The 144,179-nt window shown below is 37.9% G+C and overlaps 1 protein-coding gene across 1 annotated transcript; it reads right to left on the bottom strand.

The window, feature by feature from the left end:
- Positions 1–48,300: 48,300 nt before the first annotated feature.
- Positions 48,301–135,444, bottom strand: LOC150077517 (diuretic hormone class 2-like). The gene is made up of 4 exons (XM_090386432.1): positions 135,303–135,444; positions 65,736–65,846; positions 58,868–58,969; positions 48,301–48,597 (listed from the first exon to the last, which is right to left on the bottom strand). The coding sequence occupies exons 2-4, from the start codon at positions 65,834–65,836 to the stop codon at positions 48,459–48,461; spliced, it is 342 nt and encodes a 113-aa protein (XP_090242558.1). The 5' UTR covers positions 65,837–65,846; positions 135,303–135,444; the 3' UTR covers positions 48,301–48,458.
- Between the last annotated feature and the right edge of the window lie 8,735 nt (positions 135,445–144,179).

Here is a 144,179-nt window from a genome sequence, read left to right as displayed (position 1 = left end):
CTTCGTTTCTGAAGTTCAAACCATTCTACACAAAATCTCAGAAGCGTTAAGGAACTCTCCCTCCCGAATTATTTAATAAGAGATCAGTCTATAAAACTTTTAAAGACTTAAAATATAGTGAAGGAAACATCGCGTGATTTATAGTTTAAGAGACTTGGTGCAAAGGAGCGTTGGAGATTTAATATTTAAAAGATATATTTTTTAAACAAATACAATACATTGTATTTGTTTACAATACATACAATACATAAAGTTTCATGGATATGTTTATATTTAAAATAAAGTGGAATACAAAGAGTTCAAATAAAATATCCAGCAAACAGAAAATCGACCTCGGAACACACGTAATTTACAGACAATATACACAGAGCAAACTGATGCTCCCAAAATCCTACTACAATAACATCAAATCAAATAGAACGCAATAAAAGTTAATTATATTAAACGTTATTAACTACATTGATCAATGGACATCGACCTCCCCGATTCGTATTGTCATCTTTGAAGAAATCAAAACTGTTTTGTTTTGTTGCGTTTTTGGATTCCTTCTCATAATTAGCAACTTTCAGTCTACTTTATGTTATAATTGTTAATACTAATAGTAATTTTAATATAACATTTTACACAGTATTTACTAAAATATTATATAATTGTATGACCGACATGATACTAGAAAGAAAGAAGAGAATATTGCATCTTCAAGCGATTTTATCAATCGAAGAGGAACTGAGTATTGCATATTCGCTTGATGACTTGATAAAATGTCATTGGTAGGATGTTCATCTGTGAAATCAGTTTGAAACAATTTCAGAATTGCTTCATTAAATTCTTGTTAAGATAAATCCCCGTTCTACATAAATAAAATGCATACATAAAAAAGAGGAATTTTCCGAGTTACAGAGGATCTCCATTAGTGAGGATTTCAGCATGAACCTCCGAAATCTCCCTCCTTTATACTTTTGTTTTTGCGAAAAGCCGCCATATTGTTCTGACAGATTCTGGTAATATTTCTTTGTTATATCAAATGTAAATCGCTGTGTGCTCAGTGTTAATGCAAAGTATTTACCTTCGTAATATTCTAACATTACAACAGGAATTTAAATCTCAACAATTTCTTTCTCCAACTAATATATTTTAGTAAAACCTCTTTTATTTTCCAGAAATGGATGTTTCTGTAACGTTAAACAAATACAGTACGCAGCAAAAACTTGTAACTGAATAATTAAAGCAGCGAAATGCAAACAACATCATAAGGTCAGAAGAATTAATCATAGACCCATATTTTAGAAAGACAAAATTTATCTAAATAAATTTGCAGTTATTAAACAAAGAAATGGTGCCGCCGGACCAGATGGAATATATTACGCCATGCTGCAACGTCATGATGACAAAGCTTTGCGCCTCCTCCTGGTCTGTTACAACCGTATTATTTTAGAAAATGTTTATCCAGCTTCTTGGCAACACTCTATTGTTTTGGCGTTCCTGAAGCCTGGAAAATATCCATTCAATCCCCATAGCTATAGACCGATATCTCTGTCAAGCTGCCTCAGCAAAATCCTTGAAAAAACTGTCCACAGTAGACTCGTCTGGATCATCGAGTCAACAACATCTTATGAACCATATTCAACATGGCTTTCGACAAAAAAGGGAATGCTTGGATCTCATGATCAAGGATGAATTTACCATTCCCAATGCCTTCGTTAAACACGAACATCTAGTAATGGTTTCTATAGATATAGAAAAGGCTTTTGACACCACATGGCGCCATGTCCTACTTAGTGATCTTTATTCTCTAGGTCTACGGGGCAACCTTCCCATATTTGTTAAGAACTTTCTACACACTAGATCGTTTCAAGTAAGATACCAATATGCTCTCTCTCTCTCTCTACAACTTTCATTCAGGAAGAATGTGCTACTCAGGGATTAGTAGTGAGTGCCAATCTTTTTGATCTTAGAATCCATACCATCACGAAACAGCTTCCAAACACAGTTGAGACGTACCTTTACGCGGATGACCTTTCCATCTCCTGTCATTCCCAAAACATGAGATCTACTGAAAGGCAGCTTCAGATATCACTTAAAAAAATTGAACCATGAACCAGCCTTAACGGTATCGACTCTCCCAACAGAAAACAGTTGCTATCCATTTTTGTAGACAACCCAAACTTCATCTGGATCCTGAACTTCAAATTTCCAATGTCTCCACCCCAGTCACTGCTAACATCGGATTTTTAGGATTAATCCTTGACACCAAATTAAATTTCTTAGACTGTATTAAAAATGTACGTACTGCCTGTTTAAAAAAGTTAGACATACTCAGAACTTTATCCGCCCTAATATGGGGTGCAGATTCCACCTCCTTGCTTCGGTTATACAGGGCATTAATCAGATCACTTCTCGATTATGATGCTCATGTCTATGATACTGTCAGAGCAAGTGCTTTGCGCTGGCTGGATCCAGTTCAGTACAGTGCCTTGAGGATTGCACTTGCGGCTTTCGGAACATCACCAGCACATAGTTTCTACATTGACGCTCATGAGCCCCCGCTAACTCTACGTAGGAAAACACTGCTACTGAAGTATGCTGTCAAAATACAAAGTTTTGCCTCACATCCAATTCAGTCATACCTATTCAATCCACCATTAGAAAACCTCTACAGAAATAAGCCTAGTATAGTAAAGCCAGCTGGTCTTCGCCTTCTTGAACTGATGCAAGTTTGGAATGTTTCCATTCATTCTGTACAACAGGTAGTAACGTGAGCTGAACCACCTCTTACTCCTCTACCCACTGACACTTACCTTCGCCAGTGGGGAAAAAATAACCACTATTTCAGCATCCCTTCCACCTGAATTCAGTATCTTCTCAGCAGAATTATATACAATCAAACTAGCCTTAGAAAATCTCTGTTCTGACTGCTCATTAAAATTTATTATTTACACAGATTCCCGCAGCTCAATTATGGCATTATGTAACTCCTCAGATAAAGTTCACCCTGTTCTAAATGAAATTAGAAGATTATCACTGCATATCTATATTTAAAATCAACTTTAATATCGCAATCTTCTTTGATAAAGAATGCATAAAGAACCTTCAGCAATTTCATTATCTTCAGATTGACTGACTTCGCTCTCTAGCTTAAAATAATACACTTTATCTAAAATTCTGAAAATTAATGAGAGACATGATGCATCAGTCAACAGATCTTGCTTCGAGATAGATGTTTTAATGCATACGGATTTTTGTTTCCATTCTTCTATGAGAAATTATTTAAAGTTTTTTTTATTAAAATATCACCATGAAAGAGACACGTGCACGTAGCATCTTTTGAATCAATTAAATTTCTAATTTAAAATGTTCTCAATTATCCAAGCGTATCTCAAACAGCTAACATTCGATCGGGTACAATTATAATCCTCTGGAAACGAAGTTTCATACTGTGTACTAATTAAAGGATGTTTCATTTAAAAGGTCAGTGTTTTCGAGACATTTTTTCATCATATTTAGACTGAAATATTTGAATTTTATATTAAATTAAACGAGATACTTAATTATTGCTAAGTTAAAATTTTTCCTAATCAGCTGCTTTTTTCTCAACGGGAAAGTTACTCCCCGCGCTCGGTTTAGTCTAAAAAAGGTAATCGGTGTACTTCTGAAAGGAACATAAATCGATTTTATAAAAATCGAGAGGAACATAAATCGATAAAAAATATAGGCAGAAATTAAACCATCGAATTCCTTCTCAGGACCACGTCACAGACCATTAGAACCTGCTCCCGAGGACCTGTCCATCGTTGCTATGGATCCATCACTACATTGTTCTAACTTTCTGTGCCTGCTCAGATGACTCCAGCACTGTAAAAGGACTGCTCCCTGGAGGATAATTTAACTTGACAACACGCTGTTTGTGTATATATTTTCATATGTAAATTTGTAATTTTTTTCTGTACACTTGAATAACAGTAATAATATCGTTTTTTTCCTCTTATCTCATCCTTGTTTATTACATTGTATTTGCCTTTACTGTAAATAAAGAGTTCTTCAAATTATTTTAAGTTTCTCTGTGTGTAAAGAAAATAAAAAAAAAGCTGTCCTATTTTGCAAAACTAGACGTGAAACAGTTGGCAAAGTCCAGTATATTTGTTTCTTCTTGAGTAGCATGCTTTTGGCTGTACACTGCCACAAAATGTATAATTTTCCCTACGTATTTAAAAACAAAGATTGATAACGTGTCAGTGCTCGTGACAGCCTCATAATACAACCTATATGTTATGTCATGGAGCTTCGATTGAATCTTGGCTGAACTTAAGGGGGTCTGTTATTTTTAATTTTAATATGACGAGTATCAAGCCTAAGAAAGTACCGAATAAAGTTTCATAAAACACTTTGTTATAAGAGTTTGGGTGTGGTTTTTGGGATTTTATGGCGTATGAGCGACCAAGGCTATTATGCGTCAAGTCCATTTGTTATTAGAAAGGATTATTCTATGATGCTTATAATTATATTGGTTAATATCAACAGTTTACATTACTCATCAGTGATAGCGTCCAAGTTCTTTTCCTCTCTTTATTCCAACTATCCTACTCGATTCTCAATACACTAGAAATTATTTAAAAGGGCGCTTGCAGAATGTTGTTGCAGTAGGGTTTTAGGAGCATCAGCGACTAAGGCCATATTGCTCCGTGTAACTGTATGTAAATTGCGTGAGTTCTTGCTCGATTTTCTGCTTGCTGGATGAAAAACCCGAGTTTACAGGAGAAAAAACCATGCTGCCCTCGACTGACACCTACTAACTCAGTCACGTTGTGCAAAAGGCCCATAAAAATTCATTCCGTCATCGACAGGACTCGAACGCAGATCCTTCCACCAGGTGGGGAGAAGGGGCAATCCTACCAACTGTGCTGCCTACGAGGGCAGTTCTTTCAAAAAAGCATCTTTGAAATAACTGTTCTAACAGAGTAATGCATAAATACAGCGATTAAGGTCTACCAGTGTTACACCCTACTCTTCATAATTTGTGTGGAGGGAAAGCCTGTATTTTTTCTGTGCAACTCATTCGTCGTTTAGGTAATGAGTGGGGAGTTCACCTTCTTGCGGACTCAACGGACTTGTCTGAAAATTCCTTTATGTCCAACCACACTTTCGGTGCCACTGATTTAGAAACATGCTAAACACGTTTACAAATGACAATAATTATTCATTTTTGAAATTGCTGAAATTTTTGAAATTCTTAAAATCGTTGTTATGTACTCCACTCATTACATAGGCGGATCTATGAATTAGTAATCAAAACAAGCATTAACTAATTGTGGAGTTAACTTATTACAGACATTTATAACTCCTTAGCTAAAAACAAAGTAATTTAGTTTATGTACTCTAGTTGAAGCATCATTTTTAACCGTACGCGTTTCCCTTTGATTCATTTTGCTATCCCCTCCAAAGCTTTATAGACCTCAGTGAGATCGTCTTTTTGGTGCCCAGTCACTAATCTCTGTAGCCCACGTATTCAAAATCTTTCCTCATATTAGGGCATCGCCGTTATTGGACACTTTGATGAAGGCACGATGTCTTTATTCAGTGGTAGTCTTGGACACAGTACTCTAAGTGCGGTGTCACCATTATCTTTTGAAGCGGAGCTATGACCTCTGATCTTTACAAGCAAACGTCCAGTAATTAGCGATAGGACATCATGGACCCTCCTTGTTACCTATTTACACTGCATGGGAACTTCATATCCGCCGGCATAGTAACCCCAAAACTATTTCTCCCAGTCTTAAAGTCAACTCCTTAAAAGCTATAAGCCATTTGGAACTGCTATTTAACAAGTGCAAACCCTTGCATTTTACACTTGTGAATCCGATCTTTGACAGACCTTGCTTTCAAAACGAGACAAATCTGAAGAGTAACCATTAAGGTAAGGATCCAGTTTTGACACTAACACGTTGCAGGTTTAAACTCTCAACAACCATTTCCGTTCGTGCTGCATTTTTAATTATTCATTCCAAGAATTTCTTACCTCTCAATTGAGAATGACTATTTTGCAATTCTTCATTTCAAATTGCCAACCGAATTGCCTTTATGAATTGGCGATACGTTTGCACCTCAATCCAAAGGAACCACTATTGGGTCCAATGATGTCATCGTGATGAACCTTAATATTTCAATGCATTCTCTAGCTGCCTCCCACAAAATTACTGGATATATGCCATCGACCCAAAAACCTTACTTGCCTAAATAAAAGTACAATGAAGTGATGGATTCAGGATAATAAACTATATAATTAATATTAATTTAAATTAGCTTGCGTATTTTCTCTAAATAATTATCTTATTCTCTTTTAAGGTTCTTTATTCAACTGAAATATGAGTTTATTTATTGTATGCCATTTATGCTGACTGATTGATGAACAAGCATTCAACGGATAAACCCTTTAATTGGATTACAGTTGGATGATCGAACTTTCATTTTATAAAATAAAATCAGTTCCATTTGGGAAAATATTCAGTTCGATTTTCTGTGTTTCTTACAAATTAAAAACAAGGGAAGTTTTTTCTTTTTACACGAGGCTAGGTCTAGAAAAATATTTAAAATTAAGATATGAGAAAGCTAGATTAATTAAAATCCTCACTTGCCCCTTTATCTGTGGGCTTTTCGAAGAGACCAATTACATTAGTTAGCTACTGGAAACAGGTTTGCTGATGGACGAAGAACGTCAGGGCGAATAAATATGCATTCTCCGATAGAAACGGTAATGATTAATTGACTGCGTGTACTTTAAGCGTGATTTTACAAGAGATCGGCCGTTGTGATGCTTAAACTGACAGCAATTCCCAGGATAGATTGAGGCGCTGCTTTCGGGAGGATGGATATATATCTTAATTAACCACAAATAAAGTCACTGGGCTGTTAACGGAAAGCACCTTGTCTGTGGAGAAAACGAAATCATGATATATTGAGATGTTTTGTCAATAGTCTGTTTCGCTCTTAATAGAGGTGGTTAACCGCTCGCATTAATAAGATAATTTATTTGTTTAACTAGATTAATTTCAACATCGTTAGCTGAAAGAGTTAAATTTACTTTAAATTTTGAAATAGTTAAACTTAAAATATACATCATATCTGGTGTCTTCGGGAACTCGTTTACGTATCCAAGTGGGAGAATTGGTGTATTAGGTAATGCCATCGTACTGCCATCGAAGCAATAATCTAAATTATGATACACGATAATATACGATGAAATGTGTTAAATGTGAGAATATATGTAGTCTCAAATAAAAGAGATTGAATTTTAGGGGAAGTCACATTCATGTTTAGTAGAATTCAATTCAAGTATTAGCCAAAATATCTGTTAGATTTCGAATCTGATTTTTATTTGATTATTCATCTTTTATTTCGTTGAAGGAATTAGCTGGTCTGTGTATTCATTACGGGACGGGGGGGGGTTCCAAAAGGATAATACAGATTGGTATTCAAATCTTTTGTGCCAGGAAAAACTGAAACTGTATTCAACATTTCATGTGTACATTGTGCCACCTTTCTTCTGGTAAGGGGTCAGAAATCTCGGAACCCATGTAGCCGACACTTTACTCATAAGCAACTGTTGACGGACGATGTTCTTAACAAACCCTACACTAGTTTGGAGCTCTGCAGCTAGTTCTTTGATGTTAATAAGCAATCTTCCCGGATTAATGCCCCAATTTTTGAAACGCTCTCTTCTGTTTCAGAAGTTGCTGGACATCCTTGGATTTCTTCATCATGCATTGAATTTATTTTTGCATTTGAATTGTTTATACTTGTCACTTCAACAACACTGTAACTTGTGTAGAATTCTCCATAAATAGTGACCATTTCTTCACATTGTTTTGGGTGTTTTTCCTTGCAGAAAGAGGAATCGAATCACTGATCTGTATTCCATTTTATCCATTGTGACACTTCAATTCATGAAGTGCTGCAAAGAAAAAAAAAATGAATTATCAGATCGTAACCAAAATTTGTGTGGTTAGAATATCACAAGTACTTCTGGGTTCTTTCTATCACAAGTACTTCTGGGTTCTTCAAATCTTTCATTTCAATTCAAATCTTTTTTGAATATTTTCATAAATTTTAAAATTATAATTTAAATTTAAGATTTCATTTTAAAAATGTGTAATAAATATCAGAAAAAAGCTTCAAAGTTTTCCATTAAGTTATTACTACGGGTGTAATAATAATCCGAATAATCTGATTAATCGTTAATAGAACCTTCCTTGATTTTCTGAAATATTTTAATGTTTCTTATTCTTTTGTTCGTATCTTTGCCAGAGAGAGAAATCAAGTAAAATATTTCATTCCGTTGAAAGGTATAAACACGAAGTTTACCATATTAGCTGAATGATGTCAAAGGTGTGTTAATTTCCAAAGCAACTAAGGCTGTGAGGCGACATTGTATTGTTTTCTTTCTCTGATCGATTTTATTGTTTTCTGGACAAGAAACTCGAACTTTTGGGATAAAAACCATCCAACTCTCTTATGAAAGTGACTTACTGAGCCACGTCTTGAAAAAGCCCATAAAAATTTCCCTCGTTGTTCGTGTAGGAAGGGCGTGATTATATCCATTGGGCCAGTAGCAGAATGAGACACCTGTATATTAGATATTTTTCATTTGTTTTTACATGTCTAATACACTCTCTGTAGGAACGAATTTTTGATTGCCCTGAACATATAATAGTAACGTGTGCATGCGTCAAAATGACCGAACTCAAGAATGGCCCAATGAAACATTTCATTTTGTTCTTTAAGTACCGAAGATTTCAAGAAATTAATTACAGATCAATCGAAAAGTAATGAAACCTGTGGAACGAACACACTTCAGCTAGCTTCATTCAATCTTGGTAGTAGAAGGTTTACTGTAATGCACTCTTAGCTTGGAAATAATTTAATTTAGGACACTAGCATTACCACCGAACACAATGCACGGATTTACAAAACTCCGGTGAAACTGTTAACGTATTTTAAGCTGGAAGCTTTCTCATTTGTCAAAGACAATTACTGGATTCTTATCTTGCTGCCTTTCATCCAGCTGAGTGCATCCATTGTTAATATGACGAATTCGTGTCCCCTGCTGAAAGACAACCTAAATAATCCATAAATATTTAAAACGAAAGCAAAGAGAGTTTTGATTAATGTTCCACTTTAACATATGCGCAGCATTCGAAATAGTGGGGTTAAATTAAAAAACAACACAAAAACCAACAAATAAACACTGAAAACTTTTATGTTCAGTTAGGAAAATTACCATCTAATTATTTTATTATAGAAAAACTGGTTTTTAAGATATAAAGAAAGCGGTATTTAATGTCAGGTTAGATTTTCTAAGCCTACGGTTTTATCCTCAGGTTAGTTTAATTGATTTTAGCAACCCAAAAAGCAACATTAAATTATCTTTCGAAATATATGCATACCAGAGGGCTTGAGGTTATTTAGTTCCAGAAACCTGAATATCAATATCTCTTCTCACTTTTGGTTAAAATATCTGTCTCCAATACGAAGAAACAATTTAAGTTTCCATTTGTCTGCTTAATTAAAGATTCATTTATTTTTGAATATTTATATCCGCGAAGCTTTAATGGACTTGGTAATGTACTGGATGGAGAAGATATTGGAGAAATGACACGCGTTATTTGTGTGAGCCTGACTGGGTCTCAATGGGCCTAAACCGAGTGTGAGAATATAATTCAAAATTTACTTATATTTTAATAAAGAGAATTTATAGAATATCTCCTGTGATTTCCCATCTGAATAATAACACTATAGCGTTCAACCGTTTCAAGTCGCGACTTCTGACACACAAAAATCATAATTAACCACCATAAAGTATCTCCTGCTGTTTAAACTTATCTGATAATTCGCATATGGTATTCTCGTGTTATGAAAGGGAAAGAATCAGTTCTGTTAATAAATTTCAATTATTAGTGTTATTTCTGTTCGATGGAAAATTTAATTAATCACCTTTCTTATTTCAGTTAATCTGATGTTTATTTAAACGTAAATTCATTTAAATTAATGTAAATAAATTTTGGTTTTAGGGATTTTGGAGTAAAATGACATGAATTACTTTAAATGCCATCTTGGATTTAGCAATAATAGAATGAAAAAGGGATACATTATTTAATGTAATTTTGTGATTCCGGCCCACGCGTATTTCAAGCCCTGCTCATCAGAGTAATAATTTAAGTGTTTTGCCAACTCCCATTTTCAAAAGGATTCATCTTTTGGTTCATTTCCTTTTAATTGTTACTCCTTAACTTAAGGAAATATTCTTCACTGGTTGATGAAAAGAAAGAGAATAGGTTTTCCTGTACGTTTTTTTATAGAAGATGGTTACAGAAGCTGCACAAGGAAGGTAATAATCATCCTCCTCTTCAAACACGGTGGATAATGCTTGAGTTCGAATCCCGTCAATCACACGAGGAATTTTTACGATTTTTTTTCAAAACGGGGCCAGGTTAGTCAGTGTCTGGCGAGAGTCTCATGTTTGTTCGTTTTTTTAATTTTTTGAAGGGGCTTTCCTCCTCCTAGCAAATAGCGAACCGACCGAAGAATAAGCGCAGTTTCGGACACAATATAGTGACCCCTCGTAGCCTTAGTTACATTGGCGCTTAGCATAGCCCTATAACCTAAATAAGCACAAAAAATCCATTATCCTAGCATAAAGTACACGCGACTGTTCTTTTAATTACTTTGGTACTGATGTCGGAACATAATTATTTTGATGAAATCACTCACTCTTCAGAGTTTTTTCAAGGGAATACGAAAAAAGCAATAAGGCACTCAACATGCTTTAACTCTTGGGCCACTTCTCATTGCTACCCATTCTGCATTGTTTCCCAGTAACGTGTTGGTTAACGAGAACCGATAGCAACTACTCGTCGTATTCCTCAGCCCCATAAAAATGCATGAAACGAAAATGTAAGTACTTTGTCTGGCTTGCATATTACTTTCACCTACACAGGGTATTTCGTAAAAAGTGGGCCTTACTTTCAGGATCGATTCAGGACCGTCAAACAATGAAAAACCCAATATTCATAAAAGATGGGTCGTCCTATTTTGAACGGTTATGAGGTATGGGTGTTTAAATTTCAATTTAAAAGCATAGCTATAGAGTTTCAATGATTAAAAAATATTTATTATTATTTTTTTCTACTGAAAACAATAGTTATTTTACACGCGTTCAAAAGTTCGGTGAAACACCTGTTGTCTTGAGTGTGTTCATTAGTCTGTCAGCGCGTAATATCTATATTCTAAACAGACGGATTTCCATGAAATTTTATGTTTAGTTCTTTAAAAATAGTTATAAAAATTAATGGAAAACAGAGTACAAATTGAAAGCGATTTGTGAATATGTCAGGGCTTTGGAACCCTTGTTTAATCCTGTTTATTAGAAATATTTTTGCATTTACAGATGGTTGTAAAATGGGACATTGACTTACGCAGTACGAAAAACATCAAAAGAAATATAAATTTAATAAGTTGAGGTCGATGTTCCTGCAACTTGAAACCTAAACTTAGTTCGACTACTTCGAGTTGAAAACCTACTGGTTCAGCAACATTTCCAGTGTGATTTGCAATCTGCTTTCTACTGCATGTCAGGAAGATTGCCCTTTCACTAACCCCATTAATGAAACAGCCGCGCATGGTAGAAAGAATAAATTATACAGGACCTCTTAAAATAATTACAGGTTCGCTTTTGTAGATCGTAAGAGTACAGAAAGAAAACACACTGAGATTACTGCATTGTATCACCCTAATTCAAACGATCAGATGATGGGATGGTTAATAACGGCTATCTGGTACAGATACCCATTCATTTTGATAATGATTACTTTAAAAATACTTAGAATGTCAGGAATATTCGATGTCCCAGCTACATACAAGGTTTTTGGGGATATTTAGAATTAGCGTTAGAGTTTTCATAATTTCAGAAATGCACAAATATAACTGAGGCATTTTATTTTATTAAATTCCGTTGTATTTATTAATGCGTAATGCATTTTAGTGTTAAGAATACACTGCTTTAATGTGTAATTAATTTTGGCATTCCGTCAGTTGGCCTATTATTCTTATTGACATTTTTAACCTTCCCGTTCGTATTTATGGACTTCTGAATTGAAGGTTGCGTTTTGTTTTTGGAAGAACGAATCTTAGCTAATGATTTGGTGAGGAAATAATTGATGAATTTATTTTTCTGATTATGTACGGACTCAAACTCTAGAATTTCACTGCAATTTGGTTTCCACTACGTCACTAAACGAGCGGTAGTGCTGGATTTGTGCTAATTGAAGCTAAAAGCCTTCTAAAATTTAATCGTCTTTCTTATACCAAATATCACTACTAAAAATGGGCAAACACCTCTCTGAATTCTTAGAGATCTAGCTCTCTATCCCACTGCTTCCACGAAATGTAAGGATAATAAATGTCTAAACTGTATATACTCGTACTAATTTCCTACTCGACCAACAACTCCAACTCTAGCTAGGCGCATGCAGTGACTCGCCCCTTAACATGCTTGATATATCTAGAATTACCACAAACGGTTTGTAATCTGCCTCTTTGGAACCTAACAACACCGAATGTTCAGAACTTTGTCAGCTGTCTTTAACATTGGGATGCTGGTGAGCTGTGATTTAGCTGGGATACCATACGCTGACTGGCCAGTACATTACATTGCGAATCCATTACAAGAATACACAAAACTAAGTGATCAAATCACTTCTAAACGTTACTGGTAGAACATGTGAGTAATAAAAATGGAACAAATTAAGCAGAGATAACTGTAGCGTGGAAAAAACATGTCAGATCTATTTTTTTTAAAAAGGAGTCTTCTCATTGTAAGAGTTTCCATAAAGAAAGTTAAGAGAATTAGCGCAAAATGAAAGGATACGATCTGCCATGTACATTTAGAAAGTATGCCACATCATATTTTAATGTAGTACTACTCTGGGGCCACACTTCGAGGGGTGGGGGGCAAGTCGTCGTGAGGTACGTTGTGAGGGAACCTCCCAGTGATGCTTGTCGTCTTCCATATTATCGTCAAACTCCGAAAGGGGATCCTGGTGATTAAGTCACCCTCTTTCAACAGAACACTTTGACCCCTTCTTCGACGAGACGGGCAGTCTTGGGATAGCTCGCTCAGGATCAAGTTGGTTGGCCTTGCAGAACAACCATGTAAATACCATGCCCTATCCTCGTGACCCGAGAGACGGGATTCAGGCAGGCGGCAGTGAGGATATAATGTTTGAGTAGCCCTGGCGTACCAGTTCCGAGCGCACTTATTGCTTCTCGTGCAGTGGGCGTCCCATTTGGGCTCCGTGGTGGGTGAGAAGCCCAAGCACTGAACCAAAATTAAAAGTAATATGAATCCTGATAACTTCATTTCTTATGGAACTTCAACATGGTCCCTATCAGAAAATAAAAACGGAGAAAGACAGGCCAATGCAGCAAAGAGACCTTAAACTGAAATACGGTCAGGTCCCATTCCAAAATTCTTGATCATGCGTTCAAAAACTCAGAAACCTACTGGAAAATTGTCGCACTTTTTCATACAGAAAGGTTTAGCTGGGTTAGCATGTTCCCCGAAATCAGTTAAGAGGCTTCATTCCGAGATCGATTAATTAAAACCAAAAACGACAGGCACTCTGAGTAGCTTCTCCGAGCAACTGCAATCAGAGGAATGTCGCTTGCCATGATACAACACGGAATATTAAATTATAGAGAGATATCCTCATTGAGGTTATTAAGGGGAAAATCTACTCCGAGTTAAAGCCAGAGGGATATAACTGTTAAAACAATTTCCGTGCGTAGGAATGAGATTTTCATTTTAATAAAGGCATCAACTAGAAGCCTCCTCCATACGTTTAATTGTCTTAAATCTTCTAATTCGATAGCAGCTGGGTACATAAATTGCACAGTAAAATATATCCCAAACCCACTGCAATGTTTCAAATGCCAGAAATATGTACATTCGCAGGTGCGGCGCAAAAGACCACGAAATGAATGCAGCCTGTGCACCCATCAAACCCACTTGTCTCAAGTTGAGACCTCTGCATACTCAAGGGCATGCCAGCGGTGAAAAAAAAAAAGAAAAGCAAATAGAGTGACACAAGGCTGAGCTGAATATTCCATATCAGGGTCGAGAAAACTCGTAATATAAATAAGTAGCTCCCAATGCACGCTACTTAATAAACGCTCAAAAGCGAATACGAAATACCCGGTCATCTGCAACTCCCATATAGATACCACTTACCGCTCCACGTCTAACTAAACTAACTTGAAGAATACGGAAAAGACCAAAAAACCTTACTTACTGTCTGTACAAATGTAAAAATGAAGATAGAGGTAAAAGAAACAAATGAAGACACCGTCTTGCAACTTTTTTCGGAGGAAGATGTGGACACTGGACAACGTTCATACTTCCCAACAAACAATAAATCCAAGACTGAGAAAGCAAAGCCTAAGCCCCTCGGAAGCCCACAGACAGACCAAGAAAATATAAGTAATTCCTAAATTCAAATTTCAGCAGTGGAACTGCCGTGGTTTCTCGAAGTAGTGGAGACATCAAGAACCCTGCTTAAGTATGAGCCAACGTTTCTGTTGCTTCTGTTTACAGGAGATACATATAAAGGCAAATTCGAATCTTTAAAAAACTATGGACCTGCCCATAGTGGAGTCGCCATCCTTGGAAGTAACCATGCCCTCTTTCTACCTATGTTACTGATCATTAACATAGGCCCTCGTGATTAGCACAGTTGGTACAATCGGATGGAAAAGATCCGAGTTCGAATCCCGTTGATGACGGGAGGAATTTTTAGGGGTCTTTTTCACAATGAGTAAGTCGGTCTCAGGCGAGGGTAGCATGGTTTTTTTCTCTGAAAACTCTGGTTTTTCGTCCAATAAGACAGAAAATCGATAAGAGCAGCATGGCCTTAGTCGCCGATTCCCCTAAATCCCAATAACATAACATTAACATAGAGTCGTAGCGATTGGTCTCCGTATGGCACGGATTGAAGATTTGGAATTTTAGAGGATATTTATACCTTTGGTCTTAGGGGACACATTGCTATTTTTATTAAAAATTTCCTCTCAAATTCAATAAAGTATTGTGCCTATAGACCACCAATGTCCTCTCAAATTGGTCATTCCAAGTTCTTGTAGGATCCTTTCTCTCTCTGTCTCTCTCTCTCTCTCTCTCTCTCTCTCTCTCTCTCTCTCTCTCTCTCTTTGGGCCATTTTTCCAAAATGAAGGAGTTCCTCAATGATGAGTTCTAAGTGCAATGTTGTAACTTTTAACAAATAGATATTTATTGTATACCCAGTATAAAATGAAATATAAGTACAATTTCAGTTCAGTAGCTTTCGGAACTCGTGTCCCTTTATCAACTGACAAATTTGAATACATTACAAGCAAAGTGTGGCACGTTACTCATTCGTCATTGTTGTAGCACGGACGTGTGCTGCCTTGCGCCAGTGATCATCCATCAATAAAACGGTTGTCTCCAGGATTGGATGTATACGCATGCCTTTCTGGCGATTTAATGCCTTAGGGTTGTTCATTATGTTTAGTGACTCTAGCCATAGGCGGTGGCGAAAGTGTCGCGCGTGGTCCACTATCTCAAAGTCGCGCTTGGGGTCAAGATCGTGGTTGGTAGCCCAAAAATGTTCTGCAAGCGCGGACTGGTCAGTTTCGGCAAGCCGGATTGCTCTGTCGTGTTCCGTGAGGCGATCCTGGAGACGTCTCGATGTCTCACCTACGTAGCAACTGTTACAGGCCCTACAGGTGATACGGTACACTACATTGCTGCGTAAGACAGGTGTGATAGGGGTCTTCACACTGGAGACAAGTGAACGTAGGTTCCTACCTGGTAATTGCACACATTTGATGTTGTAACTTCTCAGGATCTTCGAGATACGTCCTGACACTCCTGGATAGTACGGAATGTAGGCGGATGATATGCCGACTTGCTTCGGAGGTCTTGGGTTGGAAGTAAGTTCTTGTGCCTGTAACAAGCATCTGTTTAGTACATAGGATGGATAACCGCATCTGGTTAGGTCCGCCTTCACACGGGAGATCTCGTTACGTCTAATTGTGTCGGTGCTGGAATGGCTCCAGGCCCTGGAGAACAGGGTGCGGGCAGTGCTATTGAGATGGCTTGGAGCGTGGCCGGACCCGTAGTTGGTGAATTGACCGCACCACATGGGTTTGCGGTATACTGAGGTCTCTAGATGTGGGCCTACGCGATGCACTAGCACGTCCAGAAACGGGAGCGAACCGTCCACCTCTGATTCTACGGTAAACTTGATGAAATTGGATAGAGAGTTGAGGTATTCTAGTAGTACCGTTTCAGAACCACGTGGTATTATGGTAAAAATATCGTCGACGTATCTACACCACGTTGTAATAGGTGTAGGTGGGTTCTGGTGTATCTGCTTCTCCAGATCTTCCATGGCGATGTTAGCTACTGCGGAACTGACAGGGGCACCCATAGCAGTGCCATGTACTTGTTTGTAGAGTGAGTCTTCAAAGGTGAAGATGCTGCTAGAGAGGCATAGGTTGAGGGCGGTACAGATGTCATCAGTGGATAGTGACGTTAGATAGTAGTAGCTAACATCGCCATGGAAGATCTGGAGAAGCAGATACACCAGAACCCACCTACACCTATTACAACGTGGTGTAGATACGTCGACGATATTTTTACCATAATACCACGTGGTTCTGAAACGGTACTACTAGAATACCTCAACTCTCTATCCAATTTCATCAAGTTTACCGTAGAATCAGAGGTGGACGGTTCGCTCCAGTTTCTGGACGTGCTAGTGCATCGCGTAGGCCCACATCTAGAGACCTCAGTATACCGCAAACCCATGTGGTGCGGTCAATTCACCAACTACGGGTCCGGCCACGCTCCAAGCCATCTCAATAGCACTGCCCGCACCCTGTTCTCCAGGGCCTGGAGCCATTCCAGCACCGACACAATTAGACGTAACGAGATCTCCCGTGTGAAGGCGGACCTAACCAGATGCGGTTATCCATCCCATGTACTAAACAGATGCTTGTTACAGGCACAAGAACTTACTTCCAACCCAAGACCTCCGAAGCAAGTCGGCATATCATCCGCCTACATTCCGTACTATCCAGGAGTGTCAGGACGTATCTCGAAGATCCTGAGAAGTTACAACATCAAATGTGTGCAATTACCAGGTAGGAACCTACGTTCACTTGTCTCCAGTGTGAAGACCCCTATCACACCTGTCTTACGCAGCAATGTAGTGTACCGTATCACCTGTAGGGCCTGTAACAGTTGCTACGTAGGTGAGACATCGAGACGTCTCCAGGATCGCCTCACGGAACACGACAGAGCAATCCGGCTTGCCGAAACTGACCAGTCCGCGCTTGCAGAACATTTTTGGGCTACCAACCACGATCTTGACCCCAAGCGCGACTTTGAGATAGTGGACCACGCGCGACACTTTCGCCACCGCCTATGGCTAGAGTCACTAAACATAATGAACAACCCTAAGGCATTAAATCGCCAGAAAGGCATGCGTATACATCCAATCCTGGAGACAACCGTTTTATTGATGGATGATCACTGGCGCAAGGCAGCACACGTCCGTGCTACAACAATGACGAATGAGTAACGTGCCACACTTTGCTTGTAATGTATTCAAATTTGTCAGTTGATAAAGGGACACGAGTTCCGAAAGCTACTGAACTGAAATTGTACTTATATTTCATTTTATACTGGGTATACAATAAATATCTATTTGTTAAACTATGGACCCCAGTACTCCAGGCCCATTTGTCACTATTGTAACTTTTGGTATCAAAGTTAATTGTTTTACTAAACAGCTTCTTCCAACGATTTCAGCATACTCTTGTTCTTGTCATCTCTTGGGCAGTGACTAATGGGTTCAGGTTTATATCCCGGTAGACCGTTTGCGTCCACTTTTGTTGGAAGCGGAACCTTTATCCAGAACCGAAAGCTCGGATAAAAAACGATCCTAGTATCGGTAGCACCTGAAACAAAATTCTTGGGACTTAAATTCGTTAAAAGGTTGACATTTTTACAACGCGTTCGCCAACTTCGAACGAAGTGCGCAATAAGCCTGTACATGTTATGGGCTATATCCTCCAACAAGTGGGTGGGGGAGCAGATCGTTGCTGCTGGAGCGTTCCGAACATCTCCTGTCCAGAAGATGTTTGGAACGCTCAAGTAGCAACCGAATCATCTTTGTTTCTTTGAGGAAAGAAATTATCATTTCAGTACTCCTTTAAACCAAAATCCCTGTCAGACCACTCCACGTTGCCATTCGTTTTTGAGACACGTTGGGGAAATCTCCATAACAACCGTAAGACTGCTAACGATCCTTTAGTATTCGTATTCAAGATTTACTAAGAGAATTGAATATCATGGGGGACAATGTGGCTGAGTCATCAAGGCAATCACCATCACCTTGGCGTGTTCGAAACCTCATGCAAATTTTGTGTATTTAAAAGTGGGGAAAGGCCACCATTCCAATTTCTGTCTACCAACAACAACGCTATGCTGCTCACTGAGCCGAATATTGTGACTTCTTGCCAGTCTTCACTGATGTCTCTATGCCGGAGATATCTCTCGGGTTTGCTGCCATCTTCCCAGATAATACTATCATCAACATATTTTCACCAGATTTGGATGCTATAGAATTATCCTTGAGTCACATTAAAACTCACAATTATCAAAGGTGTATACAAATGTTAATCCTCATCCATTTCTGAAGTAGATTCAGCAAATAATACATTCTCTTTCTGAATGTTCATTCGCATGCTTTTCTAATGGTTCTCAAGCCACACTGGGATCAAGGTTAACTAACTCGCTGACTCTTCCGGTCCCAGAATATCTGCAACCTGTTAGTCTCCTATACAGTCTACAGGCAAGTAATACGTAAAAGATTATTCTCTCAGTGGAGACAATTTTGTCACTGGCAATCTAGTCTGCGCAGGTACCTCAGAGAAGAAGCTGTTCTTGCTCCTCCCGCATTTGACACCATTCATTCCTGAAGGGGCAAATGGCTCCCTTACATATGAGCACTGTGACACCTCTTTAACCATACGACATATTTTATCCGAGTGTCCACGTTATAGACACCAAATCGTCTATAATGTATTTATGGGATAAACTTATATTTTACTACTTTTAGTCATCTGACTGAGGCTTATACACCCAGTCAGATTTTATCCGACAGTGACCATGTGTCAACAGTTTTTACTTATTTAAAATCATTAAACCCTTCCACTCTTTTCCCTTATACATTTTGATATAGTGATCTGTAATTTGTTAGGTGATTGAAATCTTCACTGATATCTTTTATATGACCTGGTTTTGGCGTATTACAGCCTTAGTTCCTAAAGCGCTAATAATACTCAAACTAACCAACCAACCTACTCATCAATGAGAACTTCCAAATATTAGGTAGTGTTTCTAATAAATTGTCTAGGGATTGTGTAATTTTGTATGCTGTGAAATGAGATATCATCATTAATACCAGAAAAAGCAGCTTTAAGTGGAGATACGCCCATAACTTTTAAGGTTTCTTGATCAGAAACTATTTCTTTCCTTTTTTGTCTGCCATTAAATGGTTCAGCAGAATCTGTTAAGACGTTTAGCAGAAAGTTTAAGCTGGTGTTTTCTGTAAAGTTTTAGAGGTTGGTCGAAATAATGGAACCTTTTTCAAAACTATATATTAAGGTTAACGATGCTTTATGTACCCGCCCATTTACCCGCATTAGAACTTTCTGACTTTGCCCAAGTCCTGACCGGACACGGAACTTGTAGTGTCTTTTGAAATATGGTTAATGCATGACATTACAACTGACAAGTACTGATTCTAGTATTCAGACTAATGGAAGAATTTTCCTGGTTATTTTCGATGTCCCGGAATTGTTAAATGTCTTCAATCATTGAAGAAATGCAGACAATAGGCAGGTCATACAAATTTAAAGATATTTTATCCTTATTAGATGTTTTTTTTTTCAATTTTGTGCAAAAGAACAAAGCTTCTATGTTACCTCTGGATAAGTTCCTTATACACTGAAGTCAAGCTGAATGTCTCACACAAAATTTCTTCATTTTTTTGCTGAATAATATCAGGCGAAATTTTAAAGTAGATGCAAGTGGTAACTAATATTACATACGCTTATTTTTTATGAAGCCTTTTAAACCCAATGAAGACTTTAGGCCCTTGAAGATCATTAAGAAGACTCTTAGACCCTTGAAGACCCTTGTGAAACTTAGACCCTTGAAGACTTGAAGTCCCGTTATGAAGACTATTAAACCCAACTAGTTCAAACCAAAAAATACCATTTCTTAAAGTAATGAAATTAGTTCTAAATCTCAAGGCTCAAATCGGATTTTATGCTGCAGATGGCTGTTAAGATCGAAATTGTCATCTAAGAAAAAAAAATAAGAACTGACATAAATTAACATTGGTTAATTGATAATTGCCTCTCTTCTCTTTCTTTCTTTCTTTCTTTCACAGAAAGTAGGAATTAATGCATTTAAAAAGATAACTCCGAGAAGTACGGATTGTTATGGTTCTTTTCTGCGAATGCAAAGTATTAGATTTTCTCTAGGTTATTATTAAAGGACTCATAATAGGATTGAAAATATACCGTTTAAATTAACAATCCCTGGCTGTTGCGAGGGATTATTAATTTATTACATTTATTGCATAAGTAAATATATGTCATCAGACCTATTTAGAATATAATGGTGGTTTCTTAACTTTTTTTCTTTAAAGTGGAAAAATAACACTGGTTTACAGTGTATTTGTGGTTTGAGTAAAAGTATGTGGCAGTTATTTATGTATGTTTACTGATTACTAAACCGAAGTCCGTTTGTTTCTTTCGCTTAAAGATTTTTTACAATTCACTAACAAAATATTTCCTAGGTATTATACGCAAATGGGTACATAACTATAGTTTCTGCAATGGTTTACAAGTTTTATATCCCTATATTCGTAATCAATATCAAATACAACAGATTGTGCATGTTTAACCTGTAACTACACACACTGCAAGGTACATTACCTTGACCCAGGAAGGTAGACGGCCCCACCCCGTGATTCCCAGAAATTTATTTTCCGATTGGAGTCTGGGGGACTCCTGTGTTATGGGTTAAACTTGTCTGAGCATGAACTCACTTGGTTGTACAGCCAACTCAACCACAGAGCCGATATAAGTGGCACATCCCTTATGCGGTCACAGTACTCCTGTAAAAACCGTCGTGAGCCCTCATTGTGTGTTAGTGTTCTTTTAGTATGGCAGCCAGAAAGTGTATAAACAGTCCCGACATATTTTGTTACATATGTGGTTGTTTTGTTCCTGTAAAGCAGAGGCGAAATATTATCGATTTTGTAAAAAAATCGTATTATGCATACTTTGTCATAAAACTAGGCAATCAGGATAAATCGTGGGCACCGCATAAAGTATGCCATACGTGTGTTGAACATCTTAGAAAATGGAGTCAAGGAAAAAAGGTGCGTTTGCCATTTGTTATTCCTATGGTGCGGCGCGAGCCAGTAAGCCACGCCGAATGTTACTTTTGTGTATGTGACAATTCAAAAAATAAAAAGGACATCAATACCTAGATCTACCGTCAGCCATAAGACCAGTTCCGCATGGACCTGATCTGCCTGTAAAACTTCCACCAGAAACTTTGGAGTCCACATCTTCTTCCACAGAAGCAGAAACTAAAGATTGTTTTAATGCCACAGCAATTCACGCAAGTCGAACTGAACGATTTAGTAAGGGACTTGGGTCTTCCAAAGTATGCTGCTGATATTCTGGGATCCAGACTTCGATCGAAGAACTTAATTGCTCCAGGTACATCATTTTCCTGGTACAGAAATCGTGAAAGGGAGTTTGTACAATATTTTTCAAAAGAAGGTCCTCTTGTATTATGCAGTGATATCGCTGGTTTAATAAGTGCCTTCGGAGCTCCATCATGCGTTCCTAGTGAATGGAGACTATTTATAGACTCTTCTAAGACTAGATTAAAAGGTGTTCTCTAGTATAATGGAGATAAGTACACATCTGTGCCAGTTCCTCATTCAGTCTACTTAAACGAAACTTATGACAATCTAAGTTGCTTCTGGAGAAAATTAAATATCAAGATCACGAATGGCAACTATGTGGAGACTTAAAAGTGTTATGTATGTTGTTGGGCCAACAGGGTGGGTACACTAAAATGCCACGCTTTATCGAAAATTGTTCAAAATATCGAAAAGCTTCGCAATTTAGATTGCAATATAAGCATCAAAATTCACTTTTTGCATGCCCATCTTGATTTTTCCCCCGAAAATCTTGCGCAGATGAGCGAAGAACAAGGGGAGAGATTCCATCAGGACATAAAGCAGAGGTATCAGGGAAGGTGGAATAGAAGCATGATGGCCGACTACTGCTGGTGTTTAACAAGAGAGAAATCTGCCACTGTACATAAAAGAAAAACGTTCTTTTCAAACAAAGAGACGAAGGTCTGATTAATGAAAGTTTCAGAATTTTGATTAATACTTGTTAGTATTTACGTATTTTTTGATATATGAAAATGTAATCCTATCAATTTGTCATTACTAAATACAATAGTATTAGTATTAGTATTAGTAACGGCCGCATGGTGCAAGAAAGCCTATGGCTTATGCTGCACCAGCCAAAAAAAAAAAAAAAAAAAAAAAAAAAAAAAAAAATCCGAACAAAACAATGATAAAAACAAAAAAAAAATAATAATAATAAATAAATAACTAAATAATAATAATTAATAAATAAAAAAAATAAAATAAAAAGGAAATTAAACCTATCATCCTATGTGCTTCCCTTACCCGAAAGTACTATCCAGATGACCTTTGAATTTCCCCAAACTGTCGGCCTCTACCACCCATGAAGGCAACTTATTCCAGTAATTTATAACTCGCTGGCTAAAATAGAACTTCCTGCAATCCAATCTAAACATTTCCCCCCGTAACCTGAATTTATGTCCCCTAGTTCTAGCATCATTTATAATCTTGAAAATTTTGTCCTCATTCATTTTACTGATGCCTCTCAGAGCCTTAAACACCTCAATCAATAAAGTTATATACTTTCGTAAAAAATAATGCCTTTTCATTTCTTAAATTTTGACGTATCTGGATGTGATAGAAAAAAAATCTAAGTCATATTTGAAATCACAGCAACATATTTTGGCTATTGAAATTCCAACCCCAGTGAACAAACTTAAATTTGTAAACTAGTGTAATTTAAAATGATTATTATATTTCGGTTTCTATTTTAGGTTATCTCTATCATTGTAAATTTGTATTTATACTAAACTGGTTTGTCATTGAAATGTAGTTACTTATAAGTTAACAATAAATATGTCTGTGTTCTTTGTTGATATAATAATAAGTTTACAGAAAGTACAGAAATCAAATACATTGTTTTCTGTACTTAATTCTGATATCACGAATGACACAGTTTCTATTTAAGATAATAGATGGCAGCACAGCTCATTTATGTTACGATACATAGAAAAATTTTTATCAAACAGAATTATTGATTTTTTAAAACTTCTATAATCATTAAACAAAATTTCCATTCTAACAAACATTTACACCTTTTTAAAAAAAGTTTAAAAATTGCAATTTTGAGCTAAATTCCAAACTGTAATTTAAACGAAAATTTAAGGGATAAAAAGAATCGCATTTCGTAACTTAAACGTGGAATAACGCCATTCAAAAAACAAGATATAACCAAAACAACGTTGGAGAAACAAATTAAAACAGAAAGGCAGAGCACCCAAAAGGGCGAAAATAATTAAAATAAAATACATACGATATAACGAAAATCCGAGAGGAAATAATGAGATAAATTGAGTTCTGTACATTATTTGAAAATTAAAATTAAGGATACAAATGGTTAAATATTATTAAAAATAAATTGAATACATTTTGGGCGATGCCATTGTAATTTCCGAATAGATTTTGACACTCTTAGAATATCGCTTGAGGCGTTTTAATTTGGTGGTTTCTATCTATTCTATTTGTTTCCCCTGTCATTTGATTTTATTTTTTTAACGGGAAGCCACGCTGTTATACCTTTAACCGTGCTTTTTATAATCTCTGCTTCGCAGAAATGGCTCGTGACTCGCTAGGCAATTTGCGGCTCTTGTATTTTATCCCTACTGTATAATCCACGGTTGTTTATACAATATTTAATGTGTATCCTCAGTAGAGATCCTCTGGCTTTCTCAGCAGAAAGGACTTTCAACGCTGATTTCATTTTATTATCTGTTTTAATTTTTTTGTCCAGCTGATTCTTCCTCCTTTTGCTGTGCAGACCTCGAAGAAGTGAAAATAAATTTAAACATCTTTACAAGTTAATCTCCTGGATTTATTTTTTATTTTATCTTTTTGGAAGGGAATGACTTAGAGATAAAGAGCATACGGTTTGAGTTACCAACCCACTGTAACCGAAGACGTACGGCATGGGTCTTGTAAACTAGCGATTGACGATTCAACTCCCACGACCGGTGAAAAAAAAGTGTTTTTATATTTTTTAACCCCTCTGGCATTTCGCTGTACTGAATAGGTCCCTTAACTACTACTGATTATGTATGTTAATGGAAAACCAGTAACGTCAAATTAAAGGTTCAAAGTGAAACCACCTGTTTCAGTTCCCAATTCTAAGGAACTGAAATACCAACGTAAAACATATCGCATAAGACTTAGGCTGAAACGATCCCATCACTACGAGGTGGAGTGGGTGATATTTGCTGTTTAGAATTGTCACCGGTGACGAATCATGGGTTCACTTACGTGCATCGGTGCAATGGAAGTATCCTTGCTCAGTACCAGCCAAGAAATTTAAAGCTGTGCCGTCAAGAGTGAAAGCAGTGGTGACTGTTTCGTCACGGAGTTCTTGTGCCTTTTCTAAATCATGAATAGATGGATGATATATTTTATTGCACACTCCTGGAAAACTTAGGGACTGGATTCGTATATTACAGTCGGTGCTTGCTGCGATAAAATAGTACTGTTTCATGTCAACGCATGACCACGTTTAGAAAACCTAAACAGAAACTAATTAGGCAGGTTGGGAATTCTTGGTAACCATCCCTATAGCCTTTCCTCGCTCCATTTGTTTGGTCCTCTTAAGAGAGAATGTTTTATACTAGGTAATAACAATAAGCCCATCACAGCCAGACAGTCATGAGTTCACAGGTTAGATTGAAAAGTAACACAACGTAATTTAAAAATTAATAAATAAATAAAAGGTAATATTTGCAAGTTAATGTAACGAGAGAGTTTTAGTTGACAGTGAATAAATTAAAAAGACATAAATTTGCATTCAAGAATTATACATTATTAGAACTTCATAAATATGATATTTTTTTTGGGAAGCATTACAGAATCAGCTCCTCGACGCTATAATTTTGGTTAGTTTTCTTTCTCTGTCTTTCCTTGGGTAGTTCACGTTCATGCTAAGTCAGAATGAACCTGAACAACAACGCGGAATAACTCATGGGGAATAAAGCAAGCCTGCTCAACCTGGGATCGACTAAATGTGACCGATCAATACTAGAACTCATTCTAGAACAGAAGACGTGCCTATTAGAGCTCTTCATAGCGACAGTAAAGAAGTAAAAATAAGAGGAGATTAGAGCAGGATTTCAAAGGTTATAAAGTATTTCAAAGGTTTCAAAGTTTATTTTAATCAGTTTTTTTTCCCTGTAATAGTTTAATTTTTTAATAATATAATATAATTTCTGAAAGTTTCTTTTATTAATAATTAGTAAATTTTAAAATGGTTATTAAAAGTTCCGCCTTGAACACTTCGTTAGATGGTACCATGACTCATACGGAAATAGCCGATGGCGATTCCAGGGTGAGTCATGATTTTATCCTCTGCAGAACCTGTGGCATGTATTCCAAGGTCGACCTAGTGGATAATCCTAGCTCACTTGGAGATCCTTTTATTTGTCAACGTTGTAAGGAGTGCATCGATCTTAAGTTAAAATTTGGTGCTTTGCTAGAACAATTTAAGTCCTGAAAAAACGTGTGCTTGCCCTCGAGAATAATGTAACTGGGAGCTCGTCAGGGATTCAAGGCTCTAGCAACCTACCAAATGATGCACTCCGGATTCGGACCCCAGAACAGAATAATCAAGTGCAAACTACTCTGGTTCAAAAGGACTTAGTTCTATTAGGAGATTCTATTGTTAGGAAAAAAGGAAATATTTTTGTAATAAGGATAAGTGGACTAGATACCACGGTATGCCTGCCGGGATCAACTATTAAAGATGTCACCAACAGATTGTCGGATTTTAAGGGGGGGGGAGATTATTATTATTATTCATGTGGGGACTAATGGCATTAAGCATACACGATCTGACGATTTGTTAGACAAATATAGGACCATGCTGAAGAAATGCCGCGAGTTAGGTCACAATGTTTTTGTGTCTGCATTTCTGCCCAGGCACGATACGAGGGATTATATGCTGAAATCCTTGTGGATTAACTCTAGACTTGAAGGATTCTGCAAGGCTTTTGGGGAGAAATTTCTATCAGTTTGGCCCCCACTTGTATTTAGAAGGAATCTGTTATGTAGAGATGGAATAAAATTAAACAAAGGTGATGGAAGAATTTTTGCCAGTATTATTGAGGATACATTAAAGGTTCAGGGAAATTGCTAGTTTGGAGGGAATATAGATACGCGTTTATCTAAGTTTTATTTTGGCCAGCGAGTAATAAATTACTGGAATAAGTTATATTCCAGTATAACTGTCAGCTTCTACCTCCATGGGTGGTAGAGGCTGACAGTTTGGGGAAATTCAAAGGTCAGTTGGATAACTGAAACGAGAGGAGGGAAACGGATAGGTTGTCCATTTAATTTATCTTATTAATTATTATTATTTAAAATTTTCTTCTTATTATTATTCTTTTATTTTTATTCTTATTATTTTATGTTTATTATTTATTATTATTATTATTGCTCTTATATATACATATATTTTTTTTATGTATAACGAGAGGTGTTAGAACCTATAGTACTTAGTACCGCGCTTTGTTTGGAGGTTGAGAAGACGAAAGAAGATATTTGTTGATATTGGACTTGAACTTCTGTAGACTGTAATTTTCAGGAAATACGTACGAAGGAAGGTTGTTCCAGAAAATGGCAGTTGAAGGAATAAACGAGGAAGATGAAAAGTTGGTTCTGTGAGTTTGAAGTTGGACAGTAAATGTATGTTGGCTGGTGGCGGCACGTGTTCGGACTGTTTTCAAAGAGAGAGCGAGAATTATAGAAGCTAATTCAGAAGAATTAGCTTCTGTGCCCACGGAAATATCTGTAGAAGAGGCATGCAGCAGAAACAGTACGTCTATGAGACAACGCGTGCAGAGACTCTGTTAGAGATGAGTCATTAATTAACCTAACTGCCCTCTTCGGAATAGAATCAAGAAGCCTGAGAGAGGTTTCGGGGGCACCACCCCAGCTGTGGAAACAATATTCCATGGCAGGGGGGATTTGCGATTTATACAGAGTGAGCAGCTGTTTGGAAGAAAAGTAACGCCGAGAGCGAAAGAGAAAAACCAAGTTTTTTAGATGCAGAGGAAGCAATATTTGTAATGTGCTTGTGCCAACAGAGATTAGAAGTCAGGGTAATCCACAAAAGAGATATACCATTTTGCCTAGAAATCGGAGTGTCACTAAAGATAAGCATAGGAGCAGAAGAATCATTTTTGCGAGATATAAGACAAGACTGAGTTTTAGAAGGGTTGAAATTAACTAAGTTGTCTTTGCCCCACTGGAGAATTACCTGAAGATCGGCATTTAAGGAATTGGTAGCAGATTTTCGAGAAGTTGAAGCTGATTGAGCAGGAAAAGGTTTCTCAAAATGGAAAGTGGAATGCAATGTGCTATCATCGGAAAACTATGGATAGGATTTCAAGTCAATGGAAGAAGGTCATTAATATACAAGAGGAAAAGAGTGAGGGAATGAAATGAACCTTGGGGGACACCGGCATTAGTGGAGAAGTTAGAAGACAGAGAGCCATCTACCATCACCCTCAGTGAGCGATTAGAGAGAAAACTGGATAACCAATTACTAAAAACAGTTGGCAAACCATAAGATGGAAGCTTGTTTAGAAGACCCTTATTCCAAACACGATCAAAAGCCTTTGAGGTGTCAAGAACAACTATTTGTGTTTCACCGAATCTTTTCATTGAATTAGTCCATAAATGGGTAATATAAGCCAGAATATCACCAGTGGATCGACACTGACTGAATCCATATTGGCGATCGTTGATCAGACGGAAGGTTTCTAGGTAGTTTAAGAGTTGGCGGTTAATTGATTTCTCCATTACTTTAGAAAGAGTAGAAGTAATTGCAATGGGACGATAATTAGTTGGGAGGGATTTGTCACTCTTTTTAGGAACTGGCTGGATATGAGCAAATTTCCAAGCAGAAGGAAAAACACCTTTGGAATAAGAGAGTGAAAAAAGGCGGCAAAGAATAGGGGTAAGTTCAGGAGCACAGGTTTTGAGAACAAGTGGAGAAATACCATCGGGACTTGGAGCTTTCTTAGCATCAAGATTCGTCAAAATCCTTCTGACATCCTTTTGACGGAAGACCACAGAAGGCATTGAATGGAGCGTGTTGGGAATGGTTGGAGGTGTTTTACCAAGATATTTAATGCATGAGTGGAAAGAAAAATGGGATGCTAGCAGGTCAGCTTTATCCTTGGCTGAAGTGACAACAGAACCATCTGGTTTGGACAGAGGTGGGAGAAGAGATGGACAAAAGTTGCGTCCAATAGCTTTGGCAAGAGACCAGAATGCTCGGCTACCATTAGGGCAAGAAGCAAGTTTTCTACTCTTAGCCTGTTCAAACTCTAGTTTGGACTGGTTAATAACTGCTTTACAATTGTTGCGAGCTTTGGTGTAGGCAGAAAATGAAACTGAAGAATTAGAAACAAGCCAATTACGATATGCAACATTCTTCTCTTGAACAGCCTTAGCACATTTATTGGAAAACCAAGGTTTAAATAAAGGACGAGATTTTAGAGTGGAGTGTGGGATAAAGGATTCCGTTTCTGCAAGAATAATTTCACTGACACGATTTGAGCAAACGTTGACATCAGAATTTTTGAAACAGTAATCCGACCAAGGAAAAGAAGAAAAGAAGTCTCGCAGGTCATCCCATTTTGCATTCTTGTAATGCCAAACAACACGTGGTTGGGAATAGCCATGAGATAAATGTTCCATTGGAGAAGAGACAATCACCAAGTTGTGATCTGAAGTGCCTAAAGGACCTCTCACTTCGACCGTATTCTTAGAAGAGTTGTTTGTGAGAAAAAGATCAAGCGTATTGGCTGTATGATTAGGATTATTCGGTATTCTTGTAGGTAAATGAACAATCTGTGCAAGATCATTAGTAATTGCAAAAGCCTCAGCATCTCGACCAGCTCGGTCGGTGTGACTAGAAAACGGAAGCCAGCTGGAGTTGTGAACATTAAATTCACCAAGGAAAATTACCTCACTATTAGGAAAGTTGGACTGGAGAAAGTCAAGTTGCAAAGAGAGGAAGTCAAAGAGCTCCAAGTGATTAGTGGAGTTGGGAGAACGGTAGAGACAACAGATGAACTTGACACAATGAAGTAGAAAGATTTTAAGCCAGAGAAGATCAAAGAGAGGAGATTCCAAAATGGCCAAGTCTCTGACAGGGAATATCAGAACGGACATATGCGCAAGTACCACCTTTGAGGCGAAAAGAATCATACAGCGAATAATTTGGGCATCTGAGATGAGCAGTAGTTGAATCAACCGATAACTGAGATTCTGTCAGAAAAAGTACATGGGGTTTGGCAGACTGCAAGTGGAAATGGACATCGTTGAGATTAGAATTGAGACCACATATATTTGTGAAATGAATTAGGAAGTCCTTGGGAGGTTTAGCTCTTTTCGCAGATAAGCTTGGTCTATTAGTTTGACAATTCATGGTGTATTCAATAGTAAGAAAAAGTGAGTGGGACATGCTGTATGAAGTAATGAAATTTTTGGATATGGCGTACATATGGTAAGAATATACTCAGATCCTTGACATAACGTGGCCTCGACAATGCTCCCCGCATACACACTACTCGGTCTCCCTCCAGTCACTATCTGGCAGAGTAGAGGTAGCAAGAGTATACACTAGCTGATCCGGAAGCCTCCTAGAGAGTTACCAATAGGTTCTGTCCGGTGTACTAACTAGGGGCCGGCCTGCGAACACCGTTTTAGAGCTGTACCCTCGAAATGTAAGGAACATTGGATCTCACCACGATATTCATCATAACCTCAAAAGTCATCAATCATACTGCATGATGGAAGAGATTGGGAAGGGTTGATCGGAACTTAGCTCTAGAGACTAAACATGGGTTCCACCACTTCAAGCCTCCAATAAGCAAAGTGGTGGTATTGCACCGGTTGATGAGAGTCATCTACCACCTAGTACTGCCTGGTAACATAGAGGGGCTGCGTTCCTCCATGTGGTGTGGGCGCCACACCTCGACACCTGCTTACTTTTGTTCACACCTGGATGGTCACCCACCATGTACTTGTGCATGGAGGTTATACCCATGATTACTAAGAGTCCCACCATCGTGAAGGTGCAATTATATTATTATTATATATTATTTCTCCCTGATTTCGGGGTTCCACCTCATGACAGGTATTGCTATCAAGTACACAGGGTCGTTGTTGTTATGTCTGGTGTTACGGTTGGTCGAGGAACTCTCTGACTATCCTACAAGTGTTCAGGATTGCGACTTTCTGGAGTTCCTTGTAGGTGTTCGCTGGGAGACCTATTGCTGCTAGGCTGTTATGTAGGGTCTTTGGCACCATACCTGTGGTTAACACGATGATCGGGATGGGCGTTACTTGTTGCATATGCCACATCTCTTTGATCTCCTGTCTTAGGTTTGTGTACTTCCTGATTTTTTCCCCATCAGTTTTCTGCAGGTTGCCAGTGTTGGGTATCGCTATGCCAATCACATAGGTAGCCTTTTCCATCTTGTCCACAAGGATTATGTCCGGTCTGTTGTGCGGGATTGTCCTATCCGTTATTATGGCGCGGTCCCAGTACAGCGTGTGGGTTGGGGTCTCTAGTACTGCCTGGGGTTCGTACTTGTAGTACTGTACACTATCTTCGACCAACTGGTATATCCTTGCTAGCTTCTGATGTATTATCCTGGCTACCTGGTCGTGTCTACGAGTGTACTTAGTCTGGGTGATCACCTTGCATCCCGCAGTGATGTGTTGGCTTCCTTGGCGATGTATTTTCTATAGTTCCTGGTGCTGATTACTTGGTCTTGGATGGCGAGCATGAATCCTTCAGTCTCGGGGAAGGGCGTCCTGCTCGTGAGCCATGCATTGGAAGCAATTTTATCTATGTGATCTTGATGGAGATCATTGTAGTGACTGCCATGGAGTGCCTTCTGTGCCCATCTTTCTAGCTTCGTTTGTACCTCCTGGTTGGGGGGGGACTCCTCGCTTAGGTTGAGTGGGGTATACCGCTTGTGTATCTTTCTTATGGCCTGGTGGAGTGCTGCTGTGTGTTTCTGGAAGTAATCCTTCAGCTTAACTATCGCTTAACTCTGACTTCAGGTGGTGTTGGCGGCCCTTCGTCATCATCATCCTTGTCTTTCTCATGATTATCGTCCAGCTGGGTGTTAGTCCAATCTATGACCCAGAATACTATTATTATTATTTATTATTTTTTTGGTTGGTGCATCATAAGCCGTAGGCTTCCTTGCACTATGTGGCTATTGCTATTACTAATAATAAAATACAGCCTCGACTGAAGATGACTTTAGAAAATCCTCCAGTCATCGACGGGAATAAAACACAGCTTTTTAAAAAAAAAGTGACAGAAGACAATGTATCATACCGACTAACCAGACACGTAAGAGAAATACTATATTCAAGACTTTTTTGTTTTTTTCAACTTTACTTTAAAGTAAAGTGTATTTCAATAAATAAAACGGAAATCTAACAACATTTACTTCAAACAACAGGAAATTCAAACCTCTGGGGTCCGCTGTACAAAATTATATGGAATAAAGTTCACCCTCAGAGATTTATTCCACGAATTAAAACCGCAGATTCTTTTATTATTATTCAATAAATGTTTAAAAGAAAAAACTTTTCCTAACACCTGGAAAATATCCCCAATCACTCGATTTACCCGTGTCTCGCAGATGGCAGATTGATGGTTAAGAGTTAATGGTCAAGGAAACATCCACGGTCGATCTGATTTTCTAAAAATAAATAAATGGATAATAACTTTTACTCGAAGTCGAACTTAAATGTGTTATAATTAACTAACGTTGTATAGTATAGTGTATAGTGTATAGTGTTTTTAGGATCTAACGGCACCAGGGGTTTCCCCCATCTCCGCGTAATATACATTGTGGTGTGATACAGAACACTGTAGAGGCCAGAGGTTTAAAAGTGTATGGATATTGTAGTGTGTAATGTTTTGTACCGTTGTTCACCTGGTCTTTTAGCCGTTGGGTCTCAAATGAGACCCACCGTTGCCCACACTATACCTCGTGGAGGCAGACCAGGTACACCAGTATTTTAGAAATTTACTATTTACTCTGGCAGGTCCTGCCACCTAATTTCCTGAGATTTCAGTGGCTAGGACCTAAAAAAAAAAAAAAAAAAAAAAAGTGGAGGGGGGAGGAGAAACGCTAGAAATTGGGTCAGACCGAAAGAGATATAAGTTATACGGGTTATAGTTCATTTTTTATTATTATTATTATTTTTTATTTTATTTTTTTTTTTAAATTTTTGTGTGGGGCTTGTGTAGTTTTGGCAAGGGTCAAACGCTAGTCGCAAGATAGCTAGAGAGGGAAGGGAGACTGAAGACTGGGGGGTGAAAGACAGAAATATGGAGTCAATAGTGAAGATAACCCCAAATGTCGGTGGGGCAGGCCCATGCCTCACCAGGTGAAGATAGGAGATGGCAGGGGGGAGGGTACAGAGTAACCATCCCCTGCCAAGGGAAGGGAAAGAAAGTGAACCGAGTGAGGGTACCCGGTTCAGATCGCCTAATGATGTTTCGGCAGCAAACTGCATAATGTCTTTGTCAGGTCTTCGTACGCCATTCCTGGGACATGTTGTTCCGTCCGTGTGAGTGGTCAAATCCAGATAATGACTCCAGTTTAAGCCAGTGGTCAGATCCAGGTTAAGTTAATGATTAGTTTTTCAGATTGTAGCTGTTAGGTGTTTGTTTGGTTGACACATCTAAGGATCTTTATTATGGATGATGAGTGGTTAGTTTGTGGGAAAATTCCTGCTAAGGTTGTGGGTATGTTCTTCTTCTAGTAAAAAGATCCTGCGCAAACTGCGTTAAGGCTTTACAGTTGTCCTCCCTCTCCAGGAGATATTGTTCTTGGTTTATTGGTGAGAAACGTATTCTAGTTATTAAGAGGCAGCGGAGGTCTTCATATAGTTGACAGTGGTGCATGAGGTGCTTCCACGTCTCTGGCTGTCCACAGTGGCAGAGAGGGGTGTCACTCAATCCGAAACTGGAGAGTTTTGCTCTTATTGCGCCATGTCCCGTGAGCAGGTAAGATGTCAGCAGACCCGGTGAAAACCAGTTTGGGCTTTGGGGAAACACTAGTTGATTATCCGGTATGAATCTTCGGGTGACTTCCCCTTTTGTCGAAGTCGTCCAGCGGGTTTGCCAGGCCTGCTGTAGGTGGGTGAGAAGGCGTTTTTTCTCTAGTTTACGATCGTTCGCCGGATCAGTTGTGTAGTCTAGGCAGGTGATTGATTTGCCTTTGGATAGTTGATAAAGCAACCCACAGCGGACGATCTCCAGGTCCAGGGGGAGAGCACCCAAGAGGACCTGGAGGGCGTGGGTGCTTACAGTACAGCAGGCTCTCGAGATTGTTAGTAGGACTGAACGTTGAATGGTCTCTAGCTTCCTTTTGTTAACTGCTGTTACCGCCTTGTGGAACCAGACTCCTGATGCGTATGTTATTGCTGGTAAGAAGACTGCCTTATAGAAGAGGGCTAGGGTCCTCTTCTTAAGTCCCCAGTCGCGACGAGTGACTCTAGCTATTAGTGCGGAGTATTTTTTGATTTTGCTTCTGAGGTAAGTAAGATGGGGTGTGAATGACAGATTTTTATCCAGCAGAATACCAAGATATTTAAGTTCAGTGGAAAGCTTAATTGTTGTTTCCTGAATCTTTATCTGGGGAGGCCTTCTGATATTGAGAGAACCTTTAAGTAGGATGGAGCAGGTTTTTGTTGGGGATATCTTTAAGTGGTTTTGGGTGGCCCAGTCTTGTAGGATATTTATAGCACGGTTTGCAGAGATCTCTAGTTGAGTTCTTGAGTCTGAGACTGCGTGAGTGTTTAATTTGATCTGCGGAAGTGTTTAATAAGTAATGCATATTATTTGAGTTATGAAATATAAAAATGCGCTTTCTATTAACTTTAGACTCTAACAGCAATTAGCTGACTCGCTAAAGAGTTTTATTCCAAGCATTCGTCTTCTGTTTGTCCACGTGCATACTATAGTGTCGCCATCTGGTATCAATTTGTGCAATTAAAGCTGATAGGTTATTTATTAAAATGATTTGGAAGTATTAAACGATACTATCGAGCCAAGAACTACTTTTTAAATCCATAATACATTAATCTTGGGAGTTTTTTCTTATTGGAGAAAAACGGAGGTAGTGAAGGCTTTCTTCCCAGATCTTTATTTGTCTTTTTTGGTGTGCCATTTAAACAGGTGTGAGTTATTCGCAAGACAGCAAGCATTCATATTTTAAGTTATTTTAGTTCTTATTATAGAAATAACTCGCGCAGCAACAACTGAAATCGATACAATTCACTCAGCTCTGGTACATATTTAAATCTCGGATAATCTCTTTGGCTCTCGTGAATGAGCATTCAAATTTTCGCTTCAAGTGATGTCTTCTTAGAGTACCGTGAAAAAATAACGAAAATGGTAGCTAGGATAATTTGCTCTGCCATTGAGAGTTCGTTCTCGAAATTGCTGCACATTCGAGCTATTTTTCCAGTAAGTAGGGGGGTGGGAAGTTTTACATTTAAAGTGTAGTTGCGCGTTAAGGAATTTTGCGATCTGGCTGTGTTTAAGTTCAGGGTTACGATGTGAGTAGCTTTGAGATTATATGCTGAAGTGCATTAATTACGATTTACACTATTTAAATGTGTTCTTCAATCGTTCGTTATTTTCTAGTGGAAGTGGGGAACTTTGTAGCTCAAGCTGGTGAACTCGTACTCGTATTTTCAAGTTAATATATTTCCTTATGCATGAACATATTTGTACATGTTAGGAATCCATGCACAGGAGTCTTTGATTAAATGTTTCATTGCTTCCTTCCACCCCACACGTATCATTGCTAGCATGACTTGAGGTTAATTACCATTTTGGAATTTTTAACTCATTAACTACTTCGATTACAGTGCACTGCCTCATATTGTTAATCATTATTCTGTACAAGTGTGGTTGCAGATATTTGCATGTTATGTAGCCTAAAAATAAAAAAAAAAAACTGGAAACTCGTTGAGGGAGATCCCCACCCCTCCTCATAATATCGGCCCCAAATGAAGTGGTCATTGAGCAAAAACCTCTACGGACGAGTGTACTGGCGTGAAGATCTCTGATGTTCACAATAGAAATATTTTTAAATTAGATCTCTCTCGTGTATCTTTGTATTATATAAATTCAACTGATATTGCAGTCTCCAGCTGCCACCTCACTACAGAATATTTTATTTATGGAAAACCGTTAATCTTGGTATTATCCAGGAATATGGCGCGCAAGTAAAGTGAACTTTTGAGTGGTTGATAGTACAGTGGTCTTCTATGTTCCACCAATGTTGTGGACGTTACTTTTTGTGTGTGCGGGTTTTTTTTTAATGATTGTGCGCGCTATCTTGTGTTTGTGGAAGTCAACCGATTGTGAATGTGATATCTAGGGTGGAGCTGTCTCAATATCGATGCCAGTTCTTTCTTCAATTGATTCAGTATTTGTTCTCTGAAGAGTTCTGTGAGGTTCTTGAACAGCAAAGGTAAGTGAATTATTTTTATGTTTTACCCTCTTTAATAATATAAATGCATGCCGTAAATCAATTAATCAAGTTGTACATGCGAAGTTATTTGGAAAATGAGATCAAAGCAGTGTTTATTAATCTGATTATAGCGAATTATGAAAGTACAGCTGTTAAGGATTTATTCAAAATATTTTGTTTAACTGGATCACACTGGGCATTTTCGCCATAACAGTTGTTATTGGAGATGAGTTTCTCTTTATAAAACTTCACTTTAAAAATAACCTGAGTTATATTTTAGTTGGTGAATCATAAAAGCTCTTTTAGTAAGGTGCCACCTCCAAGAAGTGCGTGTATTAGTTAGATGCAGTTAAAAGAAAGCGAATTAAAAAATAATTAAAGTAACTCCTACGTGATGATACTTAAATAGATTATTAAGTATATCTTAAGTGGGGGAAAGAAAGAGGGACATTAGAAGTTGCTTTATTCACCTCCATGGGAGTCAATAATTGAGCTAAAAATCAAGCTCAAATGACGGTAATAAAAACGAAGTCGCCAACAAACAGTGGGTGACTAGCTACAAGTAGCCAGGATTGGCAACGATACACAGGTAAGCTTAATATACTGGAGTTCAACCAAAAATATTACTAATCTGTGCACGTGCTGTTTGTGTTTTTTTCTTATTTTTATGACTTCTTTGATTTTGAATATTAAGGTGTGTTATCAAGTGCAACCTAATTGTAGTATTAATTTTCTGGATTAGTTTCTTTGGTGTATTAATATTCTTTTATTTCTACAATAGTTTAAAGTAGCAGAGCTGCTATGCATACGAGGACGTCAAAATTAAAGTGATTAGAATACCGAATATTCTGTAGATACTCTCGTTATCTACTTACACTGAATGACCTTTATTAGGTAGACACACCTAATAGAGTGCAGGTTCAATCCTCCCCCCCCCGAACTCTCAGTTCAGCCAGGATTTGTTGTGGCATGGATTCAACAAGGTGTCAAAAGTGTGCCGTAGGGGAGTGCTGCTACATATTGACTCAATCGCTTTGGATCTCTACTCCGAAAAAACTCATTCTTGGAGTCAGATTGATTTCGTGACAAAGGCCACCACAGTAGGTTGAATTCATTTTAATGCTCCTGAAACCTGCTTTTTACGATTCTGGCCTTGTGACATGGGGCATTATGTTGTTGGAAGAACCCATTTGCAGATGGATACACTACAGTCATGAGGGGGTTTGCCTGGCGGGAAACAATTTCCAGATAAATAATACCTGGTATGTAAATGTTCCTCCACTAGTATCAAGGGGCGCAATTAGCGCCACGAAAATGCTTCCCACGACATTGCACCAACGGCTACCGTTTTTGACACCTGGCAGGATCGATCCTTAGACTCATGCCGCTTTCGCCATATTCTGGTCCACACTCAGCGTTATATAGCAAAAACGGGATTCACCAGGCAATGTTTTTCCACAGTAGCGTCTGTCTTACTGGGTCCGCTGTAACCTTATTGCTTTTTGTTGAGGGAACTCGGTTCGATTGTCAGCTGCGATATACCATTGCTGACTAGATTCGATGAGTTGTGCAGTCTGGATTTTAATTGGTTATTGCGTCAATGTTGATACAACTGAGAATATGCGTGCGTGAAAACCACAGCAGGTTTCACTTTCCGAGATAGTCATACCGACATCTCTGGATTCAACGTTCATATTCACTTAAATCTTTCATCTTGCCCATTTTCGTAGTGAACTGTACCCTGAAAGAATCCTCATGTCTGCCCACTTGCTTTATATCGCCTGGTAATAACACATGCTCTTAATAATGTGGCGGCTGCATTTCATGAGAAAGGTGTACCTAATAAAATAGCCGATCAGTGTATTTATCTGTATATGATATATAAGCACACACACGTCCACTATACTACTACAACTAAGGATCAAAGAAACTAACATAATCCTGCTGGCCAAACTGGTCTTTCAGATAACCAACGCACCCGATATCAGCCAGATCATCAACAAAATTTCTGCTAGAGAAAACTGATGCAGTAGAAAATTGATCTACTTTTAAGAACAAATCTCAGAAGAATCAACGAGTGGATATGTTATTCCCAACTCAGCACTCGTAAATTCAAAGCAGCTTATGCGCCATCAAATGCCCACAACAATAACAACTCGTAAATTACTTAGAAATTGACTGTCTTTATTCAATACCTAAACAGCAGTCTATTGTAAAGACATCCTTATCCTTGCTTATAATCAGTTAGATGGATGTAGTGTAGTGCATCAATAGAAAGAAATGAACGAGTTTGAACTCGAAACAGCACATAATCCAGCCTACCATCCAAAAATCAAGTTTTTGAGAGTTAAGTTACTTTAAATAACTGTAGATAATGCTGTAACTTTTTTCCTTAAGTCCATCAAGGGCTTGTCTGAACTTTCCACCAATAAAACGATTATTTATAACGGAAGTGTGCCAATGTGCGGATGTGTCGTTATTGCAACTTTAAAACTTGTGGAAAGAATCGCTGTGGACATGTTTCGCTTTATCATTCATGCTAAATCGTTTAAAAAAAATTTAAACATATTTGAAACTGTTGCTCATGGTTGATACTTTCATTTGTAGAGATGAAATTCTCCATTTCATCCTCTAAGTGGGAGTCTAGCTCTAAGTGGGATTGGTATTCAAGTAAATTGACCATAAATTTAATTGGGTGACAACAGACATCCACCTCGTAACGATTGCAGTTTCGATTTCGGAGTACAGAATTCTTATTCATTCTGCGAAATGCAGTTACTTTTATTCCGATCGAATAATTATTTCTGCATCAATTTCGATTCTAGAGTCCAACGTTCTTTCGCTGTGTAATCACGCATTTTTCTTAATATGCAAACAGACGTTGTCATGTAGTATTGCATACGGATTGTATATGAATTCTAGTTAATACACAGTCTTTGGATTAACTAGAATGGTTACATTGTTAGTATCAGTGTGTACAAGAAGGAAGAGTTAAAATAATTTTGTGCTAAGATTCTTGCTTTGTGTGTCTAGTACAGCGGTTATAAAAACGATGCCCTTCCACCTTGTCCTGAAAAGTACTCGGCTCGAATACAATCTAGACGGGAGGAAATTTTATGGGATTTTTTTCATCCTCAATAAACTCATCAAACTGGTTTTGCTTAACTCAACGTAACGTAGATGGAAGACCTCGGACTACAAAGACTGCTCTTATTTACTGTAAAGGGAATGGTCACAAACATTCTAGGTATGATAGATATGACGGACTGAACATATTGAAATTATTGAATCGGTCAGGTCTTCATCTGGACATCAAAACCGCTGTGGGAAGTGATATTGAAATCTCAAATGTGGAGCTGATGAGTGATTTGTTCAGTTTATTGAAAGCGTAATCGATATCATCAATTTGAAATTAATTGTGAATTCCATCCATGATTGGCGTAAATTCACATACTCTTATCAGTTGCTACCAATGTCAGAGGCGAACAATTTATAAGAAGGACAAGGAGATTTATGCAGTCCATCTTCTGATTGCTATGCAGGCACAATTGTGTGGTGGTGGATTTTGGACGGCGGTCTGCGAAAAGCTTTACCAACACTCCCGATGTCCAAGATCTCGAGTCAAGAATCTTAGGGTTCATAGAGTTCAGACATAAGGTGATGCAGGATTAAGTACGGAACTTTTTTCAACATCGGTTTGGACATCACATTCCAGGTGGACACGTTTTTGATATTTTCAGACTCTTTGTGTAGCACAGTTCGTATAATCACCATCCTCCCTACACCGGGCGTTAAAGAACTGAGTTCCAATTCCTTCAACGAAGTGAGGAATTTTTATGAGTCTTTCACAATGTGATTGAGTTAGTCGGTCTCAGCCGAGGGTAACAGTTTTTTCTCCCGAAAATTCGGCTTTTCGTCCAGTAAACAGCAAATCGACCACAGAACACCAGCTCGCAATTTACAGCTATATTTTATACTGCGCGATTATGGTCTAAGTTGCTGATGCTCATAAAACCTTACAACAACAATTGTTTGACATCTTAGTTGCTGGATGGAAATGCTTGTTCCTGTAGAGATGACTGTAATGTTACATTTCATTTTGAGGAGAGAGAGATCCACATTAATATGATTAAAGCTGACTTTGTTCATGTACTTGGATTGTTGGTCGAGAGTTACTGGGAAGAATAACTTTTGGTTTTTTTTTCGGAAACCTGCAGGACATTCTTAGACTGAAAGGTAGGAACACCATCAATGGTCGAGGACAGTAATCGCTGCCCTCGGTCATTGCTTTTCTCTGCTCTTCGCCGAGAGGTCACTTGAGTAAATGATAAGCTGCAATTTTTGCTAATGATCATTGAGAGTGGTACTCCATTTGCAATGGAGAGATTTCGCTTTTTTTCCACTTTACTGAGGCATTGTAGAATCTTTCGTGTAATCAAGAGCAGGAGTAGTTGTTATCAGAGCTGTAGAAACTTGACCAGTCGAACGATGTTTGATGACTGATTTGTGTAGCAGTGGTTCTTTGATAGAGCAATTGCTAGTGGATTATGCTCTACAATCGTTGTCTTTTATTGGCCTTAATGATTTTGAATGCCTTACTGAAGGCATCTCTTAGTTATTAATGAGTAGTCTAGTACTCTAGACAAGGCGAGGTTAACGCTTTTATAAAACTCTAAACTTACTGTCTTGCCCAGTAGTTATTATGAAGTGTATATTTTAGTGTACTTGCATTCTAGGAAGGTATCACTATAGTAATCTGCTTTGCCAATGCTTTACATAAATGTGAAAAGATTATAAATGTCTCTTTTTGTGTCTGAAAGAATCTTAATATCTGAAGTATTAAATTCTGTTTTAATTAGTGTAAAAGCCGCCAAGGATCCGGCGAAGATTCAAATTACTGATATACTATAATATTTGTCTATTAACCAAATAATTAAGTAATATTAAGAAGGATATAGCCTCCCTTAAGGAAGAATTGCCTCCCTTAATATTAATATTAAGGGAGGCTATATATCCACATAATCGATGATGGGGTTATAAAAAGGAACTCCTTACATTGAGAGAACATAAGTTGCTCCTTAAGAATCCCTCAATAAAAACTGTTATACAATTACTAACTTTCCATAAAACAACTTGAGATGTTCCAAACAAAAAATAACATAATTCAATGTTTTTAATCGCCTTCCTAAATTCTGTATCGGTTTTTAGTTGTCATTATTTACCACTGTTATACTTGAGGCATGCTTCTTAAAATCAAGTGATGGTGATATAAAAGAAGTGTGAGTTGCAGTTTAAGCGCCAAGAGAGTGGAAAGAAGCCATATATATTCATCATTCACTGGAACGACATTTCCTTTGTTTGCTAATGACGTTATATATTTATCTCAACATAATCGAAAAGATGATCGATCGAATATTAGGTGAATTTATGATTAAATTTGAAGCAGTGACATCTGTGCACGCATTCCTTTCTTTCTTTCCTGAAAGGAAAAAAGAGTCTAATTTAAAATTTTCTCTGAACAACAACAAAAAAATTCCCGCGGCATTTACCAGAAGTTCCATTTGACCCATTTCTTATGCAATCTCCATGCACATATATATCAACCAATGATTTTGCATCGTGTATGTAAAGACATTAGCTGAGCTATCTACTTTTCCATCGAATTCCTCTCTCCATTAACTAAACACAAATGAAGAAAGATAAAAAAAAAAATGCATTTTATATTTGGTAGTTAATAGCACGCGATTCTAACTTCAAACACTCCATATGTCTGAGAAGGTCTTTTCAGCAGAAACAAATACAACTGTCGTGTCTTTATTGTACTTCTGTTTGAGATCCGCTGTGATGGAGAAACTTGAATGAGTAGAATTTCTTTTGAATATTCCAAGCCAAGCGTATGTCTTCATAAACAAGTTGCTAGTCAGAGCCAGAGATGCCAGCTGTTTCATTGTTCATCTCCGAGACTGGAAAAATCTAGAATGTTTTGGTAAATCCTATTTAGGCAGGATCAAATAAGACGCATTTGTTTTACAGTTAAGACCAAGATTAAAAGTAGTTCACCCCTTTGTTTCTGGCAATTTTTTTCCGTCTGCTATGCGTAAATCGTGGAGGCATTCGAGGCGAAATTCTTCTGTGATTTCAACCTTAACCATACAATCTAAGAATATTTCAGTTGAAGTATTTGCCTGATTAAATAACCCCGTTTTCAGACTACCTTCAGTAATTGTTGCCCTTGGTGGGTAGCACACGTGACAAAATTGCCATCCTCTCCACACCGGCTAGATAAAATCCTGATTTCGAATCCCGTCAATGACGCAGGGAATTTTCCCACAACGTGGCTGAGTTAGTTGGTCTCGGCGAAGGTATCGTGGTTTTACTGATAGTTGCTGATGCCCCTAAAACCCAACAACAACTATCAGTAAATGTTTTGCTAAAAGTTAATTTTCATTTTTTGCCGACGTTAGAATTAATGCTTGAAATTAGTATACAGGGTAGTATGACAGTATATAGGATCCCCATTCAGAGCTGTCTGGAGCACCCCGTAATAGTCAGAAGTAATTTCGCGTATATATAAACCGAAACATCGATTATAAAGTTTAGTCCAAATATCCTCCACCAAGGGCAGCAATCGCGTCATTGACCGACGTTCTTCGTGTACTGGGATTGAGGTCAATCTCCCTTTGTTGCAACTTGGTACTCTTTTCAGTCCGGAGTAGGTGTATCCGCTGTATTCCTCCTTCTCCTCTAAAGACCACCCCTGCCAACGGATGATAAACAAATATGAGGAAACAACATAGAGCTTCGGTATAGTATGTGGGCGAGACTGGATGAAGAACATGTGGAAGAGGTCATGACTTAATGCAAAGGTCTCTATTGCACGGAAATTGGACATGCCTGCGCTCCACAGTACGGAGGAATTATAGAATTTGTTTCATTATTGTTATTTCAAAATCAACATGTCGTAAGACTTTGAATGAGTAAAGTAGGGGACAGAAAGACGGGACGTCTTGGAGTATATGAATAAAAGTAACGTCATCCCCACCCAGGAACAATTCGCAATCAATGCAGCCGGTTTGCTGGACCAAAACTTCGAGCTTCCTAAAGGAAAGAGCCATGTAACTTCGCCGGAAACTGAATAAATGGGCTATGGTATGAAAAAGAAAACTACATAAAACTGTGCTACTCTCCGGATTACAAAGAGCATAGGGTACAATGCTCAACAGATCCATTCAGTTCTGGGGGGGGGGGGTTAGAGAGAGAAACAGGGAGAAACGTAAACAGCGAAAAGCTCTTTACGTTTTATATTTAAAACTTCTTAAACGTTTTATATTTAAAACTTCTTAAACTTCTTATGTTATATAAACAGGATGTGAAATTCATTATATATTGATCCCAAGGGATACAGCCTTATTTTCCAGTTAAATTAATTTCAGAAATATTCGTCCATTTTATTCCAATTGAGAATTCGGTTATTGGGATAAATGCACAGTAGAGAACAGGACACTAAAAATATGTCCTGTTTATATAACATAATATGAAAAATACATTATATTTGTATTTGATTAAATACTTGATTAAAATGTTGCTACTTAATTCAGGTTGCGCAGAAATATTTTGTTAATACAGGTAGTGGTTCCTATCTTCTGTTTTAAATTGCAGAATAAAGGTGTTAAAAGTTAAGGTGGCATTAGTGTTTAATTCCAGTAATTGATCTTCGTGCACATATCATCAAAATTCTCAACAGGAAATAAACCTTAATGAAGTTTCCTGTCCATGTAGTAAATCAGGGTTTGGTGGTGAATAATCTGGATGATTATTCAGTTTGGACAGTAATTACTATAATTGTCAAAATAAATCATTAGGGATTGGAGCTGTTAGAAGTAAAATGTTTTATTCGATTTAAGCTCAGGTTTGAAATAATCTGAGTTGGTGGCAATTCTTATAATTTTTATAAGCAATTCATATAAAAGAGTTAAACGATTCATTAACGCAAGCGAAAAAGTACTTTCGAAGTACGCTGTGTGGCTAAAAGTATTCGCACATCCCTAGACAAATGGTGTGATCGCGTGACAGAGGTCTTCCGCGCATGTGTATCGGTTCAGACACAATATATATAAATCTAAACTTCATCTATATTATATTTGAGTAGGGAAAAGCTAGTATGAGTCGTGGATCAGGTTGCAGATTGTGAGCGCGTAAAGGTAAACTGCAGCCATTATCAACTCATTGCAGGATGGAAGCCTCCCCAACAATTCATACTGATTGTGAACGTGGCGAACTGCAACTGGTCTGCTCCTCCCAAAATCCACCGTAGCGAATATTATTCAAAGATGGACAGTAGCTGATACCTAAATAAAAAAAAAAAAAAAACTGTTTAATTCCACAAACTTGCCGAGCGTGCTCCAGGATGCCTTGTATCAATCATGAAGTTTGTTATAAGCGATATATTGGTATAGGACCATACAGACTTGGTCCGTTAATGGACCAATGAATTCCGTAGATCCTGATCTACATGGCTTTGAAAACTATTAAGTTCATGATCTACTTGGGCAGGTTTTGACAATTATGCATAACCTATACTAAACGATAAAGCGAAACAAATCTTGTCCATTATTAGCGCAGAACTTTATACAAACCAGTAATATGCTAGCTTGTGCCACATTATGCCAAAAAGTTGTTCTGGTTGGTTCAATCTCAGAGCTTGGCCCTGTTGAACCTATGGAACGAACTGTATCGTCGCATTAAGCTGCAGTTAAACCTGCCTTCTTCCAAACTGTCTCTCGTAATCGCTTTGCAGGAAGAATAATGGCAAATTCCAGCGATTTCTTAGCAGAAGTTGGTTGAAAGAATGACCAAGAATGTTTTGGTTAGTGATGACTGGAATTTACCTTTATTCTTCCTGGAAAGCCAATAACAAAGCCAGTTTGGAAGAAGATAGATAGTTTTAACTGCAGCTTAGTGTGAAGATCCAGTTCGTTCCACCGGTTCAACGGGGCCGAGAGTGAGCCAACCAAAACAATATTTTGTCTGTAAATAACGTCTCCATGATTAATATTTGCTTTTCTCAACGAGAAACCATAGTTTCTGGATAGAATAAAAATTGCAGTATTCGCTCCGAGTCAGACCAACTCAGACATTGGATGAAAATCGATTAAGCAGCTTAAGTGAACAACCAGTGCAGTACCGACGAGGTACTGATGTGATTTGTATGAAACACGAGGTTTTTATGAAACCTATTGGAATGTATTCCACTCTTTTACAGCATTCTTGAATTTTTTGCTCCTAAGTGTAAATTTGTGGATTTATCGAGACTAAGCTTAATCTGCATTTACATATTTAATTCAAAGAAGCAAGCGGAGCCTTTATTTTATATTCATGCTCGCGCTGAGTTCCGTACCGACTTTTAAGAAGGTTCATACTTAAGAGATATTATACTAAATTACTGTTAATTTATGAAAGAAATTGGGCATTTTGATCTTCATTGGTTGAGGACACAAATCATCAGCAAATCTCTAAGGCTGCTACAAATAGATAGATAGATAAGATCATTATCATATGACAGAAAGTGGTAAAACCGATTTGTAATTCATGCTGAAATTCGTGATCCTGAGCTCGTGTTATTCGAGAAGTAGTGAAAAAGACTTATTCGTTTCTGTGCATAGTTCATATATACAGGGTAGTCGAAATTATGTATAAACACTTTGTGATGTATTCTAGAAGTTTATTGAGTAATCATCAACCAAAAAAAAATGGTTTCAAGTACGTTAGATACATAGAAATGGTTGCATTATAGAGATAACGTCAGATGCTCCAGAAGTTCACCACCAAAATACATACATGGACGACAATAGCATTTCTTGACATCTGGTGGTGCCCATGTCAAATGCAATTTTGGACGCTGCTTGCAGTAATTCTTGTTAGCCAGCACAAGCTTTATATTTCATGTATCTCCATTCAAAAAATAAAGTATAGAGCTCGAGGAGTCAGGTATAGAGACCTAGGGGTTATTTGAAAGCGTGCACCCTGCAACCTATCCACCGTTCGATAAATTTACTATCCAGATATGCGCGAACATCAGAATGAAAATGTGAAGGAACGCTATCATTTTCAACGTACAAAGAGTTTCCGGTTGCATTCTAGTGTAACCGGAACCTCGTTTTTTCTTATGCGAGAACTGCATCATTAACAGTTCAAGAGAATTCTTCCAAGCAACAGTGTTAACGTTTGGCTATATGCCTCTAGACTGGCTTCATTCACTGCAGTTTAATTTCAGAAGTTTTACGACACTATTAATATTCGTTTTCTTGCAACTAAATTATCCTACAAAATAATATCGCAAATCTCTCTCCGATATAATTCTGGGATTTGTGAATATTATTAAAATTAAACTGGCAAAGAATTATTTATAAAACAACATATCGCATTCCGAAGCAATAAAAGCTATTTGAATGTTAATAATTATTAAACTCACACTGGAATAATAGGAAATGAACTGAACTGGTTTCTTCTATTAAATTTGCACTGATTCATGGTGACCGTGTTCACTAAATTTTCCATACATTTCCTACGTTGTTGATATCAACACATGCAAAGAGGAATGCTTTCTTTTTACAAGACAAGGAGACTTGCATATTATGGGAAAGTGTAAAAGAAGCTATGTCATTGTGTAAAAGGTTGGAACCCAGCTTTATAATAAACGTCCATTCGCATAATATCATCAGCAATTTTCAATCCACTGCAGGATGAAGGCCTCTCCAGAAACTTTCCAGTTCCTTCTGTTTTGTAAAATGGATAGCCATTTGTAAAATGGCTATCCATTTTACTACCCACGAGCTGGTGAATTTCATCTCCTCTTTGGTACCATTCTGTTATTTTCTTAGTCCATCTGTCATGTCTTCGAGCTATGTGTTCAAGGCCATTTCAGTTCTTTAGTTTTGATAAGAATGTCCTTTACTTGAGTTTGCTGCCTAATCCATGTGTTTCTCTTCTTATCTAACAGTCTGATTCCTAATATAATTCGTTCCATTCTTCGCTGTGTAGTTCTCCGCTTCTCTTCCATTCTTTTAGTAATGGCAGGCACTTTATTCACATATGCCTGTTTTTCATTTTCTCTGGAGAAATCGTGTATTCCTAATGGACGAGACTATTCATGCTTGCGATCCCTCAACTACATTATGCACAGGGTTCTTTCAATCAGCTTTGAACATTTTGGGGCTGGATGAAAATTTCAGTACGTAGTTAGCTTAGGGAAACTCCGATACTAATATACATATTGGTATGCTGTTATAACAAAAAAGTTTGCATTTTTTTTGTTATACGAGCAGAGGAGGTGCTTCTTGAAACTTTTGTAGTGCTGAATTTATTAGCTACTACAATAAAGTTAATAATTTCGTATTTTAGTTTTAAGATACTGATTTTGTGTGCATGCATCTGCTGGATTTACGCTGATAAGACCTCTAAGAACGTATATCAGAATCATAAAAGAACCAGCCCGCCTTGGTGGTGAACTTATGGTGGTATCAGTCAACCATTGACCCTGGTTGTTGTACAACAGATTGCACAATCGAAGAAACTAGATATAATATTTTGGTGCACGAACCGTCTTGTAAGTCGTTTTAGAGAATGTAGTCGGAAGGGATTAGCATTTAATAGATGAATTATTCCGCAAACGCACTGTCTGCGCAATCGTCTATTGGAGCTATTCAATAGATACCTCAATAAAAAGATGGTGATTTTATTTTTAAATTCCTTAGGAGGTATATGAAGAACAACCGTTTTGGATTTTTCTCTTAATAATAAATTAGTCGAAATCCATTCGATAGTATTAATATGGACTGCACTCTCCTGAGAGTGCGATCCATACAAATCCTGGACATCTTGTAGATTGAGGCGACGATGGTTGCTGATAGTTACCACACTCATGGGTAAACATTTTCAGATGAATTGTGATTATACTGAATGAAAGGAACTTTTACAATTATTGGAGTACAAATCTGCAGGTGGAAAAATAGAAATGAAAATGGCAATACAACACAACTGCAATCAAAGCCAGAGAGTTGTACGCAATTTATATTTTATTCTGCAATTCTGTACATAGGAAGATAATTTAGAAGATAAATCAAAATCTCATACACATTGCAATTTTGAGCTAAATAGCATCTACTAACATGAATTAAATATCATTTTGGTGTAATTAAATTTAATAAGTTTGATTTGATAAAATTTATTAAGACATTTCTAAGGTTAAGGAATATAAGGTGTTGTGCTCTCTATTTACAAATGTCGTCTAACATTAGTATCAAGTGTGATCTATCTCAGAAGGAAGATTCACAAGGTTTTGGTGTCACGGCGTCTTCGGCCAGGTCCACTAGCGAAATTGGCTGCGGCCAATCCCATAAGATGTTTAGCAGCTTGACTTCCTGAAAATCCTCTTGAGAGACCAAGGTCAATTCCTCGTTTCTCACTGCTGAAAATCAAAAAGAAATAAATTTAATAAGAAGTACTAGGAGGTGGTTTCTTTGTCCCAATAGTATCAATATTACTGAGAGTTGTCTACACACGTACAGGTCCATGCGTGTATTGTTTTGTTGCACACACTGTAATATATTTTTAGTTTAGATAAATTAGAACTCCCATGTTGTTTTAATCTAAAATGTTCCAATTGTAAGAGAGAATTTATCCAGCGCAATGTACAATGCCCAGCACTTATTGTGCTAGCGTTCACTGAATAGTGTTGGATAAGTGATATTGATAACCAAGGGGAGGAATCAACAGAATTATGCAGCTGTAAAGTGGATAAGTCCCACGAAGGTGTTTAAGTGGTCATGCTGAAAGAGTTTTCGGATGAGCAAAACTGTTGCGGTCAATGACTAGGTCATCTTTAGCCCTGGAGGGATTCTCCTTGGATTTCAGAAACGCCAAATTCCTCTGTGCATACAAAGTGGGTGGATATGGATGAGATAGGCAACTACATTTTTTTTATTACAATTCCTCCACTGAGGTCAGTTTATCCTTCAAAGGAAAAAGTCAGTTTATGGTCAAGGTTGCATTACGGGATAATTTTTAATATCCTTCAAGGCTTTGTGAAGATAAAATCTTGTCTCACCTAATAATCTATGACATGTGATGCAAGTGTTACACGCTAGATAAAATTATGGAATCTGGCACATTCCCTGATGGTAGATTGTTGTACAATCGGAAGATTGGTGGGATTGTGGAAAAGATCCTGTTATGGACTGGGAATTGGCTGAAAGACAAAGTTATTATAAACAGGCATATTTCAGAGTGAATCAGACTTTGCACATTCAACCATTCGCTCTAACATTTTTCAATCTCTCTCCACATTAAACAGCTCTCGTGATTTATCTCACTTCATAGGAAATGAAGCAAACATAGAAGAACTTTAGATGTATTTAAAGTATTGACCTGTACAGGAGCATATAATCTAACATCTATAACTATATGTTGCCTGTAAATAAACAATGAACAGACAAAATTTGGCCTCAAGTAGCCCTTGTGTTTTAGGCCCAATACCAACAAAAACAACCAGACTTTTCGTGCTGTGGATAACCATAGTAAACCGACTCCCTTGATGATTGAGTTCGATAGTTTCTTGAAATTTATTGAGAAAATTGGCTGTTTCCCTTTAGTAGTTGGATTGTAATGGATATAATGTTGTTTGCTATTTTGTTTTCATTTGTCGAGCAGAAAAAGAGTAGTTTACTTCTCTATTTTGGAGCTTTACTAGTACTAAAAAATGCAGCGATACACTTTGAACAAATAGGAGAAGATTATAAGAGATAAATTCCTGTTTGTTCTTCCTTTTCCCTCCGTTTTACCAGGCAGTTTATCAACGGCATCCTAAGAGCAAGACTGTATTAAGACAACCTGGAAGTGATCGCATCCGGATGCCAGCTCTCAGGAAGGATGAAAATGAATAATAACTAATCATTTTTTTTTTTCAAATTAGAGATAGTTACTGTTTAAAGCACATTTAAGTTGTTTTGTTTTTCTCCATAGTAATCTTAACTGGTTCATCTGAGCTTTATGCACGTGTAATGATTGTGATTTTATCATTAATTGTCATTAACGAAATTGCCATTTACTTTTGACCAATCTATAAATAAGAAAATGAGCAATCTTTGAGATCTTTAATGAGAACTCTCGGTTGTGCTAATTAAAAATTCTCGGCACGTAAAGTTGTAATGAAACGTTTCCACGTGATCTCCCCTCATCGGTGTTGTTTAACTTTGTAAACCAGTGTATGTACACTCTTTTTATTTTATTCTATAAGAAATATTTCGTTCTCATTCTGCATTAAGTTAGATTCTTAATGAGATGGAGACGACGATATTTTTGGTGTTTAAAACCATTTTGCTTTTTGATATAAAAAACATCGTTTCCATTATTGTACTTATTGAAAAATAATGAAGAAACACTAATTGAAATCTGAAACAGCACACTACTACAAAAATAAATAAAACACTGAACATATCATAGTTAGAGAGGCTTCATATAAAAAAAGGAAAACTATTTTGGACCATTCAGAGAAATTATCAGAACTGAAAACAATTAGACGGTGAGAATTTTTGTAGAAAATGATGTTTTTACAGTAGCCGGTGGGATATTAGGTAATGGAAATGTGGGAAAACTTAAAGAAGAGGCGCAGATGGCATCCAAGGTTGGATAATGATGATACGGGAAAGGATGTAATTATAGAATAAGAAAACCAGATGGCAGGAAAGAATGAACAGGCAAGTGATAAGAAGAAAATGAGTGTGTTCAAAGTCACTAGAAGAAAATAAAATTTATAGAGGAAAGGGTACTCGGGTACATAAGAAAATATTTTTCCTCTAATGAAAAATCTAGAGAGATACTAATCAAATCAAATAGTTGTAAATATACACTAGTGTGCAAAACTTAAGGACCAGTCAGGCTTTCACCTGTAGCTTCTCATAGAAGTAGCCTGGATATGGGAAAAGCATACCAAAGGAACCTCGTGAGGTACAGAAATTATGAAGGGAAAAAACACCAACACAACAATATAGAGGGACTTTATTCAAAAAGGGCAACATAGCACTCGCTGCCATGATAGAAATGCATCACTGCCAAAGATGGAACAAAGGGAAGAGGTCGTCCTCAGTAGGAGATATGGCAACCCCTAATGTCGAGCAGGCTTTCCATACTTAGAAAAATGTTGTTGATAAGTTCTTGCGGTAACATCGTCCATTCCTATGCCAGCCAGCGCCATCTTCAGCTAGTGAACATTTCCTGGTGGGTGTGGACGTGCAGCTAGGCGTCTTCCCAGAGCGTCCCATATGTGTTAGATGGGATTTAAATCGGTGGATCGGGCAGGTTAATCCATACGAACAATGTCCTTACTTTCCAAAAGCATATCAACAGCTACAGTGTGATGGGATGTGGCGTTATCATACATAAACACGAATTCGCGGCCAATGGCACCTCGGAACAGACTCGCATGGGAAAGGATTACCTCATTACAGTAGCGTGTACCCGTTGCAGTACCGCCTTCCAGTATCTGCAGTTGTGTACGTCCATCCGAGATAACGCTGCTGCCCAGTCCTTGTGTTCGATGCACTACTGTAAACGGTGTCTCCGATGGGCAGGTGTTAAAGGGACACGGCGTATGGGCCGTCGGGCAAAGAGCCTATCTTTGTGGAGTCGCCTGGCCACAGTAAACCGCGATATCCTGCGTCCTGTGTAGGTGGTTTGCAATGGATCCCGCTGTCTGGTGTCGGTCTCTCTTGGTCTGTTGGAATATATAGCGGTCATCATCATTGGGCGTTGTTTTTTCGTGGACGACCACTTCTGGTCCTTCAAACAGCTGTACCTGTCGTTCTGAAGGTCGACCACGCACGTGAGACGATGCTATGGGCGATACCGAACTCTGCAGCCACACTCCTCGCACTTCGACCTTCTCAATTATTCGACCCCGGGTAAAGTCACCCAGATGTTGTCTACTGGCCATTTCTTTGTCTGTAGCACTGTATGAAACCAATGGAGCGTCTGTCACAATCGTGCTCATCATTCGGTAATTTGCACATGACTGCTGAACTGCTATGTGAGCCCCCTCTCATCACGATTCAAATTTTTGCATGTGCACCAGCTTTCTACTGAACGGCCGCAGTTATGCAAATCGCCACAGACTGTTTCGTTTGATTTTGTGGTTGTAACACTTTATAAATAGTGTTGATCCTTAAGTTTGGGGGGGGGTGTACTTCAGATGATTTCAACGTCGTTAACGAGGGTCAGCCGTCAAAATGCAGCAAAAAGTAAGGCCTCTGTTTCTAACGTGAAATAGCAGGTAGTAAAAAGATATCAGGTTTTTAGTTTATTGTTATGTATGTGTATTTTTAGTATATTACTTTTTGCTAGATTTTGACGGCTGGCCCTCGTTGACGATGTTGAAATCATATGAAGTACAGCACTAAGTACTTATAATATAATATTTTTTACTTCTGTGTTGCAGGTTCGAATTGTGTTATTTTATGACTGCCTTTTCCATTTTAGCTAACACGTTAGTTGATTACACTACCTGCTGTTCTCTCTCCTTACTAAAAGCATAAATCTTTTATTTATTTATAGTCGTTGGGTGCCTTCTACTCTACGTAGTAGTAACCCAGGTCTATATTTCTTCACATATTCCTCTTATTACAACTCCTGTACCTATTACTTCTATAATATATATATAAAGAAACAGAAATTGATAAATGGGAAAATTGCAATTGAAAAATAGTCACAAGAGTTTAAAATTGAGTACTTTCAACGCCTGTTTGGGTTTGTTGTTGTTAAACCTCTACGCAATTAGAAAGGCCCGAGGTACGAAGTGGTCACATGACCAAACGATTGTCTCGGTGCTGTTAATAGTGATTAAAAAATGAACTAGCGAGCTTAAATGGCTACATTTAAGCTCGTGGCTGACTTAGTCGATCTCAAGGTTTCTTCTTCTGGAAACTCGTTGTTTTTTGTCCATCGAAACGGGCAAATTGACCAGAGAGCACGTGCAATTCACGAACATAATACACTTGAGCAGATGAATGAATATTCTGGTTGGCCCTAGTGTGATATTTATTAGATAACTTATTGGAATTTAGAACCTGTTTCTCGTTTTCTTACAATTAACTCTATATAATATTTGAGTTTAAATGAAACGTACATTGTTGCCACTGGTGCAGATGAGATATACTACATCACAATAAAAAAAAAATACCTAAATGGAACAGCATTGTGCTCGTTATTATCTTTCTACAATAATTTTTTTTTTTTGTGAGAATTATTCTCTTTCCTGCACAATCAGTTATCTTAGCTATTCCCAAACCAAGCAAATAGCCTTCATCTCCGAAGAAAGCTGCCGAATTTCTCTTACCAGTTCTCTAGCAAGATCCTAGAAAAATTGGTATGCAAACGATTTACGTGACACCTAATGAACCAACAACAATATGACTTTGAAGAAACAAATCCTCTCTAGATCTAATGGTGAAATCTGAAACGAATATTAATAATACATTTATTAGAAGTGACTACTAGTCACAGTGGGTCTGGACATATAAAACTCATTTGGCCCAACTCGGAGCACATTCGAGCTCCAAGTGGTATGGAGAAGGTGTAAGGTGTATTTAGTGTCAGACGGCACCAGGGGTTTCCCCCATCTCCGTGTTGCTTTCATTGTGGGTGTACCAGTTCACTGGGAAATGCCAGAGATTTAAAAGTGTGTGGGCTTTGTATCTGTGTGATGTCCTGTACCGTTGTTCATCTGGTCGTTTAGCCGCTGGACCCCTGCTGAGGCCCAACGTTGCCCCACCTTCGCCCCGTGGAGGCAGACCAGGAACCCAGTAGTTTTAGTTTCACTCTGGCAGGTCCTGCCACCTAATTTCCTGAGATTTCAGAGGCTAGGACCTTAAAAAAAAAACGCGCGCGCTCTTTTATATGCACGTACGTACAGACAGAGACATATATCCATCATCGTCGGTTTGATGATCGTTAGGTGAGGGGGATAATGCTTGCATAATAAAGGCCGAAAGAATGGGCGAACGGGAATTTTGACATAATTAAGTTTTTGTGTGTGGGACATTCGCTAGCATAAAGATAGAGTGGGTGGGAGACTGAAGGCTGGGGGGGTTAAGGCAGAAATATGGGGATGATAGAGTAGGCAACCCCAGAAGTCAGTGAGGCATGCCCATGCCTCACCAGGAGAAAGTAGGGGCGCCGGGGGGACTATCCCACCACCGGCGCAGGGGAGGGGGTGGAAAGGCACCAGGCAAGGGAGCCCGGTGAGCTGAAGAACAGATGTTCTTTGGTTATAATGGTAGTGGGTTGTGGGCTGCGGCCATTTGGTTTCTCCTCGTCCTCCTCATCGTGAACAGTGCCTGTGCATAATCCGAGAAGGCTTGATACTCCTCCTTTGTGTCTAGGAGGTGATGTTCTTGTCCCTGTGGTAAGTAGTGGATTCTGGTGAGTAAAACACCACGTAGGTCTTCATAGAGCCTGCAGTCATACATTAGGTGCTGCCAGCTCTCCAGCCCCCCGCAAGTGCAAGTTGGATCAACCTGAATCCCAAGTAGAGACAGTTTGGCATTAATAGCTCCGTGTCCAGTTAAGAGGTACGTTGCTTGTAGACCTGGGGAGAACCAGTTGGGTGAGGTTGGGTAGTTTTGTTCAATATTGGGTAGAAATTTCTTTGTGATCTCTCCCTTTTAAGAGTTGCTCCACCTTTCCTGCCATGCCTGCTGCAGGTGAGTTTGTATCCTCTTCTTTTCCACATTTCTGTTGCTGGCTAGGTCAATAGTGAACCCCAGAAAAGTCTGTGGGGTGCCTTTGTCTAGGTAGTATAGTAGGCCGCGTTGTATGATTTCTAGGTCCAGCGGGAGAGTGCCTGCGAGCACTTGCAGGGCGTGGGTGCTCACCGTGCGGCAAGCGCGAGTGATGGTTAGGAGGATGGATCTGTGAATTTGGTCCGTGATACGTCTGTTTACTGCTGTTGTAGTTTTTTGAAACCATGCACCGGATGCGTAGGTGACGATCGGAGTGAAGATAGCTTTGTAGAACAGTTTGAGGACTCGCTTTTTTAAGCCCCATTCTTTACGCGTGACTCTGGCAACCATGGCTGCGTACCGTCTTATTTTTTTACGGAGATATTTCAGATGGTCCTGAAATGACAGTTTTTGGTCCAATATCACGCCTAGGTATTTCAGTTGGTTGGAGAATTTGATTGTTTCCTGCCCAATTTTTATTTGCGGAGGCCGCCTAAGTGGTATGGAGAAATGTGGAGATGACCCTCCAAGGCTGTAGGGTCATCTGCCACTCCTTATCCAGAACTTCTTTCAATAGAGCACTTTTCAGCCCCGCCATCGGAATGTGTTCCTCGAACTAAAGTTCTAGACCCTACATAAGATACTATACCACTACATGCTCAAAGAGATGTCCCAGGAATCAATACTGAGCGCCACACTCTTCATAATAAAAATAGACACCATGATGCCAGGTATTCTCAGCACTATAGAAACATATTTAAATGCTAAAAATCATCTGTTTCCTGTTATTCACATAATTTTGTATAAGCACTGTTGAAAGACATTAAAGTTTCGGTAAACAAAATAGGACTCCGGATGTCAAATAATGATAATCGTCTTTCAAAGAAGGTCTTGTTTTCCACTTATGTAAAAAAAAAAATTTCACTCCATCCTGAACCCGAATTATAGTTGAAAAGTAACATTATTTCACTTGCTAATGATAGCATTTTCTTGGTTTGTTGCTTCATAGTAAACTGAACTTCAGGAGCACATAACGTATGTGCGATCTTCATGTATGAAAAAAAAAACTAAATATCCTCAGTGCTGTTTCTGCAATGACGTGAGGTGCAGATAAGTATTTCTGCTATACTTATAATCAGGTCTCAGTAGTTATATTATGGTTTCTCCCTAGCTAGGAAAAGGTGTTCTTGTAAAGCTCATCACAGTGCGCTCAGGATATCTCTGGTGCTTTTAGGACTTCTCCAGTGTAAAGAATATACAGTATACAGAAGCAAATGAACTCACTCCACCCCCATCTCAACTCAGAAAGGAAATGCTACTACTCAGTTATGCGAAAAATATTCAGAGCCTTTCAGTCCATACCATCTGGCCATACCTCTTTTTTAATTAGTTGGGCAATCATTATGCAAGTAAAATAGATCAACGAAAATAGACTTGTAGGACTTCGATTACAATAATAATGAATAGCTGAAACATAAAACAACAGTTATTCCAAGAAACAAATACCTTATCCTCCATGGTCCACACATACAGTTCTCTGTGATGACTATTTTAAGAAATTCCTAAGGTTTATCTTACCAAATAAAAATATAAACTAATGCACGCAGTTCATTTTCCAATCCACAATAAAATAAAATATACACTGATGGTTCTAAAGCAAAATCAGGAGTTGGAGCAGCTATGATATCTCTGTTTTTCTCCTAGTCGAATGCAGTATATACTCTGCCGAATTGTAATGTGATCCAATTAGCCTTAGTAAGCATCAACTCTGCCTCTAATAAAAGAAAAATCCTCATATGTACTGGTTTCAGAAGGGAAGTAGCTGCAATTAAAATATAAATTACCCATTCCCTCATCCAATTATGTATAAAAGAAGTGTGACCAAAGAAGCCTTATATGGGTGTGATATGGGCTTATCTCCTAAGGGCCCAGCTTACATGCCTCCTTGAGGTCGAATATTGCATATTCTGCTAGCTAAATTACTCTCCAATAAAGCCATTCAGCATCTCAAAAAACATCCTTTACGCTTCCATAGGATGGACCCGAGGAAAGCCTACTCATAAAAGCAAAGGTCTCATACATAGAATGGAGGCATTCTCCATGGTGGAAATTCTCTCAATCATCTATTGGGCACAAATCCCTACGGAACACTAATTCACCATCCTTCCTTGACGGAACCGGCTGAAGTCCTTCCAGAAGCTGCTCGCATGTAATATACTCGACTTCTTCAACGAATTGCGAGTCAATTGTGAAATGATGTCTGAAGGAAGCTCACCGGACAAAAACTCCATCAACTAACCCGCCTTCTCAGGTTCAGACAACATACGTGAATTAATAGACACCGATCTCGGACGAAAGTCTTTGTTCGAATGGTATAATTTAGATCCTGCCCTGTAGTGCCTTGTAGATGCATTGAGACAAAATAGACAAGTAGTAGTAGAACAGCATAAACCATACTTAACGTGTTTCTTCTTCCTACGGGGAAAGTTGCATCCCAGAACATGCACTGTTGCTCAATAAAGCGTATTCTCTTAGAATAGGATCATTCCCGATTTAAGGATTTCAACACTGAAATCTCTGTAATGACAAGATAAGTACAATCTGATCCTGGCAGCCCTTGAGCCATTAAACACCTATTCCACCAATTAGAGCAAAAATGATATGACTATAATATATTTTAATTTTTAAACGTTAACTATTATTGTCCTGACTAAAATTCTATACTCATCTTGGCATAATTGTGCATTACTTTATCTACCAAAAAGTGTAATAATAATTATCTTAATTATTTTGTTTTCGTAACTCTTAATTTCTACTTTATTTATTATTCAGTTCATGATAGTATGCGCTAGAATAAATCACCCGTCATTTTTCTGAAGGGAAAAAGTCATACTTCTGGCTTTTATAAATTATGTGCTGTTTTAGGAATTTTCCAAATATTCCTTTTCATTTTTTTCAGTTAAGTTTTCATTTAAATGCTGCTGTATAGAATTCTCCAACAAACGTGAAGGATTAAATATTGCATTATGCATATTACCACCAACAGAATATGCATATTTTTCATTTCTCACTCTCTGTTCGAGTTATGGCTTCATATCTTCATAATTCAGTTCCCAACTTTTGTCTTTTTTAATTCAAGGGGAATTTTTTAATATTCACGGGGTCCTATTTGATATTTCGTAGATAGCAGAGGAAACCAGACGTTTTAAATTTTCTTCTAGATTTGTCAACTTCCACTCTTCCTTCTCATTATTCATCAAAGCTTGCCTCGTGATCTATAGTGTCTCGCTACACCTACAACGTGATCTGCTTATATATTTAGATAATTATTTTCCCAACGTATTTTGATTTATTCATCTGGCTATCGCTTATATTGCTGGAGGTTATTTTTCAGACAAATTCATTTTTATTGAGTCAGATCATTGATATGCAAAGGTTATTGTGTGCATATTGTAATAAAAATTAGCATACTTTAATGTCATTCATAATGAGCATTAAATTTTATCCATCAGAATTCACGAAGACTTGAAAATATCATAAATTATCGGATATAAACAACAGAAACTGAATGAGAAGAAAGTTGTTCAAGGTAGTTGGACATCTTTTTGGCTTAAAGCGTGTAGACGGCTCTCTGTTTTATTGTAATATATAAGAGTGATAGAAAGATGTGCGATTTTTCAGAAATCTCTTCCAAATTTAAACAAGAGGGAGTAAAAATTCGTTAAAGTAATCTTGAAAGAAAAATATATTAATCTCGATATTCTGGATGTCAAGATTAATATATTAATTGTTTATCTGGATTTGGATAAACAAACAAATACATTAGTACAAATATTGTTTCGCTGTTTCACAGGATATCTGTACTTCAGAAGTGATTTATTGTAGAGATTATTTAAACAAAATAGAGCGAAAACGTCATACAAATATATATTAAAATGTAGAATTAAGGAAAACTACAACACTTACTGCATAAGGGCTTCGGAGTCAACGATATTTTGTGCAAGTTTTGCTAGTAGTCTGATTACCTCAGCTGGATCTTCGATTTCAACGAGTGTTGAACGCCTGGACCTAAGAGAAATTACAAGTTTTTAACATTAGATACAGTAATGATATATGGCATTAGCTCCTTTAGCGAAATTTCTGAATTTTCAGTAAAGGAGCGATCATGGTAATAATATTAGAGGCGCCTCCGTAGCCAGGTGGGGAGGAGCACCAGTGAGTAGCACACGCTTCTTGATTAGACCGGGGTTCGAGCCCGTCACCACCAAATACGGAGGATGCGGAAAGGTCAGGGAATGACCACCGCATATCCCGGAGCAATATTGTTGTTGCTAATGCTCCTAAAAAAAAACCAAATAACAAAAACCAAATAACAATAATATTAATTTGCGATCCATGTTTTCTATTTTTTATGCATGTAATGCCCAAAATTATTATTATTTTTTTTATCCTTCTGCGTATTTAGAATTTCCCATTAAAGGGTGTTAGTCTGCGAATTCTTTTGTATCTTCCTCGCTGTTCCAACCTAGAGTTTGGGTCAGGTGAATCAAAGCCTTCCATCATTCTCTATCTTCCCATTCTTGATCTTATCTTCTGTCATTCTTTCCCACTCAAATCCCTTCGTTTCCACATCTTCCCTAATCTGATCTTCCCATCTTTTCCGCGGCCTTCCTCTGGGTTTCTTCTTGGTATTCTGTTCGAGTTCATTCTCTTTGTGTCCAAACCATCGCAAACGTGATGTAATATTTTCTCCCTCAAACTTTCTATTCCCAAGTTCATTCTAATGTCAATATTCCTAATTTTGTATCTTCTAATTTTGGCTAGCATAGTCCTTAAGACCTTTATTTCCATTGCTTGAATTCTGGTGCTATCCTTTTTATTCATCCTCCACGTCTCAACAGCGTAGGTCAAAATAAGGACAAAATATGCCCTATTTATCAGCTTTTTACAATTCATCGGAACTGCCCTAGCCCATATTAGGATGTTAACGTTGCAGAAGAAACTCTGACTAGCTGCTATTCTCCTTGTTATATCCATATCTAGTACGCCATCCTTTAATACACCCCCTAAATAGTTAAAATTATCCACCACTTCCAACATTTCATTCAGTAATTTTATCCCTCTCCGCCCACTTCTTCCCCTCTGTCCATCACATTTCTTTGATTTCTTGGCTGCTTATCTTTAGACCATACCCACTGACTACACTTTCCCAAAGGAATCCTGGAATTCTCAAATAACGAAAAGAAATTTAAGTTTGCGCATGATTATCTAAATTAAGTGGTGCATTTTTATTTATTTAATTTATAATATTAAAATGAATAGAAATAATCCGATAGGTTTGTAGCGTAATTAAATATGTTCCAAGTCGCTTAGCGTTAACCCGAAATTTTAATCCAATATTCCAAATATGCTGCTTTTAAGACAATACGTGGTAATAGGCAGTTGATTGCAGAGAAATCTTACCAATTTACAACTAATTATGGATACATGACCATTTAGTGCTCTCATTTTAATTGTGTAATAGTTAGATGCAAGGGTACCCAGAGAATTATTACCCGGCATTAATGGACAATTGTGTAAAGCATATGCGAAATGAAGAGGAATCTAATGAACAGTGACATTCCACTGTGATGCAGGCTCCAGCTTTCGAAATGGCAGCGATGCTTGCCTGGGGCATTGGATGGTATCAAGTAATCGATTTAATACAGTCGTTCAGTAGCTTAAATCAAGTAGAATAAGCAACAATTACTTGATATAAGAGTGGAAAGTCTCTTCTACATAGCTCGTTCTCTGTATATATTAGTTTTATAAACAACAGTAAACGTATTTACCGTAGAATAATAAATAAACAACTGAGGTATAAAACAACACCAAAGGTTACTTGTTGGCAAGTTAAAAAATGTTGTAACTAATACTTTCGTGACGTAGATACACAATGCGAAGGAAAATGGATTGGCTGAGGTCTGCAGGACGACTGAATCCTACACACTGGTAGGAAAGTCTTCATTTCCGCCACATATTTAAAAATTTAAAACAGCTGAATATTTCATTTTCATCAGGACTCTCGCTACAAGAAAAGAACAAAATATTCTCGAAAAGAAGACTTTCTTTTGGCATGGGTACTTAGAAAAGCAGAGGCAGGGTAAATATATTATTAGAAAGTATTGTGACATGAGCATTCAGCTGTAACAAAATCGATGCAGCAAAGGACTTTTCTGGTATATACGAACCTAATAAAAGCGCAAACTCATTTATTTAACCTTCATTGCGATCATATATTTTCTAAATTAACTTTATAAAACACTCTTTCTGAAATCGTGATTCAGAGGTTACATTATTTGACCAGAAAGCTTCGTGTTGGAGACCCGCTGATTACTAATGAAGTGCCAAGAAAGCTAAGCGGGTTATTTCAAGAAAGATTTCGGATATTGAATTGGTACTGAATGCTAAAACCATAGGTTGCTGTTTGGTAAGGTAAAAAAAAAGTCTTAACTAATATTTTCGTGGCGTAGTCGCTGATGCGCCAATAAAACCCAAACCAACCAACCAATCGTGGAGTAGATACAGAATGCGAATGAAAATGGATTTGTAAGATGTAAAATCTTACACGTTTAATATTTTAGAAATGAGTGAGATTTATTTAAAATAAAGCTTAGGAAATAGCAAAATAGGACAGTAAACATTTCCAGTCACAAATATTATTCTAGGGCACTCACAAGGAATTAAAAATTAGACAAGGTTGAATTAGAGAAGGGAGCCGTAAGCTATTAGCAATTAGGAGTACATTTCAGTTCCCACCATGGCAAAGAACAAACAATAACAACGGGAATGGTGGCAGTGACTACTGGCGAGCAGGTGCGAATAACTATGGCCAAGAAAGAACAAAGGGCTGTAGACTGAACATTGTCGGACAACCCTTTGTCCGGTGACACCTAGAATCGGTCTGGTAGTAAATATGGGTAAAATTACTCCAGCTAGCAATCACATTGGCGTCTGACTGTCGGCGATGGCATGGTTGTTAGATGATGTAAAATAAATCTGCTAAGTTTAACGAGGGGTGGCGAAGGTGACGGCGAACTTCAAAGCAGCGGATTGCCTGGGAAAAATTTGGGAATTTATTAAAATGAGCTCTGAATATACAGCTTGAGAAATTTTAAAAGACGAATAGGAAATATTGAAAGTTGACAAAATGAGAAGATTGGGTAAACTCAGAAAAAAGGTAGGTAGGAATTATGAGGGGCGTTGCTGAATTCAGAGTAACAAAAAGTAAGTGAGCAGGGGGAAACGAGATAAGATCCAGCAGTTGCGCTTTATGTGGTGGTTATGAAGATGGGTTAGTAAAATCAGATCCAGCAGTTGCGCTTTATGTGGTGGTTATGAAGATGGGTTAGTAAAATCAGATCCAGCAGTTGAGCTTTATGTGGTGGTTATGAAGATGGGTTAGTAAAATCAGATCCAGCAGTTGAGCTTTGTGGGCGGTTATGAAGATGAGTTAGAAACAGTGAGAACCCCGAGTTGAGTAGGTGGGGGTGTGTGGAAATGAGTTAGGAAAGACAGAGTTGAGTTTTTGACAGTGTTAGTGGGAAAATGAGTAATAAGTTGTGTAGGGTTAGATAAGTCCTGTCCTATCATGTCAGCCAGCTGGGAAAGATCTGACAAATTAAGATGGAGTAGTGAAGGGTCAGATAAGTTTAGTGCAGTCAGTAAGTTAAGAAAAGTTAGTGGAGTTTCATAATAGAAGAGAACAGTCGAGTAGTCCGTTATCGGAAGGCAAGGGTATGCAAATAAGTCAGTCCGTCGTCGGAAGGCAAGGGTAGTGGCCCGTATGCAGATGAATGAAGTGTAAGGAGAATAAGCCTGTCCGTCGTCTAAAGGCAAGGGTAGTAGCCCGTATGCAAACGACTGAAGTGTATGGAGAAATAAACCTATCCGTTATAGGAAGGTAGTGAAAGTGGCCAGCGTGAAAATAAGTAGTGTAAGGAGAAAAATAACCCTAGTCGACCATCTGAAGGCAGTGATAAAGGCAAGGCACAGATAAGTGAGCTGAGAAGATAAAGTTGTAATTCCTAGTCCGCCAGAATAGCTGAACCGAAGGTTAAGTAGCAGTATCGAAGACGAGTCCATAAAATTCCTAAAAGACACAATGATGCCATATCTAGACGTAGACTACAGACCATGGAGAAACTTGAAGTTGTGAGATGAATGCAGTTGGTAAACGATGATGCCATTCCCAGACAAGGAGCTGAAGGCCCCAAAACGGAGAAATCCGATTCGTAAAATTAAGTAAGTGACTAGATATATATAGTATTCTCCCTCACAAATAAAGGACTATTGGAACTCTAATATCAGATTAGTATAATGTTTAGAAAGATGTTAAGGGAAGGATGTACAAAGATATATACATAAATATAGAGATAAGTCAGATGATAGTTTTGGGTTTTGATTAATTTATAATTAGACATATATAGAAAGGCAAAGGAGAGAAATTTGATATTTGTTATTAGTTATTGTCTAACATATAGGTATAAGATATTTTGGAAGGCAAGGGTAGAGAAATACAGAGAAAGAAATAGCCTTATGAATGTAGCTAACACTTGGGACCAGCATTAGTCCAGAAATTGATGTCAAATGTACTATCTGTCTTGATTAGAGAAAGTTGTGAAATTATATTCCCCAAGACAAAATGGGGCACTAATTAAATTAGAAATTAAGAGTGAAATTCCTAAATCAATTTATAAGGTAAGAATAAGATCTACATAAGAGAAAGAGTGTGAACTAAACCTCTTAAGTAATTATTGTTCATGTGTGGAGAAAGAAGAAACTAAAATAAGTTTATGTAATGACATTGACTGAGTTGTATTGAAGTGGATAACCTTGTTTAGAGTAAAACCGCTGTATTTAATTGCCATATATAATTGTTTAACACATAGACAAATTTGAGAAATAATAATATGTGCTTGAGAGTTGTAAATTTTTATTGTGTATATAAGTGTAAATAAAGTGTTATGTTATATATTAATGTGCGTGTTGTTTGTCATTCTTGAACACTCAGCCTGTCCGAGGGGAATTATAAATAATTAAGAAGTTCCCTTGAATCTGGAATTCTTCTGTAAAGTAAAGTCAGATGTGTAAGTGGGGAAATTAAAATAAGGTGGACAACAACTCTTATAAGGGAACAAATAAAACAAAATAAAAGCAAAATAATAAATAAAAATAAATTAAAACAATATAAAAAATATAAAATCATCATTTTTTTTATTTCACCCCCCACAGATTGTCCTTATAGTTGTTCATATTGAGGATCAAAATGAACAACTATAAAAGCAGTCCCAGAAGGCAGTTTCATGACTGTTTAACGGTTACTGAAACTCTATTTGATTATTTGCATAATTTCAGTTTGCTTAACAAAATGTTAGTCTGAATGTAAACTCAAGTCAGTTAACTTTTGTCCACAAGTGAATGCAAGAAGCTGTTTAAAGGAAAAACGAGAGCGGTCCTCAGAATCAACTTGATACGGTTTTTTTTTTTTTTTTTTTTTTTTATCATTTAACCCCATCTTGTGTTCTTGGGTCTAGTAACATCTCTATCTACGTACGTATTCTTATGAATTAGATACGACTTCGTTCACACACATTCCTTTATGGATTAAGTATTTTCGCCTACTTATTTTCAGGCCTTTTGATTTAAAACTTGTTTCTTTCTCTCGATATTGGAATAAGTTTAAAATAAATGACATTGACCACGTGTACGTCCACCATATACGAAAATGATTTTGGCCTTCATGAATCCTTACTTTATAGGAATTTAATTAGGATACGGGCCACGCAAGAGGTTAAATTAAGGAACTACTACCTGATCATATTTCGCTGGCTTTCGAGAGGATGAAATTGTAGATCATGTTATAGCGAGGAAACTCCGGAGTCATAAACCTACAAGATTGGACAACTGTGTGCAGGTTTATTGGACCATGGAAAAGCTAATGTTCATGTCAACCAAAAACCGCAAAAAAAGTATATAAAGAAGTAGGACAGTGGACTAAACGTAAGACGTGGAGAGTTCTTGCACAGACTGCAGATTTTAAAGAATGGATTATACGTGTTTTGAGGAGAATTCAAGAGATTTCAGAGGCTTTAGATTCGAACGCAGGTCATTTCCACACAGGGGGAGGAGGATGGCGATTATATTTAACTGTGCAACCAGCTAGTGATTTATGGATTCTTATCTTATCTCTTTAGTTCATCGAACAGCTGAATGCAGTATAAACAAATAAATACTTCTTTCAGTTAAATATTGAATTCTTTTCCTTACTTTCCTATGTTAATTACTTAAGTCTTCGTTTTTCCAGCAGTTTTTTTTTTCTAAATTTATGTCTAATCATTCTAAAAGTAAGGAAATTCTTTAAACGAGGATTTAGTTTAATGAATCTAATATATGACGTTAATCGTTTAAGAAAGCTTTTAAAGTGGACAGAAACATTTGAACTTTAATTTTTTTCAAAAGCATTTTAAGTGCAACTAATCGACTTAATTCCAAAGGTTTCACGAAATAATGTATTCATAATCCATAATGGATTCTACAATGCAGCTGTAACGCTAAAGATCCTTAACTATTTCATTATCTAAAAGCGAGGAAACAGCTGCAAGGCTATTTAAAATAGGTAAACTTTTGCTATTGCCCAATGCTTTAACAGAAACATTTCCCGCAAAAGAATATCTTAACTTTTATTGTTATCTTTTTTAAGAGAAATGTACTTCCAGCAATGGATCGCCATTCATTGAAGAGCTGCTTTGGAGCATAAGTTCAATAAAAGTTGAGCACGTGAAAGTTAACCTACCTTGTGTTCCAAGAATCCTCCAACGGTGTTGCAAAACATCTTTGCACGAAGGTAAAAGCAACTACGATGCAGAAGGAACGGAGGAGTACAGAATTCATCATGCTGAGGAAACTAGGAATAAATGAAAATGTAGAAATTATTTAATGATCATTCATACTATACTTTTAATATATTTAAACAATATTAAATACAGGCAATCCCTGTAAAACACGGTACTTCTACAACACGGTTTCTCTCTTAACACGATTGATAATTTGCTGGAATCCTCGCATAACATGGTATTTTTGAGCTTTTGTGCGAGGAAAACCCTGCCATGTTGTTGGATATAATTTTTCAACGTTTTCCATTCTTTTTTAGTGAATCCCCCCCTGTTGGCTCGCTAGTCGTTATACAAAAAAAAGTATTGGGAAATCCCCGTATTTTATATTGTGTTCGGAAATAGGTTCTGTGCTATTGAACTTGTTCTTGTTTGAGGCCATTAAAAATTGACTTCGAAGCGTGCAGTTAGTGACTTAAGATTTTTGTAAGGTTATTTTGGTTTTTATTTGATCGTTTATAGATTTTTCCGGTTATGTATTACTAAATTTTGTTCTTAAGATCCGTATTGAAATAATTTTTGTTGTGAATTAAATTCCACCCTAAATTAAGCCTAAGGAACTTATGCATAATTTGGGTAACTGCCGATTTGTTTAAAAATGGTTTCTAAATTGTTTTGTGCCAGCTGTGGAAAACTATTTAAAGAGGAAAAATCTAGATTTCAAAGTTTTATTGCTATTGGATAACGCGGCAGGCCATCCAAAAGATTTAAGTCAACCAAACGTTTAAGTAATGTTCCTACCACGTAATACAACTTCTTTAATTCAGTCATTAGATCAAGGCATTATATCTACCTTTAAAACTCATTACACCAGAAAATCGTTACAATGGATTGATGAAGGCATGGAAACGTTTTTCAGTTATGGACGGACTGCATTGGAATCATAGCTTTATCGCTCAAAGAAGTAAAACCGTCAACATCATATGCGTGTTGGAAAAAGTCAGTTCATTAGGGAAATACGGTTGAACCGGCAGAAAACGGAATCGGTGAGATAGAACTTGCTAAGTCGGTAGGAAGGGAAGGTTTTGATGATACGACAACTGAAGACATTCAAGAATTACTGGTAGAAAAAGAAACTTGCGAAGCGGATTTGGTGGAAATGGCATCGAAGGTAAATCAATTCAGAGGATGACAGCGCAGATTAAAATTCTGAAGTGCCAAATTTTACACTAAAAAAGCATAAAAGCATTACACTAAAGGAAGGCATGAACTTAGCCCAGCAATTATAATCTTATTTCTGAATGCAGATCCTTCGACTGAAAGGAGAAAGTCCAAAAGGGAGCTTCAGAAATGCTTAGCTCCATACCAACAAATTTACAAAGATCTATCAAGCAAATACCTCCGACAGGACCTGACGAACTTAGATTTCAAATTAGTGGACAAATATCTAAAGTTTTGCCAACTGGCCAGTTTCTGCTCAGTTAGTAAAACTTTCATAATAGTAACGAAACGAAAGTAAATTAAGTTCATTGTACATGTTCTGGGTTGAAATTACTTGTGAGTAAATTAAGTTCATTGTACATGTTCTGGGCTGAAATTACTTGTGAGAAGGGCAGATTTTACTTAAATTCGGTTTATTGCCGATATCAACATGAAGTTTATCCTTATGTTGAGAATAGAGGTTTTGGATATGCTGACTGCAAATAAGTTGTTCGCGGTGGATTCGAAATGTACACTCGTTCAACTCTAGGCGTTATGGTAGCAGTGAAAACAGGTGGAAAAATGAAAGGAATTGCATTACAAATACAGTACGTCCTCTTTAGTTAAGGAGGATGGGCCATATCTTCACTTATTTCTCAGTTCAGAATCAATTAGCATTGCTGTCTCCTGATCTCTTGAATAAAGTGGTCAACTGGAAAGCATGTGAGGAGTTAGTAACTAGCATGACATAGTTCTTGTGGAATTTGCAGAATCTCAAGGAATGTCAGTAATGAACACTTTTTTCAAGAAACGGGTGAACAGAAAGTGGACATGGAAGAGTCCAAATGGATTAACAACTAATGAAATCGACTTCATCCTCACTAACAGAAGATATATTGTGAATGATGTTACCGTCCTGAATAAGGTAAATGTTGGAAGTGATCACAGAATGGTAAGATGTACACTTGATATAGATGTAGGAAAGGAAAGGAAAAAACTGACTCGAGTAGATAATACAAAGGTCTTTGAAATAACAGAGGAGGAGAAAAAGCAGTATGTACTGGAACTGAAGAACAAGTTTGAGCTTCTGCAAACTGCTCAGGACCAAGATATCGACGAGGAATATTACAACTTTCTGAAAGTGATAAAGCCCAAGAAACCTATAGGGAAACAGAAATCCAAAGAAGAAAAAATTAGTCAAGAAACACTTGTCATGATGAACCAAAGACGACAAATGAAGAGCAAGAAAAACACTGACAGGGAGAAAATTGAGTATACTGAGTTATGCAAAGCCATTAGAAAGAGACTCAGAGAGGACATAAGAAGATTTAACACAAGAAAAGTAGAACAAGCATTAAGGGAAAACAAAGGATTTAAATCAGCAGCCATGAGCAGTAATACAGAAAGACAAATGATACTGAAACTGAAGAATAGCGATGGTGTACTTATAAACAGCAGAGAAGGCATAATTCAAATAGCAGAAGACTACTATAGAGAATTATACAAGGAGCGAGGGAATGATACCAGCAGTGGGGAAGATGGATTGCAAAGTAGCAACACATACGACATACCCGATATCCTTCCTGATGAGGTAGAACATGCATTGAAGAAAATGAAGAATCGGAAAGCCCCGGGGGAAGATGAAGTTACTGTAGAGTTGTTAAAATTGGGAGGAAGAGACATAACACAAAAACTGGCAAGGCTCTTCACAAAGTGCATTAGAAAAGGTGTGATGCCTAAGCAGTGGAATAATGCAATCATAGTTTTGCTGCATAAGAAAGGAGATAAATCAGAAATTAGAAATTATAGACCAATTATCTTGTTATCGCATATCTACAAGTTGTTCACAAGGGTCATTACTAACAGATTAGAAAGAATACTTGATGAGAATCAACCGAAAGAGCAAGCTGGCTTTAGGACAGGATTCTCAACTATGGATCACCTTCACGTAATATCACAGCTAATGGAGAAAGCAAATGAATATAAACACCATTATGCCTGGCATTTGTGGATTATGAAAAGGCATTTGACTCCATACAGCATAAGGCAATGTTTGGGGCACTGGAAAGAAAAGGCATAGATACTCCATATATTATGATTTTGAAGAAAATATATGAGAGTGCTACATCCTTTATTAGACTAGACAAAGACAGTAGGAAATTTAAAATCGAGAAAGGAGTTCGACAAGGAGACACAATATCTCCGAAGCTGTTTACTGCTGCCCTTGAGGAAGCTTTCAAAAGATTAGACTGGTCGCAGAAAGGAGTCAATGTGAACGGAGAGTACCTAAACCATTTACGATTTGCAGATGACATTGTGGTCATAAGCCACGATCCCAAAGAATTAGAGGAAAATCTTAATCAGTTATGCACAGTTAGTAAGGATTTTGGACTAAAAATGAATATGGCTAAAACAAAAGTAATGATGAACAAGTATGCCACGGAAAGGGAAATAATGATTGAAGGAGCAGTAATTGAAAAGGTGGAGTCATACACTTATCTGGGACAAGTTATTAGCTGTAATAATGATAAATGGCTGGAAGTCAAGAGAAGAATAAATTTTGGATGGATAGCATTCAGGAAATATAGTCACATACTGAAGAGCAATATCCCAGTTTGTCTGAAACGTAAAATAATGAATCAATGTATACTCCCCACCATGACTTATGGAAGCGAAACTTGGGCACTCACCAAAAGAATGGAAGAGAAGCTAAGAACTACACAGCGAAGAATGGAACGAATTATATTGGGAATCAGACTGTTAGATAAGAAGAGAAACACATGGATTAGGCAGCAAACTCAAGTAAAGGACATTCTTATCAAAACTAAAGAACTAAAATGGTCTTGGGCAGGACACATAGCTAGAAGACATGATGACAGATGGACTAAGAAAATAACAGAATGGTACCCAAGAGGAGCTAGAAGAAAACCTGGAAGACAAACGGCGGAGATGGATAGATGAAATTCATGAGTTTTTGAGTAGTAAATGGATGGCCAGTGCTCAAAACAGAAGGAACTGGAAAGTTGCTGGAGAGGCCTTCATCCTGCAGTGGATTGAAAATGGCTGATGATGATGACATAGTTCGAAGTAAAAGATCATATTAATGACAGAATTATGATGGATTTCTGCCTTGATTGAGAGCCTTTGAAATCTCAATGAAAACATATATACTCAGATAGTGAAGTCATTCAAATGAGAAAGAAAGTTAAATTATCCAGATAAGACTGGTAGGAAATAGGGAGATTCTCCAAGCAATGAATAATTTAAAACAAAAAATATATAGTTAAAACACTAACAAGTTAACTTGGTTCGATTTCTGAAATATTATGAGGCTGAAAATTACAATCACTTTATAAATTTCAAGAAATGAAACAAATTTAAAACTCGTTGGTTTTTAGTCACAGTATATTGAACCATTGTATATAATATGTGAGGGATATTATACACGATGTGAATATCTGTACGATTTGTAAGTTGTACTGGCTGAAAAACTTATAATCCGAAACATTAATCCAATCCATCATAATTCGCTCAAAAGTATCCCACCTAATTAATATAAAATCTATTTTTATTATGCAGCTCCAATTGAAGAGATCTTACGAAATTCTTCAAATCTGTGGGAGAATTCGAATAAGGGCCCTCTGTAACTAATAGTCCTGTCGTTGTTGTATTTGGATTCTGGAGCATTAGACTAAGGCATGTTGCTGCGTGAATATTTCTTTAAATCGCTTGTGTTCTGAGGTTTGCTTTCTGTTTCAGGAAGAAAAACCAGGGATAAAAATCATGCTACCCTCTCCTGGGGCCGAATAATTCAGCCAAATTTGTGAAAAAGGCCCATAAAAATTCCTCACGTGATCGAGGGCCCCGAGCACAGGTTTAAGTTCTAAAAATATCAAATTCTTAGCTTATATAGATACTTTGGAAGTATTAAAGAAAATATTCGTACTATTATCGGTACTCTGGGTTTGTAAGAATATTTAAGGGTGCCTTAAGAGTCATTAAAGAAAAGATGACAGTTGAATTAGTAGCTGTAATGTGTGGCCTAATTTTCGGAATATCAAACACAGGGTTACTAGAAACGTATTTTTATGTGATTTCACCTCCTAAAATTAATCGAGATTAAACAGTCGAAATTTATGACTAAAAATGTGGATTAAAGCATAGTTACAATCAATATGTAATTTGAAGCATAATAGATTAACTGACAATATTAGTGAATCGAAACGTGTCAGTTTAAGAAATGAAAATGGTACTCCTCAAAATAGTAGAAGTAGACTCCACAACTGGGTAAGACTGAAATCCAATGGCTTATCATAGATATCTTTACTTAAACTGAATGATTATAATCCAATTTTACAAGTACATTCAGTTTATATTTGTTGCTATGGTTCTATTTAGTATGGTCAGTAATTGCTAAACCTGAGGCACCTATTTATACGCCTCTACAAAGTTTGCATCCCTATCTTTAGGAGCTGAATGTTTATTATGCTCCGTAGGAATATGTTAATGAAAACAAGAATTTAATTTCACCCAAATTTTTGGGGAAGGTCCCTTCCCCAAATTTTTGAGAAGGGACCATCCCCACACTCCAAAAACACGCCCAGAGAAACACAATAAATAATTGATCAATTAAAACTGGGATGAAAAATTACTTAATGGAAGGCAACACAATAAGAATATATCGAAACAAGTTTTGTTTCAAGAATAAACAATCAAAAATTGAAACTAGCCAACATTCGAAATAAAAAATAAGTTAAGTATCACAAAATACACACGACACCTTTGTTTTTTCCGAGTTACTGAAAAAAAAGTAGCTTTAAAGAGCAAGAGAATCTCACACTCACTGCCAGCCCGGAAATCGATAACAGTGGGATGTAGGAAATCATTATAAACAACTGGAAGCTGAACCTTCTCAAGATAATGAATCTGATCTTGGGGATACGCTGAGGAAAAAGAAAATGACCAGTGCCCTATTACGGTGACAATCTCGAGTGTAACTCAGTGAACTTAATTCGAAGAATGTTAAAAAAATACCAGATTAATTTCTTCACAGAGTTTTAATAACTCAATATTTTGTGTTTAAATATATTTTTTTTCAATAGGCTTCGTTTTTTGCATTACTATTTCATTTTTTGACCGAATAAAAGTAATTAAAGATGTCAGGTTTGTAAGAAAATTAATTTTTAGGATTAATGGTATACATGTTGAAAGGAACTTCAATAACGAACTTTGAATTCAAATCCTTTTATCGAACCGACGCCGACACAATTCACAGAAGTGTCAAAGAACAGATGTCACTTCACGTAGTTCCCTTTAATCATTCTAGTTTGCTCTAATTAATTATGTCTTTCTTAGCTGCAGTAAGTAGTTACTATTTCTTCCTAAATTACTCTCCCGGATAATAAAGGATCATATTTTATCAGGCTGTAACAAAATTTTCTCGCCTGCACGCTTTAAAATTCTCAAGTGCATCTCTTTGGATGGAGGATACTTTGTTTTAAACAAGCTTTTTTTCTTCTGTTTGTGATAAACGTAACAAAGGTAAAGGTAGAATCACTAGAGCAAGCTGGGGATGGGTGCTGTAATCCTAGATAAGTTTTTTTTGACAAATCTTATTCTTGATTTTTCCGCATACAAAGACATTAAATTTAATTAAAACAGGAAGATTTAAATCTTGCATGCAAATTACATAAGATTAGTCTTCGTAAAAAAATAACCCTTAAGACATTTTCGCTAAAAATAAATTATAAATTAAAACTAATATGTCCTAAAATAAAATTTAATTAATTAAAGATAATGAATCTTAGTGTGGCCATTTCAGTACTTTTTCCCCGGTTTAAAGTGAATTCTAAAACCTTGCATTTTAACAGAAATTATATGCATCCGTGTCTTCGCTTACAAAGAATTAGTTGCATCAAGTTTGTTTCTCATTCTACCATTTCTGACTGCGAGCAGTTTCTGTTTGGTAATCAAACTCATTTCAAGTCTCTTAAGAAACGACCTAGCTAGCCGGTTTCTTTGCTGCCTCAATAAATTTCTGCGTTGTCCTATTTCCTCTTGTGTGCGTGTTTCCAATTATATCCAGAAGAGGTCTTCAGGAATCTATTGGAAAGAATTTCTGCTTACTTGCCATTCTATTCAGGAAAATAAAAGTGGTTATATGGACCACTGAACCTTATCGTTAGCTACAGAAAGGAGGCATAAGCAGAAAGAAATAGCATGATATTTAATAATTGGAAGTACTATATTTTTGGACTGTATTACCTATTTCTCTTCTGTAAAAATACGTAAAATTTATATACTTCTGATAGTCCGAAAGTTCAATCCAATACCTAAATTAAAGTTTTTTTTTCGTATGCACTCTCAACAATCAGAACTTTCAGTTTCAGGGTATGTCCATCGACCCGATCTCGACTCTTCAAAGTCGCTCTTGCTTTTCAGTAATGATTACATTAGAAAGGTCTTTGTTTTCAAACTAGCTGTAATACAGGAAGACGGAAGGAAAATCCATACATATTGAGTTCACCCTTCATTTATAAGCGTTTCTAGACCTCTGCTCGTTAAAATCGTTAGCTTTAGAGATTTATGTAGGTAACTAATACCATCAATATGAGGGGATATCAAAAAGCTTTCCCCTGACCATGTTTTACTATTCCAGGAGGTTGAGATTTGGAACTTATATTACTCCTCCTCTATGTAGTTACCGCACAAAGCGACACGTTTCTACAATCTTTTATGTCACTTCCTTATTCCATTTTCTCATAAGGTCTAACTTTACTCTTGAAAATATAGGCTTCTGTCGCAGAAATTACCTCTGCATTGCCAAAAGAATACTTTCCACGCAAATATGATTTCAACTGTGGAAAGAGAAAGAAGGTGTGAAGCTAGGTGAATAAGATGGGTGTGACAAGATATAAAGTTCTGACTCAGACAAAGATCAGTGATATGTTTGCTGCATGTAATTGCTTCAATAAGTAATGTGCATTGAAGGTGGTACCCTTCTCCAGGTAATGTGTGGGAATAATGCCTATCTCATCCCAGAAAACTGACAGCAACACCTATACTGCAGATGGCTGCACTGTGGGCTTTTTAGGAGTTGGTGATATTGGATGTTTCCATTGTTTCGAAACCTACTTTGTTTATGGGTCAAAGTGATGTGTCCACGAATTATCCAGTAGGTCAACAATCTGGGAAAAAATGGTCGGGATTGCTGACACATGGTGATCAGTTCAGCAGATCATATCTATCTCTTCTCTTTCGACAAGCGAACAATCCGTGCTGAGACTTTACTCATATTAAAATCATTGTGAATGATGCACTACACTGATCCAAAGCTTATCCAGGTCTCAGCAGCTATCTCTGCTTAATTCTTATTCACCAGTAATTGAGGATCAGCTGTTCAATTCTTTTCACAAATTCAGCAGTTTGAGATGTGGATGGCTGCTCACTTCTTTCCCCATCATGAACGCCCTCCCGGAAACTTTTGCTGAAACGTTGAAAGTTTTGTTCTAACTCATCAAAACTAACATGAGATGGAACTCGTAGAATCGTTTTGTAATACAGGGTCCCATAAGTCAGTTTACCAAGGAAAACAGGCTTCATGTAGCCGGGTAGTGAAGCATGAGAGTGCAGAAGCATACGCGTCTCAATGAACTGTGGTTCAAGCCCTCATAACTGTTGAAAACCATTAACAATTTCATTCATTGCTAAATTAATTGTAAACTCCTCCGACCTTGCAGGGTTATAAACAAGTAAATTGGCGAAAACAGTTTGGGTAGTTCATTTAATTGTCATAGAACTCGTTGTTGAAGGCAGTCACAATTTGAGATATAACCAAAACGATGCCAATTTAACTAATTAATTCAACTACTTTGGTAGATAGCTATGTTAAAATGATGCATTTGCACTAATCTACATGTTTTTCATAGAAAGGTAATGTAAATACTTGATGTTAATAACGTAATCTTGGCATGAAATTGACTATAATGATTTAAATTGACTTAAAGATTTAAATTGTGAATTTAAACCTTTAAAATTCCTTCAAGATGGCAGGTATCGTTTTTAGTTTCATTTTTTCATGTGGCAGAAATTATTCGGCCTTGGGCAAGAATTAAACATGCATACCTCCCAGAAATTCTGGTGTTTCATCCAGATAAATAGGTAAACTAACCACCGCACATCGTAATTTACTGACAACTCAATGATTCGTGGTAGCTTAATTTGTTTTGGCTTCTAAACAGACGCCTCCGTAGCCAGGTGGGAAGGAGCAACAGTGCGTAGCACACGCTTCTTGATTAGACCGGAGTTCGAGTCCGTCACCACCAAATATGGAGGATGCGGAAAGGTCAGAGAATGACCACCGCATATCCCGGAGCAATATGGCCTTAGTTGTTAATGCTCCTAAAAACAAAACAAACAAGCTTCTAAACAGACTATACCAGTAAAATACTGAAAGTCTGAAATGAGAAATGTAAAGGTCCTCTTTCTACTTCAGAGAGTAGGTTTTCAGGTAACCTTCTGTTCAGATAGAACTGAAAACGAATTTCTCAGCAAGTACCGCTAATTAACATGAAAACTACATGCCTTTTATGCTTGTGATTCGTAAAGAATAGCGAAATCTTAAAAAACGATACTCATCTTGAATTCATCTGCGATGGCTTACTTAGGCAGGGTGGTTAATATTTAGGTTGAATTGTTAAATTAAATAAAATTAAAAGGGAGGAAGTAGGTAAGTGCTGACTGAGTTAAAATAGGCGCAAGGAGACAGAAGCGTACACATCCGATCCTTGGTTGTCATTGACGTAAAGAAGCAAAAGAATAATTGAAAACTAATATGGTGAATATGGTGAAGCCAATAGCCGTTACGGGGACTTTCGTTGGTTAAAACGTCTTCAATTGGCAATGTATGGAGAGAGAACGTGCATGGTAATTAAAAATTAAGTTATACTCTCCTGATGTCTTTTTTGACATGGGGGAACTTTAATCGCGAGAGGTTCCAAATTGGGGAAAGATTGAAGGAGAGTTTAGAATTTTGAGGTTTGAGTGGTGTCGGTACCATTCAATAGCTAGGCCTTCATATTGAAGTATTCTGTATGATGGAAATGGCAGAGTTAATGGCATGAGACTATGAAAATGATAATATGCACAGATGTTGGATGTTTTGATGAGCCAAATTTGGTAGGGGTACTTCCGATGTAACATGTGTTACAGTTTGGTTGACAATTAATGAGGTATATTATATTATTGAGGTCGCTTGTAGGATATTTGTGTGTGTCTTTATAGGCGCTGAAGACGGATCCTAATTTGTTGTAGGTGGAAAAAACAAGGGAGATATCAGTGTCGTTAAATAGACGGCAGAACTGTCCTACAAGTTCATTGTGGTAAGGGAGGACTATGCGGATGTTTGTTTTATTATTGGCTTTGGTTGGATTGTTAAGTTTAATTTTATTTTTAGCGATGGAGATTGTGTTTAAAATAAGTTGATGGGGGTAACCTCTGGATATAAATTTGTCGGTGAGATATTGGATCTCGTTGTAAAGGTCGGTTGGTAAGGAGCTGTATTTTAGTGCATTGTAAATTTGATTAAATAAAACTACTTTTTTAGTGTTTGGGGGGGGGGGGGTGATGGGAAGCAAAATGTAAGTATTTGCCAGTGTTTGTATTTTTTCTGAAAATTTTCGTATTTAATTTTGTGTCTGTTATATAGATAGTGAGATTGAGGAAATTTATCTGTTTGTTTTATCCAATTTCAAGGGTGAATTTAAGTCTGTCGTGTATAGAGTTGTTTTATGAAGAGGTTATCAATGATGGATCTGTTGCCTATTACAAGAATGTCGTCGGCGTAACGCATGTATAGTTTTAGTTCAGGGGGAAAGGGGTGTAGAATTTGGCTCTCAATGGCGGCTAGGTATATTTCGGACAATGGGGCTGAAATGCCTAGGCCCATTGGTAAGCCAAATATTTGATTCTGAAAATGAAATACGAAAATATTCAGGAAAAATACAAACACCGGCAAATACCTACATTTGGCTAAAAAAGCAGTTTTATATAATCAAATTCACAATGCACTAAAGTACAGCTCCTTACCAACCGACGTTTACAACGAGATCCAATATCTCACCGACAAATTTATATCCAGAGGTTACCCCCACCAACTTATTTTAAACACAATCTCCATCGCTAAAAATAAAATTTAAACTTAACAATCCAACCAAAGCCAATAATAAAACAAACATCCGCACAGTCCTCCCTTACCACAATGAACTTGTAGGACAGTTCCGCCGTCTATTTAACGACACTGATATCTCCCTTGTTTTTTCCACCTACAACAAATTAGGATCCTTCTTCAGCGCCTATAAAGACACACACAAATATCCTACAAGCGACCTCAATAATATAATATACCTCATTAATTGTCAACCAAACTGTACCACATGTTACATCGGAAATGCTACCCAAATTTGGCTCATCAAAAACATCCAACACCCGTGCATATTATCATTTCCATAGTCTCATGTCTAACCAATCTGTTACAGATCTTACAATTCATGCCCAGACTCACAACCGCAACCCCCTCATTGACTCTGCCATTTCCATCATAAAACTAAAATCCAGCTACAAAATACTTCAATATGAAGCCCTGGCTATTGAATAGTACCGGCACCACTCAAAATTCTAAATTCCAAACACTCCTTCAATCTTTCCCCAGTTTGGAACCTCTCGCGATTAAAGTTCCAACATGTCAAAAAAGGCATCACGAGAGTATAATTTAATGTTTAAATACCACGCGCGTTCGCTCTTCACACATTGCCAACTGAAGACATTTTAACCAACGAAAGTCCTCGTAACGACTATTGGCTTCACCATATTCACCTAGTTAGTTTTCAATTATTCTTTTGCTTCTTTACTTCAATGACAACCAAGGATAGGATGTGTACGCTTCTGTCTCCTTGCGCTTATTTTAACTCAGTCAACACTTACCTACTTCCTCTCTTTTTAATTTTATTTAATTTAACAATTCAACCAATTAACCACGTTGCCTGAGTAAGCCATCGCAGATTAATTTAAGGTGAGTACCGTTTTTTAAGATTTCGCTATTCTTTACTAGTCTATTAACGCGGTACTTGAAGATCTCTAAAACTTCGCATTGCTTGTGATTCTAAATGCCTTTTATGGCCAAATTCAAATTTTCCAGAGTTGAATATAAAAATATTCAACTCTGGAAAATTGCTGAGAAATTCCTAGAGGTAAGATCTTATAAAGGGAAGTCATCAGCGTTGGTGGAGTGTGAAAATAGTTTCAATTGCCTTGTGCCCGGAAACGTGAAAAAGAAGAAAAGTTTCATATGGAAAAGCAAAAAAAAAAGATATCTGCAAAGGAGTCCAGTGATGAAATAGGGCCTTGTCAGTAATTTACAGCTTCATCGACCAACTGAAACCGTCATTTTGGCTGCATCCACAAGTAGTAAGAAGTTCTTTGCTGAGCGTATAAAATTCCAATGAATGCTTTGCTATATCATTAAAATTAAGCTTCGTCGTGAGGGGAGTAACTTGTTTAGATTACTGACAAGGGCCTTAGGGCATAAATGTGTCATGTATCAAGATTTCTTATGTTCTAACACCAGTTTGCATTGGTGGAATTTAAAATCAAACGAGAAGTATCAAATCTCTGCCGAACACTCCCTAGCGAGTATGCCTGCTATGTTTCTCGTCGGTTTTTAGTATGTGGAATTGAAAAACTATGGTTTTTCATTCCAGTAACTGAAAACTGGTTTGATTCGTTTTCTGGCAGCCAACTTTTATATCCAATACTGTATGCGTGTGTGTCATTTAAAGAATCACGAGTTTTTGAAATATTAGTTTCCATATACTTTTTCAATAGGGAGAAGAAATCGTAGTTAAAGTTAAATTCAGGCCTTATTAAACCGACTTTTTAACTAGACTCTATCCAAAAGACAGTTTAATGATTCCTCAATTTGAAATCTCACTCCATATCACAATGATGCTTAGTATCTGCTGCGTGACACGTTTCTACAGATAAATTCCTGGATGCTCCAATAAATTAGAATTGTAATTCCACTCCTTTCTTCCAAACCAATCTTAAGCTCTGCTTCAGCTAGCTAACATCTAATTACAATTCTACTCTAAACGCGCAAAACTGATATTTCCTCTTTTAAATTATCATATCTACTTGTATTCTTTTAAATAATCTTCCTTCGTGTGCAGTATATATCTTGCGAACTAAATTCACCAGATTTTCAGTAAAACATCAGTATGGATCTTTTGTCTTATCAATCTTTGACCTACACATCGGGGTATTGTCAGCGATATACAGGAATTTTGCTAGTAGGGGAAAGGATGTAGAGTTGCTTGAGCGAGTACAGAGAAGGGCAACAAGATTGGTAAGGGGAACGGAGGGGGTCCTCTTACCAAAAAAGGCTTAACTTCTGCAAATTGCAGCATCTGGAGACTAGGAACCTTCGAGGTGAACTGATTGAAGTGTATAAGACCTTGAACGAGTGAGCAAGCTCAATGCTGATTGGATTCTTCCTCTTGCTCAGATTACGATCCTGAGGGGGGCCTAAATTCAAATTGAAGAAAGACAGTTATAGAATAGATTTGCGGAAATTTTCATTTAGCCAGCGGGTGGTTGATTGCTGGAATAAACTTCCTTCTGTTGCTCTGGGAGGTGATAAATTCAAGGAAACGTCCAGTTCCTCCTTTTTTTTTTTAATTGCAATATTGTGTTAACGATATCAATAAAGAATTAATATAGTGATTTAAATATTACTCATTGGTCTAAGGAATTAGATAATAGTTAAATAAGTAGCAGTTTATTATAATAACAGCAATTATTGTATATGCGGTTTTAATTAATAAACAGTTAAAGACAATTTTAGAATTTTCAGTTTGTTTTCAGATAAGAGATGAAGGACATTCTGTGAATCAGTTCCTTTATTTAGTATTTTCTGGATGTTCTTTTTTTATTAATAAGGATAAATCCAATTAAATGCACTTACCAAACTTCTTTGAACTGTTTTTTCATCTCACCCTTTGTGTTTTCAGCTCCGGCTGGTAAAAGAACAATAATCAAAGTATTCTGTGCGGAATTAAAATTGTTCTCTCTCTACTTCCCTTTGTACCGTCACCTCTTTTTTTTTCAATAGCAGATGAAATTTCATTCTCCAGAGGCAGACAAATCAGATTCTGCTGTACGTGTGGACTCTCTAAAGATGAAATTTGAACAATTTTCTTGTCCGATTGTTAGCCATTTCTCTTTTAATTTTCTCTTCGTATTGAGCAAAAACTTCTGCTGATTTGAATGCTTCCATAGCAACTTGAATAGGACAGAATAAATCATCAGTAAGGGATTTTTTTTTCCTGCCGTAGTCTTATTTCTAGCTTTCTGAAACGTCTCTTCAAAGATAAGTTTTAAATAATAAAATTTCGGCAGTCTTGATTTGTAAATAAGATTCTAATTACAAAGATTTCAGATGTCCAATTTTTAGTAACAGTGATCTGATTAAGGATGCCTCAACTTTGAAAGACATCATTCCAAAATCAGAAATTTAAGACTCTGTATATTTCATTTAATCCCTGGATATTCATATTGAGAGGAATCTACTTTAATTATTGCAGATATTTTTTTCTTTATGAAAAAATGTGTACTTTATTTGTGACTGAACTGAGGCATCTTGTTTATCTGCAGTTTGTTTTTTATACGTAAATTTCACCCTATTATATAAAAGAATGCTTAATTTTGTGATGCGAGTATACATACTTTTTTGAAATACTTTTGACGAGAAAACTTGGTTATTCGATTCAGAATGTCGCATTTTTAACTCGCGACTCCTTCGACAAGTTTCCTACAGTGACAGTAATTAGTGAATTGCAATGGGGAATTCACTTTCAGTTAACGAGATGAAAAGGATCTCACCTCGAGGGGCACCTGCAAGGGATCCAGCTTCCAATTTAAAGATAATTCGGAAGTAATTTTTCGAAACTATAAAAATTGACGTTTCAACCACTTTCGTTTCACAAAAGAATCTTATTCTGAAGGTAAACAGACGGGAACTTTTAGAATTCTAACACTTTCAGCAAAAGGGAAACAGCCAATAATAATTATCCTTTAGATCTACCGCTTCTCTTACTGCGAGATTTCCTCAATGATAATTAAATGTGCTAATTCAGATTGAAGGTCAAGTAAATATGGTTCTTAATATTCAGCACACGTCCTGTTTGCATTTTATTATATTGTGAAGTACTATTCTTATAGAAAATACCTTCTATATTTGATATAATAATCGATAAAGTGTGTATTTGTGCAACTCTGCGTGTTTATTTTAGAATTAGTAATAGCTTACGCTCCGTTACAACTAAACCAATACAGTTTCAGTGTATTGAATTTAATGCCTGTTTTGCTGGATGAAAAACTGGCGTTTCGGGGAGGGAGGAATCTGTGAAACTTGCTCCCGAGTCAAACTAACCGAGTTTACTGTTTGAAAAAAGCCCATTAATTTCTCAGCTTCCTTCATGACCAATTCTACCCGAGTATTTTTTGCACACGATGTGAAAGGTCAGCGATTGTACCACTGTGCTACTTGTTGGGATGCGCAACCTAATCAAAAATTTTTAAATATCACGCTACTATGATACAGTGAACTGCAGGCCATTTTTTGACAGAATGGCAGTGTAATTATTTCTTAGTATACCAAGTCAAACAGCTGTATGATTGTTCCGTAGACTTTAAGTCAGAAAAATGGACGTTGCTGAAGTTTCATATTTCCATTTTGAAATCATACTTTCATGGTCTTTGAATACTGGAGATTACTAGGAATACTGATGTCAGTAGTTTTGAATTCATATTGGTCTGCATTACCAAAAGGCTTATCGTGACTAATGGCATAACTGATGTGCTTCTAAGCCCAACCACAAGAGGGGGAAATATGGAAATTTAACTACGCTTAACTCGCTGAATTAATATAACTTCTGCTCTACATTTATTTCGTCTGCTCTCATTCGCTGGCAATAGAAGATACGAATACGTATTTCCTGAAAATAACTTATTATAATTCAACTCCAATGATTGAAAACTTTTCTCACCCTGGACTTGGTAGGAGAAGTGTAGGTTCGATTTTCTTTCGCATAGGAATATTTTTTTATGTGGGTGCTTTTCATATAGTTACCAAATTACACGGTCTTGGGCAAAAGTTGCACGAATATTTTCCTCGGAAAAAATCGGATTTTTCATATTGCAAAACAGTCGAACTGACCAATACAATACGCGAAATTTAGAGACGTATACACTGGGATCTCATAGCCTTAATTTCCTCCCTCGCCATAAATTCTAAAAACAAATATGATGTTATAACAAAACTACTGAGAATGTGTATTCAAAGTAAATAACATGAACAACTCAACGGCAGCATAAGTTCAAGGTTGTGATTATAATTGAGGCAGTGGAAGTAGGATTCCCCCTCCTATTCCTAGCTTATCAGGCGTCATCAAGATCTTTTCGGGCCGTGTTCAGATATAATATATGATAAACCACAGGCATCACGCGAACTATTACGCTATGAACAAATTAATCAATATGAAACTCCAACCAATCAACTAAGAGTTCTTCCAGCGTAAACAGTTACAAATAAGCACTAATAATTTTCGATCCAACTTTATTTAAACATTTATATCAGTTCGTTTAATTTATCCGTCAAAAGAATCAAGGAATAATTAGAAGGAGAAATAAAAAGAAAACCATGCCAACGTCAGATTTACTCACGTATGCCCTAACTAATTAAACTCTTCAGAAACTGTTTTATTCGTTACGCTTCTATTTAAACAGTTATAGTGGTGGTGCCCAAAATGTCGAGTTTACAGTGTCAGTTAAGCATTTACGAAACGCTTCAATTACTTAATCTCGTATTTAAAAATTAACTCGTTAAGTTCTGGTTAATATCATAAACTCGATTCTAGGTTGAGACTTTTCGAATGACACTTGATTTATCTTTGTAGATGCAAAACCTCGAGGCCAATATCGTGAACAAACACACATTGAAGAACGGCTTTGATAATGACTAACGGATTGGATTATAACCAAACAGCAGACCTCAGTTAGCTTCAAACGAAACTAAGTGATTTAACTAGGATCATAAGAGGGTTTAAATTGTCGCTTTCAGAGATATTTGGGAAGATTATGCAGTTTCCACCAGGATAAACGATTTGTGGTGGCTGAATTTCAATTAATTTTTAATATCTGTCAAGAAAAATGATTGCTATATATTTATAGCAAAAAAAAAAAAAAAAAGTACCAAATCTACAAGTAATAATTAATAGATTAATTTTTGACAGAAATTCTTCTAAAAGGATTAAGACTTGCTCGCAGTTCTCTAAAACGTTTTTGTTATTTCATTTCAAGCAAAAATGAAGAATTGTTTCTGTGATGAAAATCTATAAAACTTGCTTAAACATACATGTTGAAGATTTGGATTTGTAGTACGTTATTCTAATTATTTAAATAGGTTACTACTCGCAAAGATTTCATCTTTAACTTCACGTTTATCTTTACTGGGATCTGCTTTGCTAGCCCTGTACGATCATGCAATTATATAATCATGTTTCTGAATTAAAATATACAAGACATATTCCTAAAATACTTAATGGAATTGGACAATCACCAGGCGCCTAGTCTAAGTATAATGTACCATACCTAGTCAAAAGAGATAGATAGGTACTCGCATAAAACTTGATCTATAAAATCATAAACGGAATAACCTCATTAGCATGCTTCAGTAACAATAAATTACTTTAATATATCTCATTAAACGTTTCACTTTTAATGCTAGAAATCCTAAAACATTTTAAAGTACTGAACCAATCTCGGTAAATGTAGTCCACTATGTGTACTTAAAACCTTATTAAATAGGAAAAAAATGTTAATCTGTTTATCCCATTAAAAGGAATTGAAATTTAAAAAAAAAAATGAAAAAATATAATATTCTGGAGTTGTTATGAAATTTTATTGTTGATATTTTGTTTAAAATTTATTATCGATAATTTTTTAATGTCATGTAATTTTTTTTCTTACACATTGTAAACTGGTTATAGTAGGAGGCTGTACTTTATGTGGAAAATAAATTTAAAAAAGAAATGAATGGTGATATTTGAGCATCCCAAGATGGCGGCAGAAATTCGTTGGTCGCTTGGAGCGCCACGTTCAACGTATACCGTTGTTTTGAGGGAAATAAGAATGAGGATGACAAAAAGATATTAAAATAGCAGCTAATTGCACATAGAAGTGTAGCTTACGTTACACCTTAATAACTTTAATAAATTTATTCCAACTGATTAAGCTGGAATGAATTTAAGCCCTTTTGTCCAGCGTTAATATTAATATAATGAATGCCAGGCTGTGGCTATTCGCAGGCTGGTTTTGATAAATTAATATTAATCCTTAAATTTGAAGTTTTTCTTGTAAACCCTTGTACATTTGAAGTTTTTCTTGTAAATTTGAAATTATGCTTTAAGTAAAATGAAATAAAAAGCGAACTAGGTAGAGTTTTGTACGCTGTAATTCCAATGCCGAAAATTACAAAGCCTAACCTTGTGGAGCACTATAGGCCAATATCTACTGCATCTACCCTGTTAAAAGTACTGGAGAAAGCTCTGTTGGCAAAGTTGTCGAATCAGATACTGGCTGGGCAGCCTCAACAAATTCATTATTCAATGACTGCAAGATCAACAATAACTAACCTCCTCACAGTTCAGGCCACGATACTAAATGCTTTCCAAGCCAGAAAGGAAATTGCAATAATTTATGCAGATATAAAAGCAGCCTTCGATAGTCTGGATGTACATGCCTTACTTCATCTGCTCCAACACGCCTTCCAAATAAAAGGAAATTTGCTGAAGTTCCTACAGGCCCTACTTACTTGTCGGTCCATTTATTACCGCACAGATAGTCAGATCCTCCAACGCCAACTCCATGCAGGAGTTCCACAGGGTGGAGTTTTATCAGGACTCCTCTTTACCGCCATGATGATCCCGTTCTGCAACGGTAGGGATGATGTATGCACTTATGCAGATGACATTAAGATCCTAACACACATCCAACCGTCCATGAACAACAGGGCATTGTGTGAGCAGATTAATTATAAGCTTCTGAACTTATTCGTGTACTTGGACAAATTTGGCTTGGCCCTAAATCCGCAGAAGACTGTAATCATGGTGTACTCGCTCAAAAATCGCCTACGCTCGTACACCCGAAACTTAATGGCAAACCTATCCCAGTTGTTGAGACGCATAGAGATCTGGGAGTAACATTTGATACGAAACTTACGTTCAACTCTCATATTGACCTGATTGTAAAGAAAATGAACTACTTACGTTGGGCAACAAAACAGCACCTCTTGCACGTGAAACAGACTGCAACAACCGCACGATATTTAAGAACCACAGTGTATTCAGCCATTTTGTATGGCGCTGAATTGTGGGCGTAACCCACCCCTACCCACATTAGGAGAATATATGCGAGTGAATTCTGGCTGCTGAAGTGGGCAAACCATAAGCACCACCTCCCTCAACAGTTAAGGACCACGCAGCTCTCCGAACAGCTAAAACTGCAGCGTTTACCAGACATCATTTCCTGGAAACGATTAATAACTACAATCAAAATGATGACTGGCACGATATCATCACCATGCTTCTGGCAGCTTTGTGAGTGGCACATCCCGCCATCTGCATTAAGAGGCACAAAATCCTTGAGAATGAAGACCAACAGACTGAAGATGGCCGACAGGTTTATACCCGCCAGTGCGTTTGAATCAATTCAGTGCCTAACAAGTATAGGAATTGACCTACTAAGGCTCATAGAAGACCCGAAATATAGGAAACAAACCGCAGTGTGGCTCGCTGAGGCTACTGTTGCCTAGTAGTTGAGCGAATTTCTGTCAAGAACTGTGTGTACGCAATTGAATAATGTATATCTCGCACAAGTTGATCAGTGGATGTGATGTTAAGATGCACTTTTGTATTACAATTGCCAGGACTCTAGACAGAAACGTAGTGAAGAGTAATGCAGTTTATATGTCATCTTTTCGTGTATATTTAACCTTTCTTGTATATTTTAGACATTCTTTTATTCACATTTTATGGTAATCCCCTGGCATTGTCTGCCGTGAAGGGAATTTGTCACTTACCAATGTACACCTACATTTTAAATTTGGTAGGACAAATAAAGATTTATTTTAAATGACCCATCCGAGATAGATACTGATGGATTTCAATTCAACTTTTTAATCATAATCACAGTCTTTTCTTTATTTTGAATGACTTAAGAGATTTCGTTTCGTTACAGGGATTGTGCTTCCACTTCTTAACAGATATCATTTCTCCATCCTTTATTTATTCATGACTTATTTAAATTATTTCATCTGGGCCATCAACGGGATTACGATTGTCACGAAAGAAAGAGAAGCTTTCGTAGGTATTTCTAAGAATCTTTTTCACATACCACCGGAAACTATTACTAACTAGATTTGCAGAATGAAACTAGATTGAAGTATTCCATACACGTAAATAGAAGAAAACGCCTAAGGATAGAAAAACAAAAATGTTGTAAAGTAAACGTGTTAAGCCATTGGTGGGGGAGGGGGGGTGAAGAGAGAGAGAGAGGCGTATTTAATTCTCGCGTCATGTATTTTGTTTAACCGGGTAGAAGGGAAGGTTTTTGTGCTTTGACAATCCTACATCGAATAACCTTTTCCTAAGGCAATACGCTGTTTTTCTAAGAGCGGCTATACGTGTTACAGATAATAAGAACGCTGAAGTCGATACAATGATGATCCTTCAGGTGCATTACGAAGATGCCATTTGGAGCTTGCGGTGACGTATGAATGGAACTGTATTAGGTCGCCCAGGCTTGTTCAGAAGTGGAGAATTATCTGCTGTTATCCATTTCACAAGTACGTGCATGCTCACAATACTTGACATATATATCCACCCGTTGCAAGTTGTTTTTTTAGTTCCTTATTCCTTCTGTAAGCTAGTTAATTCTTGCTTTCTTCCCGAAAAAAAGAAACCCTGCGCTTTTTGAACATTTCTCCGAGGGTAGTCGACTGTACAAGGGCAAAGGGATAAATAGGCTAGCTGAAAAAACTTGCTTCATTAATAATGCTGTCTAATTCTACAACCTCTGTTCTTTTTTTGATTCCATTGTGTTTTATGGACCTCTCACTCAAAGAACAAAATATTGCCTAAAATATTTGAGACTTAAGGAATTCTCATTATATCGTAACAGCTCAAACTTGCTTCCTTGCAGCTATAAAAAAAATCCAGGAAGAGATGTCCACAGTCCCTTTCTGGATTTGTTGGACATCTACGTAGTTGATCATTTATCTATCATTATGCACGTTAGAATTATCATTTATTGCAATATTATTTTACAACACAGCGAATTTGCATACACATTCAGTCTAAGAAGGGGATCTGTCTTTTTTTAATGTCAGGAACTTTTCCACGATACTTGTGCTCAGCGGCGCCTCCGTAGCCAGGTGGGAAGGAGCAGCAGTGCATAGCACACGCTTCTTGATTAGACCGGGGTTCGAGCCTGTCGCCACCAAATATGGAGGATGCGGAAAGGTCAGGGAATGACCACCGCATATCCCGGAGCAATATGGCCTTAGTTGCTAATGCTCCTAAAAACCAAACAACAAACTTGTGCTCAGTAACAAAGTTATTTGGTCTCAATATATGATCATAAATGGTTTATTCGAGCAATAAAATGGCAGCAAAAGGAAAAGAAAGTAAAAAAGGAACAATGAAGCAATAAGAAGACTAAACTTTATTCCGAAAGGTACCGAAAAAGAGTGATTCATTGCCTAACTTTGGGGTGAAATGATGGAAGTAATACTTCTTTTCAAGGTGCGCTCGGACAATTAGGTAGGGTGTTAGTTAAAGATGGAGACATGGAAGAATGGACTGATAAAGCGATGTAATTGGTACTTTGCTACAAGACCCACCTAGACACTTCAAACTAAACCAATTGTGCACGTTTTCAGACACTAGCAATATGGTGTCTGTACACATCATTTATTCTAACTATCTTAGCATTCCCGGAAGTTCCTGTAAATCGATTGGATTTTAAGGACTCTTATTTGAAGAAACTAGTCAGACATATTGTACCACTCGAAACTGTTTATATGAAACAGCCCACAGATTGACAGTTGTTTTTCTCTTAATATTTTCGAAATTTAGACAAGTTACTTCAAATAAGACCTCTTGCAATCTCATGAAATTGGAAATAAGTGTTAGACTTATCTAAAAAAAAAAAAAAATAGAAATCAAATATTTCAAATCCAGCCATTAAAATAATGATTAATTTTACTATTCATCTTGAATAGAAACTTACTTTAAAAATGCTGATATTAATACTTTTCAATAATGTTGAATGTATTTTAACTTTTGTTTTAAAAAAAAGTGATAGGCGATAATTTAAATAGAGCCAGAACTTCTTAGAAGAAAAAAACTTCAAAAGCAAGTGATAATATTGAATGCAAGTATATATTCTCATAAGGTACAAGTCGGTTAAGAGTTTGTCACCATGAAGTTCACGCCACCGATCTGTCTCTTTTGTTCCTATTGTGTACACAGATATTTGCATAAGAAAAGACTGCTTGCTTCAGTCTAATACAATATATGCCACGAGAAACAGCCTCCTCGTGTTTGACGACAACCTCTGATGACTATGATAACTCTAATGCGCTTAGGGATATCAGAGACTTGCCATAGAACAGAAGTTTGTCTGACCTCCAAATCAATTCCAGTGCGATGAATATTCACCGAGGTAGTGAAAATCCTAACTGTTGACTCTGCACTACTGGAACTATGTTGTGCGCGCGTTTACGTAAATTAAATGTCAACAGACTGTTTTATTAAATATATAATAACGTAAATATTTGCTTAATTTGATTTCCATGCTTTTAGAATAAGTCCAATTGCAGGAGAGTTAAGCAAATGAGGAGCAAATTGCATCATAATGAAATTCTTCGTCGGCTGTAAGCAAGACGAAATCTCTTATTAATTGCCTGTAATATCTGTTAATTGGAAAATAAATATTTCTAAAAATCGTGAGAAATTGAAACACTGAATTCATAAATTTTATTACATGAAAACAGAAGCTAACGCTGCGCCAAATGATCTTTGAAGTACAAAGATCTTTAAGGTCCGGCTACGTTGAAATATATCTTATTGAGGGTTATAGTACAGAGTAATTTGATGAGAAGCTGCTGAAGAGTACCTTATGGGAAAGAACGCAATAACCTTATCCTGTATGGTAGCTGTCACCTAAATTTTAAAAACTTATATAAAATGGCCGTTTGTCACATGCTGCATTTGGAAATACCTTGTGTTCAAAGCGAATGCAGCTGGACTTATTATGGCTTTATTTTTAGCAGCATAGAAATCCGAAACCTCGATGCACCTAGCCAATATTGCAACAGGATTTTGGATTTCTCTCTCGGAAAGTATTTCTTATCCTTGGCAGCGGAAAACAAATTCCATACAATATACGAGTTTACAGACAGAACATACATATCTTTCATGGTCTTATTTGCTTCTACTTATATTTAAACACTCCTTGTGGTACATCTGTCTGAGCTTTCTGCTTTACAGCAGAAAGTTCAGACAGATATACCACAAGGAGTGTTGCTCTCGGCATTCCTGTTTGTGACAGCCTTGGAACCCTTTGTCATCTGTAACCCTCATTATAATGCAGATGATTATTAAGTCCTTCGTAATCTGAAAGGAACCACTAACTGAAGTGATTCTCCACATTAACAGCCAGACCGCCTCGAAAAGTACTTGCAGGCCATTAGTCTCAAATTGAATTATACAAAATCAGCCCAATTACTTATAAGAAGAAAGAAAAGTGGAAAATTTGACACATATTAGACTGTCCAAATTAGAATCCATTGACGATTACCTTAATTTGGCCTGGGATGTAAGATTGACTGTCCACTATCATTTAAGACATGGTAGGATCAAGAAGGGTGGGTCATAAAGCCGAAACTTGTTAGATGTAATGATCCTAATACCTATAGTATATTCAGAGGTCCTTTATGCTCATTCTGTTGCTTAGTTTCATCTGCAAACTAATGAAGAACATGGACAACCATTCCAATTTTAAGTTGTCATTAAGTAGATACGACAGCTAAAAGCAGCACAATTGTTATTTTATGTAATTAAAAATTCATTAGGAAATATAACTTTAAAAATTATTTATTTTATTTTATATATTTTTTGTAGACTGCATTTTCAGCTTTAACTCTTGTCTGGATTCGATCAAAATTCCTCAGCATTTTCATCTCGATGCACACCTACTTAGTTTTAAGATTTATCGAACTGAAAAAAAATTTTATGAAACATTAATTAACTAAACCTAATTTTGAACGAAAAATAATATCACAAGCCGTGATAGAATTCATTTTTAGTTAATTATGCATACATCACATAATTGGATTCTGAAAAGTTAAAACAAATTTGCAGTGGAACAGCAGCGCACATCTGCTTTGACATGCTGAAATATCTACATAAGATGCAAAGAATTTGCATATTTCAAAAATAAGCAATTACATTTAAATAAAGTTTGCATAAAGTATCATATTTTAAGAAAACATATACGAAAAATAATTCTTCCTCAAGCTGAATGTTTTCTCATTAGATTTCGTAAGACTGTATAGAATAACGGTTTCAACAGTACGCATATTTAAGACCCTGAGTGCAAAGCGATAGTGTCCAAGCGAATTTTTCTGAGCGATATATAGTGTGATTTTTCCAAGTGATTACGTTTTGTTTTATTTATAGTTCCTTTCGTACCCTCAGTTCTTTGTAAGTGGTTCTCTACTTAACAGACTTTGAGTAAGAACCCGGAAAGCAAAATCATCTTTCTTTTCTTAGTATATTTATAAATCTATTCACTAACAAACTAACTTCTCCAGCCGCTTGGTCACACGGTGGCACCGCTCCTGCCTCCACATGGCGGGGCCGGTAACCTGGGAGAAAAGTTACCTTTCAGGGCAAAAAGGAGAAATGATGGATATAAATGACTATCCACCTCTAGAGCCTTCAAGCTCATGGCCAGATACATCACCCGATAATGACCGGAACCAACCTAGAAGGTTTCGAAGGGAAGCACAGTGTCATGACTTGCCAAATTTCTTGGTAATACATTCCCCCGCACTAATTCAAAGATATCTGGAATCAATCGCCGAATTGCCAAAAATGGTGAAGCGACCGCAATCGGGAGACCTCCTGATCGAAACAGCTTCCTCAAAACATTCTGAATAGCTGCTAAAAACAGACTTTTGGCGGGCTGCCAGTATCTGTCATCCCCCCCACAACACCTTAAATTCATCTAAAGGTGTTATCTAGGGATCTACTCACAGTCTCAGAGAAAGAATAAGTTCAAGAACTCAGCAGTCGAAAAGTGATCAGTGCCAAACGTATAATGCCAAAAAAAGATGGAAATCTCATTCCTACTAGATCCATCATCTTAACATTCAGCACTACAGAATTGCAATTCAGTGGAACTGCAGAGGACTAAGAAGCCATTCAGATGTCTTGAAGGATTTAACTCCGCAATTTAATCGCATAGGCGTATGCCTAAAAGAAACATTCCTATCACCGCAGATCTCGCCAAGATTTTCGAACTATGTCATGTACAGACGAGATAGAATATCAGAAACTCTTGCACGTGGAGTAGTAGCTATTTTTATTATTTCAAATATTCCATCGAGACTCATCCAGTTACGTACCTTGCTAAAAGCTATAGCAGCTCGTATTGAATTTGGTAATTCAGTTACCCTTGTTTCAATTTACATTCCAGCATCTCTGCCGTTTCCTCATTCTGAACTGGACAATCTCCTTACAACGCTCCGAACACTAATTTGCCTTTTCGGTGATTTTAATGGCCACCAATCATTGCGGGAATCCACTACAATGGAAGGAAGAGGCAAATTGATTGAAGAGTTTTTGAATAACAATGAGTCAAATTTACTAAACTCTGGATCTCCCACGTACATCTACCAACCTACACGATCTACTTCTGTAACTGACTTGTCAATTTGTTCACCGTCCATCTTTCCAACCATGACATGGTCGGTGTTAACTGATCCCTTTAATAGCGATCATTTTCCGATTATTTGCACATTACAAACAGGGGTAACTGTTAATCCTGACCAATGATCCAATTCGAAGTTTAGAAAGGCGAACTAGGATGGCTATTCTGCCCAAATATGTCTAGACAGACTTTATGTTCAAAAACAACCCATTAATGATGTGACTGAATACATAACCAATCAGATTCTGACAGCATACGATGCATATATAATACAAAAAAACTGTGCGTGGAATAATTTCCGAAAGTATCCTACTACAACTAACTTAATCGCTTACAAGAGACTTAAAGCTAAAGTAAGGCAAATTAGACGAAAAGTGAAACGCGATTCGTGGATTGCCTTTGTCTCAACCATCACAAAAGATACCAACACCTGGCTTATTTGGAGACAGATACAGGCCCTAAATGGAAAATTTGCTCGGCTCTCTGCTTCTGCTTCCTACGCATCCGCCTTCCAAAACATTAAAGCAGCTGCAGAACGGAAAAAAAATCAACTTCTTCACACGTCGCTCCTTCCCGTACAACCAACCCTTTACATTAATAGAACTCAAAGAATCGTTAAATAGATCATCGAATAGTACCGCAGGCCCAGATGGTATTCGTTACATTATGCTGAAACATTTACCTGAAAAGGACATGCTTTTTTACATCGCTGATCTTCTACAATCGGATTTTCTATGAAAATGCTTATCATTCTTCCTAGCGCCATTCTTTTATTATTGCCATACTAAAACCAGGGATAGATCCTACCCTGGTTCAAAATTATAGGCCCATACCTTTCGCCAGCTGGTTGGGTAAAATTTTCTAAAGGATGGTTCATTCAAGGCTCACCTCATCCTGCAGTCTCAGAATCTCCTGCCAGATCATCAGAATGGCTTTCGAAAAAATAGATCAACTATAGATGTGCTCATCAAAGCCGAATCTCATATCCGCAAAGCATTTTGTCAGGAAACAACATCTAGTCATGGTCAACTTAATGTTGAAAAGGCATTTGACGCTACCTGGCGTCATGGTATTCTCATGGATTTATACCATCTGGGATTTACGGGGCCATTTGCCTGAAATAATTAAAAAGTTCCTGCAATTGCTCACTTTTCAGGTCTGGTATAAAAGCATACTCTCTGATTCTCACATTTAGGAAGGAGTCCCGCAGGGATCTATACTTAGTTCAACACTTTTTGCAGTTAGAGTTAGCAGCATGACACATGATATCCCAAAAACTGTCGAAACTTATGTATGCAGACGATCTTACCATTTCCTGTCAGTCTCAAAGTATCAAAACCATTGAACGCCAACTCCAATTTTCCATAACAAAAATTGAATTGTGGACTTTAAGGAATGGTTATCGATTATCAGAAAAGAAATGCACTGTCACCCACTTTTGCAGGCGTCAGGCTCCATCCTGATCCTGAATTACAAATAAACTCCATTTCCCACTTACTACTAACGTCAGATTTCTTGGTCTGATTTTAGACAACAAGCTTAATTTCCAAGCTCAATCACTCAGTTAAGAAATGTTTGTCTAAAGCATATGAAATCCTTCGGTCAGTCTCCTCAATGTCTTGTGGAGCTGAACGATATACTTTACGTCACCTTTATGGAACTTTAATTCGTTTACGCTTAGATTATGGCTGTCTAGTATATGACTCTGCCAGAAGTGCTACTTTACAACGTCTAAATATTATATAGCACAGTGCTCTGAGGACTGCGTTAGGCGCTTTCAGGACTTCCCCAATCCAAAGTCTTTATATCGAAGCGCGTGATCTCATGCGCTTCGAAAACTTTACTGCTCCAATACACTGCTGAAATCCAGAGTCTTCCATCGCACCCCAGTTGGGAATATCTTTATAATACTCGGTGGGATTTGTTCTATGAGAGCAAACCAAGTGAGAACAGACCTGCTTCACTCAGGATTAAAGAGCTTGTTCAGAATTGGAATTTTGATTTAAGTGATATTTTTCAGGACACAATTGCTCCTGTTCCACCTTGGACACATGTTTCTGCCTCTTACGATGTGCATTTTCTTCAGTGGGGGAAAAAAGTCATACCACCTTGCAATATCAGGCAGTTGCACTTAGCTCACGCTACTCTGTAAAATCTATACTGACCGATCGAAAACTGCCAGTACGGTAGGTGCTGCAGCAGCTTTTCCTTCATTTACTGCTACAGCCTCACTACCATTAGCCTGCAGCGTCTTCACTGCTGAATTATATGCTATCAAGTTAGCACTTGATGATAAAATTATTGAGTTATCCATCTCACCTGCCATAATATACATAGACTCCCTCAGTGCTGTGTCTGCAATAAGAATGAATTTCTCTTCTTCCCATCCTATCTTCAAATGCATTCATTCCCAATTAATCTCATCCAGCGTGTCCAATCAGTTTTTGCTGGATTCCTAGTCATTCTGGAATTCCAGGAAACGAAAGTACTGACATTGTCGCTAAACATCCTCAACCCGCTCTCTCACATCCTTGGGTTCCTCACAGCGATTTCAAGCCTATCATTCGCAAAGCATGCTACGAGAATTGGTCACAGATCTGGAAAAGTAACAGCAACAATAAACTTTACCAGATAAAATAAGATCCAAAGTTGTGGCTCTCTAGCTTCCGACGAAACAGAAGAGAGGAAGTGGTATTGGCACGACTCAGAATTGGACACACTCATCATACACATCTCTTCCTACTATTGGGAGAAAACCCACCTCAATGTTCATCCGGCCAGACGCAACTTAGGTCCATCATTTTCTAGTTGATTGTCCTTTACATTCAATCATCCGCTTTAACACTTTTCTCTCTCCATATTGATCATCTCTCATGATTTATCTCACTTCATAGGAAATGAAACAAACATCTTTTGATGTACCTAAAATCGATTGACCTGTTCAGGAACATATAAATTAACATCTATAGCTATATGTTGCCTGTAAATAAACAATGTACAGACAATTTGACCTCAGTAGCCCTGGTGTCATTAAGCCCTATACCAACAACAACGCATATTTAATCAGCCAACCTCTCTTGCCTTCGAATTCTATAAGCGTTTCAAGGTTCCCTACCTCCGGAAACTCGGGGGCTTTTGCACGGATAAACAGGCATATCGATCAGATAACACAGACACGTCATGAATATAAATACATGATTAAATGAGATCGTTCTTGGTTGACCCTATTACGATAATTTAAAAAGAAAAAATCTATTACCAATAAATAAAGGCGGTTATAAGACTGAGTCTAAATTCGATGGTAGGGAAAATCATGCAGGCAATGTAAAGACTAAGATAAATAATTCATTGGGGAGACATTTATATATTGCTGCAGTATGGTTTTAGACGCATTGCACCGCATATAATGTCTGCAAATTGCATGTGTCTCTGGCCAACTTGTCTGTTTTGATAAAAACAAGCTACCCCTCACCTCAGACTAACTGACTCACCCACATTGTGAAAAAGGCCCATAATGGCTGCCATTGACGGGATTCGAAGCCTTTATCCCTCGGCTTGGGGAGGAAGATTGATTTATTTCCACCGTGTTACCCTCTCGGGCAGCCATGTAGATGGAAATTGAATTCATAGGATACACAACACGGATTTGCTAAGGGAAAATTATATATCACCAAGCTGATTAGCTATTTTGATTCTGTTACTCGTGAGTTTGATGTAAGAAATAAATTCTGTCGTTTATTTGGATTTTAGCCAAGCATTGGACTCAACACCTCGTGAATGCGACTCAAAGGACTACGATTAATGGTTACTCTCATTTTTTAATGGCTAATAATCCGCAACTTCAGGAGCTTGGATATGCTTAAAGGATGGTCAGAAAAGTGGCAGCTGTGTTTTAATGCAGCAAAATGTAAACTCTTGCACTTTGGAAATAGCAACCCCACAATAACTTGTGCATCTAACTTGGTCGAATTAAAAGTAGAGGAAGAAAGTGATTTTGGAGCTGAGATACAAAGTTCCCCGAGCAGTAGCCCTAATATGTATCACAGTGGATATGATCAACTGCCTCTCCACACCGGCGAAAAAGGCCCGAGTTCTTATCACATCAATTACGCGAGGAATTTTATTGGCTTTTTGCACATTTTGTTGAGTTAACTGGGCCCAGAAGAGCATTGGATGGTTTTTCGTTCAATATACGGCCACATAAAACTCGCAATTTACAAACACGATATACCACGGCACATATCCTTAGTTTCTTTGGCGCTTAACACGCATACACATTTCGAGTACGTTAGATAGGCTCTAAAAAGGTCTGGAATGACTTACTGATAATTTAATGAGCATTTTCTTGTATAGATAGGGATATCATAAATTCCACAATGTAAGGCGGTGGTAAAGTCTCACTTGGAATACTGTGTGCAATCATGGAACCACACCTAAAAAAGGTATAAATGTTCATGACAGAAGCTAAAGGCGAGCAGCCCGCTTAGTGAAATCAGCAAAAGGGTCCTTATGAGGAAGACTTCCAATAAATATATATTTATTCTTCAAATAAATATTATGGAATATGTGGCCTACAGATCTTGACAGTAGAGCACCTACCAGCGTGTCTGATTCAGGTTTATAATGCTCGTAGAAGAGAAAGCAAAGTGGATCTAGACAAAAATTTCTTTGCTCTAAACGATTACAGAACTAGGGACCATATATTTAACTTATGAAAGTTTAAACTGGACTGCAGGGAGTTTTCTTTCGGATAGCGACTTGTTAATTACTGGAATAAGTTACCTGAGTTGAAGCCGACAGCTTGCGGAATTCATAGACATCTTCTTGAGGAAGAACTCAAGTCGGCAGTTAATTTTTTTTCTCTTACGTATTTAATTTAATGTTTTTTTATCTATTTCTTTTTGGTTGGTTCAGCAAACGTTTCTGGCTTCCTTGCACTGTTGCTACTGCTTACACTTAACGCTGTTCAAGAAGTATTGAAATGTATATTCTAGCCCGATGGAGAGATAACGTGGAAGGTTATGAGGTAAAACAGGCATCTAAAATCAGAACAACTTAAAGTTTATATAAAAATAGGTTGTACTACCCTTTTCAGGTTGAAACTCATTTTCATAAAACCACAGTAAAATTCTTAACTTACTTCATATACGAATACAGCCGCCTCCAACTAAAAATTCTCGATCAAGTAAAAAGATTTTCTGCTCTACATTCAGTATCGATTTTGGAACCGATTATTCTAATCTTTGACCGACCCTAGCTAGAAATCGCATTAAAACGTTTTACGGATACTTTAATGAAATATTTATTGGCATAAAAAAAACTGTGCACATTTATTTTAGATCTTATTCTTTTAGGTAGGAAGGAAGATAAATCGATTCATAATCTTAATCCATTAAGTTCCTAAAACCATATGTTGTCCTTCGGCATCGTGTCACAAATGACTGGACTAGTGTCTGTAGGGGGGCCCTCGTGGTAGTGTAATTACCACAGTTAGTCACCATCCATCCAATGTCGAGTGAAAAAGATCTGAGTTCGAATCGCATCAATGACGCGAGGAATTTTTATGGGCATTTTGCACAACGTGGCTGAATTAGTCGGGCTCCGGCGAGGGTAGCATGGTTTTTTCTCCCGGAAACTATCGTTTCGCTCAGCAAATCAGCTGCAGAATGCACGCAATTTACAGACATAGTCTAAGTCGCTGATGTCCCTAAAATGCTACAACAACCTACCGTAGCTGGCTGTGAGCTGGGACGCCTTAGAGTAAGGATATCAGGTTCATATATGGCCATTTCTTTGCATTGCGTGACCCCTCGGTTAAAGGAATGGGTGAATTTCTCATTTAATGATCCTGATCAGTCTGTCCATCCTCTAAACCTTGAGGCTTCACATAACTGTAAGGCATTTCTGGACTACAATCACTTTCGGTAAGCAGGAAATTAAGGTTATTCGTTACTGACCTGGCAAAACCAATGATCTGTGATCTATCAAATCAGCCCACTGATGGACTAAATGTTTTCTCCAGTTTATGGTTTAAGTATGCAACATTTACATCACTGATTTTCTATTGAACGCTTTCAAGAATATTGTCAATCCTGGTGAGTTTTCACTTAAATTAGTATCATTATGTTAGTTCTGTGTCAAAAAAATCGCATTCTAAGTTCTTCAAAAAATACCGACATACTTGTGATAGCAGGAACTATACCATTCAGAAGACTTTTTGGAGAGGCTATTTTCTTACAGTACTGTGGCCCACTGCTTCAGCTAAAGATTTACATGCATACTTCACGTAGTATTTCAAGGATCGTCGACCACTACCAACGTTCTGATAACATTTCAGATTCAAGAGTTATAGAAACCAGCTGACCATTCACTTTATGAGATGTTAAGGAGGAATTTGATTAATGTTGCATTTCTTTTACAAAATGTATCCAAATATTTTTGGATCTGTGGTGGGATTATATATATGTTTTTACATTTTTTTTAAAAATTTATTACAGTTAAGAACAGCAATCGAACATGCCTTAAAATGCAGTTGCATAATTAGACAGTTACAAAGAATATCAATACAGAAACTTGGTAATGTTAATCATAAGGTAAAAATAGGCATATTAATGCATCATCTTAAACGAAAAGGAGGGATCAGTCTGACTGACATATACAGAAAATAATATAATTGAATTCTTCACTCATGATGACTTTCTTTTTATAAATAGTTAAGCCGAAATAAAATTAGTGCAGTAATGGCTTTACCAATGCTGTTCCACATTTACCATAAAATAGTATAGGAATATCGTCAGTGCTTCGAGTAAGGTCATTTTCATATTGTGGATAGTGTTCAACAATTCAGCTTCATTGATCTGAAATACAGTTAGTGTATCGTTGTAATTATCACACTTTATAGTCGCTACTTTACAGCAGAAAGCTCATAGGGGGATACCACAAGTGGGAGTGCTACTCCAAGGCTCTCACAAACATTTCTGTTTGTGAGAGCCTTGGAGTCATCTGTTAACCTTATGACTTAACGCAGATGATACTAAGTCCTTCCTGATCTCAAAGGTGGATGAAATAGAGGCAATTCTCCACTTTAATAGCCAGATCCAGCCTCCCGAAAAATACTTGCAGTCCATTAGCCTGAAACTGAGTTATGAGAAATCAGCCTTATTACCTATAACAACAAAGAAAAGTGGGAATGTTGATGTGCGTATTAGACGATCAACATTAAAACCCATTGACGATCACCTTGATTTGGCCTGTTGTGAGATGAAAACGAACCATCCACATTTATTTAGTAGCTCCAAAAGTGGTGCTTCATGCGCCACAAAACGGGAGCTTATTGGAGGTCATGACCCAAATGCCACTGTATATACATTCAGATGTGCTTTATTACCATTTAGTTTTTTTGCCTCAGTCATCTGGTCCCCCCGCAATACACATACAAAGTTATAACCTTGGAATTGAATATTGGATTCATCGTTGGATGAATGATCTTAGTTTATTATTATTGCATAGTATTCTAAACATTAGAAGTGGTATATGGTGGTGGTATATCAGTAAGCCTGTTTGAGCCATTAAACTCCAACCGACTTCAAAAATTTCTGCAGCGTATGATAGGGTAACACGGGTAGGACGTGATATGCTTCATGAGCATTGCATTGTTTAATGTGTCGAGTGTGCCATTCAAAGAGCACATTTAACAAATTAGATCAGTGGGATTAAGTGTGCATGTTGTTGTTGTAAGTGCAATATGGACCAAGTTGCACCTCAGCAACTTAGACCATATTGTGCCTTATATGATGTCTGTAAATTGTGTGTGTTATGCTGTTTTTCTGGACGAAATACCCGCGTTTTCAGGAGAAAAACATGCTGCCCTCGCCTGAGACCGACTACCTTAGTGACGTTTTGAAAAGGCCAATAAAATTTATAGTATCGTTGATGGAAATCGAACTAGGGTTTTTCCCACTCGGTGTAGGGATGATCATGGTTATATCCAACTGTGCCACCCTGGATTGTGTGGAGTACTGTACAAGGTCTCAGCAGTAATGATGATGCTGTTGCTCCAGGTAGTGTATAAATGATGTGCTTAGACTTGTTTGGTTTTAATGAAAATTCGAAGACGCTGGTGTAAAATGGGAAGTCTTCAAGGTAATTAACATTTTCAGAAGTGTTTTTACATGGTTCGCTATTGGAGTGTGACTTGGTACAAAGGACACCAAGAATATATGCCGTAAAAACGGAGATGTATTTAACAGAGGTATATAAATTCTAAAAAGTGCAGTGATAATATGAATCTATATTGCGTTCTGGCAATCATTAATGATTTTGTTGTATTATATTCTTCAAAATGAAACTTGTTCCCAGTGATCATTCGTGGTAAGAAGTTGATTCCCCATCCAAAAATGCTAAATCTTTTTATAGTAGCAATAAAAGTGCTATTATTTATACAGGATTAAAATATATGGGGCTGATACGGGGTAGGCAAACCCCGTGTGCAAGAGCTTGGTTGCTATGTCAGCGATGTAAGATTTTTTAGGGTAAGCGAGGTAAGACACATGAATTCAGAATCCTTCTTCCACTGTGTGGCATTGCTTCTGATACGTGCGAATAGTCGCTTCGAATTTCTGAGATTCCTGAAGGATGAATTTTTCAGGATATTTGAGTAATGGTGAGAAAATTCAGATCGGACGAGGGTCGGGTTCCGATTTCGAAGAAGATACTTTGACTTTCGGAAAAATCCAGTTGGAAAATAATTTGTTTGATGCAATATGCGATTTATTAAGACTTTTAGCACACTAGTAATATAGCATTGTGCAGTTGTTGTTCCTCCAAAATCTCCATGTGACTGACGCAGGGGCTGTGTTATTGTCTCTCATAATTGCAATTGGAAAACCAAGATATTCATCCCTCAGATGATTGTGTAGGGTTTTTTCTTTTGCAGTTGTGCATACAGTGGTTGACGCTGGTAGTACTCCTATACTACATCGCAAAGTCTAAAACCACTTACGTATTAGATTTTTATATTCAACATATAAGGAAACTAATTTTGGTAGAACCATTTTCTAGTTCATCACAGTGCTTTTTGTAGTTCGCTGGTTCCTTTAGTTTTCTCGGCGTCCCCAAACTAATTAAACACAGCGTATTGAAATATAAACGAATTATAAATAGTAATGAAAAATATAATCTACAGGATTGTATAGTGTTTAGGATGTATCGATAAAATTATAAAGCAAATTATCATCTGTAAACTAACAATAATTCTTATTCGAGATGATGAGCACCCAATTTTCATCGCACGTTGTTTTCTGAAGAAGAAAATAATTTCTTTTTTAATGAACCGAATTTTGAAAAAAAAAACATCGTTAATTATTCATAAATAATGCAATTGGATGAAAACTTAAGATATGTTTGCAATAGCGCAAAACTGCTTTAATATTCTGAAATATCTACATAAGATGCAAAGAATTCGCATATTTCGGAAATAAGCAATTATATTTAAATAAAATTTGCATAACGTATCACACGTTAAAGAAAATATGCGAAAAATAGTTCTTCCTCCAACTCAAATTTTTCTCATTAGATTTCATAAGTCGATATAGAATTACAGTTTCAACGGTACTTATCACTCAGAGGAAATATGTCCTTGCTCGGTAATACCATCGCTGTTGGAGGAGGAGGTGGTAATATTTCCTCACACCACGTTACACCAAAGATACCGTGAAAAATGTGGATAACGAGATCCGATAAAATGATGCTGGCCGTAATAAATGGACACCGCCGTTACTGTTTATATTTCTTTTTCGTGTAAAAACTTTATTTCCGAACTACACGCGCCTTGAAGAATTCTTTGGCTGATATTCGAAAAATCGAATTTGTAAGTTGACAATTGGTTTAGAGACCACAGTGGACTCAGAATCAGGGCAGTAATTGAATAGTTTCTTTGAAGTCACTCCAGTTTCAGAAGAATTTAAAGAAGAAAATTTTATAGAAAAGTAGCACACAGGAGTTAAGATGGAAATCATAGTACACAACGTCATTTAATATATATATATATATATATATATATATATATATATATATAGGGTGTTGCAGAAGACGGAATATGTTCCTAATATAATTTAGAAGAAACACCAATTAATAAAACTACTAAACAACATAAATTTACAAAAATGCCAATTAACTAAAATTAATGGTGACTTTTGCATAACAACCGTCCCAAATTAATTGAAATATCACTATAGAATGAAAACAAAAACCAACCACAAAAAAGGTGAACAGGGTGAAACAAACATAAAATAGATCGACCCTTGGTCCCATACTCGTAAGAAGGCCACAAAGCCAAAGGGGAATCACATTTCGGCATTGAACAAATCATTGCATCGCCGACTTGCCAGGTAAACGAATCCAACTTGCAGGAACCCTTAAGTTTATCACATATTCCTGGTAATGATGCAAATTTCGAAGAAATGTAACTATTTGAAATGCATAAATTTGTATATTTGTCTGATTACAATAATATTTAGAATTAATCATAAGTAAATAATGAACAGGCACAATCTGCCCGAAGCTCAGTTGGTAGATTCATCGTCCTTCCCACACCGGGTGGAAAAGACTTGAGTTCGAGTCCCGTCGATGACTGGAGGGAATTTTATCGGCCCTTTTCACAACGCGGCAGAGTTAGTCGGTCTTTGGCGAGGGTAGCGTGGTTTTTTTCTCCCGGAAACTTGGGTTTTTCGTTTATCCAACAGAAAATCGACCTCAATATACATGGAGAAATATGGCTTTAGTTGCTGATACTTCTAAAACTCAACAACAAGAGATTGTAATAAAACATGAAAGTTTTTCATTTTCTAGATATTTTATACTGTGTGTAAATTAGAATTCTCCGTTCTCGATTTTATTTTTTTATTTACATAATTATTAATTTTGAAGTGTTTAATTTTAAAAATGACCATATTGTTCATCGCAGCATGAAATAAAGACACGTGTAATTCATTTGGCTGGGCGAACAGAGCAGAAAGTCTATCATTTCCTACGTAAATTACTATGATTCAAGTTGGTAAGGCATGTCATAGTTTCCAATAACTCATACGTACCCAGAAGTGAAAAGGATTTATGTATTTCTAGATTACTGTAATTTATTTTTAAATATAAGAAAACTTAGATGTGAAGGAGAAATATCCCATAACCTTTCTTGTTTTTATTTCCTATATCCCAAGTATCCTAAGCTATAAAATAAAATTCTTTTACATCTAAAGAATTTTCTCTTAGGAGAAGGAACTAGTCTTTCACAATTCGACTTGGCTCTTTCTCTACCGGAAGGTAGACAAAGAGCTTGGTTCTTACACTCGACTGAAGATTTCTCCCCCGAAAGATCTCTGCTAGATTGATTTACAAAAGATATCCATTACATTTCTTAAAAAAACACTAAACATATTAAACAACACTCAGCAAAAATTGCTGCTCTCCCACAGGATTTTTGGATGGTTCATTTTCTAAAGGACGTAATTTTTGTTCGTTACGATATCGAAATGCGATCTATTGTAAATGATTATCTGTTTTTTATCGAATATGTTCAAATTTTTCTCAAACCATCTTATCATTTCGAAAGACTGGATTTAATGAATTTAAGTTCAATTGGATCTATTAACCAATAATGGAATGAGACGAATAATATAAAAAAGTGAAATCGAAAATCAATTTAAACTATCCCGATAACTCGTGTCTCTAATGGAACCTTTAATGGCACCACAAAAAGAACAAACCATCAGTTCAAATTATCTAAGTTTCCGAAACTTTTCAATAAAATCTTCAATTATAATTATCGTTTGATGTTTCAAACTTCTTTTGAATTTCCTTAATATAAAGTGCGCTTTAAACTTTTCAGCGTTGAGGAAAGACTTCTATAAAGATAGTTAATTAACAGAAAGAAAGTGCGATAGCTAAAAACGTCTACCAAACCATAATGTCGTTTTTGGAATAACGGATGTTTTATAAGTTTTTTTTTTTGTCTCAAACATTGTGATTTAAAACAATGTAGCGAACTGGAAGAATATGCTTTTCACCCAATTATTGATGTTGGTCTTAGTCACCATTTTAATAGCAATAATGTGATTTTCAAGAGGGTCCTACCTGGTCCTAAAAATCAGAGAAACGCTTAACAGCTATCAGAAAGGAGGAGGATAGTAAGAGACCAAAGGAAAGGAAACTGTCAGCTGTTATACCATCAGGTCCCCTGATGGTATAACAGCTGACAATCCAATGATTCAGGGAAAAATTAATGTCTAATTTTTCCCTGAATTTTTATTAGGTATGAAACTACTAAACACTATTTTGCATCTCTTTCATATTGTGGAGTTAATTTCGCAACTGGGCTGTCAGGTATTATATACCATCAGGGTACTTAACCCCCCATTGACTAAGGGCCAAATATCACTGAAAAGGCTGTTTTGTTGGGATCCACTGAGCCTGAGAATAAACAATAATCTTCTCTATTGAGGAGATTTACTAATTCGAGATATAAATGAGTGATTAAGGAGCGAGTGAGGAATGCGGCTAATTTTCCTTTCTTTCTGGGTAAACTTTGGTCTTCTACTGACCGGCTTCTTTACTCTAACTTTAAGAGCCATTAGGTTAAAGAATATTACATCTCCTGAAATGGCCGTCTGGATGGTGGTATCCGCTGAGAATCAGTAACAATAGCCTTTTCTATTGGGGAAGCTTTGCTTATCCGAAGTATAACCGGATAGGCAACTCTTTGGTAAGGCATTTACAATATGAGATGTAATGAAACGATGCCACTATAATAATTTCTGTTAATTTACTGCCTATAGACATTGATGCGTTTTCGCTAACTTATTTATTTGTAAACTGCCCCACAGTCTAAGACAGGCCCTGAATTTTTATTAATTAAATTTATCTATTAAAAGTTTGTAAATAAAAGCGCTCCCCGAAAAAAAGATCATAGTTTCATAAACTGTTATTGGAAGACAGGTTTCAAAAGACAGTAGTTCCATCTATTTCAAGAATAAAGATCTTAGTTAAGATTATTCGGAATGACGAATTTTTCAGAATTTTAGAATAATTCAGGATGATCATGTTTTAGCAATCTCTTTCAGGGTTATTCCCATAAAATAAGTTTCAAATGTATGAATACCGGCGTACATAATTTAAAATTTCCTCTAACTATTTCATCACCGCGTATTCAACTCCACTTCACTGCTTTTTGGTAATTGGCTACTACGCTTTCGCTATACCTTGTGATGGCGCTGATATCTTATCTTCCCAGAGAGGGAGAAGCAAAAGGAACAAGCGAATAGCCTCTTCCAAATAGTCTTTTCTGGTACTATGAGGTTAATTCTATCTAACACGGATAAGGTGTGCTGTCAGTATACTGCTGAAGACACAATTCTATATCATTGCACGCTGAATATAAAAAAGATATTCAAATAATGTTCGAAATGAAATTTGTATTACATTGCAGTATTTGTGCAATTTTTTATTTATAATATATTATCTATTTTCCCTTAAAAGTAAGTTTTCCATATTTATATATTCGTTTTTCATGGATAAATCTAAAAATATAAATGGAATCCACAGATAGGTGTTGGAGGAAACAACATCTCTAAGTCTCTAATGAAATTCACTTGTAATGAATTGATTATTTCGTAAAAAAAATGAAAAATCTCTCTTTCTCTTTTTATAGGGTCAGCATAAGTTACAACCGTACACTTTTTTTATGCTGTGAGTGTGTAACGTTATTGGCAGAAGCTCATTGTGAAAATTTGTTGGGTGTTTGGCTAATGTGCATTGAACTAAATTTTGTTTTCTAAACGAAACAATCAGTGTTGCGAAACCGAATCTATGAAAGAGTTGGAGCTGCTTTTTCTAATTGGCATGAGAGTATAAAGTAGGAAAATTAAAACTGTTAAGTACACTCACAGATCTGTGGAACTGATATATACTATCAATATTTCTAACACAGTTTGTGCCTGTTGCAGTACTCTTGAAATTAGAGTACACGTAATTTGTCTTGGTGGTATTTACATTTTTCTAACATTTACCACTGAGAAATGTGGGTGTGATACCGATCTTGGCAATACATCCAGACCCAGTTCGGAATACTAAAGCAGTTGTAGGAAATTAGTTTCCTACATCGCTTAAATAAATATATTAAAAAGCTTAAAAAATTATACCTCAATGTAGAATAATGAAAATGAGCACTTCAAGTGTAATGGAAGGTTTCTCAAAATTTCTATAACACCACTTTGGATTATGAAGGCATTAAGTCATTACGTTTCTTAAATTTGAAATATTTCTTACAGATGATCGCCTTAATTCTGCCTGTACTGAGGATCATTATCTCAGCCCTAATGAGTATTGTTTTCCACAAATGATCCATCCTGCTCAAGAACTACTTAATGTTTTTACGAAGAACGTAGTCTTATCCACTCCCTCTCCCAGTCTCACTGCAATTAATGGATAATTGCGTACAGCAGTTCTCCAGCATCCTATTTGTGAAATTTGTGTGTATTTTTCTTTATCTGAAACTGTTTTTTTTTTTCTATTTCGCAAGTGTGAATACCGCTGTTGTAACCTAATGTTTTATCTGAAAGCCCCTGAAACAGGCAGTAAGAAACTGAAGAAAGCTGGTAATAAGTAGAGGTTTAGTGCAGTTAGGCCCATTTTGCAACACAGCTATCAGCCTCTAGAGAAGCGCAAAGTTTCGACCCCAGCGGTACATGATTATAGGCGATGTTAGATAAACCTCCTTTGAGCTTTCAGGTTATTCTTGAAGTTCCAAGTTGACAAATCGAGACTCACAGAAGATTTCAGAGAAATCGAAGGGATATCCTTACATTTTGGACAGATAGGATTTCATTTGTATGGCAAGAATAATCCTTGCAGTAGATTGACTTTTATCGATTCTCCCACAATCAGTCAAGTCAATTAAATATTTTCTCTGAAAGCCATAATAAGATTAACTTTAAAATAAAAATCAGAAGTAATCGGCTGTTCGTGTTTCAGAAAGCAACAGTGAATAAAGAGTTTTCTAATTCTGAAAAAAATGGATTCCTTCCTTTCTTGATTCCCCGAAATACTGAGCCAAATATTGTCTAACATCAAAAAGCATTATTATAGTACTATCACAATGAGCTTAGAAATGATATATCCTTAGGAATGCAAATTTGAGAGGGAAGCCACTCAAGCGGTCTCATGCCCACCATCCAAATTAAATTGGGATTTTTAGAAGACCGTAATAAAAGTGTTTGACATGGTTTCTCATCATTTGTAATCTGAGATCTTTGCTTTCTAGAATAGAAGTGGAGGTACCTTCGCACGAAATTAGTAGTTCTTAACATGACTAACCAAAATGAGAACCGCTTTCTTTACCCGCTGATTTGAGGCTATTGATGACGTATTCAGATTCTTATAATTGCATTGCGGGATTTCCATTAAGCGAACAGCTAGCTCTGTTTGAGGTGACAGAATAGAAAGTCTTTGCGAGGGTTTCATGGTCGTTTTCTCCGGGAAACTGGCGGTTTTCGTCCAGTAAACAGAAAATCGACCATAGAACACACGCAATTTTACAGACAGTGTACACGGAGCGATATGCCATTAGTTGCTGATGCTCCTAAAACCCCTACAACAAGAACAACTATCTTTGCGAATGATATTATTCAAACACAAGGGAATTCATCAGCGAATACTTTCCTGATCTGGATATCTCTTAGATGAATGGATGCATTTCGTTTCATTAAAGATGAGAAAAAAAAATTGGGACTCTGCCTGCAAGATGATAACACTCTGAAAGCAGACTATCATGAATATACGTATTCATGGCAACCTTTTGGAAATGAAGACTTTGGCGAATATCTGAATTCGTCGTAAGAAAATTTTAAAGTCCTCAGCTGATCTATCACAACGTATCTTTATGGACTTGGACTTCTTCAGGAATGAACCACAAAACCAAACTAAGGAATGCAGGCACTACTCATGGTCTGTAATATAGCTTGTCTGTGGAACCACATATCCGATCAATAAACAGAAATATTAACTAGGGCATTGAAAAATTACATATCTAACATGTCACTTATGTAGTTAACTTTCTAAATTTTTACAAAGGATTATTCAACTTTTTTTAAAATTTGTTTTTTGCTGAGTGAATAATACATATAAACAATTCTTGTTAATACCAACCAGACAAAATATAACATATCGTCGATAACCCCTTTTTTCATGAGGGGTTACCAGATGAAAGATGAACGTAGTGTTTCGAAAAACCCTCAACCCAAAGAGTACGACGACTTGAGTGGCTGTGACCCCAACGATATATTTTTATTAACCTTATAAAACTTAATAATTGTAATATATTAAAAAGCTATATTTTTATCCAAAAATATATTAAGAGTCAAAAAATGTGTTTATTAAAACCAAAACCATCTAATCGAATTGTGGAATAACGCTGTTTATCTTGGCCATGGGTTTTGCTCAGTAAAACGAAGAAAGGATACAATAAAATTGTTACTCTGCGTTATTTATTAATAGAACGATGCGCAAATACAAGGAAAAAACAAACTTTATATGGCATTAAATGTCTTAGGTGTTGAATGACAACTCGACAGATGGATGTTATCCATCTCGAAAGAGCGGTGCGATTTTTCATGAATAACGCCATTCATGTGAAGGCAATTTACATCGTCGTGGTCTCTGCTTTAGTAAGTTAAATTTTTATAGGCAATTTCGAACAAGAAGACATCCGGATGAAGTTATTGCTCGGCTAACAGTAAAATACAGACAGTTTCGGAAACAGCTTGTTCCTCCAGAATGCTTGATTAGATCGGTTGTAAGAGTGCAGACTTATTCAGGCGGATGACAGATGACACGCTGCAGCTAAGAATTCTTCTTTTTTTGATGTTGGCTGCGTTATTGATCAGAAGACTATAAAATGATCTCCTTAAAATTTAAAGGTTGAGCGGTTTGTCTTTTCGAGCTGATCATCGGCAAACACTTTAATGGAACACGAAAGAAAGGAATAGTTTTTTAAAGATGGTTTTTACTAATTTAAGGATTAATAACGGTTTAGAGAATTGTCTCTTAAGAAAAAAAGCACGAGCTTAGTGAGAATATTTAAGCAGCTTTCCCAAGATTAAAGGTGTGTGCGCGTGCTGTTTAAATCAAGCTGTTAACTGAGTGCGACTGTGATTGAAAGGCGCCCACTAATAGTAGGTTGAAGCTACGGCTTCTTGGTTGACTTAGCTCTAACTTTCAGGTTCGTAGTTTATCGTGCAGTAAAATGTGGCTGTGGAGTTCAAAGGTAGTTCGAGCGATTGCAGTACCAATATAGGAGAGTTATTTCGCTGTTGATGTAGCATTTACGACTTTCCTTTTTTATAGGAGGAGGCTTCTTATATACTTGGGCAACAGCGACTACCTGGATATTACTTTTCGAATTGCATCAAAATTGAGCGCACGTTTCTCCTTTTTCCCTCTCATACGTTGCAGAGAACAGATTGATGATGAATATTTCTATAACTTTGTAAAGCCGTCTATTATAAATTTTAACGAATAATGTGACCTATGACCAAACTAGTTCTTGGCGCGTATTTCTTTGCTAATTTTGTTACTGGCTTGCTGAGTATCCAAGAAGGTGGCTGTACTAAGAGCCTTAGTGTGGAATGTGACCTATTTCCACTTGCTCTGCGAGTGGGCATGGTTGCAAATAGTATGGAGAAGGCCAAAAATTGTTCTGCTAACTGGGATTACTATTCTGGCCATAGAACATCGTCACGGAACTTTTTAGATAGGAGCAGTTAATGCAACCAACGGGAGAAAAATTATATATATAAAAAAACAAAAAAGCAACGGTCTTATCACAGATGTTTAGAGAAAAACTGATTTTGGTAATCAGTTACTGGTCTTTGAAATGAACATCAATGTAGTTAATAAAATAGCAATACCCATATGCCAAGAGATCATTTTTAAATAATTGAAAAATAAATACAACATTTAAGAAACCTTCTTTTATTTATGAGCTTCTATTGTCACCGGTTATCAGGGGCCCCGAGTGCCAAGCGATCTGTCTAGTGCGATTGATTATCTAGCGTTCTTCCTAGGGCGAGTACTGGTGCTTTCATAAACCCTGCACAGCTCGCAACTTTACTGCTTCCCTCACTAAACAACGTTACTGCTATCGCAGTAATATAAGGAATTCCCTCTTCCAGGGCAAAACAGAGCATCGATGGATTGGGATGTATATCCACCGCTAGAGCCCATAGGCTCCTGACCTGTTAACACTGCCTCAGAGTATGACTCAAACCGTCCGAAGAGACTTCGGACGGAAAAACAAACTACAGACGTGCCAGCATTTCCTATAATGCACTCACTATCCACACAACTTGTCGGCAAGCTGTCGCCTTTTCTAATACACAAATATTTAAAAATGGTGAGGCGTCCCCAATCTGGAGACCTAATTGACACTTCAAAAATATCACATTCAGAAAAATTGTTAATTTTAACAACATTTAACAATATTCCAGTATCAGTTATGCCCCATAACAATCTGAACACATCTAAATGCGTTATCAGCGAATAGGACTTACTGTCTCTGAAGAAGAAATAGTACAAGAGTATAGCGAACAAAAGGTGACACATGCTCGGAGAACCATGACCAAAAAATATGGCAACCTACTACCAACCAGGTCCATTATTTTGACGTTCAGTACTACAAATTTTCCGACTTCTGTTAAAGCAGGTTACTTAAACTGCAAGATTCGGCCTTGCATCCTGAATTCCATTCGCTGTTTTAAGTGCCAGAAGTAAGGCCATGCACAGCCAGCATGCTGAGGCGATGCTGTGTGTCTATTTGTGGCTCCAAGGAGCATTCCCAAGGAGATTGTACAGCTTTCGGACCTACTTGCCCCAAACTGTAAAGGAAGCCATCCTACATTTTCCAAAGCTTGTGACCTTTGGAAAGCACGCAAAAAAAAAAAAAAAAAAAAAAAAAAAAATCCAGAAATATAGAGCACAAAGTCACATACCTTGAAACAAGAAAGCAAATACTGCTAACCATGTCTAGCCGATCATATACATCGGTCACCAAAAACAGCCACTCAGCAGCAACTCAAACAGATGTCTCCATAGAACCCAATATTTCTTTTGCAATCTGGGCCAAAATTGTGCTGATACACAATAAGAAACCTACAGTCAATGAAACCAGCAACGCACCGATCAGAATCGTAACTGATGCTATCTCAACCTTTCTCGAAATAACAAAATCAGCTACAGTTGAAAATCAGAAGAAAGTGAAACGACGAAATATCAACATGGAAATTGAGGTTCAATCAGAGGATGACGATTCAGTACTAGAATTACATGCTAATGATACCATGGATACGCGCCACTCAATATTTCCCAAAAATGAAAAATCAAAACTAAACAGACAAACTCTTTCTCAGAAAAAAAAGAGTCAGATCAATCTTCCTGAATAAATCCCAAACAATGAACAAATTCCTACAATGGAACTGTATAGAATTACCAACTAATATAGATGACCTGAATAATTTACTCATACAAACTAACGCAGTAAGAGTATGCTTACAGGAAACCTTTTTATCACCACAAGTTTTTTTTAAAAATTATACTGTTTAGGCGTTACAGGGATTCTGGCACTCTTGCTCGTGGAGGGTTAGCTACCTTTGTCAAAAATACCATACCGTCAAGACATCTGCAACTTAGAAGTTGTAGCAGTTCTGATGGCAATGGAAATATCGTTAACCCTTGCATCCATTTATATACTACTGAATTTATATACTACCGAATTATCTACTACCGAATTTATATACTACCGAATTATCCTTGCACCCAGACTGAACTTGATAATTTTATCACACAACTGCCATCTCCTGTATGTTTATTCGGTGAGTTAAACTGACACCACCCATTGTGGGGATCTTCCACCATGAATAGCAGAGGCTAATTAATTGAATTATTCCTGGATAACCATAATCTGACTGTATTAAACTCTGGTGCTCCACCTCATTCTCAACTACTTGCAGGGACTACATGAGTCATAGACTTTACCATCTGTTCAGCATCTCTTTTTACAAGAATGGAATGGTTAGTGATGAATAATTCATTCCACAGTGACCATTTTCCTATCATCAGTTCAATTCAAACTCAGATCGTGTGATGTCCTAAAGGCCGTAATTCTTGGAATTTTTACAAAGCAGACTGGGAAAAATATTCCACTTGTGTCCTTCTCGACAACCGGAATGTACATGCATAGTGCGCATTGTGTTAGGGTCAGGCACCACCTGTGGTTTCCCACATCTGCGCCATATATACTCTGTGAAGAAACACAGTACTACTGTAAATGCCAGAAAAGTGTTGTGTGGTGTATATGACATATTGCATTAGGTTCTGTTGTGTGTCCTGGCATTTGGTTGCAGGGCACCCGGTTGGGACACCACGTTGCCGGTAGGAGGTAGCAGGCTGCCCATTATTCTCTGGTTCTTCTCCGCCAGGGTTGTCTGAGCTTCTTGGACGGAGACCAAGTTAAAAAAAATGAAGAGAAAGCTTGGGGAACAAGTGGAAGGGAGGTCCGAATGTGGGAGAAAAGCTAAGATGGACAGATAGAGAGGGCAGTCCACCCGAGTATGGCGAAATAGGGGTTGGGGAGAGGGATCAAGAGTCACAGGGGCAGACGCCCCTGTATGAGTGCCAAAGGCCAAGGACTCTTTGGGAGTCGTCACTCCAAGAAGTACCAACCATAATGCCAGTATGTACAGCAAAAGCATATTATTGACGTAACTGATCAATTACCAGCCATATATTATCGGCAGCCAAAATTGATTCCAAAATTTGACCAGCGCAATTGGGTACACCAAAATCAGTGGTAGAATGAAGATTGCTCCACAGCGAAGAAAGAAAAAAATCGTGCTTGGAACCAGTTTCATAAATTCCCCACTGCCGCCAACCTCATTGTTTTTTTTTTTTTTTTTTTTTTAAACAGAGGCAAAGCAAGCCAAACTAGGAAAAAGCAAAACGTGAATCCTGGATTAACTTCGCCTCAACTAATAACAAAAAGTACTGACACTCGGATTATCCGGAAAAAAAAATACAAGCTCTCAATGGGGATTTTATAATGTTCCAATAATACAATGGAGTGGGCAGGACCTATCCTCTTCTACTGACATTGCAAGTGCGTTAGCAGAATCTCTATAATATTTCCGCCTCTTCCTCTTATGTGACTTCCTTTCAACGAATTAAAACTAACGAAGAACGCCAAAAATTGAATTTTTCAACTAATCTTTCACTTCCATATAACCAGCTCTTTACTCTAATGGAACTTAAAGAACCTTTGTGCAAATCTCCAAATAGTGCAGCAGGACCTGACGGCATTCACTACAGTATGCTTAAACACCTGTGTGAGGCTGATCTGTACGTACTATTGCTATTTTCTAACCTGATCTGGTCAGAAAACACATATCCTCTCTCATGGCGCCATTCCTATATTTGTGCTATACCAAAACCGGGTAGCAAAGATACCTCTCTAGTTCAGAATTACAGACCAATATCATTGATAAGAACACTGTTTGGGCAAGATCTTCGAAAGGATGGTGCATAAGAGACTCACCTGAAATCTAGACTCCCAAAATCTTTTTTCTGATCATCAATATGGCTTCCTTAAAAACAGGTCCACCCTAGATTTACTTGTCAAAATTGAATCCAGCATACGCAACGCCTTCATTAGGCGACAACATCTAATGTTGATCAACCTGGATACTCATAAATCATTCGACACCACATGGTGTGATGGTATCATCAAATATATTCATCAGTTAGGGTTGAGAGGCAATCTCCCTCAAATCATTCAGAACTTTTTAAAGTTACATAACTTTCAAGTAGATATCAAAACTTACTATCAGCATCTCACATTCAAGAAGGTGTCCCACAGGGTTTCATACTGAGTCCAACCCAATTTGCGTTTAGGATCAACAATATATTGTTATGATCTTCCAAAACCGATTGAACTATACATGCAGACGACTCCACACCATATCCTGCCAATCACAAAATATGAATACTATAGAAAGAACAGTTACAAATTGCTCTAAACAGAATAGAATCCTGGACTTTACGCAATTGTGGTAATCTTGCTGAACAGAAATCTACAACCACTCAATTCTGCAAACTACGGTCACTTCATCCTGATCCTGAGCTAAAGATAAAAAATGTGCCAGTTCCTCTTGCTAACACTTGTCCATTTTCTTGGCCTGATACTAAATCGAAAACTGAACTTTCAAGCATATACATGTGGTTTATCTTCGAACCATCTGCTTGAAGAAATTGAATATCCTTCGGTGTGTGTCATCCATATCGTGGGGCGCTCATCAACATACCCTTATCAATCTTTATAGACCTCGTCAGGTCCCGTTTCGACTACGGTTCTCCAGTATGACCCTGCGAGACCATTCTAAATTACTTGCATGTAATCAGTCAGACCAAATTGTGGCATTCTGCTGGATCCCAGCGCATTGTGGGATAGCACGAAATGAAAAAGCAGATCTCTCAGCCCAACAACCAGATACTTCTATTTTAAATACTTTTCAAGTTCCATATACCGATTTCAAACCAATTATCCGTAAAGCATGTTACAGTAGTTGGTCAACAATCTGGACAGGTCATCCAGGGAACAAACTTTACCGAATAAAACCAGATCCGAAGCTGTGGCTCTCCAGCTTTCGGAAAAGCAGACGAGAAGAAGTAATTCTAGGGAGGCTAAGGATTGGGCATACTCACCTGTATTTATTAACTAATGACAGCACTCCCCAATATACATCATGTCAAGTACAGCCAATCATTCGCCACTTTCAAAATATCTTTAAATCAATTGCTAATACACAGCCATCAGTAAATTTATTGCAGATTTCGGGAAATCATCCTAATAAAAAAGAACTATTTACTTTTCTAAATCGGATAGGAATATATCATAAAATATAGTTATTATTTCATATTCTCCATTAGTAAAAAAAAGACAGAACATGGACCTAGCGGCTTGTCGTTAAACTCAACAACAACCAGTTGCCAGAGGAGTTTTACCCTAATTGCCTTAGCAGTGACAAGAAACGGTGGGCATTGCATTTTTCGTAGTGGCATGTGGATTCGAACGCGTGACTGTTATATACTACCCCCCGACAATAGCTGAGCTGTATTTTATGTACCTAAACAGAGAAACCCTGTTGAAACTCCAGCTAAAAATGATCATTAAGAAATATTCCTGATGGTAATTGACTGAGTGATGATCGTGGAGGACCCTTTTCATTAGGAATAGAGAAGACAATGTTACTGACACAATGAGTTAAGTTCTGGCCTTCTAAGAATAGCAGTATTATCCTCCCCAAGAGATTATTTATAATAGGACGATGAAACTATAAGTTTCTGAATTGAGATTTTTTTTTAAATTCTTGGGAATTTTGCTTCTTTTTCTAATTTATACGAAACTTGATGGGTTTTACCAAAATTCGTTGAGCGTATTTCTTTATTTTATATTGTATTTTCATGTGGAGTATGGTCTTCGATTCGATTAATGTTTGTTATCAAAAGTAATGAGCTTTACACTGTAAATAAGATAGGAACTCTCGTTTTATTTTCTTATTGAAGCTTTGGAGATTTTGCGTCGTACTTTCCTGGTGTCTTTCGGAGACTGTCAAAAGAATACTAAAATGGCCATGATTGCTGTCTTATTCTCTGTAGCACTAAAAGCTCTTTGATTAAAGAGGGATAAAAATCAGTACTCTCCTTATAAGGAAGTTAAAAGGAGAGCTCATTGGCTTTCTCCGAACCCAATCGGCTTTAAATGTCTTTTTTATTTGCTTTTCTATTTGGAAGTAAAGTTCATAATTTCTCTATGCAGCACACCAGTTAATGAGATTTTTTAGGATAGTTGTAATTTTCCATCTCTTTGGCAGGACGCCAAACAGATGGAAATTGGAGTCCTATATTGTGGACAGCTTTTTGATGACTTCTGGTTAAAGGCTGGTGTACTGTATTCTACTCCTACTTGATTTAACACATTCGGAAACCTCCACACATAGGCAAGATGGCCCACATTAAGCGGGCCATCTTGCCCATCCGTGGAGTTTTTGTTGAAAGGGCAAGATGGACCACATTAAGTGGGCCACCATGTTCAATCAAGTTGGGCTCAGAACTTTGTTCACTGCAGTGTCCCGATGATCTTCTTTTCAAATGAAGAGTGCACAGTCCTTGATTTGTGACATTGAAGTGTTGACGTGTTGGAAGGTCTAAGTGTTGTTTCCATAAACTTACCACAATGTATAGCACACACACTGGACTTTATACTTTAAAAGTGCTTTTTATTTCAAAGGATGATAGAAAATTTTTTTTTCTATAATATGATCATACAAGACAGCATATTTTGGTCATCGTTTGCTGTGATCGTAATGATTCCAGCTAAACGTTTATTGTATTTTCTGAAATACGCCTACGAACTGTCAAATAACACATAGAAGAATTGCTTTGCACCATCTTATTTCGTTTTTAGGCAGAGAAGTTGATTTTTTCATGACTGCAGTGAATCGTCACCTAAAAGAATTGCTGTGGGTTGGTTTATTATCATAAAAAGAACATTGAAGAACACAATTATCGTCATAGTTTTGAAGAAAATGTAATTGCCCTTCTGTCGTGTGCAGCGCTTTAAATTAACCACCGAAGCAGAAAAAACGAATTAATTAGAAATTGAAAGGATGAAACGTATCAAAGACAGATGAAGATATTTCAATTAAACTTTACAGATATTTCAGAGAACCCTTCGTACCTCATTAAAGTACGATCTCTTTCGAAATGTTCTGTTTCCGATTTTCGGATTTCTCATTTTCAGGAGACATTTTGTTTTCTTTGTTCACACTGGGATTCATAATAATTTCAGTTGTATATCTACTTCATTAACGCGAATTTCAGAACGGCAATTATTTTTTCCTCATTTTAATATTTCCTTGGATATCATTCGCTGAATTAAACAACCTGAACATATTCATAATTAACATCTTAAAATTCGCGAAGTGCGTATATTAATGAAGGAGATAAAATGAAAGAAAACAAGGAAGTTTCAGATTTTAGTTCTGTATAAGTCCGTACAACACTAAGGCCATGAGGGATCGGTACATAATATTTATGAATACGGTAATTATATCCTGTAGTTAGTTATCTGCCTTGAGGGATCTAAAATATATTTAAAAACAAAAAAATTCTACGACTTTCAGATAGCAAATAAATTGATTTCAACTTTTAACATTTTTAACGTTCATTGGTCCGTGGTAACTGGAAAGAATTGCAGCTCATCGAGCCAGTTAGTAAGGAAGAAAGGTATCTGCTGCGGAAATTCAAAGATTAAACGAGTATAGGAAGTTTGATATGCCATTACTTTAAGAAAATTCTTATGTGAAATATCTCTGTACTTTATTTCAGCATAATCAAGCCACCAGTTTCCTAAAGATTAAGCTGGACACAGATGCAAGGACTGGTTCCACGAATCTTCTTGTACAGAACCTATAGTGAAAACATATCTTGTTCAATGTGTGCCATTTGCTCTAATATCACAGTGAATAAGGATTCAGTTCAATTTTGAATCCTCGGTCATGTGAAAATGCCTATAAAAATTTCTTCCATCTTGATATTCGAAAGCTGACCTTTTCCCTATGATGTGGAAACAATTCAGTTATAACCATTATGCTTCCATTAAACTTAAAACTCAACTGTTTCTTCAGTTACTGATGATCTTTAAGCTTAATATTGTCTTCTGATGCGATGTTGGTTCAAGACAAAATAATCTTCAGAAGAAGATTGTTCAGAAGATCTTCAGAAAACCACATGGAAAGTGGATGAAGTCAAGCCAACCAGGAAACCTACAAAAGGGAACATGCTTGCTTCTTAAAATTGAAGAAAGCAGCGCCCGACCATCTTTATTTCCCGGATAAAACAGTCAAGAAGAATATTTGTGCCACAAGACCAGACGGTGTGATATGGAGGAAGAACTCGTTAGAAATTGGGCTGACGAAGCTTTCAGAGATCAACGCAGTTCAGTAACCGCCAGATTACTATCTGAAGTGAACCACAGTCTTTCACAAGCCATGAATGAAATTACTATTAAAAAGATCAGCTAATTTAAGTCATTTACCAGCTTACCTTGTTGGTCAAGACGTCTTTCCGTTATTTGTAGTCAAAATATGTTCAGTTTATATTGGACATCCTTTTCACACATTTTTGAGCGTATACTAGAAACTGGCGCCATTCCTTCTATTTGGAGGATTTACTCTGTCAAACTGGTCCCACAAAGCAAATATTCAAAGTTACCAACAGAATTCCGTCCTATACACGTTGGTTTCTCTCTGCTGAAAACCTTTGAAACGCTAATATCCCCTTCAATTATCGATCATTGCTTCAGAAATAGACCACACATCATTACAGCAAAAATCTACCATAGCAAACATCCGTAAAACGTCATCTAGGATTCAACATGCCCTCAGCAAGCAACTCTCTCAAGTAGACATAATCTTCTTTGCCATAAAATCAGCTTTTGACAATGTATAAATTCAAGCTCTACTTGACAAAAAAGAAAAAAATGTACCGTATCTCTGAATCGGATCTTTTCCACTTGTGTGGGTGGAAAAGATTCCTTGAAAAATATTGTTAACGAGAATTCGTTTCCAGTCGATGTTTCCAGTACTGTGAATGCGTGATATTATTGATTCTACTGCTATGGTAATGTTAAGTTGTCTGAAAGTTAATGGATGCTTAAAAGCAATGTGCGTGGAGCATTAAGAGGAAACATCTACACTATTAGAACTTGAACATTAAGTTAAGTAGTTTGGAAGTGCTCTGTTGCAGTGCACGTTATTTTACTGTGGCTGCCACGCACAGTTCCACGATTTGAAACTTATTTTTACATTCTGACATTCGTCAATAAAGCACAGAAATGGTAACACCTTTTTGTTATTGAAGTTCCAAACAAATCAGATGGTTAACAAAGGTCGATGTTTCAGTTGATGTGTGTCTCGCTGTTACTACGATAGAGAACTCCATTCATAGAGTATGCATTAATTCTTAAGAAAAATGCATTAAAGATATGTACTATTTAATTTCGAAGAGTTGTTACATCCATTAAATTGTTTTCGCATGTTCAGCCTTTCAAGGATTTTTTAAGAAACAGAAAGAACGTAACAGGCAGCGAGTGGGTAAAGAGGTTGTCTTGATTGCTCAATGCACACTTCGAGTGTGTTGTCACGTAAGACTCTTGAACGTGGTATCGCTTAAGAGATGCATATATATGGAGAGAAAAGAGACTTAAGAAAAGGGTATAGGCGAGTAGAGTAATAAATATTATACAGTGGTATTAAACTTAGTGGCTAAATTTTGAGAACGTAACAGGTGGAATTCTGAATGGTCTACTTTCTACACCAACACAAATTGTAAGAAACAGACAAGTCGTCCTTTAGATCACACGTGAAACAACGTTTTTTTTGTCAATATGGCTTGATACATTCCTTATTTCAGTTCAGATATTTCTAAGACAGCTCCGTGAAGCCCGTATTCGTACGAGTACACACCGGCTTGCGCACATGCGCTTTCCCATTTCTCATTATGCCATTCCTCGCTGCAGAAAATGACCTGTTACTCCGCATAAGAGCAAGCCTGTGTCGTTTCTCTCCCGCTGCTAATGAAGCGATGTTCCAACACGATGTTAAGGAGAAGCTACGCTCCGCGAGTCCAGTTAGTGGATGTTAGCTCCACCGGAGAGCAAAATAATGATCCCTACTGCGTCTCCTGAGAGCAGTTGGAGGAGTACATCCGCGGAAACAGGCGCAAAAACAGCTTCTTAGGAGGAATGAAACAGTGCCCACTTTAAGGAATCGTGACATGTTGTGAGAGGTGATGAATACGACATAAAGCACAATTCGCGTTATTAGCGTGGGAATTCTTTAGGCATGCCATAACGCGACCGCATTTAATAAATCATCCATTTCTATTCATTTAGAAGGAGCACTCTTTCAGTGGGCGGTAGAAGAATGGGAACTAAGCAGGAAAAAGTTTGAACACGAAATTCGTGTTTCGGTCTTTGCAGTTTTGTTTATTATAATCAGGTTAAGTTCATCTCCAGTTACTGAATGAAAGTAATCTTTTATTTACCTGAATGAACATTGAGTGACCATTTTATTAGGCACGTCAGTGCTTATAAAATGAAGGGTTCCTTCAGCAATAATATTACGTACTAAGTTCCATGGACTGTTTGTACTAGGCGATATTAAAGCATATATGAGCAGATACGATTGATTTGAGAAGAAAGAAAAAGGCTTACAAGAGTAGCATAAAGGCTACAGCCAGTCAAATAACTCAACACGACAGTGGTAATCAAAGGGGTATTTTAGAATGCAAAACTCGTTGCACCTTGTCAGGATGCGGTATCTTAGTTGTTGAACAAAAGGGATTCAACTATTAGCAGGAAAAAGAAGAAGAAAAAAAAAACTGCCGTTATAATTCGCTCAGGAACATTAAAATAGGACATTGGAGGATCAACAAAATATTGCTCGTTAGACGAATTCCGGTTCTTGCTATTTCAGGCTGATGGTCCGAAATATGGTAAAGGTACACTGCTCGACGAAATTAACAGAATAGAAACCATGGTGTAACTCGTGCTGCTTACGATGAAGCTGGGAAAAATTTGATATGGTAGTATACCGTGAAACAATGATGAAATGAGGAGACAGCGAGAAACTTCGGACAGGTATAAGGGACATTTTATAAGGGTTGTATATGAATTACCAAAAAGGTCACATTACAGAACTTCAAACGAGATGCTCGAAAGTATGGTCACATGGCATCAGTACGGTGTATGATCATCTCCAACGGCTAAACTGGCCTGACGGCGGTGAATCATGTTCGATATAAGGGTGTCTATAAGATTCTGTGCCAACAAATCCCATTCTTCCACCAGCGCAGACCGTAACTCACCAGTGACAGAGGAGTTGGCTGTCGGCGTGTAACGCGACGCCCAAAGCTGTCCCACGGACATGTTCGATCGGATTTAAGTCTGTGATAGTGCTGGCCACAGCAGTCGTTGGATATCTTCAGTTTCAAGATAATCCTGCACCACTTGAGCTCTAGGTGCATTGGCGTTGTTATGCATGAAGACAGAATCTTGGCCAATCGCACCCCTAAGTAGTAGTACATAGGGTTCGAGGATCGGATCTGTTCTCGGTATCTCTTGGCAGTTTAGAGTACAATTATCAAAACCATGAAGAGATGTGCGATATTTGATCATTATTCCGCCCCCAAACGAGAACACCGCCTCCCAAGTAAGTGTCCCTTTCTCTGATGTTGGAGGGACAGTACCGCATTCCTAGTTGTCTCCAGAAGAAATGACATCCGGAATCTGTTGGTAGACTAAAAAGGGACTCATCAGAGAATGGAACTGTACCCCATTTGTCAGAGCTCCAAGTCACATGTTCATGGCACAGTTTCGACGAGGTATGCGATGGTTTGGGGTTAATGGAATACAAATCCCTGGCTGGCTTTCATACAGTCCACTTTATTTGAGCCTTCTTATCGCAGTCCGGTTGGAAATGTTTTCACCTGTGGCTGCAGCAACCTCAAGAGACAGTTATATCGTAGGCATCGAGGCGTCTTGTTGTTAGAGCCCGGTAGTGAACTATTCTGGTTGACGTAGCCTAGCGTGACCTTGGCCAGCTCTTTTTGTAATGGTTCACTTTTTGCGCCAGGTGTGGTCACCTTGGATTGGTTTTAAACCATTGGATCCTACCCAATCCAAGGACTTTGTTAGCAGCATCCTACCCAGGCTATACCAGATTATTGGGGTGGGTTAACAAGGGGATCTTACCCTGGATTTAGAGTTAGCAGTCCATGTAGGTTGAACTACAAGATCAATTCCGGTATGAAGGTTAATCCAGGGATATCCTTACTTAGTACTGAGACACTGCGTGACACATTAAGCCAACGTGCCACCTCCACCCGAGACTGCTCGGCTTCAAGTCGTACAACTGCCTGCCCTCTGAAAGAATCATCTAAACGGCAATGACTGCTTGCCATCGCTCTGCTGGATATGTGGCTATCCCACTGAGCAAGCTAAAACACCGGAATGAAATGAAGTGGTCGCAACTCGTATTTTTATAGGCATAATTTGCATAATATGCGGCGCTGTAAGGTGGCAGATCGATTTCTGTTGGATACTCGGAATTTGAATGCCAGGTTGCTTATTATATCAAATATTCGCCTTCGGCGACACTGTTCACAGGAGAGGGCGCTGCAGGCTAGTGACTAGTATACACGTTTTTACGAGCTCCTGATTTTTGTGTTAAAATATGAGTTTTAAGTGTTTAGTTCGCCAAAAAAAAGTGTTCCAGTCGAAAGACATTCATCTGAGGATTACCGAGGTGAGACAGTTTTGCAAACTTTTGGGAATTTAGCAAATTACCAGCGTTTTTATCTGTGTCCTTTGTTTGCCAGACTACAATGGTCACCATGTGGCTGGCAGCAGGGCCATAGAGAGGCACCGATTATAAAGCGGAGGCCACGTTGGTAGTGTGCACTTGACTGGGGAGGGTGCCCCAACAGTGTTTTTATCGGGCTGAAAGAGAGCTACAACAATTTGTGCTTTTAACTGTCTTAAACAGCTGAGAAATATGTTTTTAGTGAACTTTCCCCCCCCCACCATAAACTTTTCATGGTGAGGAACCAACTCTTCTCCAGTGAATTCTATTGTGTTTTTGGCATCACCATCATCTTCAGCAGCCTCAAAAACCCTATAGGGGACTAATTCCACTGCTCTAGGTGCATTCTAACATTTGTTTGTTCTCCCCCCCACCTGTGGACAGTGGGGGCCAGCACAAAACCTCGCTGACGGACTGTTCAGCCGCTATTCCACCTACAGACCTGCTACCGGCGACAATCAGCACCTTTTCAAGAGCCCTCTCACGGGAACCCACAAAACCCCGTTAAACCGAATCGGCTCAATAATCCGGATTTTACCCGACATGGAGGGAAAACCTGATAATAACCAGGACACCATGCAGCAAAACCCAAACGATGATCCCATTATCATCGAACACAAGGATGAAGCGGTGGACCCCCGCTTTGGGGCCCCCCAGACAAGCAAGAGAAAGAATAGGAAGGGAATAGTGCCAAATTTGCAGCGGGAGACACGCTCACACACTGAGCCTAAGGAGCCAAAAGAAATACACGACAACCAGCAAAGTCAAAAAGACGCCAGCGAGGAGAAACAACCGGATCTGCCTCTGGATCCCACCCTGCCAGAGGGCACCGTACATGAAAAATCAATGTTCCTCAAGGCTGCTCTGGAAACACTGTTCAAGGAGCAAACCAATAGGGTGACCACAGGGCTTAGAGCCCAAATCATCAACTTGTGGAATAAGCTGGATACACTCCTGATAGAAACTTTCCTAGAGAGTGAAAGAGCAACAGCAAAGCTCCAGGCTTATATTGATTGTGGGGCGAACAAAATGCCACAGCGCGTCCCCACATACGCCCAAGCGCTGAGGACCACAACAATAGAGCAACAGCCGATTCCTGCTGCCCCCAGCAGGAAGAAGGGGCCCCTACTACAACGCCCACATCTGGTCATCTTAAGGCCAGCCACACCAGAGACTCACCATACAAGCGAAGAGGTGAAAAACTCGGTAATTACTAACCTTGGTGAAGATTTTAAAACCACCAGAATAAAATCGATGAGGAAGACTCGCAACGTCGGCGTTATTATTGAAACTGAGACACAGGAAGAGGCGAATAAAATCATTGAAAACCAGAAAGTGCCCTCCCTGGGTCTCCATGCAGAGATCCCCAAGAGAAAAGGACCGAGTATTGTAATTTACGACACTGGAAGTGACCTCTCTCCAACCCAACTACAGGACGAAATCTACAGAAGAAACCTGCAGCACGACATTCCAGATATTGACCCATCGGTGCTAATCACACCTAAAAACCAGACAAAGCCCAGAAACGGTAACGCCACAAACTGGGTGATTGAGTTAGCCCCAAGAGCCTGGAAGATAATCAGCCAACAGACACGGATTTATATCAATTGGGGCAGCCACCGCTTTAGAGAGCACGTGGCTGTGCCAAAATGCTTCCGGTGTTGCCGATTCGGCCATACCACACATACGTGTGTGCAACCACAAACCTCCCCAACTTGTGGGCACTGTGCAGACATAGGCCACAACTACAACTCCTGCCCTAATAAAACCGCCCGACCAGTGTGCGCAAACTGCAAAGCCTTAAAACTACCAGCAGATCACTCCATTAGAGACAGAAACTGCCCCGTATACATAAAAGCCAAAAGTGCTCAACAATCAAGAACCGATTATGGGAACTCTTCATAAAAGCAATAATGTAAACACAATGAAATTTGCTCAACATAATGCACAACGGGCTAAAGCTGTTGCCGCGCAACTAAAGAAGAAGGCCGATGAAGACAATCTTGATGTCCTCTTTCTCCAGGAGCCTTACACGCACAAGAAAGAGGTGAAAGGCTACCCCCTCACGTATAAAATAGTTCAGCATGACGGAGATACCCCCTGGGCAGCCTTGATAGTTCGCAATCCTGACCTCACGGTAACAAAGATAACTCATCTCTGCAATAAATGGGCTGCCTGTGCTCAAATCATCTCCCCATTAGGAGAATTCTATGCAATATCATTATACTGTCGACCTGGCGAAGACATCCTCCCTGCAATACATTACCTGCAAAACGTTCTCCATGAGCTCCCCAACGCCAAAGTAATAGTCTGTGCAGATGTTAACTGCAGGTCGCCGGCGTGGCACAGTGCAACCCCTGACCGACGTGGTACTACTAACGGCCAGCACCTCGAAGAATTCCTCACCAACAATAGCCTGGCAATACAAAACCAGCCGAACAATCCGCCCACGTTCTCAAGCACATTACGGGAAGCAACAATAGATGTAAGCTTTGCTACCCGCTCCATTGCTGGACATATATCTTCATGGAAGGTCAGAGAGGATTGGACAACCTCTGACCACAGAGTTATTACATTCCAGATGCACCGTGCCCTTAACAGACAACCCACACCTAGAATAACCATCAACAGATTCGCCGTGGACAAGGCCAACTGGGAACAATTTCAAGAAGCACTGACTGGCTCTGTCCAAACTTTTGACTATGCAACTCTTACCCCGGACCAACACCAACGCGCCATTGTAAACATAATTATAGAGGCTGCAAACGCAACCATCAGAAGGAAGAAACCATCCCCAGGCGCGGTCCCCTGGTGGTGCCCGGAGCTTCAGAGACTCCGACATGAGGTAAATACACGCAGAAAAAATTTTCAACGATCAAGAAGATCCTGGCCGGCAGCAGAGGTGCAGGTCCTCAGGCAGCAATACTGTGAGGTCAGGAATGAATACACCGCCTTGATCAGAACACGGAAGAAACGATCCTGGGAAATGCTAGTTTCAACTACCGGGAACGAGTACCCTTGGGGGATTGTATATAAAGTCGCAATGAACAAGCTGCCCAAAGGAGAGGTAGTTCCCTCAACTAAAACACCTGCTGGCTTCTATACAAAATCATGGCACCAATCAATAGACAATATCCTCAATACCACCTTTCGGCAACTCCCGACAGCTCACTCCCTGGAGCATAGTGTGCATAGTGTTAGGGTCGGGCGCCACCTGTGGTTTCCCACATCTGCGCCATATGTACACTGTGAAGAAATACAGAACTACTGTAAATGCCAGAAAAAGTGTTGTGTGTTGAATGTGTGGTTTTGTGTTGGGTTCTATTGTATGTCCTGGCATTTGGCCGCAGGGCCCCTGATGGAACCCCACGTTGCCCGCACACACCACTAGGAGGTAGCCAGGCTGCCCATAGTTCTCTGGCTAGTCTCCGTCAGGGTCGCCTCAGCTTCCTGAGCGGAGACCAAGTTAAAAAAAAAAAATAAATAAAAAAAATAAAAATAAATAAATAAATAAAAAAAATAAAATAAAATAAAATAAAAAAAAATTAATTAAAAGAAAAAATAATAAATTAATTAATTAAAAAAAAAAAAAACACAGCGATTAGATAGAGTGAGGTAGTACAGGGTGTACAGAAGAGGGGGAATGAAAGTAAGAGTAAGGGGATATAGGCGAAGGCGTCCCCAACCAGTCAATGTACACTCAGTCAATCAGGTGAAGGCGAAGAAAGGGGAAGGAATGGGGTCGAAAGTGACTGTACAATTGAGCACAGATAGGATCGCCATTTGGCGCCTCTGTCATCGACATCGGGTGGTGTCCAATCCAGGGGTTTAATTCGATCCAATGGTAGCTTTCAAACTTCAATCATCAGATAGTTGTCCGTTTGATGGTGTGGCGGTCAAGTTCCTGACTGTCTAGTCTGGATGAAAGTCCATCATGGTCTCAAACCGCCTGTTGTCTTCCTTGGGACTGCTATGGCGCAGGTACAGGAACTGTAGAAAAGGATTTCCTTCGGCTGAAGAGCTCTTGTGCGAAACGCGTAAAAGCTGTATATTCCTCCCTACTATCAAGCAGGTGTGTTTCTTGGTCTTTGGGTATGTAGGTCAAGGTAGTGATGAAGGTGCAGCGAAGATCCTCATACAGGGGGCAGTCATACATAAGGTGCGACCAACTCTCAGTCCCACCACAGGTGCAAGTGGGATCATCGATGATTCCCAGGGCCGTCAGTTTGCCTTTTAATGATCCATGGCCAGTTAACAGGTATGTAGCATAAAGACCAGGTGAAAACCAGGGGGGAAGCCTGGGGAACACCCTGTTAATGTAAGGGAAGAACTTTCTAGGAACTCCCTGGAGCAGCTCCGTCTCTGCGAAGAAAATGCAAACTACAACCCAGTAGAACGTGAAGACCCATTCACACTAGCAGACCTCTACTTGGCGACCGCCAAAATACGAAACAAGAAAATGCCTGGTGAAGACTATCTGGAACCAGAGATCGTAAAAAAGGCCGTAGAATACATACCAACAACTATCCTAAATCTGTTCAATCACTGTCTCTCTGCAGGCTACTTTCCTCACGACTGGAGATCTGCACGGATCCGACTGATCTTGAAGAACCCGACAAAATCACGGGAACTTCCGGAGTCGTACAGACCTATAGCACTATTACCGGTACTGAGCAAACTATTTGAACACTTACTCCACAACAGAATAGAAACACACTACCTAGAAGCAGGGCTACGATCCCCCAAACAATTTGGCTTTCGTAGAGGCTGCTCCACTGTAGACGCCTTGGAACGCATAATAACTGCAGCTAACAACTGAAACCGCAAATACTTCCTAATGATCTCTGTCGATTTTGCCGGGGCATTTGACTCACTCTGGTGGCCAAGTGTCCTCGGCAGACTCCGGGAAGCAAATATCTCCAATAACCTGTACCACTGTATCAAAACCTACCTATCTGATAGAAGGATCTCAGTATGTGCTCCCTACTCTCAACTTACTCGGCCTATCTTCCGGGGGTGCCCACAAGGTTCAATCCTGGGGCCACTCCTTTGGAATCTGGTGATGGACGGCTTCCTCAATCAGAATCTCAATGGGGCAGATGCACAAGCATTTGCAGACGACCTCGTCCTGATGCTGGAGGGGGACAGCCGGGCACAACTGGAAGCCACTGCAAACCGGGCAATTGACTCCCTGCAAACGTGGGCGAAGCAGAACCACCTAACAATATCACCAACCAAGACATCCTCAATACTCCTCAAGGGTTCTCTCGACACGAGAAGGCCACCACAAATCAAAATAGAAGGAACCACGATTAAACTAACTACAGAACTAAAATACCTCGGAATCGTATTGGATAAAAACTTATCCTTTACCCCACATCTCATCTATCTCCAGAGAAAGATCAGGAACTACTCAGCCCTCATAGCAAGAGTCACACGAAAAGATTGGGGACTACGGAAACGGACCCTGTCTCTCTTTTACAAGGCTTTTTTCATCCCTGCCGTCTCATACGCTGCAGGGATTTGGTACAACAAAGCAACCACGGCTGTGAACAAAAGGAAATTAGAATCAATACAGCGTAGCATCTTGCTCACCATCACAAGAGCATGCTGCACTGTCAGCTCTCATGCGCTGCAGGCCCTGGCAGGATCACTCCCCCTGGACCTGGAAATTGTCCGCTGCGGCATGCTCTTTCAACTGTCCAGAGGTAAAAGTGTATCCTGCATCGGCTTCACTACCGATCCAGCCAACAACAGCAACATAGAGGAAAAACGTCTTATCAACCATCTCCGGCAAACCTGGCAGTCCCGATGGGCAGAATCAACTAAAGGCGCCATAACCCGGAAATTTATCTCGGACGTTACCCAAGTCTACCCCCACCAGCCGGATTGGTTCTCACCGGGGCTCTACACCACCTTCCTTCTAACGGGACATGGTTCCTTTAATGCCAAACTTTCGACCTTCGGAATAAAAGAATCACCACTATGCCACTGCGGTGAAAATCAGACATGGACACATCTGATGCAAGAATGCCCCCTCTTTGATGATATAAGATGTCACTTTATAACCAAAATATGTTTCAACCCGAAGGATCGGGAACACCTTGTACTGTCGGAGGAGGAGTACTATAGAGCCCTCTCGAAATTTGCGCACGAACTGTTCAGCAGACTACGAGCATTACCACAACTTCCCTAAACTCGACACTGGAACTCTGACAACTGAAACGGACAACAATGACTAGGACTTAACTGGAGGAGACCTATATCCCCTTAGTGACACCATCCCACACTGACACCCTGATTATTGGAACAGCAGTGGATGGGATCCTATTCCAACACTGACCAACTAATGGACTGTACACTGTCATGGACCTGACGAAGCCACAGCTTTGCTACATACACGCCATGTTAGTGATCTGAGCCGGCTCCCTTGTTCGGCCCTTTCTTCTCCCTTACCCCGGCGGGGGGAGGTGACGGCTTTCCTGTCTCCTCCCCTCCTTGCCGACCCCACTCTTCCCTCTGGTGGGGTATGGGTATTCCCCACTGATTCTACCTGGGGTCGTCTCCCCTATTGACCCCATTCTTCTGTCTTTATCCCTCCAGTCTTCATTCTCCCTACCCAACTCTATCTGTATGCAAGCGAATGTCCCACACGCCAAAAAAAACCGTGTCTAAATTACGCTGTTCGCCCACCATTTTGGCTTTTCTAATTCTAGCGCAATATTCCCATGCAAATTTTTTTTTTTTTTTTCTTTTTTTTTTAAGGTCCTAGCCACTGAAATCCCAGGAAACTAGGTGGCAGGACCTGCCAGAGTGCAAATTTAAACTAGTGGTTACCTGGTCTGCCTCCACGGGGCGAAGTGCGGGCAACGTTGGGCCTCAGCTGGGGTCCAGCGGCTAAATGGCCAGAAGAACAACGGTACATAACACAACACACTCACATGATCCATACACTTTTAAATCTCTGGCCTTCCCAGTGAACTGGTACACTCACAATGAAAGCAACGCGGAGATGGGGGGAACCCCTGGTGCCGTTAGACACTTAACACACTTTGCACTTTGCACACTGTTCACAATAAAATATCCATAAAAAATATTCTATAAATTTGGTCGAGCAGTGTAGAATGAGTCTAGAGACCCAGCGTGCCAGGTGTTCACATTGCAGGCAATGGCAGTGTAATGATGTGGGGACTGTTTATCGAAATATTACTGCACTGGTTGGTATCAAGGGAACACATTGGGCTCCCTTGATACCAATGGAGCAACATTTCGATGCGGCAGATAATCTGGAAAGGTTTTCACCGAGGCGCGTCTATTCATATATCCATCTGCAAATGGATTCTTCTAACAGGATAATGCACTATGTCAGAAGCCCATGATTTTACAGAACTAGTTCCACGAACATGAAAACGAATTCAGCCTACAGTGATGGCCTCCCCAGTCATCACTTCTGAATCCAGTTGAGCTCAAGCGATGACGCGGAATGAGGTCTTCATATCAGAGATCCACAGTCAAATTTGTGACAACCGTGGAAGCTATTCAGTATATGAAGAAGCAGCTCACTTTCGACACCTCTTTGAGTTCATTCCATTGTGAATCCAGTTTGTTAGCGCTAAATAGGGACCCACTAGCTACTCGATACACGTTTCTAATAAAGTGGCCACCAATGTATATATTTATGAAATCAGCTCAAGCAATTCATTCGAAGTTATAGTCTCATTACTTTGTATTACAGCTAGTTACAATTTAATCCACATATAACTGAAATGTAGTGAGCAGTTTCAAATTATGCAATTTATTTATTCTCTTTTTTATTAAAAATAAGAGTAATTATTTTTATTGAAGAATCAATGGTTTTGCAGCGTGTGTTGTATCGAACAAAGTAATAAAGGGTTACGCAATGGCATTGGAAAATAGAAATAAGACTGAGGATATAAACTTCTTGACCGAATCAGCCTCAAATACCAGACTCCAAACTGATATATATCCAATATATTTTGTGAAGACCTCATTTTATGGGAAACGGAGTGCTGCATTATATCATAGCGCTTTTCCACTTGTCGCTAACTTTAAGGATTGATAATATGTATAGACATCTATTCAGTTGGAGCGGAACAGAGAATTGTCCTGAAGAGCGATTTTCTAAGCGATTAATGCGTTTAGAAAAGGACTTCTGTCTCTAAACACAGAAGCCATCAGGAAGAGGCATGGCAGAAGTTCTACAAAGGTGATAACAGATTAGGGAAGAATTTAGGAAAGTCTCTTTCATTCGACCCAATATTGGTATTTCTGTATTATAATCAGATTGGTAAATGAAAATTTGGTTACTGTGAAAACTTAATTGTAATAACGTATTCACTTATAGTCAAGGATATTGTTTCGATTCGGGTATAGACTTCAGAGATTTAATTTTTGGATGTGCCATCTCAATTAATCCGCCCTCATGTTGGTAGGATGGCCGTCCTCTCCATACCGGGTGGAAAAGACCTGGATTCGAATCCCGTCGATGATGGGAGGAATTATGGGTATTTTTCACAACGTGACTGAGTTAGTTGGTTTCAGGTGAGGATAGCATGGTTTTTTTCTCCCGGAAACTCGGGTTTTTTGTCCACCAATCAGAAAATCGATCACAGAACACGCAATTTTTGGGCAGTATACACAGAGCAATACGGTCTTAGTCGCTTTTACTCCTAAAATCCATCAACTCAATTAATCCCTCTTTTATATATTTTAATAAATTCTTTAAGTAAGGAACTTAGCTGGTTTGAGAGAGCTGGTATAATGCTTATACATGTACCAGCTGTCTCGGTTTAAGTAAACTCTTAGTCAAAAATTATTTCACATCACTTAATATTATATAGCAAAACTTTTGATGCAGTAGTTAATAACAAAAGTGGTATCTTCGTATTTCTTCTCCATTCTGTTGCCACCAAACTGGTTTCGGAAAGATTATTTTTTTTCTAAATACCACATCGCCCCAATAACCCTGTCAATTTTAGAAAATTGACAGGGTTATTGGGTCGATGTGGTATTTGTTGGTTGATCCTTGGCTTTCAGTTCGCTATGAACTATTAAAATTTCAATTGAATAGCTGATAATCATCAACTACCACTGAGTTGGCTTCCACCTATGTTCCGTATTCACTGCCCTATGTAGAATCTTTCCACCACCAACCTGAACACAATATGCACGGTCAGTATATTGGCGCAATATCGCCTAAGATACAGATGCGCAGTGAAACTGCCATCGCCTTCAAAGAGGAAAAAGCCCCGTCACTTTGCGCGAAGTCTCTCTCTTTGGATTCCACCACCTTTGAAATATTTTTGGTGTATCACAATGTACCGCTATCCACAGTTCTGCCCAAGTTGCTAATATCTTTTTAAATTTAATAGCATCACGAGTAAAGGTGAATCCGCTATACATTTAAAAATTGGAGACATTGCCAAGACAGCTGTTTCGAAATTTACGGGCTTCTCGTCAGCTCGCGGATGACTTCTGTTACCTTAACCAAGTATTTGGCCTCGTTTTCAGTGGGAGCCGAATGATTCTCGTGATCGAAAATTGAACACAGAAAAGCATAGCAATCTTATTTGATTCAACTAGTACACTGAGATACTCCTCCGCAATAGCTCTCTATCACTCTGGAGCACTTTCTTACGAAAGACAGAAACGTTGGAGGATTGGAGAGGGTGGGATGAAGAGAAATCACATGAGAATTTCAAGTTAGTAAAGGGCTAAAATTCTAAACCTCCCAATGTATAATGATTATCTTACAATAATAAATTGATTGGTGGTATTTAAATGACGTTGTGTTTAATATTTTTTAATGGTTAGTTCATTAGGCATGAACGTAATTAACTGATAATTCGAGCTTCCATCCGACAGTACGTATAAAGATGCCACAAAATGTACGCAACAGACTCCACATAACGATTTCTCATGGTGTTATCGGCACTTGTTCTGAACTTCTACAGGTCTTGTCAGAGAATATGTCTGATAATTTTTCAATTGCTGTACTTCTGAAAACAAAGTCGGCATGAAATCTGAGCAGTTCCTCAAAAGAATGTTGTAAACAGACATTTAATGAATTATTTCAGTATTTTGAAGAACCGTTGTGAGCATTAACATCTATCATTGCTTTTGCGTCTTTATTGAAGTTATACTTGAATAGAATTTATAATATTTTTAAAATACTTAATCAAGTGATGATCAATTGGATAATCCAAATGTCTTCTACATTAATCAGCTTATTTAGAGCTCCTCGCTCGATCCTGTTTGAATAAAGAAGATTTTCTTTTTATGTATCTGGATTCCAAAGGAGGAATTTGAAACGAATACAGAGATACTTCATTGTAGCCTTCCACTCTTATTGCTGAATCACCATAGAAGATAATAATAACACTTATAAAATTTAAGAACTAAATAAATAAATGTTTTTCCATCGCCAAATGGACTAGAACCGCCTCTCTCTAACCTTTTTTAAATAAATAATTTATTTATTTAATTTGTCAGTGTCATTTTCATCTGATGCTAATCCCCTCCCCACCACCCTCAAACACAACGCGCAATTCCGAAATTACCAGTTTACAGAAAGCTTACTGCACCATCGGTAATTTTAAAATTTGATGTTCGAAATAATTTGATCGGCTATTCTTAACTAATCATTCCTATCTGGGATTTCGCTGTTCCTGCATATGCTCCCTTGAGTAACCGATCATTAGATTGAATTTTAATTATTCGAAGTAAAATTATCATATTCTTAATGCAGTTTCCTTTCACCGCAGATATAACTCTGATTATTTCCACATATTTCGCTTAATGCCGATGCTGCCAAGGGGATCCGTTTTGAATTGTATTTCCTGATAATTGCCTTCCTAGTAAGTCAAAACAGAATTCTTATCAAGAAGTAAATTTAACGTCACTTTCAGAAACACATCAGCATATGCTTTTTTTTATATTAAATTGTATTAACTGCTCTCTCTGATTGCTTTATGCAAACTATGGTATTAGAACGCACATCATTTGATGTATATTTATGAAAATTAATAAATACTGCATCTTTCGACATCGTATAATATATGAATAACCTGCTGTATCTTTCAGGACATTTATAGGACTTTAGAAAGGACTTCAATGATATTACAGTTTTTGTTAGAAAATTAATGCAATATTGATTTTCAATCCAGTAATAATGTACTGGATTTTTCACTTGTTTGGTGGTCTGGGTTCAAATCCCTTCGGAGAGTAGGAGGATACCTTAAAGTTTCTTCAATCAGAATTGTACATAACAGATTGGGAATAGGCATTTCTCATTACTGATTTATTCTGGGTTTCTCAGATCGCATACATGTAAAACGGCCCATAAACACATCCGCTTATTAAGAAAATCTATGAAGCAGCATTCCATATGAACTGGAGCATGATGGCCAAGGTAAGGGGGAGCCTTCTACGCGTTCTTATGAACAGTGGCATATAATGAATCGCCTCTATTCGATGTGCCAAAATGACTCCAGAACCAGTTAACCAAGCTCCAATATGGTCAGGACTGTTCCCATTTACTCATAACAAACATTCCTTGACCTCCCGAAACAGCATTAAAATATTTGTGGAAATGGTATTTGCTCTAATCCTAATGAATGGTCCAATAAGAACAAAACTTTTCTTTCAGCGACAACCGATTCAAAAATGGCAGTGAAATCTTATTGTTATAGCGCTGGAATTGGCAAAATTGATGGTGGAAGCCAACCAACCAACTAATCAATCGGAAAGATGTATTGAGATTGATAAGGTTCTAGGTAATGTCTAAAGAACTGCTTGTACGTTTCTAGAGAAAGATGTAAAACTGGGTTCTATAATATAGTAGAATGGTCATTCAATAAGCTTACCCACTCTAGCTATGCAGTTGAGCGAGGAGTAGGAAGTTCAGTTAGTGACCTTGAAAATATTTCACGAGAAGCAAACGTAAAAAATGTTTACACCTGGGGTGCCATTTATACAGTAATTCGAATGATGAAAATGCTTTTTTTTTTGTATACTCTAAAGCTTAGTAAACTTCTTCTCTTCTTATATAGCAATACATCACTTTTAATTTGAATCTCGGCTTTCTCTTAAATACGTTGAGCTCTTGAAGCACGACAGCATTTGATAGTTATTTTATTTCCAAACTGCGCTGGAACTTTTTTCAGAATATATTAATTTCACAGAATAATAATATAATCGATTGCGAAAAATCAATAGATATTCGTGAAGAGAAAACCCTTATTATATAAACTAAGAAGCTCATCCTATGAGATAACCACACGAATGTCTTTCACATTTTTCGCTACAATTCGATGCCCTTTTGTATATTTTAACTTTAAATAATTCACAGCCGTTATCGATGTTATTAAACTTATATGGAAATTACTTTTGATGGCGGTGTTTCAGATGAGAAGGTTAAAGACGTATCTCGGATGATGGCAGGTACAATAGAAGGCGCGTACATATTTAAGGGCAGCGAATTCTTCAGTCAGTTCTCGTATTCAAAAGTCAAAACACTCTAAGAACAGGAGAAAGGGAAATTAATAGCAAAGATACAAAGCTCATTCGCGTGATGGTGAAAAAGAAAAGGTTAAAATTTATTAACGCGTTTAAATAAATGTCCGCTATACCAACATCTGTAAAATGATAAACCTTCGAAGAAGGGGGAAAAAAGAAACTTACCTCTAGCGCTGTGCGGTCCGATATCAGGTTTAACCGTAGAGGAAGACGCACACTTATGTGGAAGAGATGTGGTTGGAGGAATATGGATTGTTTGAGAACAGACAACTGCACGTGCCTACTTTTCACCCTTTCTCTGACTCGCTGCTGTTGGGGCTCCGATGTTCCATCACTACAGTTTTATATATCGCGCTTTCGTTGGCGGGAGGAGCCCAGTGACGTTTTCAAACGTCACGCTCGTGTGCCAAATGGTCTATAGCTGACGCTGTCGAAAGAAATTATCCAACTTATTAAAGCATTAGACGAGTGTCGATGGGGAAGAGTGTTTGTGGGAAAGAAAGAGAGAGAAGGGAGAGTAACTTCTGAGTCGCCGTTCTGTCTTTTGTCTAAATAACCGTCAGCTGTTTGCCATTTACGGCGTCATCATTTAATAGTTTTCGTATTGAGGTCTGGAATGTGTCTGAACATTGACAGTACCGTGAGACCAGAACTATATTTTACCAAATTTCCGCTAAATACAGTGACAGCACTAATGGTCAAGAATTACGTACATCAGAACTGTCTTTTTTTTATCATTTGCGCTGATCGCAGTCATTAAAACTACCAACATATTAAAGAATGAAATGGTTGTTAACAGAATTCGTACAGTTAATAGAAATTATACCGTTTTTTTATTACGAAATTTCTGTGTATCTTGTTCTTTCTTTTAATATGAAATTTGGCAAAGTGAAAAGCAACAATTTTTCGAAAAAAACCTTCGAATAGTTTCATTTTCAAATCGACCATTAACTGAAATAAGATTAAAATTAGCTAGAAGACAAAATACCAGTTCAGAAAATTGATTATCAGCTGCGCAGTTAATTCGCTACTTTGCAAATACGATGGAATCCCGGTTATTCGAAACAGTTGGAACCAAGGGTATGTCGATGTTTGCAGATAATCGATAATAAATGCACTCTAAGTGTTAAAGGAAGGAGTATAAACATTAATCAGATAAAATTCGCAGTAATCTGAATTTATTAACCCATTATGCTCTGAATGCTTTTTTTGAAAGAGTTCACTTTCATTTTTCCATTGAAAGAGCATGTATTTTCTCCAGATACCTAAATTGGTTCTCTTTTATTTCTTATTAACCTATTTGCGTGTTGTTGAGGGATGAAAAACCTGGAATAACTCACGGGAAAATCTAATTTCCTCCGCCTCAGACTGTTCAACTACAGTTCCAATTGAAGATGTCTTTAGAAGTTCCTTCAGCCTTCGGAGGGATTCGGGCCGATATCTCTCCAAACGAGTTTGTAAAGATCTGAATCGGATTTCTCCAATTCGAACTCTGGAAAAAGTCCCGAGTTCGAATCTCCTCAGAATGGAACAGTTTTGAGGCCTCATTCAGCAAACATATCGATCGAATAAAGAATAAACATAATATAGTAACGTCTCATGGTCTTAACTACCTTGGCGCTGAGTACCAATACAAACACTACTCAAATATGAAACATTATCGATGAGACTCCTTTAGCGTGGAACCAGGAACGCTTCTCTCTGCTTGTGGGTAAAAAATATTAGACTTTAACAGCACAAACACAGTTTAAGCGATTGTCCTCCGTGCTCTTGTCCATGAATTAATGAGCAGTGCAGGGAATAAAGAGTAAACACAACAAACATGTTTTGCTAGATTTTGTTTTAATCCCATTTTGAGTACATTTAAAATTTGAATAGGCAGTTTTATTTCAACGTGGTGATTGACTTCAGCCTGATGATTGGGGCTCTTAGTAATTAATCAAGAATAGTTGGGAAAGTTGCTAACGTAATTTGAGAATTTAAAGTATGCGCTCTACTAATAGCAAATAGTAGACGGGCTTCATTACATACTTGGGTTTACTGCATCTGTTACACTACGAACAGTGGCTTATATTTGTTACAATCTCAATAATAATGCAATCTTTTGAAACCTATGAACATTATAGATTTTTTTTTCAGAATAATTTGAGTAAATTATAAATGGCTATTGAGTTTCACAAAATTAAGAATAAGTGCTTATTCATTCCATTTAGCGAAGAAATTTCATATATCTTTGACAAAATGTATTAAAACAAAAATCTGAAAATAGTGGGTGTACCTCGTAATTTGTCTTAATTTCAAAAATAAAAATAATCCTTGTCAATGTCTCCAGGCGTGTAGACATCAGTTTCATCTTCAGAAACTACTTTCAGCGCTCTCTTTGCTGCTACATTCTCCAATATAAGTGGGCAGCGTGGAATCGATAGGTTATCTCCATGTAGTCTAATGGCAGATGGAATATTAGGATACACAATGTCCTTCTTATCCCTCTACATTAATTAAGCAAAAGTGTCCATCACAGGGTTTGTAGGATCCCCCCAAATCATGGGAATTTAAAATGGCATAACCCCCTTTTTTAACATATTTTCACAGTCTCGGTGCTTCAACAACTTCTGCAAACATCTCATAACATGTCCCAACCAGGCAAGTCTCTGGCTCTTCACAAATCTGACGATGTCTGCAACCTGAATAAGATGGTCAAGTTCATGGTCCATTCTGATCCTCCAGGATCCATCAACGTCTGGTATGGGCCCAAAAACGTTTCGTAAAATTCTATGCTCGAACACTCAACAACTGCTCATCTTTACTCGTTAATGTCCAAGCTTCCCAACCCGGCTAATGAGCCTTTTGTACATTCTTAATTTTAAATGTCTGTTCGATACTCTGGACTCCATTAGTATTTCATGTGCATTTAAACTTCTGTTTCCATTCAGGATACTGGACTTAATTTCATTAGCAACACAGTTGGACTGGTTTATCTGCAAACCTAGAGGTAGGTAAAATTTGGAACTTGCTCAAACGAGAAGCCGCTGGTTTTTAAAATTTGCGTATAAAATATCCGTTCTCCGGACTTCTAAATATGGAAGTCCAGAGAACGGATGCTTCCCAAAGTAATATTAAATAGGTGTAATTGTGACTGATACATTTTTTTTTTTATTTCCAATGTTTTGAATTGTAAAATCGACCCAAGAATGAAGAATAGGTTCCTTTAATTCAAAATATTAATTGGTACCACCGGTATCGATATCCAATCCGTTTGATTGACAGATTTTCCCTCTAACACCATGATGTACACTCGCAGTTTCATTTTTAGGAAAGGATTCCTTCTTTTCGAAGGCTACGTGATCTTCAATTCTTCCATAGGCTCCTTGGTTCTTTCTGAAGGCTAGATTGACCTCTTGATTAAATCGTTTATTGTTAAAAACGGGGAGACGTCGCTGACCAAATAATGTTTAGAATTTATTTCGCAGTAAGGCCAGCCTAAGTAAAAACAAACTTTATTGTTCCACTTTTCAACAAGGCGCCTCCGTAGCCAGGTGGGAAGGAGCAGCAGTGCATAGCACATGCTTCTTGATTAGACCGGGGTTCGAACCTGTCACCACCAAATACAGAGGATGTGGAAAGGTCAGGGAATGACCACCGCATATCCCGGAGCAATATGGCCTTAGTTGCTAATGCTCCTAAAAACCAAATAACTAACTAACTTTTCAACAAGTGTTCTTATTAAATTTTATATCAAATTTTGTTCGTTATACTGTTCATCCAATTCATCCTTCTGATTGGAAGGATGAATTGGCAACTTGGCGGATGCGTATAAAATACAATCGGTTTAAGTGTCATGCTTAAACAGTGGTTGCTTTTCCAAGAGATATATTTTTTATTATCAATTTTAATTTCAGTTAATTTAAGAAAACAAAACCAGACCCTGACTGAGTTGCCCCTTGTTTGCCTGTAATTTTCTCTTCTTCCTTAAGTTTTCTTGCTTAGTGATGTTTTTCTCAGTAAAGAGTGTATAATAACACAATACAATGAAATCAATCGATTTTTCGATAAAGATGCGATCCCTTCAGGATCATTTCCTGCTCACAAAGCAATCATAAACCGAGCATTTCTATAACAGGTTTCTCCAGTAACCATTAATTTACTTTTGAACTTGAATAGATGAACGGTGTCTTGAAAGACATTACTATGAATGTAGGTTTGAGTCCTGTCTCATCTTAAGAATGTGATCAGTATTTTTCTCACATAATTGATGACATTCATGATAACGTATCCTTGCTGAATTGTTAGTTATCTACCATACGTGAATTAAATAAGGTAGAAGATGTATTTAATGTCCTTCAACAGATAACAATAATATTTGAGAAAGTTCTGCAGAAACGTAACTGGCAATAATTCTTACATAATTGATTAAGAAATGTTTTTTAATCAATAGGGGAAGGGATATGGTGTCCCTTCCGCTAAGTTGTGGGGAAATAGTTCCCATAATCTAGGGTTTTTCTCGTGGTAAGGACAATGGCCACTGGTTATAGTGGAGGGAACCATGAATGCTACTATCTCCTACATAGATATTCTGGACAATTCTGTGTCTAACATTTTTAACGGTTTTATGGAAGTGGCCCTTATACCTTCCAGGACGTCGTGTCGCGATTTGTTTGATACTATATCTCTGTGTATCATAAATATTTTGACCATACCAGTACTTAGTAAATCCACTGCTTTAACTTTTGGAACAGTTACTCTTAATATACATCCATCTCATTGGAAAACAACGACGAATCGATCATTCGCGATTTCAGCTCCTCAGAATCCTCTACATGTTCCAAACGTCGCTTTCACAATTGCCCTAATTTGGAATATTACTGGCTAAGTGTCTTTATTACAAGCTTTTACCCAGTAGTGTAGTCGTCAGGACAGATATTTTCAAGTTGACTCGATAAGCTCAGCAGTCAATGCACCGATAATCCATAATGATTCTTCGCCCTTTAAGGAACTTTACTTCTTTCTAAGATTTTGATGGGAACAGAAGGGTGAAACTTTCTATCCTCTCCAGTAGTTCCTTACAGTGAAAGAGCAATGCTCGCCCAAATATCTGCATTTACTTTGCCACCGTTTATCATCGAGGGATCATTACTACGATCTCTCATTTCAAAAAACAAAACAAAACAACGAATTTATGTTGACATTTCCTTTTAATTTTTTAACCTTATATTGTTTAATCTGTTTGCGTGCTGCGACCTTTTACATACTATAATCCGAATTCATGTGCTAGTATTAATGGAAATGCCATACTAATTGTATATACACATTACTATATAGCTTACTCTTTCCTCCTAATTTACATCTCCGATTTAACGTTAGAGTTAAGAGTATCAGAACACGTAATTAGGAGAAAAGTCATTAGGATTCAGTGTCAATGTGTCAGGAGTTATAAATTGATTTAATTAATGCAATAGAAATTACCACGGAATTGACAGACCCTTAAAGTAATTTGATTGAACCATATTAATACTTAGAAGTGCTATTAAGGTGTATACAGTGAGACATAACTAAAATGAATCCAAGGAAGGTAATTAATAAATAATATGACATTTCAACAGTAACCATGTGCAAATGGACTCGTTTTTCAGAATTGGAATAAGCTGGTGTATATCAGATAGGTTAACTAGTTGAACACACTTTACAGACTGATAAACGATTTCATTATTTAGCGTTCAATCTTTTAAATATTAAATAAAATATTCTCCTTTAAAAATAGTCGACTGTTTGGTCTTCCTTAAAGTTATCTCCTGCCTCTGTACAACTCAACCCCAGATATGTCGGAGGCATCTGATACCATCAACTGCCCGGTTTTGGTGTATGAGAGTGTTGAACTTTGAATGGCTCAGAATTCAATGTTTTCAGATCTCCCCCTCCCCATTGTCACTTCTGCCCACAGAGCACCATGCACAGTGGAGGTGGGGAAACCCCCTGGTGCCGTCAGCAACTAACACAAACGGAGCTCCATGTACGTGGTTGCTCTCTGGGCAATGATGACGATTGTCGCTGTCTCCATCCTATCACTAAACCCCCACTGCCCATCACTTATCGATAGCATGAACTAAACAATATGCTGCATACTCTGCTCATCAGTGGAGACCGTAAGCGTCTTCAACACATTTCTACACGTCAAAAGATGTTTATCCACACGAAATAATCTCATATATCTGCCCTGATATTACTTTAAATTTTTATCCAAGATAACTGTAATATTATTCACTTCGTAAAATTAGTTCAGAGCACCTTCAGCACGCACTCACACTTCCAAATAAATGGAACAGCTTTTCCTATTACTTGCACTTTCAAACTGCAGCTGTTAAGCTGTTGGAAAATCCTGGGAGAGAAACACCATGAAACCTTCATTCGTAGTAATAGGGTTTCAGGCGCAGTCAGAGTGATTGTTTTAATTATATATTTAAAGCAATTAAGTGAGAAGTTAAAGAATAATTAACACAACGTTTAAATAATAATTAAACGAGCAATTACCAGCTTTAATTTAGTTGCCTCCTCCGTTTTTCCAAACATTTTAAATGGTGAAATCTGAGTCAGAAATTGATCTCAAATGTTGAGATACATTAAAGGAAACACAGCGTACGTGTTGTCATTAATCTTGTGTAAAGGAGAGCGGGCAGATAAAGTTTGAATTATTTTAATACCATTTTCAATTATGTGATGGGAAGAGGGGACGTTGTTCTTATTGGGCTTTATTGCTCCGTGCACATTGCATTTCATTTGCGTGTTCTGTGGCTAATTTTCTGTTTTGCTGGACGAAAAACTAGAGTTTCCGGGAAAAGAAACCATGCTGTCCTCGCCTGAGACCGACTAACTCAGCCACCTTGTGAAAAAATCCGATAAAAATTCCTCTGTCATCAACGGGATTCGGACCCAGATCTTTTCCACCTGATTTGGGGAGGATGATGATCCTACAAACTGTGCTAACCACGAAGGCAAGGGAACATGTATAGTATCTTATATAGGTTGATCCCAGAACTTTGGCTCAACTTAGCTATGGAATACTGATGATACACTACTCTGTAAACTGCAAGAAAGGTGTGTTCGTGCAGTGCAGATGTTGTCGTGTTCTGTTGATTTTGGCACTTGGTCAGCAGGAAGGCGATCATCTGGAAAGCCTGCCCAGTGTCTGATTACAATCTTGTACTGAGTGCCCCAAGCAAACTTGAGATTCAACAAATAAAAAGTAATCCCTCTCCAGAAACCTTAAGCCAGCAGACGCCTGTTAGGACAGACGAAATCAAAAGAAGGTGGTTGAAAAAAAAAAAATATATATATATATATATATATATGGAAGAATCCTGCACAAACAAGTCTGTGCCATCAATAAATCCAACTCAGACCAGTCTGAGGTTAGCAGTTGATGGTGAAGAGAAGGTTCAGGAAGGATTTAAGAGTTCAGCAGTTGGAGCTGTACTCGACAGCAGTGTAAATTTGTGGTCCAGGTATTTTCTTCAACTGGAGTCTTCAGGACAGATTGAAGCCCGAGCAGAGAAATCACTGGAGTCTCAAAAACGCATAATCTGTATATGACGGATAAATGCCTTTTAAATAAAGTCCTGAAGAAGGCTGAATATTTCCTCTGATGTCAGAATAGACGATTCGTTCCCCGGAGAAAATCAAGTACAAAGTATGTTGAGGGTCAAACGGCACCAGGAATTTCTCCCATCTCCGGGAGTGTTCGCTGTATCGAGGGACAGTACTCTGTCAAGACCAGAGATTTAAAAGTGTGTGGATCATGTGCTGTGTAGTATGTTGTGCCCAAAAAGATAATCGCGGTGATATTATTGCAAGATCGCTATTAAGAGATAGTATGTGGGGTTTGTTCGCCGAAATGACCATGGGGTTGTACGCTAAAATGCCAAGTTCTAGAGGCCTAATGGGGTGAGAAATAATTTTGGTGTTAATTTATATTTGGATGTGTGGGGCTTTCGCGGTGTATAGTCAAAGAGAAGGGTAGGGAGACTGCAGGATAGGGGGAAGAAAGAGAAGTAAGGGGCCGATAGGGTAGATGGCCCCTGTTGTCAGTGGGGCATGCCCATGCCCCACCAGAGGGAAAAGGGGGATGGGAGGAGGAGAAGACAGCGAGCCATCTCCCTCCCCCCTGCCAAGCAATAGGAATGAAAGCAGGCTGGTCAAGGTTACCAGCCCAGATCGCCATATGGCTAGGTGGCAGCAATGTGCTGCTGTCATTTTTCTGAGCCCTTGCATGGTAGTCTTGTTGTCTTGATCAGGTTGTCAAATGCCTGTGCTGGATGAGGTTGTCTAATCGGGTTGTCACAGTGTGATTTCTTTTTTATTATTTTTATTATTATTATTATTATTTTTTAGTTGGTCACTTCCAGGTCAGGTCCAGTTACCTTATTCATGTCATGTTCATGTATAGAATGAGATTGTCACGTCAGGTGGATACATCTGTGGGTTGTTATAGAGATTGTGACTTCAGGTAGACTCAGTTGTGAGGTTTGTTATTTGGTTTTTAGGACCTTTAGCAACTAAGGTCATATTGCTCCGGGAATATGCGGTGGTCATTCCCTTGACCTTTCCGCATCCTCCGTATTTGGTGGTGACGGACTCGAACCCCGGTGTAATCAAGAAGCGTGTGCTACGCACTGCTGCTGCTCCTTCCCACTTGGCTACGGAGGCGCCTTGTGAGGTTTAATTCCTTGGTTGTTGGCCCCGAGTGCCAAGCGATAGTGTCCAAGCGATTTTCCAAAGCGATATATAGTGCTCTTTCCCAGTGATTTTGTTATATTTTCTTTCCAGTGCTTTTCTCGTACTCATTTCTTTGTAAGTGGTTCTGTACTTAACAGATCCTAAGTAAGAACCCAGAAAGGAAAATTACCTTTCTTTTCCTAGTATATTTATTAATTTTCTGCACTAACAAACTAACCTCTCCAACCGCTTGGCCACTAGGTGGCACCGCTCCTGCCTCCACGTGGCGGGGCTGGAAGTCTGGGAGGAAAAGCGCTCACTCCCAGGGCTAAAAGG

The sequence above is a fragment of the Mastigoproctus giganteus genome, chromosome 12 (genome assembly GCF_048544385.1).
Source record: "Mastigoproctus giganteus isolate SK-2022 chromosome 12, ASM4854438v1, whole genome shotgun sequence".
NCBI classification, from domain to species: Eukaryota; Metazoa; Arthropoda; class Arachnida; order Uropygi; family Thelyphonidae; genus Mastigoproctus; species Mastigoproctus giganteus.
The sequence above is the reverse complement of the archived record's forward strand: the minus strand, read 5'-3'. Positions and strand labels throughout refer to the sequence as shown.

What these genes read in the sequence shown, in the direction of transcription:
- LOC150077517 (XM_090386432.1), bottom strand. Translation starts at nt 65,836, where the DNA reads ATGATGAATTCTGTACTCCTCCGTTCCTTCTGCATCGTAGTTGCTTTT. An exon ending in GAGGATTCTTGGAACACAAG is followed by an intron (nt 58,970 to 65,735) that starts GTAGGTTAACTT and finishes AATTTCTCTTAG; the next exon opens with GTCCAGGCGTTCAACACTCG. An exon ending in GACTCCGAAGCCCTTATGCA is followed by an intron (nt 48,598 to 58,867) that starts GTAAGTGTTGTA and finishes TTTGATTTTCAG; the next exon opens with CAGTGAGAAACGAGGAATTG.